The sequence below is a fragment of the Mchenga conophoros genome, linkage group LG18 (genome assembly GCF_057382185.1).
Source record: "Mchenga conophoros isolate Kocher_MC1m ecotype Shallow Benthic linkage group LG18, M_conophoros_male_GT1.1, whole genome shotgun sequence".
In the NCBI taxonomy this organism is placed as follows: domain Eukaryota; kingdom Metazoa; phylum Chordata; class Actinopteri; order Cichliformes; family Cichlidae; genus Mchenga; species Mchenga conophoros.
The window spans coordinates 9,018,297-9,131,818 of NC_140543.1; the positions used below are offsets into that span (position 1 = coordinate 9,018,297).

The 113,522-nt window shown below is 40.3% G+C and overlaps 1 protein-coding gene across 3 annotated transcripts; it reads right to left on the reverse strand.

Moving 5' to 3' along the window:
• Nucleotides 1–441: 441 nt before the first annotated feature.
• Nucleotides 442–76,504, reverse strand: LOC146553163 (zinc finger E-box-binding homeobox 1-like). Of its 3 annotated transcripts, none has more exons than XM_085256103.1 (8): nucleotides 76,385–76,504; nucleotides 25,526–25,711; nucleotides 10,599–10,751; nucleotides 9,402–9,604; nucleotides 8,895–9,006; nucleotides 5,806–7,601; nucleotides 3,416–3,593; nucleotides 442–1,803 (listed from the first exon to the last, which is right to left on the reverse strand). In XM_085256103.1, exons 1-8 carry the CDS (start codon nucleotides 76,440–76,442, stop codon nucleotides 1,097–1,099), a joined length of 3,393 nt encoding a protein of 1,130 aa, XP_085112229.1. In that variant the 5' UTR covers nucleotides 76,443–76,504; the 3' UTR covers nucleotides 442–1,096. The 3 variants fall into 3 exon arrangements, with proteins under 3 accessions (XP_085112229.1, XP_085112228.1, XP_085112230.1); XM_085256102.1 differs by having other exon boundaries at nucleotides 8,895–9,021; XM_085256104.1 differs by lacking the exon at nucleotides 76,385–76,504 and adding an exon at nucleotides 74,841–75,259 and having other exon boundaries at nucleotides 8,895–9,021.
• Nucleotides 76,505–113,522: the final 37,018 nt, after the last annotated feature.

The following is a 113,522-nucleotide window of genomic DNA, read 5'->3' on the forward strand; positions in this document are numbered from 1 at the left end:
GGACATAATACTGGCTACATGTGTGAGGAAAAAAAATAATAACACTGTTCAATGGCACTTTTAACAGCACACAGGTCTTGCATAAGGCTGGAGGCATTGGGGTGGAGCAGGAAAAAAAGCCCCGATCCTTCACGTACAGTTTGACTTCATATATAAGCCGATAATACTGAAACACTCGCTGAGAACTAAAGTCAACCAAAATAAGGAGAAGCTTGGTAAGAACAGGCGCGTCTGTTTTGGATCCACAGCCGAGCCACGAGGTCGGAGTCTGCTTTTATGTCTTCACCTGGAGACTCCACCCGTTCGGGCAGTGCTGAGCAGCAAAACAAAGGCGCGCCATGCTGGCTTTGAGGTTGTGACTCTGCCTTCCCTGATAGGACAAATTTGGTTATGGCGTACAGAAGCCGCATTCTCATCCCGGACTCCCCATCCCACCCCCCAACCCTCCCCAAGAATACTTTGTTTTCCTTAAGGCTAACAGTCAAACTGAAATCAACAGTAATGCTAGCTAGCAAAGAGTAACACTAACACAAACAACATTTCGCTAGCTAGTGTACATATATAACACTGAAGGGCATACAATGCATGAGGCATGTATCCATAGGTAAACCAGGAATACTGTAGTGCAGAGGTTTTTGTTCGTAGAACTCAATAAAATACTGATTTTAGGAAACTTCATTGGCAATAAAAAGGTATAGAAATCTTTCTCATCTTTAAAGGTTAAAAGGTTTTCAAACAAGAACACGATTAGTTAACACTGATTGAATGAAAAGAAACAACAAAGCAACCTGGGATGTCTCAGTAACAAGTCTAATGAGTTGATGGGTGAGTTCTACTTTAAAATCTGTACTTCTATAAACAATTTTAAACACTGATATTTCATTTTCACAAAGAAAAAGTCACGTTTTTTCTTTTTTTCTATTTCTTTTTTTCTTTTTTCAAGTTCAGGCACACCTGGGTTTTTGTACACAGTAGTGGACCGTTAAGATCAGGCAACTGCCGTGACTTTCTTCTGATGGCAAGATGTGGTTTTTGTCTAAGATTACCCGACTTCAATAACCGACACACTCAAACTGTCCCGAAGAATATTCTTCCTTCATTTGGTGTCTGTCACCGCTTCCTCTGTTGTTTCGGTGTTTCCTGTCCCGTCCCTGATGCTGCTGTCTGTATTGACTTCACAGTCTGCCGCTTTCTCTGCATCCACACTTGCTGATTCCTCCTTTTCTTCGGTTCTTTCCTCCATCTCGGCGTCCTCCACGTGGTCATCTCCCAGCTCCACTTCTACTACGTCACAGGCAAACTCCTCCTGCTCCTTCTCTTTTTCAGTCTCTTCTTCTTCTGCTGTCGCCTCTTCCTCTGCTAATTCCTCTCCCTCTTCCTCCTCATCATCGTCGTCAAAGTTACCCTCGTAGATCTCGCACTCGCCGTCGTCCACCTGCACCACCCGTATGTCGTCCATGCAGATGGCCTCGTCTTCCTCTTCCTCACTCTCCCTCTCGTCTGAGTCCATTTGGGAGGGCGGGGTCGTGGTCCGGCTGTCTGACTGCAGTCTGCCGCTTGGGCTGCCGAGCTCTGACTGATCCCTGGGTGGCCCCGAGCCGGAGCCCGAGTTTGGCCCGTCCTTCTTGCAATAGGAGTAGCGGTGATTCATATGCTGGGAGTACGAGCCTGAGTGAGAGAAACGCTTCCCGCACTTGTCGCACTGGTAAGGTTTCTCACCGGAGTGCAGCCTCGAGTGTTCGATCAGGTGGTGTTTGTGTTTGAAAGCCTTCTTGCAGACGTTGCACTCGTGGGGTCGTTTTCCTGCAGATGAAACCAGAGCGAGTTAGAGAGGAACTGTGCTTAGCATAGAAAAGTATAGAAAAAAATATTCAAAGCAAGTGTTCCTTATTTTGGTTTGATTTGTTTTATTATTATTTATTATTTTGTTGTTTCACTGCCTGTGGCACGCTTTTATACTTGTAATGAAATGCACTATATAAATAAACATGCCCTGCCATCAATCAAGCTTGCGTGTTCATTCAAATAAACATAAGCAGGTTTGAACAATTCAAATATTACATAAATATAATTAAAATAGCATAAATAAATGAATGCGTTTGTAACTATAATAATTAGGTGATACAGAATAGAGATTTGTTACCGTAGCTAAACATCGGTCTCTTTGTCAGCATGAATATAACAATAAAGATTTCACACAAGTTTGTTTGTCCACTTCACTGTCCTTGTACCAGCAGCAGTGCAGGCCTATCTGAGGTTTACACTGGACAGGTAAATAAGACTGCAGCCGAATCACAGGTCTCTTTAACACAAACCCAGATGCATTAAAGGTACTCTGCAGTGAGGGAAGCAGACAGCTGCTGGCAGTGGCTGTCACTGCCATCAATCTCCAGATGCACTACAGATAAAGATTAACATGCATGACTAAATCTAGTTCATTTACATGATGAACCTAAGGGCTCATGTTAATTATATGCATTGTACCTTTAAATTAAAAACAGACAGAAACTGCTGCTTTATTTCCCAAACAACTGAATGTTTAACTTTAAGATTTACTAGCGCCAGTTCCAAAAATGTGAATATTTCTAGCATTTCTTCATTGGGAGCCATATTATACTAAATATCAGAGTTTGTTCTAGCAAAAACATTTTGGAAATACAACAAAACGCCTAAAGGCAAAACAATTAACTATGAAAAAATAACCTGATACTTTACAATCCATTGGGAGAATTACACAAATATATATATATATTTTTTTAATTTGCTCAAATCAGGGAATCAGAAGTTTAAATTGTTAAAAAGCAAAAAAAGCTTGGGAGCCAATGTTTGTTTTAAGTATTCAGAACTCTCAGCACCTGGAAAAGTAATTGCTGACATACCCATACAAAATGATCAAAGCCACACATTATCAGAGGCTTTTATGGAACAGACTTTAAAGTGTCTTTAGAGTATAGCATTTAATAGTTTTTAACATCCCCTGCCAAAAGAAAATCTCACTAACAAAGCTCATATGTTATAAGAGTACGGCAAATTTGAAGGATAAGGATGTTTTCTTTCTTTCTCTTTTCTTTCCTTTTTTTAAAGTGGATGTCAAGGCTGAACCAAAACACAGTAGTGCAGAGTAAAGATAACCGCTAACAGATTTGAATAAAACCACTGCCAATATGATGCTACCTGGAGCTACTAGGAAAATATCCTTTTTAATTCACCGCACGAGTTACGTGTCTATAAGCACTGATGACAACTGGGACATTTACAGGCCAGGTGTCCCATAAAAGTCTCAGAGTACCGCGTAGTTAACGAGGGATGATGTCACACGTAAAAACACAGCCTTCAAAAGTAGAACTCTTTTGAGAAGTAACAGAAATCCTGCTTAATAGACTAAAGCTGAAAAATTCACTTAAACAAGACGTACCTGTGTGTTCATATTTGTGCCTGAGCAGGGAGCTGCCCTTCTGGAAGACCTTGGAACAAAGATCACAGGGGTAGACGCCATTTTCTAGCCGCCGCTTCTTCATCGCCACGGCTGAATCTGAGTCGTTCTGCTCCTCCACTGTGGAAACACCCTCAGAGCTGCTCTCCAAACGCTTCTCCTGTTGTAAACAGAATTACAGTATGTCGGAGTCACATTATTTACTCTCCCATCCTTCCCTTCAGGAAAGCAATTTCACCATAAATATTGTGTGACAGGTATGTGAAGAGCTCATTCTTTGACTGAGTTGTTCTTGAAAATGTTTTCCTGAGAGCCTGCAGTGAAGCTCTTCACTTTAGAGGTAGATAATTCTCCTAGTGTGAATACTCTAACTTACTGAGAATTAAGCAGCAACAATCATGGGTGGAAATGTGAAGCTAAGACCCGAGTGCAAACATAAAAAATCCTCTAGGTGACACTATAGGCTGGCTACAAAAGCAAGTCGATACCTTAAGACTCACATTTAAAATGCATGTTTACAGCCCTGCACATATAACAGCCTCGTATTTGAGCTCTTTGGATAGTTTTTCCCTTCATAAGAACTCGTCCCCCCCTAACTCAATCATCTGGATAATCATTAAGGTTTAAAGATATAGATTAACTAATGCTGGATTAACTGAGCTGTCTCCCCTTTGCTAATTTAAGTCAATGGCTGCTTGGCCCTGAGCGTGGTTCTGTTGGAGATTTTTCCTCTTAAAAGGGAGTTTATCCCCTCCACTGTTGCCATGTGCTCACTCACAGGGGGTCGTTTGATTTTGGACATTTTCTCTCTATTATATTAGCGTCTTTACGTTACAAAATAAAGTGCCTTGAAGCGACTGCTGTTGTGATTTGGTGCTATATAAATAAAACTGAACTGAACTGGATAGTTCGACCCACATCTACTGATGAAATTCATGCTGCGGTGCACTGTCCAGATGGTTTCTATCAGCAGCTCCACAGACACGAGGTTTCATGTTTAAGTAAATTTGGTTTGAGGATATCGTATTACTCAAAGGCAGTTTGGGTGTTCTACAAAGTCATCACATGTAACGAGGACAGGATGTTATTGAAATGTTTAATGAGTTCACGGGGCTACTGCCATCGATTGAAACTGAGCTAATGGTATTGGTGAAGTAGATATGAACAGTTCAAGTTAATGGAATCAGAGAATTACCTAAAAACTAATGAGTCATTACTGGTAAAATAATGACTTCAGGTCATCGTAAGTGGCAACCGCAATGCTAACGATGTCTGGTACATTCTGACTCTGACTGGCTCCAGCTCAAGTAACTAATGTTTGTTGCCGTTTCTTATATAGCATATAATGGCTTCTTGCAGACTTTTATGACTGCTTTGTGGCTTGACTACCGATTCTCACTTTGACTGCTGAACTCAGCATGTCTCAGGCTTTTGGAATTTTCTATTTCTCTTGACGCACATTTCTTCAGTTTTTTTGTGTTGAAGGACTGACACTAACAGGATGCTTTTTATTTTGGGTTAACTCTGGTACTTTCCACAGCAAAATGCACCTAAAGGTAGCATGTTAGTCTTTCCAGTAATCTATAGATGCTTAGTTTGTAAGTAGTTTGTTTCAGTGTAAAAGGAAACAACCCTCACTCCCGGCAAAGAAACTTGATTAAAAAAAGAAATAGTCATTGCAATAATCAATTCTGGACTGGTCAAAAGTGAGAATTTTCTCCTTTTCTTAAATTTCCAGTTAAAGGGGAAAATTTTAGTTACATAAAACAAATAGTGCAGTGTCAAGTTAGGCCCTGGGAAAGTCGTATAGAAATTTGAAGAACTAACTAACCAATAAAAACTGCAAGCTGCAACAACAAGGTTTTTATACCTCTTCCACTTCAGTGTTTTTGGGGTTTTTTTGTAATTAAGACTTATGTATAGTCGACTCTCCAGGTACTGAATTTGTCTCGGTACAAATAGACACATACTCTTTGCTTCAGTACTTCAAAGTAGGCGTGCATGACAACCATTCACTTTAGGGAATCAAACAGAGCTCTAATTAGAAACCTCTTGCTAACTTTTTTTACATATAACTTTGTTATCACTCGCCGCAATGATCAGCTTCCCATTTATTCTGATGTTGGATGACAGACTACACAAGCAGCTATGTCTCGCTCTCAAAGTACTTTCATAATGTGACTTGAAAAGTTTCAGTTCTTTCTCAGTTATTCAGCACAAGCAAATTAATTCAAATCCATTCATTTGAGTTGCTAGTTCCTGGTGACTGGTGATCACACAGTGATCAAATAAAAGATATAAAACCTTTTATAATAAGAAAAAATAATCACATTGTATAAATAAAAAAGAAGTAACTGTTTTGCATTACTAACCTTATGACCATTGAGAACAACAGTCTTTGCTCCAGTGGCGTTGCCAGCTGTAGTGGCGTAGGTATATGTGAGCTGGGGGATGAGGATGGTGCGCTTCGTGGTGGTGTTGAGGCAGCCCTGACCAGCGATGGCAACTAAGGTAGGAAGCTGTGCGGCAGTGACGATGTTAACAGGTCTTCCGGTCTGAGGTGTGGTCACATAGATGGTTCGACCCTCGAGCTCCTCCTTCCTTAAGCAGGTCAGGTTCAGAGGCTGTTCTTGCTGCTTGGCGGGAGGTGTAGTCATTTTGTTTTCCGATTCTGTTGCGATCTGTTTAGGAAGAGAGAGGTCCAGAGGTTCCGCCTGGGAGTCAGAAGCTTCCGGGTCTTCTGGTTCACTTTTAACGATGACAAGGTCCTCGTTGTTGAGTGATTCAGAGTCTGATGGGGAGGCGCTGCGAGAGTCTGACGAGGCTTTGTTGGATACCTCCTTGATTGTATTGTCTTCTTCTTCCTTTTCATTCTGATTCACAGTGACCTCTGAGCTGGAATTTGTGGCTTCAGTGTCTTTAGAAACTGCGGTTGCATCATTGTGGCGCTTGCTCACACTTTTCCCCGAGTTCATCTTCATAAACCACTTTCTAACCACATCCACTGGGATACTGACAGACTCTGAGATCTTTGTCAGCTCCTCATCACTGGGATTGGCATTGGAGGCAAAGTATGTCTTAAGAAGTGAGAGGAGATCGACGACAGGCGGCTCCTCCAGGGTCACCCCTGCCTCGTTTAGCAAGGCGGCGAAAGACGGGTCCAAAGCAGCAGAGTCGACGGCCTCTCCGTTGGCTGCTTTGCGATGCTGGAGGAGATGCAGCGCCTCCAGATTGTCAGGACAGTCATCGCAAAGTAAACATGTACTGGTGCTGTTGGGCTTTGGCTTCTGAGCTGCTTCTGAAGTTTTATCGGTTGCCTTTTCTGTCTGCGTGGATGCCTCCTTCTCCACATCTGCGATGGGGACTGTTTCCGGTTCTTTCTTGATAATCGTAAGGTCGGCCGCCTCTTGGGTTTGGGGTTTAGTTGTTGTGGTTGGAGTGGGAGCTGCAGCATCCACAGTCGTGATAGTGGGAGGCAGAGTAGGGTTATTTTTGACAACAAGCGGTGTAGGCTGGGCGGTGGCAGTTGTGGCAGCAGCAGGGCTAATGCTGTAGTTGATGATGATCTTCGTGGTACCGTCGTGATCCACGAAGGCAGGAAGGCTGATGATCTGTTGCTGCGGCTGCTGGACCACAATTCCCTGCTTCCCCTGCGTCACCACCCCATTGGCTGAACCCAGCACCTGCCTGAGCACATTTCCATCCATCGCCACCTTGAGCACATTCTGCAAGTCATTAAGATTGATACTGATGGGTGACATCAGACCTACTGTTGGTACAACCATAGCCACACCCTGAGGCAGGGTTGCAGCTGGGACCACAATCGGCTGTGCTGTTCCTCCGTTCACCACGCCGTTACTGCCGGCTGAAGTTGCCGGTGCCGCCGTCACAGGCTTGCACTCAATTTCCACAGGTTCTGATTTGATCTGGGTGACAGGCAGCTGCTCCTGGAGGGGTTTGCTTTCAGTCTTGTCTTTAAGAACCACACGAGCTGGAGCGATCACAACAGGTCTCGTCTGTGCAGGGGCTGGGGGGGACTTAATCGATGTTCGAGCAACACCGTTGGGGGGTGTAGCACCCACACACTTTTTGCTACTGATGTGCGAGCTGTAGGAGCCTGAGTGGGAGAACCGCTTCTTGCAGTTTGAGCATTCGTATGGTTTCTCACCTAAAAGTATCAGAGAGCGAGAAAGAAATGACAAAACTTTCAAAGAGAAGATTCGAAACATGAAAAACCAAAAACAATTCAAATTTTTAGTAACTTATTTTGAAAAGTGTTGGGATTTGATACTGAGCCCAACTTACAGAATTGACAAATTGATTCATTACAGCAGAAAAACAGAGTTTGGTCACTCCGGCCATAAAACCATTTAAAAATACTTGTTATATGTAAAGGGTATTAACTTCCTTCTTTAAGGAAAGCAGGGCATTTAAACTTCCTTTGGTATGGCAACTGGAGTGGACACCCATTACCAACCTGTAGCAAAAGATGATGCAGTAGGTCAGTGCAACCTTCATTTAACTAGATCAATTCATCAAAACACATTCCTATGTTCCCTTTTGAAGAAACAGGGATGGGGTAAAAAGCGTTAAACAGCAGCACAGATTCAAAAAAGCTTTAAAGCCCCCGACTGATAAAACAAGCACTTTTATGAGACTTTATTAAAAAAAATGTACTGACCAATTTTGCACTAGAGGCCTCATGATGTCATATTTGGACAAACTGCATTAGTGTGTCTACAGCAGGGATGCCAAACTCATCGAGGCCCACACACAGCCCACTCTGATCTTAAGTGGGCCGGACGAGTGAAACGTCACTTTCTGTCAATGTAAAGACGTTTAACTACACATGTAACCCCTGAGATATCTTAATATAAGATAAAGAAGTGCAATTTTAACACCACTTCTCAGTTTTTCTACACAATGAAATTCACTGCCCAGGCTGTCCTGTATTTATAAAACATAAAGATTTGGTTGATTGATGAAAATGGTCTTTTTTTAAACTAAATTTTTCTGTAATTTAACTGTTTAACTCTTACTTAAATATTTTCTTTGTAGTATATATGGCTGTGGGGGAACTTTATCAGCAGGGAAAGCTGTAAAACTTGTTTGTCCTCCTACATGTTTTCCAAAGCCGTCCAGCAGCCCATTCTGAGCCAATTCTGGCATCCAGGCCTTATGTTATTGACATAGCTTACCAAGTGCACTAAGGAAATGCTCTATATTAACCAGCTTTAATGGAACACCTGAAATCTGGTGTCCATTAACATACACGGTGCCAATTAAATACACGAACGAAAAAACAACCTAAAATTTTCAGTCGGTTAATGTGTACATTTAATGAAAATTATTAGTCAGTTGTAAATGCAGTAATTGCAGACAAATGTTCGATGATTAGAGGCCTGCAGTTTGGAACAGCTACACAGGTTGTAGCAGACTGTGCATGTGTGCAGCAGCTCACCGCTGTGAATGCGCAGGTGCTCCTTCAGGTGGTGTTTGTATTTGAAGGCCTTGGAACACTCGGTACACTTGAACTTGCGAGTTCCACCTGTTCCTACCGATCCTCCTGTTGACTGCGAAACGTGACGCTGAGTCAGAAAAGAAGAAGGTCTCTATTATTTTTCTGTGTCGTTCAGTTCTTTTAATATCAGATGAATATTTCATAGGAATTCTGTGTGAAAGCTTTAACATTTTTGAAAACTGTAGCTCGAAGGTTTGAAAGGAGCACTGGGGACGTGTTTTTGCTTACATAACAGACCGAATCTCATGCATAATAAATCAAAGTGCACAAAATTTTAAAACCGAAAAAGAAATATCAGTGAATTAAAGTTGAACAACATGACAAAATGTTCATCCTAGTGATCCTGAGGCAGAGATTTGAGTCTGGGTAACAGTTTCACGTATCAGACCTGATTTCGCTCTTAGTTTGGCGCATTGCGTCTTCGGTTCTCATGCTAAGAGGTGTTACCTGCTCTCTGGAGCCCCTGTGGTGGCTCATGTGCCTCTCCAGCTGCGAGCGATAGGTAAAGGTGTAGCTGCAGTGCGAGCAGCTGTAGTTATCCTCACTGGTCTCGTGGCGATACTTGATGTGTTCCTTCAGTGAGGCGTTGCGTTTGTAGCCCCGGGAGCAGTAGGGGCAAGTGTGCAACTGGGAAAAAGAATCAGGTGTTCCTGTGGTGGAAGAAAAAGGGAAACGTGGATGATAGATGATGATTTTTTTTTTTCTTACACTTCATATGAAGAGCATGTCGGACAGTCTAACAGCTCCTCCTCCTCCTACACCTTTCTGATGTTGGTTAGCTCATTTCCTTAACTTTGCTCTCCAGCATCCACAACTCTCCATACAGTAACTAGCCAGCTGGATGGAAGGAAAAAGTGACATTCCTGTGCATCTACCTCTGGTTTTCCCAAACATTTTTTGTGTTAAGTCCAACACATAAGCTAAATATTTTGGATATAAACAACATAGTTTCCCCACTCTCTCTATGAAGGCCTGAGAATAACCTGCCCTTCATAAAACCTCTCTAGACTGTATAAGTTTTACTATTGTCTTTGCCCTTAAATCTTCCTTAAAGCTATAACAAGCCAGCTACTGTTATTATTTCAGCATTTATGCCTTTCTCGTGCTCCAGAACATTCAGAGCTTCCTCCAAGTAAGTAATGTTCTTTGACCTGTGCTATCTCAACTTTATCCTCAACTTCACCAGCTGCTAGTGGAGCACTCAACACTTGAGTTTAGTGGTTATACTTTGGAGTTTGAACCTTAGTGTCTCAACTGTAAATGGCAGATTTGTGTGACAATATCTCACTTTTCTGATTGTATCTTTTATTATAACCTCAGAGGTCCATTATCAAGAAAATGTGTTCTGAGATCTTCAGTGTTTGAAATAAAAGCTCTGAAAATGCAGCCGTTTGTTATCCACCCCAACAACTAGTTTACCTGTCAGCTTTTCAAACAATTCACAATCCCACTTATTTACTGCTCACTTCTGAAGTAAGTACTAAGCTGAGTATAGCATGCTATGAACTCCAGAATGCTGAGCAGGAAGAAGTTGGAAATTTGTAGTGCTTGACATCAAAGAATTTGAAATTTTGACACAGCAATAGTAATACCTGAACATCTGCATCATGACATTCAGTATAATATGTGATGTTGGCGTGTTACCGTTTTCATCGGCTCCTCCCGTCTCTGTCGGACTCTGCTCGTCCTCGGGGGCTTCAGGATAGATGATGGCTGTGTCTCCCTGCTGGAGAATCTCCTCCACTAGAGCATCCTTCTCCACCTCCTCTTCTTCCTCTGATGCACACTCCTCCTTCACTAAAAACACAAATGCACAAAGGTTAGTGTTGCTGTATACAAAGAACCCAATTATCCACCACGGACAGCACTACAGATACAGACAGACTGAATGACTTTGTGTTTAAATCATTTTAAACGACTTATTTTCTCTGTGAGGAATCCCTTCTATGAGCTAATGCTTGAAGTACCACCACTAGAGGGCGCCATATAACTTGTAAATGATTTGATAACGGGCTCATCACTTGAGCTATCGTTGTGCACTTTGTATTCTCAAAAAACATTTGTTGGGCAATTTAAAAATGGCATAGCTGCCGAACATTATTCTTAAAGAAACCTGGACTAGTTCTGCTAACAATGTTCAGAGATCCCTAAAATCAGAAGATTCTGAATTTGGGAAGTTGTAGCTACAATGCTGTGGAAAACTATGGAGCAGCTTGTTTTAGCAGCAGTAACTTGAAGGGATCATTTATTGTATGACTTTATCAGTCTCTCCCGTCATTGTGGAGGAATTTGGGCCCACTCTTTTTTACAACATTCCTTCAGTTCATTGAGGTTTGTGGGCATTTGTTTATGCACAGGTCTCATAAGTTCCTGCTACATCATTCAGGTTGAGTTTTGAGTCCCTTGATTCTTTTCTTTTTCAGCCATTACGATGTAGTGTACATAAGACCATCCTGTTGCATGACCCAGTTTCATCCAAGCTTTAGCTGCTGGACAGAGCTCACATTTGGCTCTAGAATTCTTTGGTACACAGAGTTGACTCAATGACTGCTGGGGCTGAAGTCCCGTGGCTGTAAAACCACCCTAAATGATCACCACTGTGTTTGACAGTTGGTATGAGATGTTTGTGCTGATATGCTGTGTTTGACTTTCATCAATGTGGCACTGTACATTCAGGCCAAATATCTCCATCTTGGGCTTGTATATCCAAAGGACACTGTTCCAGGAGTGGTCTGTTCACATGCAACTTTGCAAACGTAAACGAGAAGGGGATGGCTTTCTCTTGGCAAACCTCCAAAAAAGCATACACATTCATGTTTCTCTAACCGTACAGTCAAGAACTTTGCAGACCTCAGTTAGCATGGTTGATGTCAATGTCTGCCACATAGCTCTTGGGCTTTTTGCTGTTTATTTGCATCTTGACATTGGCATGAATTTGCTTCAGACCAGCAAACTGCTAAAACATCTGCTTGTATCCAAAGTGGTCACACTTGCTGATGATCCGTTAATCAAGAGCATTTGATTAGAAGCACTTGATAGCTTCTTACCCTCCTAATTAATATAGAAGCAGTAAGGACATAATTAGAAAGCTCTGACGTGAGTATGCAGACCAGTGAAAAACTGAGCCACGCGACTGTAATGCTGACCAAACATACAGCATGAACCTCTGTAAATGTTATCATATTTAAATATTGGAAAAATAAACACATTTGAAGTAATTAGAATTAACACTCTACTACAAAGTCCCAGCACATACTGTTCGCTAAGATGAAATAAAATTAAACCTTATTATACTGAACTTTTAAAAATTAATTTGGAGCCAAATATTAGACAGACCAAACCGTACTGTGATGCTGTACTGTCATGTTACTTAGGACAATATTAAAAACAGAAACCCTTGCTTCCTACATACCTGCTAATATTCATACATCTTTAATCATCTATAGCTACAGCCAGCTGAACTGTTAGCGATGTTTGAGTTAGGGCTGAACGATTATGGAAAATAATCTAATTGCGATTTTTTGCCCCAATATTGCGATTGCGATGCGATATGCGATTATTTTTTAAGGTCTTTGTCTTCTGTATTATTAAACAAAGACAAGCAATACATCATATAGTATGGCCAATACTATATTACATTAATTTTAAACTGTTCTTTCCTGGAAGACAGACCTCTGTTATGATGACATGAGGTGATGCATGAATTGATGACTGACATTTTTATTTAACTTCTTCAATCACAACAGTATATTTGAACATACACAATAGTTTATTTTTAGCTTACAAACATCTGAGCATAAAGTGCTGACAAGGAACCCTGGTGTAAACATTAAAATGAAAGTCAGTACAATGTGCAGATTGCAGAAATATACATAAAAAAAATCAGTGGCTTTACCACACTCAGTTTTTCGACATCTGTGAACTACTAGACAGTCATTCAATTAAAAAATAATATTAAATAAATAAAACTAAGAAATAAAAAATACACACATCTTACTGATCTCTGCAGTCAGTAACATTACACATAAAGTGCAAACATAATAGCAATTGTATAAACACACACACAAACACGCCTTTAAAGTTTAAAGGCGTGAAATTGGACGGTCTAGTTCTGATTAGCGTCACCGCTGTCTCGGTGGAGTTTAATAAACTCGGCCGTCTGCTTCTTGCTATCTAAAATATAACCAGACACTGGCGTAAATTCTCGACTGTCTCATACTTCTGTTTAATAAGTTTTCTGTTTGACGTTTAGTCAGCTGTGTGAAAACCAAGGAGGAACCCACCCGGGGGATTAATAAAGTTTTATTTTATCTAATCTAATAACTTTAATCTCAGCCAAACCGATTTACTCACGAACAAACAAAACACTGAAAAAAGCCCAACAATAACATTTTTAGGTTGTCTAAGTGACTTATATATTACGTTTAACCCGAGCAGCGAAACTCCGCGGTGATCTGAAAATGATGTGCCGGGAGTTGTGCCGTTCTCGGCCGCATCAGTAACCCTCGAGCTCCCGGCTAGCTGTCGAGCTGGTGGGTAGCAGACGCCTCTGAAAACGTCGAAGCACTTTTGCAAATATGGGATATCTTGATAAACCGAGCAGATATTTGATGTTTACACAACTACTTTCTCGCCTGAAAATATGTTAAAAGTTTATTTTGTGACCCAGAAAGATTAGTATGAGTAATTTTAAAACTTAGTAGCGGCCGCCATTGCTGGAAACTGGAGTTTGGCTGGGCCGCGCTATGAATTCTGGGATATGGTAGTAATTTGGACAGCCTTATAATCGCAGTATAATCGCAGCCTTTACGGTTAGAAAATTGCACTTGATCATGTCGCGATATTATCGCAAATGCGATATATCGTTCAGCCCTAGTTTGAGTTCACTTGGAACAGCTGGTTTGCTGCACAGACACAGACAGTATGTTTCCCTGCAACCATAATGAGCCTTACAAAGAATAATTACAGCCCTGGGCGTGATTCAAACGTGGCACTTCAGAGGGAAATGAGTCAGGGACGTAACAGTGGCACCACACTGACAGTCTGTCCTCTACCCAAACACTCCCTCTCATTAAACCAAACACACTCCTCTATTCAAATTAACCTTAAGTAGCCGACATGGAACAAAACAGATAGCAATGAATATGCTCAGGCAAACTTGGCATCTACAAGTGCTTCAAAAAAGCACTGCGTGCAATTTTATATCAAATGCATTTTGAAAAGATGGTGACCTGAATGCAAGTAATAATTTGCTGTTACCTGTTACTTCAAATGTTTGCAGAGCACCATCAAAGAAATGGCAAAGAAGGCCAAGCCACTTAATTGAAGAAATCAGTTTAGGATCAAAGGCTTCCTCATTCCTATTTTTTTTGCCTTTTTTTCTTAAATATGCGAAGACTGTGACGCATTTTCCAACACTCGTCTTATTTTTTCCATCCACGATCATTCACAGCATACAGTTAAACTAGACAGCCATGCAGATAACACTTCAGACTGCAGAAGAAACAGAGTAACACTGCACCGCCTGTTTATAACACAAGGTCCCCGTTAAGTAATTGAAGTCTCAACACCAATCTGAGATAATGCTGATGGCATGATTTATTTTTCCACTAACCCCCAGCCCCATCTGATTTACTTGTTCAAGTACACTAAACTCCTCTGTAAAACTGGTAGAGTGGTGAAAGTGAGTCTAATGTTAAGGCATGCATAATAAGCAGATTATCTACTCATTTAAATAGCCAGTTGTTTGATTCCTGACTTCTACAGTCAGCATGTAGAATAACTTTAGGCAAGATACAAATGCATGAATGTGTGTGGCTGAATATTCCTTTGAGCAGTGCACTGATAAATGGATGCATAGTATATACTGTACAGTATACAGTGATTTTCTTTATTTTAGAGCTCAGTCAGGGTTTTATTCTTGATTTTTTGCAGTTACAGCATTTTTTGTGTGCACATTGCTCTAAGCAGGATTTCATCCCTCTGAGACAAAGACTCTTGCCGCTCTTCCCTTGATCAGATCGGATGCTGTGCTAAGTGCAAATATCATAACAAGTGTAGAAGAGGAACTTAGGCAGAGCGCTTGCTTCACTTTCTGAGTATAAAAACACTGATAAGAGAAAGCAGTGAGGTGAAACTGTGACCAGTGTTGTCATGGTGCTCAAGTATTTTAAATGCAGGCAGAATCAGCAGGAAAGGCCACGCCTCTTCCTGCTGAGCCGTGTCAGGGACAGGTGCAGCTGCGTGTGTGTGTAGTCAGCAGGATCTGCAATCACAGAACCAGTCATAAAAAGAAAAAGAAAGGAGGGGTCTATGCTGAACTGTGTGTGTGTGTGTACGCCTTTATAAAGAATAGGCGGGCCCAGGCCGAGCCCTGTTAAGCCTCATATTAAACACACAGATCTTTACTTCCCATGATCTCATCCAAAAGCTTTCCAAATCTCTTTTCCCCCTCTGAGACTCGCTCATCTACCCTTCAAGCTTCCTTCCCCACCTCTCTTTGCTCATTCCTTTCTCTTATAGCCTCTTATATCGTCATTTTCTCCTTATCTTAGTCCTTCCTTCAGTTTATTTATGTAGCTCACTAACATGTACAGCATTCAGCATCGTCTGTCTTTAAACTCTTCAATGAAAAAAGGGAAAAACTTCACTCCTCGAAAAAAAAGAAACCTCAACTAAAAGGAAAACATGAAAAAGACTTCAAGAAGAGCAGAGCAGAGGAGTCTCTTAAATCCGTTCTAGAATATGCCCTCACTAAGCAAGCTAAAAACACATTTTGGCCCCCTGGCATTTGAAAGCCGAGCTCTTTGAAAACAGTCTCCATTTAGGAAAGTGCAGGGATGAATGTGAAAATGCTGACCTTGACTGACTGCAGACCTTTGTGTCAGTAAAATCAAGGACACAGGTCGACTCTGACTCTGATTTTAAACATAAATACTTCTAGTTACACAATGCAGCTCCATTAAGCCATTTCCATGATGATTTTGGGGGCTTTTACTATAATACTGTGTCAAGGTTGACTGCAACAGCTGACGAGTTCCTGCCGATTAATGTGTCGTATTCATCAGATGCAATTCACAGTTTTCTAATTGTTCAACTATTAAACAGTCAAAAGTGTCACAGCTTCCATAAACGACTTGTGCATCGTTCTTATGCATGTAAGCATGTGTCCACCTACCGCAAAGGCAACAAGTCTGATAACATATGTGGCAGAATCTTATTTCCGATCATTTGATGAACAAATATATCGCTCTATGCTGAACCCCTATTCGTGGCGGTAGTTAACAAAATGCAGTGCAGTGTTGGGTATTTTCATTTGGCTCTGGCTGAAACCGTTTTGCAGAGGTTACCAAAAATAAAGACCCCGCTAAAGAGTAAGCGAACAACAGTTTGGAAAATGGCAGGTTTAGCAAGCTGAGACTACTTATTTACTGAGTTATTATTTAGAGAACTTTACAGCCACAATAAGATTATTTCCAACTGTCCCTAAGCTGCAGAAAGTTGCAGGTCTTAAAGATTTAATTGAGAAAGGATGTCACTTTCTGTTAAACGACTACTTGATTAACAGACACATGTTTACGGATTAAAAAGGTTTAAGCTGCAATACTATTCTTTGTTCGTTTGCCATTCAAAAAAGAAGAAACAAACATGTTCTATTTTCAGCTCACTACACTTGGCTGCATTGCTGTCATGTTTTCTTTTTAAATTAGCTTCCTCCTCTCCCTTTCTGTCTTTGTCTCTTCCTCTTCCTTCTCTTCAACCACGTTACCAACTGCTTGTTTCCTCAACCTCTCCCCTCCCCACAATTTCTTTAATCTAACTTCATCTCCCTCCCTCCTTCACTTACTTTATTTCCCTCCATCACCCCTTCGTTCCAATCCCCCCCTCACTTGATACACCTCTCTGCATATTTTCCCACCACACTCTACAATTACTCTTAATGCCTCACAAAAAACATACATGCTGTAATGACAACCAGGACCCTGCAACACACACATGTGGAATATCAGAATGGAATGAAAACAGGAAATCATGTGGTTCGCACACACGCAAACACACACATACACTTGCATACTTACACCAGCCGAGTTATTCACAGGCACATGCACTCTCTGCACACAGCACTCGTATACCTTGCCAGAACCTGTCACTGTGAGTCCGTGGTGAATTTATAAGGCAGGATGGATTGGAGCTGCAGTGCGGCCTAGACTGCAGGGGGAGTAGCGCACACTAATCTCTCACCAGAGGACCAATTCAACACCAGCTGCTCTCCGTTCTTTCTCCTTTCGCCTCAGACGGGGAGGAAAGAAAGGACTCAAAGTCAGACTATCCAAAAATATCACGCAAAGCCTTTGAAGGGTTCCCACCGTGGCCTTACAGCGCTGCAACATTTCATGACTTTTCCATGACTTCCCTCCAACACCGTCAGAGCTCCTCTGCACACACTAAATATGTAACTCCTTCCTGGTTTGTTAATGTTTTTCTAAAGGAGTGAACAGGCTGCTTTCTATCGCAGGTGCAGTTGAAAAATAACAAGTACTGCCGTGAAAGCACGAGTCAATTCAATTCGTTATATTATACATTTATATCAAGACCCCAAAGAACATACTACTACTACTACTACTACTATCACCACCTCTGCTGATGCTTTCCTTGTTTAAACTGTCAAGGTTTTGCAAACTGAGCATTTTTAAGATGTAAAATGTAATTGTTAATGGCACATTTATTCTATTTAAAAACTCTTCTTACTGTGAAGTCAAGAGAATTAGTGCATAACTACATATACAAGTTCACCATCCTACCTTATTACAACAAAAAGGCACCTGACAGGACCGGTCAAAGGTGAAAAAAACAGAACATTCAGTCAATAAATGAAGTCTCTCTCTGCTCAGCACTGCATATTTTTCTCACATTGCAATCTTTAATCAAAGTGTTTATCTAAAGCTATGAAAAAAGTTCGATTTTATTAAGAAAAGTGTACAAATCTAGGTATTTTAAAAAAGTCGTTTTAGCTAACCAAACACACCTTTTTATTAGCAGAAATTAATAAATAAATGAAATCACTCTGATTGGCTGCCCTTTTCAAACAGAAGCTTTGAATACAAAGGTGCGTGCTGCTTCTGTGCTCACAGTCAAAGCTGGTGATCATGAAAAAAAAAAATTTTAAAAAAAGAAAGAAACACAAATGTGTATGCCTGGAAATTTTAAAGTCAGGCCCAGTGCTAACAGTATCACATGTATTTCCATCATTATTCTCTGTAAAGCCCTCTAAAATACCAATCAAACCCTGCACTACTGTGAATATTTGATGCAGACCTGTTTAAATAAATATACATGCTGCAGGTCAGGAGGTAGAGTGGGCTGTCTGAGTATATGTGTGACAGTTAGATAGACAGTGAATATTCAGCCCTGTATAAACGTGACTTGTAGTAGTATTTGAGTGGAAAACTGCTGTATAAGAACAGTCCAAACCTACTAAACTTTGCTATGTAGTCTGGGTGTACAATCATATGTACTATTCTGATGTCAGGCTAATAAGTGAATGTATTATTTCACCTGACGTGCTAGTTTATTGTGAGAATAAGGCTTAGAAGTTTTAGCTTGTCCCAAAAAGTTGAGGTTTACTGAACAACAACAAGCGTAGGGAAACCTCCATGGATAATTAATAATATCCAAAGTCAGAGCACCACCTATCACTTCAAACACTGTGGGGAGGCTTTCCTACAATATCTGTAGTTGGATACTCAGCCGAAAAAGAAGGGAAACAAAAGCAAGAGAAAGCAAGACGAAAGCCTGGCAGAAAAATACAAAGAAATGAGAAGGGATCAGTGACTGCAGAAAAGTAGTGAGTACAGAGGAGAAAGGATAGAGCTGAGAGAAAGAGGGAGAGAAATAAAGCATGGTGTGAGCAGCACTCATGAGCACTGCTCACACCATGTAAGGCTTTATTCAGGAACAATGAAACAAGCCTTGAGAGCAATATCTCTGAGTGTCACATTCTCGCCGTCTCCATGGTTTTAGTATTTCCTGCTTGGCTGTAACTAACTGCTGTCGAGATGAAGGCAGATGCTTGCGTAGGCTGAGCTGTTTGAGAGGAATCGAGGATTAAAAGGGCATTGAGAATCGGCGTAAACACAAGCCAATCAACTTCGGCTGTTGAATGCAGAGTTGGTTCTGCTTCTGCTCGTTAAAGCTTGTGACACTTTTGCTGTTTTGTTTGGATCCTGAGGTGTGTTTTTGAAAGTGTGCGAGCACGGGTAAGCGCTGATCCTGCAAACGTACTTACTTCGGGGTATCTGGAGGTTTAAAGAGTTTTAAAGAGCTTTACCATGCTGCCTGAACGTGGAGTGGAAACCAATTAAAAAAATAAAATAAACACAAAGTCTCTAGAAAGTCTATTTCTGTCTGCGCTTCCTGCAGCTGGTAAAACTTCAGAACTTCGGAGTAGGAAGAAGGACGGCAGGAAGTTGATGGATGAGCAACTTTAGGTCCAAAACTGTTGACTGCATCAGATGTGAATCATCATGATATGACTAAACCTGTTCCGCGGTTCCCAGCGGACGTGCAGCGCACAAAAACCCTGTCTGCAAAGGGAAACAACAAGCAGTTCAGCTGACTCAACTCCACACAGTCACACACCATGTCAGCAGTGTTAATGAGGGAACTCATTAAGCTGTTATTTCACTAATATATAAACCAAATCTCTTGTTTTTATGTTGTTTGAATTATAGAAATAGCACTGTAGAACTGAAGCGATAAGCTGATTTTATAATATTCAATCAATTATTCATTTATGTAAATGAGCACAATATTTAAATTAGAATTAAGTGATTATATAATTTGGTCTTTCCTAATGAATATTAATGCAGCAAAGGGTCAACTGCAAGAGCCTACAGACAGAGCCTGTTAAAGTCTGACATGAGGAACGTGGCGTTGTTGCCTGCACACATTTGCTATGCATCTGCAAGCCACTTAGCAACCCACCACCATCGCAACTCTTCTTTTTATGCTGTATCTGACATGGTTAATGTCTGTTGTCACTAGTGTCATATCCTCTGTACTGTGCGGGTCTTGCTGATCTCTCCTTGCCTCATGCTGTCCTCGTATGCATGTGGAAGGAACAGATTCATACTTTAAAATATAATTAAGAAATAAAATTCTTCTTCCTTTACTCCAGCAGTCCTGACTGAAAGGTGTGACACATCAGCAGGAAGAACACTGAGATCCTGACTGTCTATTTAGCTTAAGCTAAATGTTGTCACTGACAAATCTAAGGCTACGTTCACACTGCAGGTCTTAATGCTCAAATCCGATTTTTTTGTCTGCTTGTTCACACTACAAATAAAATGTGACAGCAAACGCGCTCTTGTGTGACCCCTCAAAGCGGCCCGCATGCGCAAAAGAAGACGTCACACATAACGCGCTCTGTTTCGACCCAGAACAAACAGTATTGTTTGACTGATGGCCTTAATATAAAGACTTGTTTCGGACTTTACGTTTCCCAATTTTGCTTTAAGTTATAAAGTTATTTTGTTATTTACAAATGGCCTAATAATGATCCTTATTGCTGTTTTAGAGAAGAGCGGTGCTTCAAAGGATAGTTGGAAATTTCTGTCAGAATCTGCCGATTATACAGTACAAATAAAATGTTCACGTTTCTCCAACGTTGTCTTCCCAACAGTTTCACTGGATGACCAGGAAGCGTTCGCGATGTCTTCTCCGGCGCTGATAATTGCAGTCTGTCAGTGACGTAAAAGACGGATTTAATGCGACATGACCATTCAAACAGCAGTCATTTTCTGAAACATCAGATATGTATCAGATTCAGTACCACATACCAAAGTGATATTTGAAAATATCGGATTTGTACTGTTCAAACTGTCATACCATGATCGGGTATGGGTCGCATAGGGTCAAAAAAGTTGGATTTGATGCGCTTTCGCCTGCAGTGTGAACGTAGCCTAATATGTGAACATCACTAATATTTTGAGCCACCTTGAAACATGTTATTAGTATTTTAGCACTCTGCAGCATATCTGTTAACAACTCTTTTCCCCTCCAGTGGGCGGGGCTTTCACTTACACTACGTCTAGTGTTTATCTAATTTATAGACACACAGTGATGACAAGAGAGGATATTAAAAAAAAAGCTCTTTTTTACATTTTAATGTACATTTTGTCACCAGAAAGAAATTCAAGATGTTTCTGGAATGTCACCTGTCAGTGAGCACTTATTGTTTGGAGAACAGATAAGCAGTCAGACACCAGTCAGAGGAGAAAGATGACAAGGAATGATGATGAAGCTTGTCTCTGTGTTTTATCAAAGAAGAATAGAGAGGGAGAAATTCGATACAGAGGGAGGAGAGAGTGGATGTGTTGGTGGATGTGTGTGTGTGTCATAGTTAGATTAGCCTTTAGGATGTGGTGTCATACAGGCTGACCTACAAGTGCGAGACAGAAAGAGCAGAACATCTGGCTGTGGCGGGCGAACGGGCGTTCCCCGAGGCTTGGAGGAGGATGAACTAATCCGATCAAAGAGAGAGATGAGATGTACAGACAAACAGTCTTATACAACTGGGCTCTATCAGCAATATGGCTGTCTTTCTACATGTCACACTGCAAGATGGTGCTAATAAAATCTTGGGAGTACAACCTCAATATTGGAACAGATCAGATTGTGTGATGGATACCTAGTGGACACAGGCTCTGTGATTTAAAAAGGAAGGACAAACGCATGCAGATCTGCAACACAGGCTCTCATGCTGATTGGTTAGCTTGTACATGTGGGTTGTATACCGTCAGAAACAATGGTACCATAAAAATCCACCTATGTCCGTAAAGGTAAAATTCAATGTATCTCTCCAAGGCTAATTACAAAACTGCAAGGTGTAACATTTAAGGTCTCTGCATGCAGTTACAGGTGCATATTTGCACCATTTCTATTTGATTTTTGTAATATACCATTTCTGTAATATAATTACATATCTATACTATTGCTAATATATATTGTAATATATCTATATCACTAAAGCACTTCTGGATGGATGCAAACTGCATTTCGTTGCCCTGTACCTGTGCATGTGCAATGACAATAAAGTTGAATTCTATTCTATTCTGATTTCAAGGTGCAGTCCAAGGACACAGTCTGTTTTCAAGCAAAAAATGCATGAATCTGCTCAGATTTCAAGATTTGATCACTTAAGCTAAAAAAAAAAAGCATTAAATACACACTGACAGAATTTATTTTGCATCTGTCAAAATGAGATGGCACAAAGGTTAGTAAGTAAGGATCTTCTTTGTTAGTACTACTAGAAAATGGTTGAAAATGTGCCAGTACAGCTCCTTGTTTGTGCTGATGCTATTCTTGTAGGAATTGGAGACGATGTGTGGCTTGTAACAATCAGCAACACTTGGTCCCGGTGTGCCTGTGCTCCATAAAACACTTTTTTAGAGCTCAGTTGCTGTTCTGAGGGGTATTCTATGAACAAAGCTCAACACAACCAGGTTTTCTTTCCCTTTGCTGGATTAAAAAACTTGAAACCCCAGTTGGAGATAATGGGTATGACGGTGGTGGTTATTAACGTCCTTTTCTAAACCGGACTTTCTGCCTCAGGCTCTGTGCGTGCTCACATAAAACGGGGCATTTCACAGGTCATATGATCCTTCTGCAAAAAAATATCCCCGAGCGCCACCAACTCCAATCAGAGACATTATCAGATCTATAAAGAAAATAAAAAACAGAAACAGAAAAACCCAACACAGTTCCAAACAACACAAGAGAATAATGCTGCAGGAAATTGTAATCTTGTGATTGAATGCACAGAGCGGTAAAGTTTATATTTTATATAGTTGCTTGTTGCTTTGAACTTCTGTTAGTTAATTACATTAAGATCCATACAAACACACATCACACTCCAGTCCAGTCGCTTTTCTTTCCAAGCTCCCTAGATTATTTTGGACAGTTAACCTGAAATTCTCACAACTCACTAGATTGGCCGGTAGACCTAAAAACCCTCGTAGGGTTTTTTTTTTTTAGGTATTTTCCACATTTTAGATGCTAAAGCAAAGAACAAGTTGATGTGCAAAGCTTGAAATACAGCAGACTTTCTTCAAGAAATGACTGATTAAACATCTGAAAACTCATCCCTAATATTATTACCACATTGGTTGGCTGCATGCCAAATATCCCTGGGCAAGAGACTACCCCATGTTTGCCTACTGGTGGTGGTCAGAGGGCCTGGTGGCGCCTCGCCTCTGTCAGTGCGCCCCAGGGCAGCTGTGGCTACAATGTAGCTTGCCATTGCCAGTGTGTGAATGTGTGTGTGAATGGGTGGATGACTGAATGTAGTGTAAAGCGCTTTGGGGTCCTTATGGACTGAGTAAAGCGCTATACAAATGCAGGCCATTTACCATTTACCATTTACAATTGATCTACTTGCAATCAACACCATTTATCAGCATAGCAAAACATTCTGAAAATCTCCGACTGGGTTAGAGTTTCCCTCTGAGTCTCACTTCACCAGCCGTCACTTTAATCTCAGCTGAAATCACATGTGAGCATCTACTGTGTTTACACTATGCAGCATGGCGTGTGTAAAGCAGCATATGGAAATGGTTACCACTTATCTGTATTATACGTAACAAGTTAATAAGTGAAAATGTTAAAACGCAAAGGGTCAATCTTACAGAAGGTAAGGTAAGGTTACAGAAAAATGTAGGAATAAGATGTTGCTTTAAGTATTACTGGCACTGACAAAAATGTTCAAGCACAGAAGATGCAGCATAAACTGCATGTAAAGACCTGCCCTTAGGCAGAGCATTGTATTATTAAAAGGAATCTTTGCCAGTTAGGGAGTAGATGGGATTTATTAAAGTTTGCTGGATGTGAGAACTGGAGATTATAGAGAGAAACCTCTGCAAGACTGCCGGCTAGATTAAGGATTAATGAGGGCGTTACAGAAACATGTCTATTCCTCAGACGAGCTTACTTCCCCTCCTTATTTATATATCTCTTTCCTCATTTGCATCCTCTCTCTCGCTGCTATAAATTCTTGGTTTCTGGTTACTCTTTACTACTCTTTACTTCTCTTCTGATCTGAAAAAGGCACACCACACTGAGCTGTGATCGTGTTCAGCTGACTCATGCCTCCAGATTTTACACCCACCAGCACCGCATGCAGGTTGCTTGGTTCCTGTGTTCATGTGTGTGCCCCCTTCAGATCACTTAATTCAATAAAAGCACTACGTATGTGCTTAAGTTAGTACAGTTCTTCTCCACAATGATCCACAACAAAGTCAGTGAACATAACGCTACTGCTGCTCTGATTTGGATTTACTTGCTAACAGTTGGGTGGGTAATCTCCCCACCTGCGCTAATATACAGTATCTCCTGAAACACAGAAGCCAACACTTGATTACATAAATATGAGTACTGAGCGGACCCGTTGCTGTATTAATGCACCTTTTAAGCTTCACTTACAACAGCAATAAGGACAAATTACACATGCCAGCCCTAAGGACATTTTTGTGAAAAATACTGGCTGTTACCCTCCAGTGTGATAATTGACTTCAAGGCATTTGGGGTCAAGATTTGTTGATTCAATTCTGCAGAAAGGCTGCATGAATTACAAAGAATTATACTGAAACCACCATGAACTACTCTTACCAAGATACAGCTGAGTAAACGTCTAACGTATTTCCCGTGAAGTGCTACACATCTGTGTGGAAACAGCTTGTATAAGCCCGTGGGTGTAGCGAGCATCTCCTGGATGAGATGCTAAGAAAGCGCAAGCATGCCCAGGAAACTGTCCCAGATTAAAAGATAATAAGATCAGTCTTAAAGGCCTAGTCTTAAGATATATAAATATAAACAGAGAAATTATGAGAGAAAGAAATGCCAATCAGAGAGTGAACTGAAAAAAATGCAATGACCAATGAAATAAAAGGTTTTTTAATGTATTATCTAAATTATCTAATCAGAGGTTTTTGAAGATGGCTGCTAAGTGGCTCCTAGAAACACTTTGGACCTGGTACCTGTGTTTAATCTCACCTACATACTAATAGTTTGTTTACTCTAGTCCGAATCAGTTTATAACTTTTTTCCAGCTTTTCCCCATCATTTGGCTTCTAAAACCCAAATAAACTCTAAGCAAACAAAAATGCGTCACTACAAACCACGTGAGAATGTTCAGTGCGCTCACTGGCCAGATGTGTCTGGGGTCAGAGCAACAAAAGTAAACAGAAATAAGGTGGAGAACTTATATTAATCTTAGAGCTATTTTAGCCCGTACAGATATATAATACCTTTCTGCATCGCAAAAAACAAAGCATACAAAGCTACAGGAAGTTTTTTACCTTAAACTTGCGACGTACATGTGGTAGCTGGTTCAGATCACATTCACATTATTAAAGAACCGCTACACCTACATCCTCCGCCACATCCTCCAAAAGGTCTCGATGCAGTTGTTTTGGTCCGCACCCGAGTTTGATTCAAACTCAGGTGCAGGTGTGAAAACACCCTGAAAAGCACCTGTTGCTGTGCTAAACACACATTCCTCATGGCTCGTGCCTCACCTCCATTCCAGGACCCGTTGTGGGGTAATACTGTTACGGTGGCGTCATGGTCATGGCTGTCCAGCGATGTGGTTCCATCAGCATCTGTAACCTCAGGCTCCTGCAGGCTGTCCTCCTCCACAATGTGTAGCTTGTCCTCGTCATCGGAGTCTGAGCTGGCCTCCAAGCCATTGTTGAAGTTTGTCACTGCAAGGAAGGAAAAAAAAAAGATTTAGTGTTTTGAAATGATCTAACCACTTGATAACCACATAAACAACTCGTTCTCAACCCCAGCACTGAAAAGCCAGCACCCTGTTGCTGTAATCAGTGTTTGATTCACATGTGGTGAACAGAATAAAGGCAATTAACTTCAGTGTGATTAGCATCTGAGCTGCATGGGGAAAAAGCCTCTATGTGCCCCCTTAATGTCTCCCATTTGTACATTTCACATCATAAAAGAAACTTCTTGAATTCAACTTATGCTTCTAGTTTGTGTGTAACAAAACAGAAAGTTGAAATGTATGTGTTGCAAAAATACATAACAGGCCATGCTGACATTAAATCATCTACTTCATTTGTACTGCAAGCACCTGTGATCCTGTATATACATAATGCTGGGCTTACACTGCGATTTTTGGCCCATTTTGAGCCGATTTTTGAGTCGTGCGACCGTTTTGGCGATCGGCCCGATTTTGGCCTTCATCGTGCGTCGTGCATCGTGTAGTATACGTGGGGTAACGAGAATCGATTAACACCTCACGACCAGCTCCCAATCATCAATCGCTTGGTCGCAGGGGATTTCAAACCCTCGTGACCGTCGTGAGGCTGTCAGCGCAGCTTCTCACACTGCGCACGCGCAAACACAAATGTCAGCGAAAAAGACGGAGTAGCACGGCAGTGCAGCGTGTGATCTGGACACAAGCGATGGAGGCACAACTTGTAGAACTATGGCAAGCTCATCCGAGCCTTTTCCATGTGGCCTCACAAAATTATCACGACCACAACAACCGTGAAAATAGCTGGATCTAGACTGCTGCCTGATCAATGTTTTTCATTAGCAATTTAGCAAAGTTGATGGTGGTGGTGTGCGTGTCTGTGTGAGTGAAAGACAGAGAGGGAGAGCGAGCGACAGAATTTCTGTTATAACCTTCATTTTATGGACGCACAGTGTGAGCACTCAGGTCGCATCAGAGCATCGGGCCGTATAGTGTGAGACCCTGCATCGTGACCTACGAACTTCTAACCCCCGCGAGTCAATCGTGCAGTTTGAGCAGAAGCTGGTTAACGCGACTGAAAAAAATCACACAGTGTATGCCCAGCTTAACCCTGCTATCCAGCAGGAAACGCATCACTCCCTGATATGAAACCCTGACTCTGCCTCTGAAGAATATGCTGTATTTTCTTGTCTGTTCACTCTTTTGTTTTTAGCATTTATTGAATTAGACACAAGGGAGGGAACAAGGGGGACTCGCATGCAGGAAACTGTCTGAGGCAAAATCAAACCCTGGCCCCTGCAGCCTCTCTGCCTCAGTGTATGTGGGTCACCTGCTCAACCAGGTAAGCTATAGCAGCACCTGACTTGTTTTTCCAGGAAAGCACTGACTGTAATATTTTGACCTTCAAGTTAAGCCTGTAAAATCTGTGAAACGCATTCATAAGTGAAATGACTGTGTGTGTGTGTGTGTGTGTGTGTGTGTGTGTGAAGTTTGCGGACGACACTACAGTGGTGGGTCTTATCACCAACGGTGATGAGACGGCTTACAGGGAGGAGGTCAGCGCCCTGACCCACTGGTGTCAAGACAACCATCTCACCCTCAACGTCACAAAGACAAAGGAGTTGATAGTGGACTTCCGGAGGTGCAGAGAAGTACACACCGCCATCACCATCAACGGCGCTGCTGTGGAGAGAGTGAGCAGCTTCCGGTTCCTTGGCGTACACCTGGCTGAGGATCTTACGTGGTCAGTACACACAAACAAAACAGTGAAGAAGGCGCAGCAGCGCCTCTTCTTTCTCAGGAGACTGAAAAGATTCGGCATGAGCCCCCGCATCCTCAGGACCTTCTATCGCTGTGCCATTGAGAGCATCCTCACTGGATGCATCACCACCTGGTATGGCAACAGCACCGCCTACAACTGCAAAGCTCTCCAGCGAGTAGTGCGGTGCTCTGAACGGATAATTGGAGGTGAGCTTCCCTCCCTCCAAGACATCTACAGGAAGCGGTGCCTGAGGAAAGCGGGGAGGATCATCAAGGACTCCAGTCACCCCAGCCATAAACTGTTCAGACTGCTTCCATCAGGAAGGAGGTTCTGCAGCATCCGGTCCCGTACCAGCAGACTGAGAGACAGCTTTTTCCATCAGGCCATCAGACTGCTGAACACGTCATAGACACCTCAGCTTCACTACTGGAACTTCAACATTATGCACTCCACACTGTATATAAATGCCACTTGTTTTGCACATATTCAACTCTGTATATTTTATATATTTTATTATTATTATTATTATTATTATTTTATTTTATTTTTTTTACTATTTAATTTGTAAAAATGTGTATATACACACAGACACACACACACACACACACACACACACACACACACACACAGACACACACACACACACAGACACACACACACACGTAGGAAAATATTTAGTATACACATCCAGAAATGCATACACTATTATATATTGTACATATATTTATTAGTTTCAGGTTGGCCATTCTTGTATTTTGCTCGTTTGTGTTGTTGTGTTTGCACATCTCTGTTGCTTGTGGGGCTCGCACACAAGAATTTCACTCGCATGTGCTGTGCCAGTGTGCCTGCACATGTGATGTGACAATAAAAAGTGATTTGTGATTTGTGATTTTGTGTGTGTGTGTGTGTGTATATGTGGACGGGTATTAACATCTTTGTGGGGACCAAAAATTGGAAGTTTACTATATTCGTGGGAACCGACAGGCCTCATGAGGACCAAAATCCCAGTCCCCACAAGTTTGAAGGCATTTTTGAGGCTCAAAATGCGGTTTTAGTTACAATTAGGTTATGGTTAGGTTTAGGGTAAGGGTTAGGCATTCATTTTTGATGATTAGGGTTAGGGTAAGCGGCTAGGGAAAGCATTATGTCAATGAGATGTCCCCACACTGCTAACATAAAACACAATAAAATGTCAATGCCCACTGAATACAGAAAGAAATCCATTATTTTGAACATGTTTGTATTAAATGTGACAAAACAAATGTATCTTATTTGAGCCACAAATGTTGGTTTTAGTGCCTTCTCTCTGTGAACACTGCAAAATCCTTTTTAATAGACCATATTATCATATCTTAATCTTTAAATCCTGAAATCTGATCCTCAAAATCGTTGCTGCCCTAAAACCTGCATCAACAAAAATAAACCATTGACTTTATGCACGTGCAATTTTCATCTCCAAATACGAGGAGACGATATTAAAAAAGGACAAATGGCAGCCGAGGGTAAAAATAATCACTTGTTTACCAGCCTCTGAAAGCAAATCTATTTCACACTGCGCTGCAGTCACTGAGTTTGTCTGTAGGATACGACTTCTTAATGGAAGCTCGGTGTGAAAAATGGACCAACTGGACCGATCTGAATGAACTTAAGAGCGAGAAGTGTGCGGGGGGGGATTTAGCACAAAGCTGTAGATGCTCGAGACACGGATGCATACAAGTAAGTGATGATGAGCAAAATATGCTGCAGTGGCTTTTTAACTGTCAGCATGAAAACACAAACGAGCGCGAGCGAGCACACGAGAGTGTGTATATAAGTGAATAAAACTGCGTGTAAGTGTGTGCGCTCCACAGGGAAGATGTACGTCTCTGCAGAGGTGCTGAAGACGCCTAATGAGGAGAAGAGCTCGGGCTGTTTGTTCACAGGTGACAGGTGCACACACACACACATAAAAAATGCACGCACGTCTTCAACCACAAGACAAGCTCTACATGTATAGTTCAGGTTGTGCCGTTACCTCATACCTCTTTGCATGCAAACACTGCACACCAGATCACACACACCTACTGAAACCCACCTACATTTAGCCTATGACACCTACTGAGCTCACACACTTTATTTAAACACACAGAGACTCCAACACCACCCCTCAAGAAGTGAGGTGGTGCTTTCTGGAGACAATTCAGTCACTGCTCCAGGCAGACGAGCAGAGCTGTGAATGCAAAGCCCTGTCTGTGTGTTTATGGTGTGAGGTCGATGCCTGTCTGGATCGATGTAAGAGGCTGGAGAGTCATAAAAAACATTTGCTGGGGCTTCAGTTTATGATGTAACACCAACCAAATGATGGAAATACGAGTACTCGAAACATTTTAAAGGTTGGTGTTAGAAATCCTTGAATGTGTTTATGTTAAAAAGCAATACAGGAATAATTTTCATATGGCATCATGTATCTGTGATGAGCAGAGCAACAACAAAAATGAATAAATATCTCATCTGTACACTGTGATGAAGCTGGTGACCTCAACTATATCTGTAATTATTTAAATCTTCGCGTTAGTCTCCCAAACACTTAGTAAAAGATTTATAGACATATCTATCTGACCAATAGTCTAAAACCCAAACACCCATGTTTGGACTCAACATGCAAGCTGGAGCTTTGTATGTATACACGGATTTGTATCTTTGTTCAAAAAAGAGAAAAACCAAATGATCCAGTGATCTGCTATGAGCAAACACTCCAACAGCAGGAAGAAAAAAAGCTCCTTTTAAACTAGGCTCAGGGAGGGCGGCCATCTGTCGCGACCGGTTATTCTGTGGGAAATGGCTTCTGGATAGTGAAAGCATCAAAGTGTGAAAGTGATCACTGTTAAAATTCATTGAAGCTGTTTATAAATAAACTGCAGTGCCCATTTCCTGTGTTCGACTTATCACTGAGTTTTTTTTAGTGTTTGGGTGGTCAGTTAAGCTGTGTGTCACTATTGTGTGGCTATAGCAGTGTTGGGTAAGTTACTTTAAAAAAGTAATTAATTACTAATTACTTAGTCAATATTGTATCTAAAATACTTATCTAATTACTGTGTCAGAAAAGTAACTTAATTGGTAAATAAGTAATTTAACTAAATACTTCTTAAAATCCCTATAAACCTTGAGTGGGCAAACAATAGAAATTAAACTCTTTAAATAATAAATACATTTTTTTAAAGACGGAGACTCTACGCAGCAACAGTATATAAAACATGGACGTTGACCAATGGTTGAGGACTTGTGTCAAGACGGTGGGGTGAAAAATGAAGTAAAAGACCAAAGCAAAAGCTTCATGGATATACCTCATACTGGACATGAGGATATATTATTTGTGAGATAATGCAAGTTAAATGCTCCAAAAGGTACCAACAGCACAAATACATTTTTAATGCTGTTAAGGTGGACATTAGGAGTCTATCGGGACTGACTGGACCAGCCTCTAGTGGCCACTCAAGACACTGCAGTTATTAGCATGTCAATGCAGGTCTAGCTCTTTGGTCCTAAAAGATTTTTTTTATCGGTCGTCCAAGTTAAACAGACAAAACTGTTACCAAATTTCAAATTATTGATAAAAAAAATGTCGGTTTAGCTACTTGCTGTCTTGCTGCTCAGTCTTATAAAAATAATGCTTTCTTTCCTGACCTCAAACTCAGCAACTTTAAACACATTGTTGTCATTTAAACTAATCTTAGCATCAAAATATGATTAGTCTTAAATAGTGTGACCAAAAACCTTAATGGTATTTTAGGTGAACCACTGTGGTTTGGCTAGATGCAGATTAATAATGTGTTTAAGTACCACACCGCAGGCATTCAGCGTAAACACACCACCGTAGGCAGCAAGTTCCTACATAAAAAGTCAACAAACTGTGTCTCTCTTCATTTAAACAAAAAGTCACATTATTAACCAGGCAGGCTTGTGACAGTTCCGATAATAGAAAGCACTTCTTCTTTCCTACACACCAGAGGCTGCCTGTTGCAAAATGGTTTGGAATTCTTAACAGAACTGGCTGGAGGGAAGCGCGAGCAGCTGAGCCCCTGATAAAACTGCTTAAGCATCACACACATAAATTCTTTTTTCCTGGATTTTAGTCAGCGTGTTGAATTTAACAGAATTAATCTTGGGAGCACGATAGTGAAGGTGACAAATCATGTGCATTAGCAGATGAAAATGTAGTTTCTTAAACTGCATTCCTAAATCTCACTCTGTACTTTGTTTCTGGTGTCTAGTTAGCATGCTAACTCAGTGATGAGCAATGCTAGGTCACAGTAAGGTTAAACCCCACGCAGGGCTCCTTCTGTGGCTCCATCGTGGCTATGTGTGCACCTCTGGGAGAATGTAATTCATTATTACTGCCAGAAGGGGAGCACTTGTGCTTGTTTAATGGTGACTGTTTCACAATCACCATTAAACAACAGAAATAGGAAACGGATGCAAATGAATGTAAATGAGATCCAGTGCACACTCTGTCAGATAAAGCTACACTGTCACAAGTCTGCAACACTCTCACAGTCAAGTGAGAGCGGTTTGAGGTGGGAGGGGATCAAATAAAATACAGCTGACAGAAAAGTCGAGTAGTTCTCAGTGCACATCCCTGATATGGAGAGGAGTGATCTTCTCCACGTTCATTTAATTCCATCCATCCATCCATCCATCTTCATCCGCTTTGTCCGGGGCCGGGTCACGGGGACAGCAGCCTAAGCAAAGAGGCCCAGACCTCCCTCTCCCCAGCCACCTCCTCCAGCTTATCCGGGGGAACACCAAGGCGTTCCCAGGCCAGCCGAGAGATATAATCTCTCCAGCGTGTCCTGGGTCTGCCCCGGGGCCTCCTCCCGGTGGGACATGCCTGGAACACCTCACCCAGGAGGCGCCCAGGGGGCATCCTTGTCAGATGCCCGAACTACCTCAGCTGGCTCCTTTCGATGTGGAGCAGCAGCTGCTCTACTCTGAGCCCCTCCCGGATGGCCGAACTTCTCACCCTATCTCTAAGGGAGAGGCCAGCCACCCTTCGGAGGAAGCTCATTTCTGCCGCTTGTATCCGCGATCTCGTTCTTTCGGTCACTACCCACAGCTCGTGGCCATAGGTGAGGGTAGGGACGTAGATCGACCGGTAAATTGAGAGCTTCATTTAATTGCACTGATAAAATTTTTTAAAAAAACAGAAAAACACCCTCTCTGTCAGGTACCGTCTCGAAGTGCTGCCGTAACAGACATGTCTCATTTCATGTAATTAAGGTACACTTTAATACACTTTTCCCTGGTTGCCCAAATAATTTTTGGGTATTTACCAAGACGAAATAAGAACACAACAAACTTTAAAGGAGGTACAACTCTGCACTTAGAAAGCTGAACTCAGCACCCTAAATTTGCCCCCCCCCCCCTTTCACCATGAGATTTAATCACAAATGAGCATGATGTGTGTGGTTAAATATGATTAGTTTAAGGATTTGTGATTTGAGACGTTTACATCCTTATGCAATGTTGAAATTCGCTGTGGTCCAACTATTGCTCTGAAGACACCTTAATGAAAACCTATAACCAAACAGCAGCTGAGCGGAGCACACCCTGAATACAAATGATCCTGTTCCTCCTCTGCTGTATTTTACATAGTTTTGTTACAAAGTCAACAGACAGGGGGCAGCACTGAGCAGAGCAGGACAGACAAAAACATAATAGGTAAGCCAGAGAGGGTTATTGTGTAGGAGAAAGAGAGAGACACAGAGACCTGTCCACATCATCATGACAATGCGTCAAGTGAACTGTTAATCCCCCATCTGGAGCTCTGTGAAGAGGAGAGGCCGGCTAAGAGAGGAAGAGAAAAGTCTAGACAAAAGCATTCCTCCCTTCCTGCCATCCATCTCTCTGATTAAATCTGTTTCATAACAGGCTCCTTCATTACTACTCCAAACTAATGTTTTTTTCTGATTTTTTTTCTGCCAGTTTGAGTTTAAAAACTAGCACAAAAATACATGCATTTTTCCTGCTTTTTTTCTGTTCATGATTGAAATCATTTTTCTTTATGAAAGGCCACATATTTTACTTAAAATATCAACTTTATGTACCATATGATTCAGCTTAGGTTAACATCAGTGAATTAATAAATAGGTAATAAAACTGTGGAGAGCAAGTGAAAGGTTTTCATCCTTTCTCACCTTATTCAAGCACATTTTCTAAGCTTACACATTGTTGTAAGATATATATGAAACAGGTTAAGAGTCATATATTGATATTATGGCCTATATTCAATAACAGCAAGGGCTGCGTGCCACCACTGAATAAAAAGACCAGGTTTCATTTCAATAGCACTCTGCTGGCACACACAAAGATGCGGAAACAACATGTCACAGGTTGGAATTTACAATATCTTGGAATTTATGTTTGCAGTTTTAAATTATTTATCCATTTAAAGAGGTATTCTCACTGAAATTAAAAAAAAAACATCTTTGAAATAAGAATTGAACTGGTGGTTAAAAACATCAATAAATAATAGACTTTAAGAACAAACAGCTGCTCTAAGAAATCACTACTATAAATACACAATTTCCCTCACTGTCACCTCTGCAGCTACTGCCCTCTACACAAAGCCTTCATTTATCGTTCAGCAACTGAAAAAATAGTAAATGAAAAATTTCTCCCAACATTTGCTTTACGGAAAACCATACGCAAAGCAAAAATCATCAACGGTTCACTGAGTGATCAGCAAGGCAACTGATTTCCTCAGTTTTAGCATCAGGCAGCCAAACCCACATCAAGACACGTGACCATGGAGAGGAAATCACGTTGGCCTGACACACCACAACATAACCCGAAGTGGACCACATGGTCTGGTATCTGGGTTAAAGGTCAGCTGCTGTGCAGGGACAGAAGGGGGGAGGGAGAGCAAAAGCTAGAAATAGATTACTATCAGTCTGCATATGTGATTTATCAGTACTATGCTACTTATCAGTACTATATAAGTATGTGCATGTATGTGAGGCTGTACTAACTAAGTTAAGTTGTTTAACAAGTCCTCTAATTAAATGATCCTTCCTGAAATAACTATTGTAAGGACTTCTGATATGATAAATAGGGTCATTTCCACTGTAAATGTACAATCATGCCTGACTCATGTCTGAAGCTATTCTTCAGTTTCAGTTTCACTCAATTTATTTTCGTTTTCACTCGCTGTTTGGCTGGTATAAGTTTGATTACTAAGTTAGGATTAGAGAAAATTTACTCGAGTTCTACTGCAGGTGAAAATCCCTCCTCGTGCTGTTAAACAACTATGAGAAATTCCCATTTTCTAGGTTACTAAAGTCTAAAGGTGATGACATCAGAGCTCATTGTACTTGCACGTATTCACACAGCCACTAGCTGTCAATTAATGCTAAAACTAAATTAGAGGTTGTAATAAAAGCTTGCTCGATTGACCTGTGAGGTCATTTTTCTAGGAGAAGGCTACTGTTACATATTACAATTCATTCTGAGGGGACATGAATGTCTGTAAAAAACTTTGATCAGTTTCACTAAAACCACACACATCAACCTCATGATGATACTAGAGAAAAATCCAAAGGATCGTTTGTACAGAGGTTACCAGACACCATATCTTTATTGGTTTAAACGGTCACTGAAGCCCACAAAATCGCAGACCCCAAAACATTTGAGTCTGGAACAGTCATAAACTGACTGACCCACTCCGTCTTTAGATCTTCCCGTAGCTAAACAAATGAATCAATGTGTCTTGGCATATATTTAAGTTGAATACTAATATATTACTCATTATTGTCAACACATGACTAAAGACTAAAGACTCCAGCTGAGCAAGTACTACTGGGGATGAATGAAAAAAAAAATCACTTTTTAAAAAAGTCCCAACTAAAGAAAGATGTGTGAGCAAAACATCACACTGTGACAAAACCGCAGCTAGTTTGCTTGGTGGGTGTGTGTGCATGTGTGTGTGTATTGACCCAGTGCAGCTGTGCAGCTTGGGATCTTTGCCAAACCTCTAACAGACAATTACCCCACTGTGTGTGTGTGTGTGTGTGTGTGTGTGTGTGTGTGTGTGTGTGTGTGTGTGTGTGTGTGAGACAGCCAAAGAGGAGTGTACATCACTAAAGCTGCCTGTCTGCTACTAGATGTGACCAGACTTTAACATGGTGAGCAGCTGCAGAGAGAGGCAGCCCACTTAAAGGTGTAGTCACACATTTTCTTTCCTTTGTAGTCGACAACTATGGTAGTTTATGTGAGAGACAATCTATATTTAAACTCTAAATGACGATGACATAGAAGATACCTATATAAAATTATTTTTTTCCAATAAATACTCAGGGTTCATAATTTATAACATTCAGTGGCGTGTGTTGGAAAGCTGCAACATGCAGCTGGCCTGCCAAGATCCTAGCATGCACACCTATCTTGTCATCTCTGTTATTTTATCTCCACAGCAATGCTAGTCATTCATAATGAGAAGCTCAACAGTATCCTCCAGCTCACCACAACAAAAAGGAAACACGCCTTGGTGCACTATTCAGGCGTTGCTGTTGATAAATTACTTACTGAATTAAGTTCTTGAGGCAGCAACAAATTAGCAAATGCAAATACGAAAATCAGGCAAAAAACCCCCCAAAAAAGACAGCCCACAAATCGTGATGGACCAGACTGTAATCTGATAGCTGATTATTTTTGTCCAATCATCCGACCCCTGCTATAAAAGATTAGACCACATAACAGATGCACGTAGCTATCATGAAATCATCCACTGCTTTCTGAAATCCTGTTCTGAAGCCTCGAGATGAGCGATTCTGCCGCCGCCATCTTGGTTGCAAAAGAACGGATATGACAATAAGGGGCAGGTCTGACATTCAAGAGTTGCTAGCCAATGAAAGTACCACAGATAATCCTCCTGTTTGAAACAGAGTCAAACGGCCAAGACTTTTTTTTTATTCAGTAGAATTCAAAACAAGTATCTGAGCTCAGCAGAAAAGTGTTCACAGAGTAGGGCTGAACGATTATGGAAAATAATCTAATTGCGATTTTTTGCCCCAATATTGCGATTGTGATGCGATATGCGATTATTTTTTAAGGTCTTTGTCTTCTGTATTATTAAACAAAGACAAGCAATACATCATATAGTATGGCCAATACTATATTACATTAATTTTAAACTGTTCTTTCCTGGAAGACAGACCTCTGTTATGATGACATGAGGTGATGCATGAATTGATGACTGACATTTTTATTTAACTTCTTCTATCACAACAGTATATTTGAACATACACAATAGTTTATTTTTAGCTTACAAACATCTGAGCATAAAGTGCTGACAAGGAACCCTGGTGTAAACATTAAAATGAAAGTCAGTACAATGTGCAGATTGCAGAAATATACATAAAAAAAATCAGTGGCTTTACCACACTCAGTTTTTCGACATCTGTGAACTACTAGACAGTCATTCAATTAAAAAATAATATTAAATAAATAAAACTAAGAAATAAAAAATACACACATCTTACTGATCTCTGCAGTCAGTAACATTACACATAAAGTGCAAACATAATAGCAATTGTATAAACACACACACAAACACGCCTTTAAAGTTTAAAGGCGTGAAATTGGACGGTGGCTAGTTCTGATTAGCGTCACCGCTGTCTCGGTGGAGTTTAATAAACTCGGCCGTCTGCTTCTTGCTATCTAAAATATAACCAGACACTGGTGTAAATTCTCGACTGTCTCATACTTCTGTTTAATAAGTTTTCTGTTTGACGTTTAGTCAGCTGTGTGAAAACCAAGGAGGAACCCACCCGGGGGATTAATAAAGTTTTATTTTATCTAATCTAATAACTTTAATCTCAGCCAAACCGATTTACTCACGAACAAACAAAACACTGAAAAAAGCCCAACAATAACATTTTTAGGTTGTCTAAGTGACTTATATATTACGTTTAACCCGAGCAGCGAAACTCCGCGGTGATCTGAAAATGATGTGCCGGGAGTTGTGCCGTTCTCGGCCGCATCAGTAACCCTCGAGCTCCCGGCTAGCTGTCGAGCTGGTGGGTAGCAGACGCCTCTGAAAACGTCGAAGCACTTTTGCAAATATGGGATATCTTGATAAACCGAGCAGATATTTGATGTTTACACAACTACTTTCTCGCCTGAAAATATGTTAAAAGTTTATTTTGTGACCCAGAAAGATTAGTATGAGTAATTTTAAAACTTAGTAGCGGCCGCCATCGCTGGAAACTGGAGTTTGGCTGGGCCGCGCTATGAATTCTGGGATATGGTAGTAATTTGGACAGCCTTATAATCGCAGTATAATCGCAGCCTTTGCGGTTAGAAAATTGCACTTGATCATGTCGCGATATTATCGCAAATGCGATATATCGTTCAGCCCTATCACAGAGGTGAAGCCACAAAGCTGTTTTCCCACAGACTTCTATAGGACTCCAAGTACTACTTTGTTTCTACAAATCCTGGTATTTGAGCAGCAAGTTTGCTCAGAGTACAGGTTTCTGGCATGGTTACACTTAACTTCCAAGATGTACGAAGAGGAACATAAAATCTAGACAGACTGAAGCTCCAGCAACACTTCTAGCATAAGGAACAACTTTTATTGCTTGACCAAGCAGTAAAAGTTGCCATTTTTGGACTGCTGGTAGAATAAACCAAGCTAAGCTTTGGGCTAACTGCCAATATTTCACTTTATTTTGCAACAATTTATAGCCATAACATTTCAGCAATGGAATCTGCAGCAAAGGAAAGACTGAATAGAAGAAAAAAAATGCTACTTGTATCATTTATAAGGTACCATTTCTATAAATCCCATCAACTCTTGCTGAAAAGAGGTTGTTATTTTCCTGACATTGTTTACTGAAAAGAATGAACATGAAGTGATTTGTCTGGTTTTCAGCATGCTGCATGCCTATAAGGGCTTTCCAGGCTACAAAGTGGTTATAGCAAAGACAAAACAGTCATCACTTTATGACTGGAAGTAGTTAACTATGTAGCACTGAGTCATGTCCCTGAAGTTTCTGTTAAAGACGGGCATCATGAGGTAAGACTGTGGCTGCGTCATCGACACAGACAGATGGAGGTGAGGTGCGGTCGCTTATTTCCCTGGCACACAACGGCGAGTTTCCATGCCCACCTTGCTTTAACACAGCTGACAACCTCTGGACAAGCATGCGCTGTACAACTCTAAACGCAGCAGCTCCACACACATACTCAGGAAAGCCCCTCTGGCTCCAGCCAGCAATGTAAGTCACAAGCCAGGGACTCTCCCACCCTCCTCCCCCCAAAAGAGATAGAGCATCTGCCACGTGTATGTTCGTGTATGTGTGTTTATTACTGTGACAGAGAGAGGGAGGCAACCTTTAAGGGCTTGGGTGTGATTAATAACCATCCAGTGAATCTCTATAAGTCACTGAGGGCTAACCTGCATTGAGAACTGTGCATGAGAACGTCTATGTGTGTGTCCACAGAGTAATCAGGACTGTCCAGCTGCTTCCTGCACTGCCCAGGTGCTCAAGCAGACCTTTTTCTCTTTCTTTGAAGGGTTGGTTCCTCAGTAAGCACGAAGTAAAGAAAAGCTGCCTGACCTCTGTATTCTGCACAAGGCCTACAGCTTACACAGAGAGAACAGCCTGGGACTTTAAATGGGATATAGGCTGAGCTCATATTTAGAAGGCTTGACTAGTTTTGGTAAACGGCTACTTTTCTGACACTGTGTCCTAAATCTAATTTCACACTGAACCAAATAAGTCATGTGCACTATCTTCCTTTAACATATCCATAAAATGACATTTGCATGATTCTGAATTCTCAATTTACTACTTACTATTGTATAAACTATTGCATATCTATTACATGTGCTTTCGGTCTTTATGATAAGCTAAAGTAATGATGGCTGGGCTCTGTATAGCATGGCATCTTCTAACCCAGTGGTTCTCAAACTTTTTCTAGCATTCTCCATTTCAGAAGCCAAAAAAGTTCACAGTGTGACTCAATCTCAAGTGGGTTGTACCAGTAAAACTATTGCGTAACCTACAAGAAAAAGACTTCTACATGTTCCATAAAATACAAGTAAATTAAAAAAATATTTACATATCTTCAGAGAACAAAACAGATGATCACCAGCCTCAACTTAATTGAAAATTAAATCAGTCTTCTGTCATTGCAAAAACTTTTACTGAAGATCACATCAGCCTATCCTCTCTTATTTTGGTGTGGTATGGCAGATTATTGGTTATGTCTTTGTTAAGATTCATGTTCTACGAACACTCTCCATTCTTGATGATATATCATGAACTTGCAACACAATTATGGTTTATGGTGACATATGTCCAAAATAATACCCTCTTTCTCTGCACAATCCACAAACCATCCAGTAAACCTGAGTGAACAACTTAGAGGGTTGTTTCTGGCCTGTGTAGGGACGTGCGACACCCCAACTTAAAAAGTATATGCTAGAAAATGCTAGCATCTTCTCAGGACCCTAATGCTAAGTCCTTACAATATAACAGAGAAAAAGACCTATGATTCAGGTTGTGCGTGCTGTTGGCAAAAGCTGTAGTTAACGTCATACAAAGTGCAGTAAATGGAAAACAGCTAAATCAAATCAGTATTTGATGTGACCTTCCTTCACCTTGGAAATAGCACTAGCTCTCTCTAGTACAGTTTTCAAGATATCTGACCAGTAGAGAAAGAAATGTGTCTGCAACAGTACAAATCTGGTTTGTAACATATATAATCAAAACCTCAAAATTAATTTCAGTATTTAATGATGGACACAATATCTCGCCACAGACCAGACAACTTAATGAATGCATAAAAAAGGAAAGTACCAGTTTTTATCTATTATTTACCATTACAGTCTTAGCAGGTTACTGAAAATGTTCAGAGAGTGAGGGAGTGAGAGTTGACTACCTGATCTACCTCTTCTTGTCTTTCTGAGTGAGATAATCATCACGAATCTAGGTTAGTCCCACTGAGATCAAGGATCCTCTTTACAAGGTAGACCTTTTAGCACAGCTCCATGAATGTGAAGTGTGAGCGATTGATTTTAAAAGTTTCATTGCACTCTGGAGGCAAAGGAAAATCTATGAGAAATTCACATTTCAGTGTCACAGCAGAGGTCTAAAGCACGTAGAAATGCTTTGGTTGTGTGGCTATGAGATTCTGTTTTAGAACGTTTGAGGAAATTAGGATGCGTAAGGAGATTTAATCCATGAAGAAACCTTGGTATGGGATGTTAGTCCTTTTAACTGTTAAATTAGTACAATATGAAAAAAATTGACCAATGAAAAAACGTAAAAAAAAAAAAAAAGTAAAAAAAGTAATGCAGTGTTATATTATAAGATGCATAGTCTGTCCTTATTACTGGTAAAAATAGCAGTCAATGGTCAACCATTACTTTGTGTCCAACCAAAGTTTCTCATTATCACTGTGATCCATTAAGCTCCTGACAAAACTGATTATATGTACCTGAGTATACAGCTCCTACAGCTCCCATAATTCATGTGGAAATGAAAAGTGTAATACATCATATCCAATAACAGAAAACTCGCAGTGCTGTTATCAGTCAACTGCACCATGTTCTAACAGCAAACTAGAGGACGGAGCTTAAAATCCAATGTCATATCGGAAAAAGCCTTTTAAAAAAAAAGTCAAGTACTCGACCACAATCAAATTCTAACATTCACATTAATCATACAAGAGGTACAAACTCACAAGAGAGATAAATTCCCAAATAACAAGTTTAGCCATAACAAATGATTCATAACTCTAATCGTAACCACGTTACCGTTTTTTCAGAGTGCATTTTTAATATTTGGCATTTAGAAAACTTGCACACTCTTCATAAAGAAGACACATACAGACCTCGAGTGACTCTTATACCTTAATCCCGTAATCTTCCGAGATGATGTTGGGTGGCTTATGTGGTACAAACCATGGGTGATGTCATTTCCCTCTGAAGCTACCATTTATTGTAAAGTATGGTCTCACTAGTGACTGACGGAAGCAACACATGATCGTAATTTAAATAAAGCATTGGAGGACTTTAGTAGTTAAGAAACGTATTAATACATTTGTTTAAAATGGTTTAATATTGTTGTGCTTGAACACAATTCCATATTTGGGGTGGTGAGCAGTGAGATAAATTAAACTGGTGACTCAGTTTTTGATTAGTCCTCACACCAAGAAGGCCCTGGGGTTTTTTGATTTTTTTCTGGGAGCTCCCCTTTATTACTTTATCACTCTTTATCAAAAAATATGGTAATTTAATAAGAGCTATCTTGGCCTCAGAAGAAAACAGAGGCTAACAGGATAATGATAAAGGATATTCTAAATCTCAAAAGTTTCACTTACTGGTTAAAATAAATAAACAAATAAAAATAGTCTTTCAGTCCACTATGTGCATTTATCTGACAAATATATATGTAAAGAAATATTAAAATGTAGATATAAACAAATGTGGCTGATTAAATTGGCCCAGGCAGATTCAGACCGTGTGATTATAAGTGTAAAATTCAAAACATGGACAACTGGAACATCGAGCACAAGTAAATCTTTTTGGGTCATCATCTGTGTCTACAGTTACATTTAAGTATTCAGACAATGAAATTGTTTTTGTAAGTTTGCCGCTGATTTCAAATCCACTGTGGTAGCGTGCAAACAATCAAGTTGTGAATGAAGTGCAGATGTTTAGCTTTAATTTAACAGGTTTAACAAAAGTACATTGACTGTTTAGGAATCACAGGCACAACTATATATCTAACTATACCTAACTAACTTGGGATGTGCACACAGAAAGCAGTTACCGAGGACAAGTAGTATTAGTTGTTATACTTTTTTTTTGTCCAGTGCATGCCAGCTATAAGAGTGATTAATATATGTCTTTATCTTAAAATAAAGATTTGTATTTGTTTTTACTGCCACCTGGTGCAATACACTACTACTGCCAGGAGGTGTTGGTAATGTACCTAGAAGCTGTTTGTCAGACACAGCAAACACAGCAGAAGAACAAAACATGCTAACATATGTAAACCCAGTAGAAACCAAAAGTTACATTGCTCTTGTGCTATTATTTAAGTAAATAACAAACTAAATCCACTGAGCTGGACTCCTCTGAGAAGTCAGAAATTAATGAAACCACTAAAATAAATTTTTCTGTTCTGCCTTTTTTTTTTTTTAAACACTAAATTAGAAAATTCATTGACAACAACAATAATTATATTTTAGCATAACAAATATAATTATGATTAAAAAGCTTGTGCTTACTGTCGGATTTTGGTAATTACCAATATTTTTAATTTAGGGTAGCTGTGGAATAAATCACTGGGCGGTATACGTGCATTACATATATACACCAACACAACCGTACATAAATAACACAAATAAATGATACAAATAAAATGAAATGATGACAAATGTGAATGATCAAATCATGAATTTTAATATGCATCAGGCTAATGAGCTGCCCAGTGGTACATGCTGAATTTCTGCAGTGTATGTGTGTAATGAGTCATGCTCCACAGGGGGTGGCAGTGCACCGGGGCATTACGTAACATTCTCAGCTCAGATCTCAGTGCTGCTATAGCTGCCTGGAAAAACCAGCAGTTTGACTGCACCTCTGCTCTACATCATAATCTGTCTAATCAAGTACAGTTCATCGGTGAGTCATATCAACACTAATGGGTGATGAGGTATGCACTGAAGCTGCTCTGGAGAAAGATTTTCAGATAAAAGTCTTCCAGTCTCATCAGTCTCCCTAAAGTGAGGCTTCAAGTCGAGAATGTCATTTGAGAAATCTGTGTCTGAGTGTCACTGTTAGGTCAGATTAGCTTTAAAAAAAATGAAATCAACAAGTAAAAAAAAAAAAGCAGTAAACAAGCACTCTGTTTACAGAAGGCCAGAGTCAACAACAGCAAGTCATCTTCTTGTTTTACCAAGAATGCTTCAAAATGTGGAACCGGCAAACCTAATGACGCAACTCAGATGGAAACCGCCTGAGAACTAGTGTTGCTATTTAAAGGACATTTCACAAACCGCAAAAAGGCAATAACTATGATGTCCATACAGTGTAAAAAGCATATTTGGAATGTTTCTTTAATAGAAATTTCCATTTATTTTCAGAATAAAACTGTCTATTTAAAAACACTTAATAAAGTGTTCCATGTTATGACACAGAGCTATTTGGTCCAATCAAATCCACCTCAAAACTGACAGCTGTGCACCATCAATGTCATCAAACGTATTGAAAATTTATTTTTTGCAATTTGCAATTAACCCTGCCACAGTGTTCTGCTGAGTCACATTCTCCAAACAATACCAACAGCCCCGAGCTGATCCTTTTGGAGTAGGAGCCGAAACATATTAAGCAACAGTTAGATGATCATAAGACTGCACTGCAAAAAAGGCAGAAGACCCTAGAAGAGACAGAGTATCTACACTAGACCGGGAAACACTTTTAAAGATCAAAGTAAACATAAATACAGTTTATATCAACACAATAAAACGTGGCCTATGTGCTTGTTGACTCTTCTCTTATTGTGTATGTTTTGGGCAAATATCTTCATTCAATAGCCTTCCACTGATGCATGCAAATAATAAACAAAATAATTATTTAAAAAGTATACCAACCTATGTAAATAGGTTAAATAAATTACTATAAATGACCTTAAGCAGAAGCTTTAGCATCTCTTTAATGTTTCTAAATAAGGAAGCTCAAAAGTATTATTTCTGTTTAAAATAAAAATGATTATTTTACATTATTTTAATGTATTTTTTTTATATTTTGAGAATACTTTGAGAACTTTGGGAGTCTGGGATTGGGTAGTGAAATAGCCACTGAAGATAAACAACAGTTGAATTAATGGTGCAGGAAAGCACAAAGAGCCTGTTCCTCACCGTCAAATCAAACTCTCTTCTCGTGTGAATGTGTCACATAGAGAGGTGAAACAATACGCTTAATAACTGAAGGTTTTCAACTAAAAAGTCTTTTCTGACGCCAGACTGAAGGCGTTTCTCTGCATGTGACCCGGCCTTCTGACCTCTGATCCTACGGGGGGGATGCAAGACAAAAGAAACTGTGCTTTTGTAAGTGCAGCTTCACAGTGAAAGCAAAGCTGGATTTTGAGATTTGCCCCAAGTCCCACTGAGCCTGTAAGTTGGTAAAAAGTGATCCACAGCCTAGATGCGTGCCTGACATTCACCTGCCATACTAGCTTACCGCTGCCTGCCTAACAAACTCAGAGTCCAGACTGTTTGACGGGTGTACATTCAGCAGGATTTAACTCACCATGACAACAACTGGGTCACACGCTAATATGACAGGATTGGGAATTGACTCCAATACAGTATAAACACAGCTTTGACCTACACATCACACACCACACTCCAACCAACTCACACTTTTGCTACAGAGGTGCGCATTCACCATTTGTGACAAATGTAACCTGAACGCGCTTACAATAAGCAGCCCTTCACATTCAGGAAGCGACATATTGGGAAGTGGGGGGTTTGCGTGGTGAGTGGTCACTTCCTGTTTACCTTAGTACCTCCCCCCTCGAGTCTTCCTCTATATACCCAGTCCTCTACTCTCAGCTCTGCTCTGCCTTCATTCCTTAAATCAGCGGCTGCTTTCTGTTCTTTTAGCCACACAAGGCATCAACATTTTGGTTTAACTGATGTAACAACGAAGCGAATAAAGTATCTGCAGGACTGTGTATTATGGAGATGAGTTGGGCAAACTAGATCCAGGCCAGAGCTTTTAGAAATGCTGTCCAGGTACTTTTAACTGCACAAGAACACCAAACTGACATTTTGCTCCTTTTCTTTTTCAATCCTAAATTCGGAAAGAAGTAATAATTGATGATTACATCTCTGGGACATTTCTACTGTTGTTTTCAGTCTTCTGCTTCAGTGACAATGATACTTCAGCATATCTATCTGCAGGTAGCAAAGCAACAACAATGCTCCCCCTTTCTCAAAATTAAATTAAACTTTGCACCTAAATCTCACTTGCTGTTCCATCATAAACTCATTAATGTGACTGAATCTGATATGAAAGCTGACAAATATACTGTATTTTCTCTTGTCCCTTTGTTGCAGATTTCCAGTCTGGCTCAGGCTAAGCTTCAGTGCCTACCCACTGTATTGGACTGGTCCGTGGCTTTACAAAACATAATCTAATATCATGCTTGCTAACAGCTTCCCAGCTGATCCTCTCTTCTATTTTTGTTGTTTCAGTGCAGTCTTAAACATCGCAGTATAAATGTAATATAAATGTAATGGGCTGTAATGACAAAGAGGCTATGCTTCTGTTTTGATGAGTAAAAATCTAGTATGTCACACTTGTAATTGGGTTTGTATGTCTGTGTGATGCACCAACATAGCTTACAGCTGCAGTATGCTAACCAAATATGGTAACGTCTGTCTTTATCTTAAAAAATTCAAATGCTGTCACAGCCCCCAAGATGTCATGGGGGCTGTGCTCATCTTTTATATGCAGTCCATGATCAGGGTCCATTCCACTGGCAGTAATGTCACATTACTTGATATGGTTTAGGTAAAATTCCTTGTGTTGATGAAACTATCCATCCACTCTGATGACATCCCTCAATTCTGCCTTTGCTTCCATAAGAAGCTAAGAAGTTGAAGATGGTTTAAGTTCTTTCAAAATACGATCAATGACCAGGATCCATTCACAAAAACACAGTCTGATATGCTGTAAAACAACGGTATCGATTTATTAGTAAATCGATTCATTAATCATACAAAGGCACCGTATGACACCAAAAACCAAGAGCTACAGATGAGCATGTGTAATTGTTTTCAGCTCTCACAGACTGATTTCTCACATGCTGGAAACTCCCTGCTGCCGGTCCAGTTCTTTTAAATGCATGGGAGGAGAAACAAGAGTACTCACTTCAAAACAATGAGTACCTAACAGCCTGCAGCCTGTTGGCGTGTGTTTGTGCATGAGAAGTAAAGTGAGCGAGAGATGAGGCAGGTCATCCAACATATAACCTGCATTGTCATACTCACTCAAATTTCCCACCTCCCACACACATGTGCATACACTTTCTCTATTTTAACACACACAAACACACACGAGTGCTCACTCATACAACCTCTCTGGCAGGGCGTTTCCCTTCTTCTTCACTACAGAGGCTGCAGCGGAGAGCTTAAATCTAATTTAATACTACAGTACATGCATTAATCTGCTGCATCAGGAGGCACACACACTCACTAATCTTCCCTTGCCAGAAGGCCATCCATACCAGCTCTACACCTGGATTAAATGGTTTCATACAGTAATCTATCATAGGTGATTTATTGCATACAGCTACTGTTTGTACACTGAACTCAGTGGGTTTTACCTCTTGTGTGGCAATTAAATCAGTGATGAGATCAGACATAGGCTAACAAGGTCACAACTAATGAGACAGCTGCAGCAACATTTTCATTCAATTGTTCAGTCCAGAAAATGTCACAAAAATGTCAACATCCCAAAATGTCCAGAGGAAGGAGAGGAAATCACTTTCATCAAGATGAATTCTGACTAAATGTAGTGAGGTTACAACAAAAGGTCTATTTAACATAGCATAACATAGTATAAAAGATGGCTGTAGCCATGTGGTTAGAGAGATACTGTTATGAAGCTTTGAATCTCACACACTCATTGACTAACGACTTGTCACTCACAAGTCAGTTGACATACCCTGGATAATTCTTACTTCTTATTCTAATAAAGGTTAGGTTTAGTCAATACGACCTGCAACATTATGACTGAATGCGTTAAGTTATCAGTAAACTACTTTCCGAGGTAGCACCAAGACAGTTTACAGCCATTTTCACATACATATCAATTAGGGCTGCACGATTAATCGTTCATACTTATGTGCGATCTCATTTCCAAATGACAACGATTTAAAAAAAAAAAAGAAAAAAAAAGAAAAAAAAAGACGACGACGATTTTGATCCGGGACGTACTCTGCATGAAAACAAGCGCTCACTCTTCCTGCTCAACAAATGACAAGGGCGGAGCCTTATACCACGTGATACAGAAGCTGTGCCGTGTGATGCTAAAATTAGCAGGGAAAAAACAACGGAGAGCAAGTCAGGGATGACGAGAAAGTGACCGTCCCCGTCAACCACCCAAACATCAATAACGGGAACCTTATACAGCGCTATGTCGAACTCCCGCAGGCACAAAGAAATTACGGAGGCTATCACTTGTCACCTGACCAAAGATATGGCTCCCATCAACACTGTGCAAAACGAGGGATTTAGGAAAATGATCAACACCCTAGACAAACGCTACACAGTGCTGTCCCGCAACTATTTTTCTATTGTTGCACTTCTTGCTCTATGCACGCAGTGTCGAGCAACGGTGGAGACGGAATTTCAAGCAGTACAACATTTTGCGGCAACCACAAAACGTGAGACATTTGTTGTTTTTATGTTTATTTATTGTTTTTATGTTCAGTCTCAACTGTTACGAAGTTGATGTGCAGTTAATAAGTGCAATAAATATTTATACTGGAAAAGAAAATCGTGAGAGAATCGTGATCTCAATTCTAAGCCAAAAAATCGTGATTCTCATTTTATGCAAAATCGTGCAGCCCTAATATCAATACAATCAGAAGTGTTTTTGCAACCAGAGGAGTCGCCCCCTGCTGACCAGTGGAAAAGATGCAGGTCAGACCAGGAAGTTGGCTTCATCTTTTATGTTATCTAAAGACACAGTTCACTTCAGTTTGCTAATTGAGATGAAAAATATAGAAGTTGAAAGTTGTTAAATATGAAGCAAAAGACTGAACGAACTGAAAAAACGGCACATTTCCAAATGTGTTTGTGTGAAGCACCACAGCAGAGCTGAAACAAGCTGATTAATCAGCCACTGCTCCAATAATCGTCACAGCTTGTCAAGTTATATGATTTATAGCTTCTTTTTTTATCATTTAAATAAAATATTTTTTTAAGTTTTTGTATTTAGTCAGCTACAAGATGAAAATTTCCCCTCAGGCTCCAGGAAGGTCACTTCTTACTTTTTTCTGACAGTTTTAAAGAGTGGGCCAGAAAAAGACAAGTAGACCAGAGAATAATGTACGTTATATTTTACAACAGAAGTCCTTATCTAGCAACCGAGATTTCTATGTTTTCATGTGGTTTCACTAATATACATCAGTAAACAGGAAAAGCACAAAGTTCTTAAGGGAACTAGAACTGATCAGTGTCTGTCTATCAAAGTAACTTCTGCTTTGCTAATCTGATTTCTTACATTTTTCAGAATTACTTTCAACAGTGGACTAAAATTGGGGACACAAACACTTCTGGTAAATTATTTAGACACAACATACATATTGATAAGACATGAGCATGTGTAATTCTGGCTTCGGCCTCCTGTTCATCTTGATGAGCCAATCTACTTAATTCATTATTAATGGGGTACAGAAACCAGTTTCTGCCTCTTCCAGGGAGGATTTCTTCCTGTTTAAAGGCCTTTTTTCACAGCAGACATTCTGACTTGTCATAACAGGAGTTACAAAAAACTTTAACAATGGTTTTATTCCATTCAAGTGTCCCAGTAAGCCATGACAGTGTTACAATAATTTCATTGTTAACATCTGTACTTTTCTTACTCTGACATGTCAAAATGTGCTCTGTAAAAAAATACAGGCCTTTTGTAAATCATCCGCGAAAAGTGAAATGTGTAGATAAAAGCCCTCCTTTTTTTGCAAATTGGACAGCTTTCTGATATCTGACTTCACATAACAGGACTAACAATTATTTTTATTCTAAAATAAAAGCCGTTTACATTTTTTTTAATTAAATGTGTCCTACATGCCCCAGATCTGCCTTGAAACCCATTATTTTTTCCTTTTAAACACATGATTTTAAACATTACATTTTTGACATTTAACTCGAGACAAAAAACAACAGCAAAAATTACCACCGAGCACAAAAGGTCTGGGAATTCAAGAAAATCTGTCCATTTGAGATTATCAAAACAATTAAGCTGTTTTAAGTAAGCTGGGATTTTTTTTTTTCTTCTTATAAGCCGAACAGCTTCTCAGCTCAGCCTGACTAACACTGGGACACCACTATAGGTCCCTATACTAAAGTCTCAGGACACCTTTAAAAATACTATTTAGGACAAACATTGTAGCTGATAGGGTCTCTGCTACAATCACCCACCTATGAGTAAGAGGATATAAAACTGATCAGAGTGATGCTGCCTGACCCTTTAGTCTGACATTCAGCCTGCGAAACAAGACATTGAATTTTGGTGAAATATTTCTTTAATCGTCTTCTGAATCCGGAGGTTTAGTTGGAGGACAGGGTTGAGGGCAGGACCTGAAGTCAGGCAGAAAATAGCTCAAGAAGACGTGTGTGTGTGGTGTCTCAAGGCTGCTTGGCCAAGAATAAGCGATTAAGAGGAGGCGCTCTGACCCTGTTTTCTAGTAGTCTATGAAGCACACCCGTGGGAATAAAAGAGAAGGGAGGTTACATAAGCTTTACTCTGAGAAACCCTCACATACAGCATCCGCTGTCACTGCCACAGAAAGACTGACGGACTATGCAGACTTACTACATGGTAGGAAGTGAGATAAGTCGAAAATAATAGTGATGATAAGCAGGGGCTCTAATGACTTCTGCAGGCAGACCCCAAGTTACCTGCTTCTAAGACTTTCAGCTCTGCTGGATCTACTCAAATAGTCAGACCATCCCTGATACACTAGGCAGAACAGAGGGGAAGCTGACTGTGAGAGCAAAAATCAATCTGATAGCTTGAGTTTCCATGATAGGGGCCGCATGAGAGCCAGAGCAACCGGGGAGCAACTGATTGAATTTACCTAAGAAACCCAGCTGCTACTGAGTGAGAGGGAGAGGGAGGAGACGTGTGTGTGTGTGTGTGTGCGCGCGCGCGCCTATGGCGAGAAAAACTGCCATACTAGCACTTTCCTTTCTTCTCTCTTTCTTTATGTAATTCCATTTTATGTAGGTCTCCACTTTGGCAGACGTGAGATCTGAGGCTAAGACATTAAATCTTTTTGGTCTGTTAAACGACTCGTGTGTGCGCATGCTCGTTCACAGTGCTCAGGCTCATGGCAGGCTATACATCATGCATACATCACCTGCCTGTGACTCTTTGATTTTATTATGAGCACAAATATACCGCGGTGCATGAGCTGCATGACCTGCAGTAAACCGGTTCCTTACAGAAAGCTGCTTCTTCATTTTATATTACCGTTTATAGCCTGCGAGTTAAGGCTCATCCTCCACTTTAGTGCAGTGTGCAGTTTAATGTGGCAAATTTAAACAACTTGCTTGTTAAAAGCCATTATAACCTTTGATATAGAATGTCATATTGCAGTCTCTGCTCTCCCTGGTTTAACTCGTTTTTGGAGGCGTCTGGATTCCTGAAAACACCCCAGAAGGCAACACAAAGTGTTAATGAACAGGCCTCGGCACAAGCATTGTTGATCAATCACATGCTGAATCAGGTGACATATGTTCTTAAATGTCTTATATTAAAAAAGAAACTATATTCTGTTCAGACAACTCAAGCGTGAAAATAACTAATGCAGAAGTAGATTCTAATTAGTTTGGTTTCTATCCTCTGAGCTCATTATTATATACACAAATATAGTATATGTGATGATGTATGATGACTAAATATCCGCCAGCGCCTTTAGGTGACAGATCATTTTAGGGTCCAATATAGCAACTGAAACCACTCCTATTCAAGATGATGGCTGCAATTACAGCGTACTAGAAGCACCTCTCCACTCTGCATCACCTTTAAAAATAGGGGCAGGTCTATTTGTGTCAGTAGACCTTGGCAGGAAGTCACACACAGGAACAGGAACTGCATAGAGAAACCAGTCAACTTCCAAAATAAAAGACCAAAGGTAGAAATGCTCCTGGTTAGATTTGATTCTCTTCAAAGGAATCGAATCTGCATCTGAGACATCACAGTGTATTCCTGGGGTGAAGCATGTAAGTGTGTTTGGCACAGCACAGTTCGAGTTACTTGCCTGAACTATCTTGCAGGCTTGGCTCCATTTAGCTCCCAGCACATTTTTTCTCAACCGTTCTTCATGCTGAGTCGTTAAAAATGTATTATTAGATTTTAGGGAAAAATTCCTCCTGTTACTTGGGAAAAGAAATGATTCTGGAAAAACAAGCCGGATGTGATAATAAAATCTGTCAACAGTGCCAGACACTAATGTGTCGGTATGACAATATGATACTGAATCATGATACTCGTTCTTTTGCTTTGTGCTCCTTGGAGAGCTGCAAGTCTCTCACCTCTCCACTACACTCTGTCTATAAAAACCTGACTCACCCAGAAAACCCCCTCTACAATATAACACAAGTATGACCACCAGACTGACAGATAAATAGTTTCCTCATAGCGAACCCAAGCTGGAGATACCAGTCCACGAGTTTACTGAAAACACAGTTCCAGAGCTGAGGCTAATTATTCGTCAGAGCTGATGAGCCTTGGCACCCAGAGCAGGAGAAGGTCAGGGAATACAGAGGCCTCGCTTTGAGCAAAACCACCCAGCATATTACTGCTGTCCAACATTTATATCTTGCTTACCCGGTGTAGAAAGGTGCAGCAATAAGCCCTGTTTAGATGAAATAGCAAAGGACATAAGGGATGTCGAGGACAATCTTTCAGTAGTGAATCAGCATTTAAATCATTTTTTTTCGTGTGTTCTGCCGATCCCTGCACCATCAGATCAATACGGGTGACAAATTAGGCCAGACTTGATTATTTGTATTCTGCTTGATGCACTGACAAGACCTTCTTGTGAGGTAATGAGGTCAGTCCTTTCCCAGGACTTCGCAGTCACCGACCGTCTGCAGCAGGACGCAGTGGATTACAAATGAGACAAAGGAGGGAACAACTAAGCTGTAGTGCCTCTTCACCTCACTGTGCAATACCTTTTGTGCAATACTTTTGTAAATAGTCAACGGTGCAATAGACTCAATACTTGAAATGTGCAATTCACTTGTATTTTTATTTTTATTCCTATTTATTCTATTTATCCCCTTTGTATATTTTATTTATATTGTCTCTGTATTTATATATATGTGTGTGTGTATAACTCTGTAACTTCTGTCGGTGCTGTGCTTTTTTGGAAATCGAATTTCCCAGAGGAAACCACCCGAGGGATTAATAAAGTTCTATCTTATCTTATCTTATCTTATCTTATTTAATTTAATGACTACAAATCAGATTTCTTCACTTAGCACAAAAAAGTGTCACTTGCACGCAGAACTGAATACTTATTGCTAATCAAATGTGACTTTAAATTACAGTTTTGATGTCAACATTTATGTTAAAATGCTTCTGTGTTGCAGTGATGTAACTGTTTTGTCTTGTCTTGTCTCTATTTTTTAATTTGTTTTTAAGTTCAACAAATTTATGATTAGCCTAATTGTGTTAAATAATCTTCATTTCAGTGTCGATAATTAAGTAGTTTTACTTCTTAGTTGGTGATTTCTGTATATTAAAGACTTGAATCTGCATGAAAAACCTTTCCTCCTTGTTTGTAGCTGTTTGTAGGTTTTCTTACTAATGAATAGCACACTCATTTAGCTTTCATTGCTTAGTAGAGAAATTACAATACAATAAAAAACATTTGAAACATATTAAGTACTATTAACTGAGTGCACTCATTGATGAAGTGCAGATGGTGACCACCATGCTGATGGTTACCAACAGCTTCTGCCACCCCCCAATGAGCAGCCTCGTTTTAGTGTAAGACCAGAGGCCAGAAAGAAGACGACGCAGCCAAGCTCAGAGCCACACAGTGTCCATTCGCTCTAAAGAGGTCGGAAAGGTCGCTACCCAGCCGTTGCCGTCCACTGACTGGAAACGACCAGTGATAAAGCATGCAGAGGCCATCTCATGGAAGGAGGAGGAGGCTGCAGGAGGAGGAGGAGGAGACAGGACAGGTTAGTGTGTTGGGGAGGGTGGAGAAACTAAGCGCATGGCCTTTAGCCACATGACACTCACTGAGGAAAAAAAGAAAGCAGGGCAGCTAGCTTGCGGTTAAAATTCAGAAATTCGTTGAGCTGGAGCTGAATCCATTCATTTGAATATAAATCAGTTTATCTTCCAGCAGACGCCGGGGAATCTTCCCCAGTGGCACCGGCACAGATGTAATTTACACTGTTGCATTACATGAGTTTTTTTTTTTTTATTCCAGCCCAAGCAGTCGGGTTCGTCTGCCAAAACGAGCTGGAAAGACACCCACAAATGTCACAATGTTGAAATGATAATATTCCTAAGCATAGATTGAATTACAATTTCAAACATTAAGCCGGGACCATGTGTATTTACTTTAGTACTAATGAAAACATCAAGCTGGCATGTACTGAACAGCAGGGATGCACTCGGCCAGAGGATGATACACAGGCTTTCTACAGCGCTCCTGTTTTATTGCTCCCACCACATTGACCAAAATTTCTCTACACAGCTACCATCGACTGATCCAAAGAGTACATGTGCTTTCAAACAAAGCAAATGTAGCAAGAGTAGGATGTAGTGACTAAAAGCCAGTTCATGCTCTGCCAGAAGTAGTTTCTGAGACATGCTGTCCAGTGATGTCAGACGTGTTTATATCTGATCGAAATAGCTGCACTCAAAAGCAGAGTGAAAGACCGCCTGTCATAAAGAGTAGACAGACATGATGAAGCCTACATTTTTTGGGGATAATAGCATGTTTCCAGTTAGTTTCCCCAGAGAGACATTGATAGCATTGCTCAGGGATGTGCACATGAAAAGTGCACAAACACTAAAAAATTTAAACTCAGCCTGCTTTCTCACCTCCGCAACCCTGACGAACGCTGGTGATGTGAAGTCGGATAATTGGTTTCAGAAAAAATACAGAAGTAGAGAAGTGGAGACAAAACCCTCATCTTTGTGAAGAGAGTCACAAAGGTATTCCTCCCTTTAGCAAGCTGCACAGACACTAGGGTGTGTGGTACAGATTTTATCATAGTAGCACTCATTACCGTGATAAAGCACATAGGTCTGGATTTAAAAACATAAAAGGGGAAATTTACCTCCCGCAGCACCTGATGAACTACACCATTGCCACAGGTTATATACATTAACCAGACGCCCCTGGTAGGTAGTGCTTCTTTCAATCCATTAGCAATTATTCTGTCTTGGAACTAGGGCCAGATTCGTTATCGAATCCCAAATCGATTCCTGATCAATTTTGTGTTCGTAAAGAATTAGGCCCACACAGGTTTTGGCACTGATTTAATTGTTTCATTACCTCTGAGTCTGAGCACAGTGCAGAAACAGTAAAACAGAGGCTTGCATGTTTTCCAGTGTGCCAGAAAAACATGTCAGAACTGATAAAAGCAATTGATAAGCCTGGACACGTGCTGTTCCAGTGCACTGGACGATTCCTATCCCGAGGTCTCACACTCACTCATTTCGTTCCGGAGGATAAAGATCTTTTCTCTTAATGTTTTTTGGCCAGCAGTATTGTAGGTAACATACTCTTCCTAACATTAGGTTATTGTTAAGACAAAACACTGTGAATAAAAGTCTTTATTCACTGAAATGAAATGATTTGAGTATCTGAATGACCTTAACTTGTCATAGGACCTTTCTGTAATGCAGCCTCTGGTGCATATGAAGAGGAAGTCCTCTACTTTATTATTTTCCAGCCTCAGATTCATGAAATGTGCCTATCCAACAGTTTCCCTTCCATACAGCTGCCGCATTATGATCAGCAAAACACACAACAAACCGGCAGCTGTGTAGCAGACGACACATTCATAAAGAATTGAAGGTACCCTGGACTTGTCCTTTGTTTTTGCAATCCCGTAGGAGCCTCTGTTGTTCTGCTGGAGTGACAGATACTGGTGAGAGTAAATCTAGGTCATCGCTGTGTATTCGAGGCTCAGCATTAGTGTTTGACCCAGTAGTTTCACCCCACGGTGTTTTTCAAATTTTTGTGTCTGACTCTCAACCTCTGGATTCACCCTGAGAACAATAGAGTGATGAATCGTGTCTCATATCAGTAAAGTCAGGTGAAACTTTTCTGCCACTTTCGACAGCTAATCACATTTCAGTCCTCGTTTCCATGACAATAAAACCGAAACGAAAGACTCCAAAAAGAGTATTTGTAGAGCGGTTCATCACATCGCAGCTGGGAGAAGCAGAATACTGATTGCGCAGGTCTCGATGAGTCCGTGTGTTAAAATGAATTTAAAGAAAGACTCAATCAATAGCTTGTATAATAGTATACGTGATTTGTAACTGAAAACTACAACAACTCAAATACACAACAACAATATTACGTGTGACTCAGCAGGGATTCAGGAGAAGAATGAAAACGGAAAAAAAAATTCCCGTGGAGCAATTCTGCCAGCTCGAAACAAAAGAGAAAAAAAAAATCCAAAGCCAGTCACACATTAAAATATTTTTCTATTCTTGTGCATCATTTACTGTTCCTTGGCCCTGATCATGAGATATTCATCTTTGTACTTTCAGGCAGGTCTGCATCCACAGTGATCACAAACGACTCTTTTAGTGTACTTTTGTACAATCATTTATGTGAATTTGATGCTGATAATAATGCATGTGGAACGCAACAAAAGTACATAATGCCTGTTAAGCATGAAGCTCTGTTATGCACATGCATTGGTACAACAACACAACTGGCTCCTACTTTCACTAGCTCTTTGGAAACAAGCTTTCTCCTGCAGCTTTCTCTTCATGCTCCGTCTCTCTCTTTACTATGTCTGCCAGTTTGCACAGCCATCAGGAATTGGACTGTGAGTGGAGATATGTTGTTGGGAGAAACCCAAACAGCTGGTTTAACCCCTCAAACACCCAACCTGCTTAAGTGTCCTTGATGGAAAATCTCTTCTTCTTCCAGCTGAGATGGAGTTATGCAGCTGCTGCTGACCTGTAACCTCCATGTGCCAGAAGAGCAATTCATTGTGCCTCAAACTGTCCGTGCAGTACTTCCTTATACCCTTTAACAGAAAGCCCAGCCCCCTTTCTTTTGCTTCCATCTTTCCTGTCACTCTACCCTGTGAGTGGGGGGTTGTTCAGTCTCTGGTAGGTGCAGCAAGGTTAATATCCTCTCAATCAAGCCGCCCATCATCTATGGCCTCATGTGAAGCTGTCTGGAAAAGCTACAAAGGGCTACTGGAAAGTAAAAACACAACGGATGGAAAAACACTTGACTTCTGCTGGTTTCTGCTTTACATGTTAATACTGTCTCCACTGACCTTTCCTTTAAGACTGCTGCGGGTTATCGCACTCAAAATGCCATTAAGGTTCACCTATTAAGTCTTCAATCGCCTATAGCGCTCTTCTCCCTGCCTGCCACAGCATTAGAAACATTTATAATGTAATAATTACCATTAAATATAATGGGAAAAACTGCGGTTGACAGCTTCTTGAACATGTGCCACCTGGAGGACTCTGTTACCTGCAAAATGACCTGTTTTTAAATCCATGCCTTCCGTTTTGTAAGACATGCTGTGGTTCATTTCCAATTTATAGAGGGACAACTTTAATATCCATTAGGCCCTTGGTATTGTATTACTGGTGCAAGACAAAGGATATCCTATAGCTATAGCCAAACCAGCTACTGCTGAAGCATGCAGCTAATCATACCATTGATCAATAAAACTCCAGCATCTGTTCTCATGGAGATGCTGCAATGCAAATATTTATATTGCCAAACCTATTCTTGACTAGGAATGGGTACCGGTATCCGGTGCCATAATGTGGCACCGGATCTGACATAAACGGTAGTAACCAGACCGAAAAGCAGCACACATTTTGGTGCTTTATTTCTGCGCTTTTTTTTCTTGAGACGTCATACACTTTGGATTCTAGACAATCATTTTACGTTTCCAAGGATAGTAGGCAGGCCCAGGTACGTACGTTCTTTTAGAGCAGAGCTACAGATTAAAAATGCCCAAGGCGAAGCGGTCAAAGTCTGGCTGTACTTCACAGCAAAAGATGCAAACTCAGCAGCCTGCAACAAGTGCTTTAAGGTGATACTGTGCAAAGGAGGTAACACCTCGAATCTGATGAAACACCTAGCGATGCATAGCATTTTTTTAAAAGCCGAGAAATGCACCGTTTTTGATAGCTTGCTGCAAGACCTCACACCGAGCACATCTACTGCGGGTGTGGTGCCTGTTATCGGACCCGGAGTTAGCAACATCCTCCAAGAACCCGAAGAGTAGAGTCCTGGCCCCTAGCCCTGCCAGTGTAGCAGAAATGATGACGGATGATGATGGCAGCAGCAGCCGTTCTTTTCAACGTGAGTAGCTTAATTTTGCTCGTGTGTAATTTACGTTGAGTAGGCTAACCACGCTATTAAATTAATGCATGTAAGGTGAACTAGCAAACACCGTCGTAGTTACATGCGGCTGTCTTCTTGTTTGATAGAGTGATACCATATATGCCCTATAGCTGCAAAAAAGGCTAACATTGTTATCTTTTTACAAAAAAAAACGAAAAAAAAACCATGAGAGGTTTTAGGACAAAGTTTGTGTTTTCCATTGTTTAAGCACCAGTTCCAACCCAAGGAGGTATGTTGTATCAACAGAAAAGGCTAACTTGGTTATCATTTTGCAGAAAAAAAGAGAATGCTAAAAATAAAAACATGAGAGGTTTTTGGACAAAGTTTGTGTTCTCCATTCTTTAAGCACCAGTTCGAGCACCGTTTAAGCTCCGGCACCGTTTCAAAAGTACCGGTTTGGCACCGGTATCGGATAAAACCTAAACGATACCCATCCCTATTCTTGACTGGCTGATGAGCTTGTAGCACAGCTGATATCGCAACGCACAGGAACATTTTCTCCTCCACTGTGTGATTCACCACAGGTGCCTAAAAGAATCATGAGGTATTTATATTCAGTATCTTATTTTACAGTTAAGTCATAAATCTTTTTTCTCTTCACCTTGCTTTTAGTCTGTACACTTGGAAAAGTCCTGCCTTCATAATTCATGTCCTTCCTTGCCTCACATTGGTCACTGAGTTTTACCAGGAAAAACACTTCCATCTTATCCATAATAATATCTGTGAGCCTGATTTATGCCCCAGCAGGTACCACTGCACTGCTGTGGTCATCTTGTACTCTCCACTAGCTCTCCCAACATTTTCCTTCTCACCTGCTCAGTATTCAAATCACACACTCTCCCTCACTGGCACAAAACTTCTTCGGAAATGGGTCGGAGAACTGTGCTGGTTACAAAGTGCTGCTTAGCATCAGCAAAATCTGAGCTCTATGATGTGCAAACATGACATCTGTGTGTTTAGCTGTGTCTCTGTGAGAGCTAGCCTTTAGGGTAGAGGGGTGTATTGCCGCAAGCAATTTCTGTATCCGTGCTGTGCTTCACTAGGCTAAACTACGCTAAACTAAGCGCCCAGATTAACACTGAGACAGTCATTGTGTGGGACTGGCCTCAGCTTCAGGGTAAGCATGCCGAAGCACAAACGGCTATTGCTGTCATGTCAGAAATATTCTTGGATCACACCGCTGCCCTCAGATATCTGGGCAAATGAAGGTCAACGTTAAGGTAACATCACTCAAAATGTTTCCTTTGGAATGAGCGTGCAACCAGTCTTCTCGATGAGAAATGAGTTTGTTTAGCTTCGTACCAATTCCTTAAGTGTAGAGTAACATAAGGAGGTTGTTAAAATGGCTAGGTTAACATCTGGCCAGGGGACAAGCGTTGAAAATGAGGCATTTGGCTAACACGGGCAGTTTTACGGTTCTGCTGATTAATGTGCACTGTTCCTGGTTCTTTGTTCAACTGTTACTGGATATTTGGAGGGTAATTCAAATCTTTTTTTTCCCCTGATATATTTACTGATAGTCTTAATCAGCATGCAGTTGGCTAATTCAGGGGTTTGTTGCAAATGAGCTGAGTTCAACTAGTTATCAGCCTACCGTGAAAAAGTTTACTCGACTTCAACAGTGATACTATTCTTCTACGTATGCTGCAGATGGTGCTGTAAACACCAGTCAGAGCTGCTCTGACAGACAAACAGATGACGGCACCAATTATTTTTATATGAGATATCTCAGGGATTAAATGTGTAGTTAAACATCTGTACATTGGCAAAAAAAAGCAGTTTTCATCTTTACTTAAATGTGATTATTAAACAAAGCTAGACCCTGTTTTGCAAACTGCAACCACTCTTACAGATTTGAATTTGAACATTTTAAATATAAAATATAATATAAATATCATCTAGCAATGCATTTTCACTTTAGCTACTGTACTAGTCCATCTGTGTTATTGCACAGTCCCACCTTCCTCGCAGATTAAGCCCTGGTGAATGGGTCGGTGTATCCAGTCGGCAGCCTAATCTCATAATCAAAGCGCAGATGGAGAATGGACGCAGCTCCAGCTCCATCATCCGTTCCCTACTAACCATATCTCCATCTTTCACATCCAGCAGGCTGCTTCACACCATCCCACCATCTTACATCATATTACTTAATCAGCCCAGAGTATTTTTGGCACAGCCAGCACAATACCGCCCATCTACTGTATGTCAGGAGTTGGCAGCAGCCATTGCAAGCTCTGCAGGCAGCAATCTGGCAGCAGACTCGCCTGGCATGGGAGTTCTGTCCAAACTAAATGAAGACCAGCCGCTGCCGTCTGGATGCCGGACGGTTAGCTAGCTCTGTTTGAACGGCTGTCAGCGAGGGGCGTGTCAAGCTGGGAGATGAGACTGTGCCCAGGCACCAGAGAAGCTGGCACTGCTGAGGACAGCTTCATGTTTGAGTGTTAGTAAAATCAAGCAAGGCAACGACACCCATATGCTTTCCACTGTTAGATTTCAAGTTCAGCTGAACCTCTCGGATGGAGGGAGATGGAATGGGAAGTACTTTATTAAAGTGTTTCCAATTGTGTGCGTTTAGTGTAAATTCGAAAGGCTCAGTTCTCACAGCACTGTCTGAGAACATTTCAAGTGTCTTAGATGATCTATTATTGTACACACAAGCAGATCAATAAGTCGTATTTGGTGCTTTAAAACTTTGTTCCGCCTACGATTTGCAGCTCCTAATGTCTGAACACAGGAAGGACTGAGCAGTGATCCTCCCTGTATAGCCTGTGGAAAATACTGCTTTGTTCGGAGAGCATAATGAGATGCTACCCTACTTTTCTTTTACAGGTGTGTTTAGGGAAAACATCAAAAATAAACAACTCAAAGCTGTTCCGTGCGTGGCAGGCAGTAAAGACAAAGGCATAATCCTCAGCTTGCAGCCGTACAAAGCAAACTCCCCAGATGTATAGGTAGTCTGTGAGGATACACGCGTGAGGTTTGTGTGTGTGTGCGTGAGTGCCTGCCTGTTTACCCAGTCGCACAATGCAGGGAGGAGGGGAAGGAAAACACAGGGACAGGCAGGACCTTCCGAACGCAGTTTAACAAAATGTCAAGCGCATTCAGAACGCCATTCGACTGAAATGCCATCCAGGCGAGGTAGCAGAGCGACAAACAGTGCAGAGATGGAGCTGCGTAAAGCAAATGCCAGACAAATATTTATAATTATAACACCTTCTGACTGATAATGTACTTGAATTTCTATAACAGTATATGGATTCAGAGACTTAAAAATTCCAAACACCTAGGCCTGCACAGTGTTGATCTTCAGCACGGCTGAATGGGATTTACACACAGTGCTTCTGGAAGTGTGTGCAGTAAAGTTAAGTATGTGTTTTGGACAGGGTTGGAGTTAAAAATAAGAAAGTGTGGCAGGGGACACTGCAAATTCAAGAAGCATCCTGTTTTAAAAATAACAAAAAAAGTCAAGTCTAATGAATTCACGAGGCCATTTTAAAGAAACAGGTTTCTGCCTTAAATGAGGGGAAAAAACAGTCCGAAGACTCTACTTGAGAGAAAGCATGTTTACTCAGACCAGCTCGGTCTGTTAAGAGGTACTGGGCAGGAGTCTAGCTTTCTTCCCCTGAAGTGTGGTATAATATAATTGTGCTGAAGGGCTGCACGCCACAGGAGGAGAGTTTTATATCGAAGCCTGCCTGCTGTAACGGTGTCAGGTGGTATTTATGAGACTTGTAATGGCGCTGAAGCCTAGGCACACCTGCCATGCTGGGAAGGGTACACACACACGCACACACAAAAGCACACATACACGTTCACTGGCAGCAAATCCTTCAGTTTCCTTGTTTCCGCTTGTTTTTAGCTGTTGTTTGGATGCATATCAGTGCTGGGTTGCTTGACGAATCTGAGGGTTTTATGTACACAAATAAAAACAGAACATGTCTTCACGTGGATTCAGTCTGAGAGAAAGCAGTGTGACATAAACAGTTTTCCCTTTTTCAATAGAGCAGCGTTTTTCAAGTCAAATCATCATCCAGCCGAAAATGAAACCAGTGTTTAAAGTAATCATTTTTATTAATCTGCCGATAATTTTCTCAAACTTTAATGCCTGAAAAACCGGCTTAACATTGATCAGTGAACACGGTGACACATCTGAACTGTTGTTTTGTCAGAGTAAAAGTAAAATACATATATAAATATATTTAAGCATAGTAAAGATAATGGAGCTCAATAGAATAAACTAATAATGGCTTCCTATAAAAGTGGTATTTGGGTTTCTCCTAAGGCTTTTCTGCCTCTTCAAATTAGAGAAGGCAGACTAACTAAAGGTTGGTGAGATTAACTCAAAGCACCTCTGAGCTCACATTAAGATGGCTGCTGCATGAGACTGAGAGGAAAAACAAACCGTGTTGATGAAATCAAGTCAAGACGTGAAAGCTGCAGCCTCTGAGCTGCACCTGTGCCAAATCTCTCGTACCTCTAACCCAAAAAGGGAAACTGCAGCTCAGACAGACTTGTGCTTAAGTTTCGTACATGATGAAAGCAGGAAATTAAACTTTTTACCCATTGACTAGAGGGGCTGAGTTTCCAAAAGCCAGCAGCTAATCTGGTATCAGAAGTGTCGACTTATTTTGCTGTCAGTTTGATATTCCCGTAACAGTCTGTATGAGGAAACCCATCATTTAAAGCACAGTTTCTGTTCAAGCCCAGCAGCTCGCCAGGCTTTGGGAGAATTTTTAAAATGATTTTCTTAAACAAAACAACTCTCAAGTTAGCAAAAGTATATTATTTACCTATTGTCACTTTTGTTAGGGTTGGAATGAAAGAGGTTAACCACCATCAGATGTCCTCTGGCTGGTAGAGGCTGTGTTACTTGCTCTTCATGCTGGAAATGGGAAATAACCTCTCTTCTTTTAACAGCGGGAGAGTCTCCCTAAAGTCTGATGTGGAGCCATCCCAACATACTGGTTTTACTAGAGCAAGACGGGAACATACATTTGAATCCTGTAACAAGTGCATCAACCTTGACATGTCAGTTATTGAGACCTCTACATTTTTTATCTGCATGATTTTCTTTTTTCCTGAAAAACCTGATTCCTACAATCACACACATGCAGTGCACAGATAATCCACCAGGGATCAGTAATTCATGCAGAGGGTCTATTGAGTCATCCAAAATGGCTGCTGTCAGTCAGTGACCCACAAGTGACTTTTCAAGAATATCTTTGCCAGAGTAAGAAAGATTGTTACTGATACTTCAATAGGAATATTTAATGGATTAACGCAATGTAAAACTGCTTACTTTTAAAATCGCCAGATGCCAGATGTAGCAAAAGTTGATACAAGTTAAAACTCACATATGTAAATTGATATTATATTTCTTTTTTTTTTTATTCAGAAGGTTCAATAAACACTGTAGTTTCAAAAAATGTGAATTTTCTGGTAATTAATTCATAGTTCAGGCTTTACAGGGGCAAGTATTCCTGTAATGGTGCACTGCTTTCCCACACAGCTGCTTGACAATATAAGTCCTCCCACCTCATTCACTGGACTAATGTCACAATGCTTGAATTAGTAAACACGGTGTACATATACATGGACCCAAACCAGCTAATCTGAAGCAATATGGCCTATTTTTAAGATTAATTTTAAAATCGTATACTTTTAATGCAAAAAAAATAAATGTTTTACATAGTCTACAAACTTGATCCAAAAACTAAATATCGCCTCATTTTCCACCTAAAACTGTTGCTTTCGATAGACATTAATAGTGTTCGTATAAACTGCAACCTATTCTGAATGCTTTTGTGGTTTGACATCTGATATTTATACTTCACAGCGCACACTGAAAATTACACATGATCAACAGGTGTAAAGGTTACATCTTCCCAGCATTAAGAAGAGACACCTCTGCAAAAATAATCCTAGGCTCACTACAGTTTTATGCAATGAGCCCAATATATACTGCAGCAAAATTAGAGAGGAAACACTGGGAGGACACAGAGGTCCTGCTACAGTGACACATTTTTATAAGCAAACACCCCACAAAATCACACCTACGTGTATGTTTATGGCTAACAGCTTCCATCTTCAAAGCTATTTTCTAATGTTTGCACACAGAGTGCAGTGTACATATAGACTCTAAAGCCAATGAAGGTGGCCTTCTCAAACGTGTCTTCTTATGTGAACGCAAAGCAAGCCAAAATCCCACGGAGAGACAGCAACACAAACACGCAAACAAAAAGATGAGAAAGCCTGCGCTGTCGCTGCTCCACTCTCCACCTCTTGTCAACTCAACAGCTGACACCTCAGCAATCACGCTGCAACAGCAACACTGACACCAAAACTGCTTTGATCAACAGAAATATAAGTGCGTAAGCACAGCGGCGTTCTCAGCGGCACCGGAGAAGACTGTGTCCTATATATCCTGAATGCTCACCAAAAAAAACAAAGCGAACGGGAAATAACCATAAATCCAGCAAAGAATAAAAGCAGTAAAAACAGGAAGGAGACGATTTTTACTCCAATGACCTGTAGTTTTTTATGAATTAATATTCAACCATGAAACTAGACAACAGCTGCTGCTTTTGAATTGAATTTCTGAATCAATTTGATCAATAAAATGTCAAAAATGAATATCCTGTGAAACAAAGAAAAGCCTTACAGCTGAGCAGCTGAATATGCTCCATGTTAACCAACTGATGAACAAATTGTTTCAGCTCTACATCTACTAGGATATGAAATACAAAACATTTCAGCTGCTACTGCCTGGGACACAAATGAGGGACACAAAATCACACTTTAAGCACCGTTTGATTAAAAACTACTATCGCCAAATGTCCTCATCAAGTATGGATGCTGCACGAAGATATTCATGGCTTTTTTTTCTTGTCCATGTTTATTCTCTGTTCATTCCTGTAGCGCTCATTTCTGCTCCTGAAGGGTCCAATCACTGCAAAATTAGGATCCTTACCTTACAATATAATGCGCCTTGACACCAATGTTGTTGTGATTTAGCGCTATATAAATAAATTGAATTTAACTGATTGCATCTGGAGAGAGTTACTACTGCTTAAGCTGATCAAAAAAGCCCCTTAATGTTAAAAAGTGTCTTTGGTGACAACCTTCAATCCTAAACCCTAAATATATATATTTGAAAGTATTTTTACTCACTTCTACTCCACAAGGTCGAACCAGGAAATATTTTGCACATTTATCAACCATTCGATGAGTCATTTTTGCATTTTTTAAATTTTTTGTTTTTTCATCAGTCCGTTAAAACGATGACTACCACAATTGGTATGCTAGTGGAAAATCCCCTTGCTTTTATTTTGATCTTCGATATAACTTAGTCTCCTCCTCCAGATGAATTCCAGTTTTGGACTACACCTGGTGATGACAGTTCTTCTTTTGCTCTGACGAGCCAGGGAAGGGTCGCTCTTACCAGAAACGTCTGGAGGTGGCAAGCTGCTTCACGTGATACCACACCAAGCTCCCCAAGGCTTCAAAGTAGCACAAAAAAATAGCAGCTGCGGTCCAAGAGTGTGGAATTACAGTGTGCCTGTGTGACGAGAGGAAGTTCATTAAATTCCTCAATTATATTTGTCACAAAGCACTTGGAGATTAAGACACAAACACTGCTACTGCCAGGAATAGAATCCAAATCTGTGCAAAACTGTCACAGAGTCGCTATAGGCTGAGTCGCTATCACGGCGTGATTCAATAACAGCAGCAAAAACACATATTCAAATAAAATGCTTGCAGAGTATGACTTTCAGATAGTGCTGACACCCTGCCAAGAACCACTGTGGAGTGCTAATGTGGTTATTGTCACAGCTTCAGTACAAACGTGTTGCTTCTTGCCTACAGCCCATCAAAACCCGTGCGATCTTCTCACGCAGCAAGCCACCTCAATTACGGCAGCGTCACCTCCGGCTCCATCGGCCCTTCATCCTTCCAGTCTGGGAGTAATTCATGAGGGCTGTGTGGCCTCCATTAGCACTCCTCCGCAGGGACGGGACAGACTCTAAAGCACAGCATTCAGGAAGCACACAGGGGCCCCGCACTTTACCCTAACAGCTTCATCAACCCTCCATCCCTAGAGCCTCACACATACACACACACACAATCTCTGGAGGGCCCAATTAGCAGCCATCACCTGTAATTCAATAACAACACTCCCTTTCTTTCAGCCACTCCAGCTCTCTCTTTCTCTCGACTGTGAATTTGCTTGCATAATTTAAAAAGAACGGCGCTTAATGTTCTCCTGCATCAACAAACTAATCTAAATCTACAATGACAGTCTAATAGATTTGAATAGACTTTCAGATCATGTGTGCAAGCGAGGTGCGTTCCACCTTCTGGTGTTCGCTTTCACAAGCTTCATACATCATCCTGCTGGCTCCACGGACAGCAAATCAAGCCCACGGGATACAGAACAGATGAGAGACAGAGTTCACAATCCACGTCTCTAATCAAATCCTCTGTTCTCTCCTAACTTATTCAGCTTCTATGCCTCCTATGTGGCAAGTGAAGGAAGGGAGTGAACCCCACAATAAAGAGTAGCTTAACCACAAAAACTACAGGCAACAGAACCAATGAAAGATGTGTCCTGCAAGCAACTTCTTTTGTCCCAACAACAGATCAAAAGACACAAAAAGAGACATTTTCATTCTGGATTTGAGAAGTCTAAACTGTCAAATGCATTTTTGTTACAAAAAGAAAACAAACATGAGTCTTTTAGTTTCCAATTAACTTTCTGTTGATCGAGCAGACATGTGTTATATCAATAAACCTAAAAACACCCATTTCTACAAGAAGACTCAAAATTATGAGTCAACACAGCAAGTGTTCAAGCAGCAGTGTGAAAGGTGAGAATAAATCGCTCAGCTTTGCCTCCAATCTCTTCTCCAATCTTTCTTCCAGTCCCAGCAGCAGCACAGCAGGACTGCTGGGACACTCCTCTGAGTCTCAGGAGTGTCTTTAATGAGTCGGGCCATTCCTAACCCACCTGTCCACTGCTCTTGATTTATGTCTCCTGAGACCAGAAGCACTGCCAGGACGTCGCCCTCCTACTCCTACAGTTATTTTTTTTCATATTGTTTTCTTTTTTTGGTTTGGATGGAAGTGGCTTACTATGAAGAATGAAAACAGAAATGGAATTAATCACAGTGACGTCAGACAAAAGTAAAAAAATACTCACATTTGCTCTCAAATAAGCAAAGAAACACAAAGGGAAGCACATTTCAGATGCAAGAACTAAAGAATATGGTGTCTGAAAGGTTACTGTCAGACAGCACTAAAAACTTTAAAGTAGTTTATTTCGCAGAATATATATTTTTTCCACTTCTGGAGCAGAGATACATAATGCAAATCTGGCATTACAAAACCTGATTCATTGGTGTATGTCTAATGTTTAGTCAGCTGACCAGCTCATTACTCAAACAGTCACTACAGCTCAGCTTGCTGCTATGACTCAGTGGTAGTAAGAGAAGAAAAACTCTTTAGTTCTGTATTGTGTCAAATGTGGAGATCAGAAGTGAACTAAGGTTTTATTCTTTTAATGATTCCACTGCTGTGCACATTACTGCACTTTAGTTTATTCATTTCCACTTTTACTCTGCTCTCAGCTCTGCGTGCATTTTTTGCACCAGCCTCCCCACACCTGTCGCTTTTTGGTTTACCTTTGAGAAGTGTCCCAATTTTAAACAGTAAATCAAAGCGAGTATAGCCTATCACAGGCAGGTGGCACTCCACTTCAGTGACCAGCACACGCAAAAATTACAAATCAGCTTAATCTCTACTGTACGGCGCCCTCGCCCTCGGATCGGCACTTTGCCTGGAGGCGGCGTTCACTGATTTCCTCTGTTCTCCTTTTCCGCCGGCAGAAGAAGAAAAGAGAATGGAGGATGGCAGGGTATGCAAATTGTACCACCGCCAAAGAAGAAGGAGAGGAGTTTCCCACTGGCTGAGTGCGAAACGAGTGCTCCCCCTCTCCCAGGACTTTGAATGGGACTCTTTCTTTTTGAACACACTTGCCTGCACGCGCACACACACACACACACAAACATAACCCACAAAATCTCACAAAAGAGTTAATGCATTCAATATCTGAGTGCATTAAAGCGCTCTTATAAATGAACACGTATGCATTATTTTAAGGCGGTGGTCAGCAGCAGCAGATCGGCCTCCCTCCCACCCTTAGCTGCTAGGGGAACCTCTCGAATGCATGAATATTCAGGTGGCAGAAAGGGAACAAAAAAAGGCAACAGCAAAGCGTGTTAATTGTGAAAACGGGTTAGACCACCTGTAAGACGTTTGGCAGTTCCTCCGAGATTTTATGCACTGGTGGCGCTGGAGGTAATTTTCAGTTCTGGTTCCACATTTGGCTTTGTTTAGAGCGTAGGTGGCAGAGAGCAAACTTTGTATTCAAAACATCGATTTTTAACGGCGCTGTAAAGTCAGAAGGATTTGGCCTAACGATAATCTTATTTTAATATGACACGGCAGAAAATGAGCTTTCTGGTGCCTCTCAAAAACATTTTGTTTTCTGGGAAGAATAATGACTACAGTCTTGCTTTTTTTCAGCAGCATGAAGCACAGGATGACTGAAAGAAATATAGAATCTGCTAAAGTAAATGCAGCTTTTACAGTAGCAACTAACAGAACAAAGGTATTATTTAGTGCTAATGCAGAAACGCAGTGGTGATGATGATGGACACCTACAAAACAACATGTTTTAATGGACAAAGACGTCATCACATTTTAAAGCGAGCTCTTTTAAAATGACATTAGTAAACAGGCACAGTTTAGTTTTCACAGCCTTTTATTTGACTACTTCCTTGTAATCTTCATGCAGAACAGAAAGAAATTAACACCGAAACTCTGAGCATCCTCATTCTGGTCACCGCTGCACAGTTTCTCTCAGCATACGGCATCTTGTACTGTACCTTCTGCTATAACACAGCTTGAGGGCTGCTCCACTGACCTCTGACCTCGCCGTGAAGGACACAGAATTTGCCTGCATCTTTTTTTTTTAAAATCTTTATTTAGACAACTCTGCTCTTTGCAGCCTGAATGACACAATTAGTTGCTCTCAGTTTCATGTTAAATCAGAGGGCGCCGCACCATTTCCTTTTCACCTTGACTAAAAATAAGTCTCACGTTGAGTGTTCACGAGCTGCAGGGGCAAAGCGCTCACACCTGCATGACAACAGGCACGGCTGGGCTGGGTCATGTTTTTAGTCATCTGTCAAGCCAGCACAGCTAATAAGTTGATTGTGATTGTTGCTGCTATATTGGGTTTACCTCAGAGCCTTCACACATGTACAGTAAGGCAACATGAATGCGACGCATCAAAAGAAGCTGCTACAAAAGAAAATGTTTCTTATGTTGGTCACACACAAATGTAGAGGATGAGGTAATAACGTCCGCTGAAAGGTGGAGAAGCTGCTCTGCTTTTCGATAAGGTCGTGGTGCACTACTTCAACAGATTTCTGTGTTGACTTTACAAATCTAAGTGGAGCACATGAGTCACTGCTGGATATCTATCAAAAAGGACTCGTGTTTTATTAACCTGATCACGGATAGACAGCATTAAAAACTATCAGCTTTCCAATACTCCCTGTTTGGGCCATTCGTTCAAATATAGTATCTGATCAGCTTTTTAATGTGCATAAAACATGAATACAACCAAAGCAATAAATGTAACAGTGACTTGAAATGAAGAAAACTGACAGTATAGCTATCAAATACCTGACTGTGTTACCGTTTTTGTTGTTGTTTGATTGTTTTATATTTACCAATTCATAGAAAGAGCTACGTTCAGCAGCTCTCTTGTTCAGAAAGGTTCACCAAAAATGGTAACCCCACATGATTTGGCAGCTTTTAGTCCCGACGTCCTTCATGATGTGATTTGTGTTTCCTCCTGCTGACTGTGATAAACTCATCGACGTATTCACATTTAACTTTGATGTTTACATTTGTTACCAACAGATACACCATACAAACTTCAACCTAATGAACTGTCTGACTCTTTTATCTGATTTAAAGCTAGCACTACAGAAACACTGTACAATTCAGAAAGCTTAAAAGCTTAAACAGCCATTCAAATCTAATCCACACGCCTCGATTAGGCCACAATGAGTCGGCTGCCTTCACTTTCCGTGCCTGATCTGTCAAGGTGCCTTTATCAGCACACGTCATCTAATTGAAGCAACAGCATTCAGCGGGAACCGCTGATGTTCCCTCACAGGCACTTTGTTAATGCATGTAAATCCAAACAAGCAAGTCTGTGTTGTCATGCAAAGCCTGGAGGAAAGTAGCAGCTTCCCACCTTGATGCTAACATCCCCACAATACACAATGCACACACACACAGAGCTCAATTAGTCACAGCAGCAGCATCAGTTAGCCCTGATGCACCTCCCCCTCTGAACCATAAAAAGCGATAGGGAGGGGCTAAAGCTGAGCGGCTAAAGACATCCTGTAGTGCTTTGTCATTCCATAGCCCCATTTGTGCAAAGGAAACACACACACACACACACACAGCTTCAGGCTTTTTAGCACAAGGAGAAAGTAACTTCAATGATCACTGGCCATAGATCAATTAACAGCTAATGTTGACCACAACCACTTCTAATACCAGTCAGACCACTTCCCTCTGAAGCGCTCATCTCCCTCACAAACAGCAGAGGCGGCTGTGCGAGTAAGTGTTCACATAACACTCAAGTAATATTAAAAATAATAGCCTTACATGCAACAACTGCATTGGCTAGAGCATGTCCAGATAAAAATACAGGGTTGCATTACAGAAACAACTTGGATTTTGTGTAATTCCATTTGCTAAATGCAATTATAAGCCATTATAACGTCAATCATTTGATACCCAGCTAATCTAATGAGTGTAACAGCCAGTGTTAGCTTGCAAATAAATGTTCAGCATTACCTCTGAGGCCTCACATGACTCTGTGGGACTGTGTGAAAGACAGCTGCAACTGGAGCACCTGAGGGTGACCTCAAGAATATAGTTCAGACATAAAGATAAAAGAGACCTATTAAACAGGCTGCCACTTTTATATGCAACCCATCTTCCCGTAACGAAAGTATGTGTGCAGCTTTTCTGTGTTGCTTTGCACCAAAAATACAGTCCTGCACAGTGAAATATCAAGCAGTGATTTCAGATAATAAGCTCAATTAAATAGCAGCTATGGTCCTTTCACAATCAGGCGAAGCTTGGTGGTACAACATGCAAGACATTAACAGTGCAATACGGCAACTAGAGAGGAGTGCTCATAAATACGAGGGAGAAGGAAAATGCCATTCATCCACACATCAAACAACAGCAGCCTGATCAAAGAGGCCCAGCATTCACTGATTCACACCAAGAAATGTCTGTTTTGTTGACCTGATATTAAAGAGCAGTCACTGAGAAGAGTCACTGAAAGCTGTCTGTCACTGCAGCAGCATTGATTCTACTGGCAATGCTGCATGTCATTTCTCCAAATGCACATCTGCCAGTTAAATATTGATTATGAATAAGAATATTTGCATTAGCACAACATCAATTATAGAGGTACAGCTGAAATCAAAATGGCAACCTAAACAAAAACAACCCCATCAGCAATCACTCCGAGAACAACTCTCACTTCCAGAGTACAGACGGTGGTGACGGCAGAGTCCTGGCTCGCTTTTACGTACAGTATGAGTATCCAAGCCTGGGAGTAGGCCGCTGTGTTTATCCTGTCAAGGTATGTTAACACCAGGCTGCATTCCTGTAGTCCCTAAATTGCAGTGTTAGATTACAGCCCAGCTGAGAGTGCAGCACTTTAAAGGCGCTGGATGATGAAGCCGTGACCAAAGCAGCGGCAGCAACAGGCAGGGCACATGGAGGGCACACACCTGCCATTTACAGTTGTACTGCAGACAGTTAGCATGGCAAAAACAACTTCACACTTTAGCTTGAGCTCTTTTTCCTGCCAGACATCTGTATTATATACTTCAAAAATAGTATATTTGTTTTATGTGCACTAAATGTACAGATTAACTTCATCTTGGAAAAAAATGAGGGTTACTGGAGGTCTTTGCTTGGCTTTTGCATCGACTTGTTCACAGGAAAATCATTTATGTTGAGAGCCAGAGGAAGGCAAGCTCTCTGCCAGCTATCATTAAAACCAGACAGGTTGGGTTTAGTTTGTTTAGATAGGCGAGAACAATGCTATTTGAAGTTGGGTGGCACAATATCACAGCACAGAGACAAGTGGAAATGAGACCCAGTGCTCTTTCAAGAAAACTGCCATGTGGCTTGTTATTAATGGATAAAGGCACAACTCCAGAAAATGACAAAAACCAGACGTGAAGATGTTAAACCTGACATTCTGTGCTGCTCATACATAAATAATATGAGTCAAAGACAAATCAAATTATGTAGTTTTTTTATCTTTTGGTTCCTAACTAGCTCCAGAGGAGGCACTGCAGCAAAGACCACAGTCAATGATTAGCTTAAATTACAAGGTCTGGAAGCAGATCGCTATCATCGCCAACTTGACTTCTATCAGTGACAGATTACCTGCTCCATCTGATAACGATCTGCTAATGTTTTTGTTAAGCGCTCTGGTTCAGTAAAACCTAATTGTCCAAAGTAAAGAAATGCAAAAAATCAAACTGGAGATTTTGAGCAAGAGGAAGACAAATGAAGTCATAAATGGGCCCTTAGAACATAAACAAAGCAGATATTAGGCTAATAATGTACAATACAGCTATCAGTGATTTCAGTCATTCTTCTAACGTGTAACTGTAAAATGTGCTATGATTCATTATAAAAACTTAATTAAAGGGAACAAGGCAGACTGGACCCAGGCAAATGTGAGTTGTTAGGAGCAGAGCTATAAACAATTACCTGATTGTTCTACTGACAGAAGATTAATTGAAGAACCATTCTCATATTCTTTTAGTTGATTAGGTAATATTATTAATAAAAAAGTAAACAGCCTCTATTTCCAGCATCTGAAATGACTGCTTTTGCTTTTTAAGCTTAATCTAGGTTCTCTCTCTACTGTTTGTGGAGCACAGCAATAGGGCTGCAGTAGTATAGAGACCGTGTGCTTTACCAAAAATTGACAGATTGTTATTATTTTTAAGCATTTGCTGATCTACAGCGTTTAAAAAAAAATTAACAAGCTAGTGATGGGATTGGAAAGCTGTAGCAAATTGTTTAATGTGTCAGAAACACACACAAACTTACAGCTTACAGCTTTTCTGGCAGTTTATTGCAAAACAGAGACATCAAACTTGTGGCAGTGGAGCTTTGGTACACCTGAGTCACACACAATGCTCTGTCCTACTCTGATTCTGCACTAGAATCAGACTAAGTGATAACAAAGCAGTTGCACGGATGCTAAAAATCTACTTGTCTTCCCAAACATAAAGTAGACCGGGACTTAATAAAGCAATCAGAACCCAATCGATCAAATAAATACAGCTGATGATGTAAGTGACATCTAATGGACATTCATAACAGACAGAATCTGACAGGTGTATCATCTCCTTGCTTCCTCAAAAACCTGTACATACATATTTGACCGATCAACAACGTGCTTCTGTTTTCATCCTTACCTGATGCAATAACTGTAGAAGGCCACATATATTTCTGATATGTACACAACATTAAAAAAAAAACATAAACCACTGCAATTCTACAAAGTCAGCAACTTGAAAATGTTATCTGGGGATTAGTGAAATTATAATAAGCATCTTTGGTAAATATGTGATAATTTATAGGGAAAATATACAAGCATTTAATCACAAAATGAATCAGCATATACCTAATTAAGATGTCATCCTCCTTAATGAGTAAAATCTAAAAGGTGAAATCTAGCTAAAATTACCTAAGCAACCTGAGTATTCACCTGCAAGACCAAGGATGAGGAAGTAATCCAGCTTTATTTAATTATAAAGGGTCCATTTATATGAGTATCAGGTAAGGTGAGCATTTTAACGTGACAAAGAAAGAAGCTTTTCAGGGACTTTAGTTGATTAAATCAGCAGCTGGTTGCCACATCACGGTGACGACGACTGGTTGGAGGTCATGGTACATTAGCACAGGCTAATATTTGGTACATCAGCTCTTTTAAAAATCGAAGAGGTAGCTGAGGACAAACATCGTGTGTGCCACCTGGATCAAAAGGTAACAGGAAACGAAAAAGAAAACACACACGTGTAAAGAGGAAGGGTGGAAACGAACCGAAAGGCAGAAGGCGGATGAGTTTCACCTGCAGCACATGAAAGCGCTGCGCACTGAATCACAACACCTTTTGCCATCTTGATTGTGCGCCCCATTACACGGACCGGGATGCGCTCCTTTCCCGTTACAGGCTCGTTTCACCTCAAATTTTAGAGGATGCACAGAAATGAGGAGCTAAGAAGCATTCCCATCAAGAAACCGTGGCTTAAACGCCGAGATCGCCACGAGAAAATCGGTGAAAATACACCTTTATAGGTGTTGCATCACCTTGCGTACCTGGCTGTCTCCGGTCCAGAAAAAAAGCAGCAACCCCGCCTTCACTGCAGTAATGGTACTGACCGCCATTCCCTTCCGCACACTGCTCGGGAAATTGTATAACGAACTATCAGCACAATGGATGGACACGGGAGGTTTGACGGTGAGCCACATAATCAACACTGTTATCGCACATGGTGAGGAATAGGGGAAGAATAGCCACCTTATGCCCCGCTCATTTTCCAGAGCAGACACACACACGGAGAGCTGTGGGGGTGCACTCGAACAAACGAGGCAACCGGTCCCACAAAAAATACATAAAAGGGGGATAAATCATGTTCAAGTGGGTCAGAAAAACGTGTCGATGCCATAAACACCGCCAGAATAAAGAGGGGTTGTTTAAAAAAAGGGGAGACGAGCAACCATTCGAAGCTGGCATGGTGCACACGGTGAGAAGTACCAGAAATAAATATTTAAATAATCACGTCTACCTGCACAAGTTGACATTTGGAGCGGTTTTTCTGGCTCCTCACGACACGCAGAGCTTTTAGGAAACGGCGAGCAGATCCTGTTCCGTGAACGGTCGAGAGCCGCAGGTGTTATTTGTGTTTATTTATAGGCCATTGGTCAGCCCCGTTATCCGCGTTCAGGTAAACATGATGATGATGATGGTGATGATGATGATGGCTCCCGTGTAGACGCGCAGAGTCACCGTCGTGTCGTCAGCAGGAGGGGGAAAAAGGTGCTTTCCAGCCCCTCGGCTCACAGACACACCATGCCTCATAACGGTACCCAAAAATATATATATTTATGGGTTTACTTTTTTTATTGGTGGATGCAACGAAAGAGGGGGAGAGTACAGGTAAGGAACTGGCCAATGAGGGAGTCCGGATGTAGGTGGGTGTAATAACGTTAAATTTAGACAGTCCTTTGGAGCCAAACTCTATTTACACTTTCTTTACTTCGTAAAAAGAATGAGATCGTTTTCATAATGAGATATGTGAGATAAATCCCCGCGATCCTGTATAAACACCACTAAGCAGCTAACCGGTAATTACGTATTATTTCCTTTTAATACATAAAAAGCAGCAAAAACAATATATATTTCCAGTATTGTGGCATGTAAACAAACCCGAATTTACCAGTAAAAGAAGCAAAAGTCGAAAACGTGTAATTGAAGCAATCTGCGAGGGAATCGAGAAAAAGCACGCCGAATAAGGAGAAAATGCTAAATGAATAAAGGTACGCTGGTTCAAACGGAGACTAAATGCATGCACGCGTGAAAATAAACTCGCGAAACCTACCTACTTCTGCAGAGTAAACAATACAATATACACGCTTACCTTAAGTAAGACAGCATGTGTACTTGCAGTTGGAGCAGGGAGGGGTAAAGTGGACTTGAAATAAACATCCCATGTCTTTGCCATCACCGGAGCAGCACAAAAATAAATAAATAAATAAGTCCACCACAACAGCGTGATCCACCATCCGGCCATCAAAACAACACCCATAAAGTAAAGTTATCTTCAACAGAGAGCGACCACCAGCTCCGTCAGGGGGGCCGAGCAAGCAGCAAGTTAGCATGAAACTAACTAACACCGCAACAACCTCGCCCTAAAAGCTCACACTCTCAACTACAAGCTGCGCTCAGCGGGCCACGTTGTTATGCGAAAGCCCCGCAACCTGCCGCCAAGTGCTGCCGTCGTTACAAAACTGACCAAAAAAAAAGAAAAGTGGAAAAAACAAAGAGCAAAGTGGAAAATGCAAACAAGTCTAAAAGCGCTCCTCGGGTTATTCTAGCAGGCAGATAACGGTTCACTCAGTCGGGTTTGCCCCATGCACCGCTAGGCGGAGAGAGAGAAGCCAGCCAGGTATAACGGTACACCACCACACTGGGATATGAACGCACTAATACGGACCAAAACTCCCTGAAATGTGCTCCAACTAACTTCCAAAAGTCCCCAGAAGAGGTGGACAGCTCATCGACAGCCCGCCTGCCTCGACCAGCAGCGGTTACGGCAGAGTTTGGACTTACCGCTGCTCCTCCTCGGGTTCGCCTGTTTTCTGCGCTTACACCTGGGGCCATCCGCCATGATCCTCTCGCTGAGTCTGAAACGCAGCGGCTCGCAAGTCACCTCCCTCCCTCCTCCTCCTCCTGTCTCTCCCGCCTCCCCCCACCTCCTCTCTTCCTCACCCCTCCCATCCACTTTACGACATCACCTTCTTCCTCGCAGAAACACCTGGTTTGCGACAGACTGCCCGCTTTTACGGCATCACCTTCTCAAACACCTCAGCACATGGCCCCTCCTACTGGCCGCACATGGGCGAGCTGGGAGCTCAGCTGCTGCTGCTGCTAACACTGCTGCTGTGTCAGAGTGGGTCCTGCTCGCACGCTGGCTGTGCCACCCACCTGACTGCTGAGTGGGAGATTGAAAAGTGTAGCAGTAAGGTGTTTCTCTGCAGGTGGAAAAGTAGAAACGTGGCGACACAGAAGAGCTAAGGGGGGTGTCAATAAGTCACTGATAAGAAGTGCTGGAGGAACACTGGGAAACATACAAGTCAAAGCCATGAACTAATTGATTAATTAAGAAGTCAGCTGGGTTTCAGTTTTCACACTTTATCAGCAAAGTGGCAAATTTGTTGTTGATTAGTTACAATTGATAGTTACACTGGAGTAGGTGATAATGGAAATACTCAAGTTCAAATTAGTACTCAAAGTTCCTGAGTGTTTCAAATTCAGCTTTAGTAGTCAGTGTTATCAGAGACACACAGAAGCCATAATTTACTGTATATTACATTGTTGTGTCATTATAAATAGTCTACAGTGTTGTTGAGGTGAAGCTAATTTACCTTTTTAATTTTAACTGTAACAGTGTAGTTTGCGTGTGTGTTTTTAAAGCATGTTCTTAAAGTCCTTAAATAGATGTGATGTGGTTGAAGTGTGATGTATAAAGTAGCCGAGTGGTAAATATTGTACTTTTTAGCTCATTGCATGTGCTTGATACCTGTACTTACACTGCAGATTTAGATAATAAAGCAAACTATAGTCTAATCAATAAATGAAGCATGTTGTAAGTGCATGTGTTATATGTTAGAATATAGTAGACTGAGACTTTTTCAGTAATGTCATTTGCATGTGCATATTTATATATAAACAGTAATGTGCTGTGGGATGATGGGAAATAAGTGCAATAAAACATTGAAATATCTGCAAACATACATTGGAATACAGTATATAAGATGAAAACTGAGTTTTTACAATTCTAACAGGCACCTTTATTCTTCAGTGGTGCCTGAACTTTCACAGCTAAGCTTTCTTGTAATTTCCTAAAGTGGTCTTTAAAATCAGTTCTTCAGGGTTCTTGAAGGACATCCAGAGTTCTTCTCTGTCGGCTGGCTTTTGTTTCATTCTGTGCTTCTGTAATATTGAGATTCAGGATAGTGTTCCACTGTGTATTTTTCTATCCAGGTATACTTTTAGTGCATTGACAGTGTGTTTGGGATTGTTTTCATGCTGAAATTGCTGTTTTATGGTATTGCAGAGCATTTCTCATGATGCTTCAGAGAAAAGTAGATGGATCAAATGAAGGACCAGATTTAACTCTGAGGTTCCATGTGAGGTCTTTGCTGTATTTTTCATCTTTTTTCAGATTTTCAAATGAAGACAACTTTCAGATACTGTTCATCTGCTATGGGTAGTTGTTTAGACTTTCAATTTTTCTTATGTCTTCCAGTTGTGCAATTTCTAATGATTTTTTTAAGGACAAACTTCTTACCATGTCGGGATATGCCAATTTTTCCATTGATAGCTCTCTGGAAATCACCTTGTTGCTGTAGGTATACTATTTTATGTCTGCCAAACTGTGTTATCGTTGACATTTCTTTACATTCAACTACATGAAACGGGGACAAGTCTGATAATAAAAAAATTGCTAAAGATAGAATTTAAAATTGGCTATTTGCTATATTTTCTGTTATTTGTAGACACTACACTGATTCATCCCACAGGTTAAGTGCTTTACATACAAAAATAGAGATTCCTCTGAAAACAGTCAGGTGCAAGGACTGAACTAAAAATGGCAGCCAATGAGGAAAGAAAAACTATTCTAGTGAGCTTTTGTTCAAGACCACCTAAAAATAGAAGGATAGAAAAGACTGGCTGCATGGTAACAAAATATAAAAAATGAGGGAATATATTTTTATTTTGATATTTTGATTATTTGACTTTGGGATGAACACATAACTATTAGGCAAAGGTTTATTTATTTATTGTATTTATTTAGTACTACTACTAAGGAAAGCATAGGCCAGCAAAGTTAATCTGATCTCAGTGCCAGCCCATATCATGAATTAATCATCTCATACCCTTCTACACAAAGTCACAAAGGACCTGCCAATTAACCTGCTTCACCAGGCTTGCAGTTGCTATGCACCTGCAAGCCCCTTTGCAACCCACCAAGCTTCACTCCAAATGTTTAATGTAGATTTAAAATGTCCCTAACAAATAAAAATAATAATATTTTTTTTGAATATTATTCTTGAAAGACAGATGATTATCACCTAAAGGCAGCAAGTTAATACCTCATAGGAAGAAGCACTCTTGCACTTTGATTTAATCTCTTCTGATTTTCTTGCTCCTGTCAGCCTATGACAAGTGCATGAAGAGAGGCGAAGGGAGGACACTCATGGGGTTTTACTCCGTTGCATCACCTCTTGTGACCACTTCTTGTATCTTATTTATATAAACTCAAATACACTTCCATATTTATTTACACTAAAAGAAGACTCTCCTCTCACTGTCTTGTGTGTCTGTGGAAATGACAGACCCGACACCAACAGTATTTACAGTTGTACACGCTTTTTTTGCTCTGTTTTTCACTGTGCAACTTTCCAGCTGCCCTGTTTGTAACACACACACTCTTGTCCACCTCAGGTCCCGGCACATCTTTTATAGAAGAGCCTTGATCAGTTGATGGAGCTCAGGTGTGTGTCAGCCTCCTCTGACACCGCACCCTGAACCCACTGCTCCAGCCCTCCCCTGCAGCTGAGCCACAAACCACACCCTGGCACAGTGTCATAGTAATCTTCTTTCAAGACATGTAGAGTAAAATACTATGTAAACATAACCCAAATTAATGTGCTTGTTATTTATTTATTTAATTAATTATAACATCTTATAGTTAAAAACAACTAGTTATTAAAATCAAAACCCGTGAGCTAAGAAAAAGAAATATTATGGCTGAATGCAAGTAGAGCAAGGTTTTCCTCTGCAGAGACAGAAGTTCATAGACAGTTTGCAGCAGGTCAGAGGAATGACCTTTAAGGTCCACTCGAGCTATTCTTGTACCTGGTGACGATCAGGTTTCCAGTTCATACATACCAGGTGCTGCTGAACACCGAGACTTTCTCAACTAGTCAGGTTCCTCTGGATGTACCGACAGCGTGTGAAGAACGGTGGATCAAGTTAGACTGAAGGAGAATAACAGGGAAACAGCGATTACAAACAATATTTAAACACGAGAACAATCAAAACAGAACAATACAGAGTTGATATGCAGTTGCAACAGACCACAGTTACTTGATAGTCTGAAGTCTTAACCTTCAGTGCTCACAGCAACATCTTCTATGTGCTATAATAAAGTAGAATCTTTGCTTGTTTGTTTGTTTTAATGAAGGTTTCTTGTAAATTAGTTGCCTGAAGATAAGGAAAGGATTTCCATTTCCATAAACTTATTTTATTTTAATTTGGCCTGATATGTTTGTAAATGTCGAGATTTTGCCCTGAATGCAAAATACAATTCAGTACTTGACAACCCTGCAGCAGATAAAGAGGCAGGGCTATTATAGTGGTCGAGAATGACTGCGGAGTATGAAAGTCATACTTTTTCATCTGTTAAATAACTCAATTTGCTGCTATGTCTGTATTTATTTGATGAACCACTACTTAAAGCATCACTTGAGTAAAATATGAAAAGCTGTATTGTAAAGACTGTAGAAAAGTGTTCAGGTGTGCCCTGGGGTCCTTGTGTAAAAATAAACCTCCTCAGATTACATAAGCAAAATTCAGTGCAATAATGAAGACTTGTGTATTAGTGGAACGTATTTAGTGTTGGAAATCTCACGTGACTACAAATCCCCTTTTAAAGTGCCCCTTTCTGTCATGCACTGCATATTTTTACTAGATGGGTGCGTAATACATTTTACTTTTTTTTATTGTTTGTCAGAACGTGTAGGATTGAGTTTGCGATTACAAATTTGTGATCAGTCTTTGTATCATTTCCTTTTGTTCATTTTACAGACTAAATGTGTCTCAATAGCTTTAGTTTCCTGCTGAAGTGCCTTAATCTCCTCAAACTGGAAATTAAGCAACTACCAGTGAAATTGGGAGGCAATATGAGCCTTTGGACAGTGGACAGTGTGACTAGTCATAGTGGGAAAACCACACTAGCAGCATTAACAATGGATGGGGTCAATCTGAGTGTTCCAGTAAAGCATGTTAGTATAACCATGAGCTAAAAACTCAGAAGCACCTAAAGGAAAATGTAGTTTTTACATGTTTTACTGTTGTGTATCAAAATGTCTGCATTACATCAGTTTTGCTGTCATAACCCTGAACAATACATCATAATAGACTCTGTATAAAAGATGGAAGTAGCCACCATCACATCAGTTTTCTCGAGTGAAGCCTCAATTTAATGGCACTTGTCATATTGGGTTTTTGTAAAGCCAGAAGTCACTACACTTAGAGTAGATGGTAAAATGCTAAGGTATGAGATAATGGAAGCTGCATAAAGTATACAAGTGCCATAAATGGACACACACGCCTGCTAATTTTTGAAGTAACAGACCAATTGCATGCTATGTTATATCTTTCCACAAAACTGATGGTAGACATAATATTTGTCTTAGACTTCCATGCTCCAAAATGCACCAAGAGAACAGGGTAAAAAGATCCATTCCAGTGTATGTAATTAGCAGAGGTGAAGCTCGGCAGACAACAATCAGCTACAGACACCAATATCAGCATGCGCTGTATGTCAAAGAAAGTGACCATGTCTCTGATTTAAGCCTTAATATTATCCAAATGGATTTGTAATAATTAAAAAACAGTATACTTGTGCCTTTCAAACATTTTAGATTCATGGGCAAAGATAAATACAGTGGGGCAAAAAAGTATTTAGTCAGCCACCGATTGTGCAAGTTCCCCCACTTAAAATGATGACAGAGGTCAGTAATTTGCACCAGAGGTACACTTCAACTGTGAGAGACAGAATGTGAAAAAAAAATCCATGAATTCACATGGTAGGATTTGTAAAGAATTTATTCGTAAATCAGGGTGGAAAATAAGTATTTGGTCACTTCAAACATGGAAAATCTCTGGCTCTCACAGACCTGTAACGTCTTCTGTAAGAAGCTTTTCTGTCCCCCACTCGTTACCTGTATGAATGGCACCTGTTTGAACTCATCATCTGTATAAAAGACACCTGTCCACAGCCTCAAACAGTCAGACTCCAAACTCCGCCATGGCCAAGACCAAAGAGCTTTCGAAGGACACCAGGAAAAGTATTGTAGACCTGCACCAGACTGGGAAGAGTGAATCTACAATAGGCAAGCAGCTTGGTGTGAAAAAATCAACTGTGGGAGCAATCATCAGAAAATGGAAGACATACAAGACCACTGATAATCTCCCTCGATCTGGGGCTCCACGCAAGATCTCATCCCGTGGGGTCAAAATGATCATGAGAACGGTGAGCAAAGATCCCAGAACCACACGGGGGGACCTGGTGAATGACCTGCAGAGAGCTGGGACCAAAGTAACAAAGGTCACCATCAGTAACACACTACAACGGCAGGGAATCAAATCCCGCAGTGCCAGACGTGTTCCGCTGCTGAAGCCAGTGCATGTCCAGGCCCGTCTGAAGTTTGCCAGAGAGCACATGGATGATACAGCAGAGGATTGGGAGAATGTCATGTGGTCAGATGGAACCAAAGTAGAACTTTTTGGTATAAACTCAACTCGTCGTGTTTGGAGGACGAAGAATACTGAGTTGCATCCCAAGAACACCATACCTACTGTGAAGCATGGGGGTGGAAACATCATGCTATGGGGCTGTTTTTCTGCCAAGGGGACAGGACGACTGATCCGTGTTAAGGACAGAATGAATGGGGCCATGTATCGTGAGATTTTGAGCCAAAACCTCCTTCCATCAGTGAGAACTTTGAAGATGAAACGAGGCTGGGTCTTCCAACATGACAATGATCCAAAACACACCGCCCGGGTAACAAAGGAGTGGCTCCGTAAGAAGCATTTGAAAGTCCTGGAGTGGCCTAGCCAGTCTCCAGACCTCAACCCCATAGAAAATCTGTGGCGGGAGTTGAAAGTCCGTGTTGCTTGGCGACAGCCCCAAAACATCACTGCTCTCGAGAAGATCTGCATGGATGAATGGGCCAAAATACCAGCTACTGTGTGTGCAAACCTGGTAAAGACCTATAGTAAACGTTTGACCTCTGTTATTGCCAACAAAGGTTATGTTACAAAGTATTGAGTTGTATTTTTGTTATTGACCAAATACTTATTTTCCACCCTGATTTACGAATCAATTCTTTACAAATCCTACCATGTGGATTCATGGATTTTTTTTTTTTCACATTCTGTCTCTCACAGTTGAAGTGTACCTCTGGTGCAAATTACTGACCTCTGTCATCATTTTAGGTGGGGGAACTTGCACAATCGGTGGCTGACTAAATACTTTTTTGCCCCACTGTATGCGTAGGAAGATTAGCAGGCAGGGGATAGCTCAGTAGGTAGAGTGGTCGCCCCATGATCGGAAGGTTGGGGGTTCGAATCCACTGAACGGCTACCCTGAGATACCCCTGAGCAAGGTACCATCCCTACACACTGCTTCCCAGGCGCCTGCATAGTGGCTGCCCACTGCTTCACTGAGTGAATGGGTCAAATGCAGAGAAAAACAAGTGATTTCCCCACGGGGATCAATAAAGTGTACTTTATTATCAAGATGAAATACCCTCTGGGGGGAGAACTGCAAAGTCCAAAAAAGCCTCCTAAATTTCTTCAGACCTTTGTTTAAAACTTGGGTTGTTGAGATTGAAGGAGGTGATTCTTTACCTGACATGAATTCTTAAAAGAAAGAAAGTCAGATGTGTAAGATCTGTGCCTCATATTGAAAATTTTAAGTCAGAATATCACTACTTACTGTATGAGGAACTAGACACCAAGTTTTGATGGAACGCTGATCTGCTAACGAATTTGAACTCAACCTTTTAACAGTTTAAAACACCCTTTACCACATCAGCAACAGAATGTCCCACTAGCGGGATGTGAATTGGTATAGAGTTGTCTGCTATCCAGGAAGTCCTGCCCTGCTACATCATAATGTCTCTGCAGGCCACTGATGTCCTGCTGCCTGAAAAATAAAAGAGAATATGGATGCCATTATTCAATGTTAATTTGGGACTGGCATGAATATTGGGCTCAAAGGGATTTTGAGCTTTTCTTCTTCTCATCTTCATGTATATATTGCTGGAAAATCCTTCTCAACGCGAAGTCAGCCAGTGAACTAGTGAGCATCGTTCTTTGAAGAATATTTCACCCTTCAGGCTAAACTTCTCTTTATTCCTTCCTCAGCAGTTTCCTTTGTCAGGTTGCAGGTAGGCTAAAGGTTAACGAGGCTGTGGATCTCACTGAGATATACAAGGAATTTAAGGCCTAAACCTAAGCACTTATAGTACTAACCATCTGTTTGCACATGGACAATTTTCTGCACTGAGGTAATAATATAGATTAGGAATATTTGCCCTTTAGCTGGTATAGTCAGGGGGAAAAGATTGTACACTCCAGGTATGAATAAAGTCATAAGTATACTTTAAATAAAAATATTAGAAGTTCATTCAGTCCTGATGTTTTGCTTATTCATAGTCAGATTTGGAGGTAGCAGGCAAAAAACCTAATAAAGGAGAAAATGACATGTTTACCTCACCTGTAAGATGGATTTTTTGAAGCATGAATAGTTGGTATAGGTTTAAAGTGGACCTGTTTTGCTCATTTCCACCTCCATATTTTTATTCTTTGATTTTATTAGAGTACATTTGAATCATGCAAATTTTTTTTTTTTTTTTTTTAAATCCTTATCAGTGTTATAGCGGGCCCTCACGGAGCGCCTCAATGTATCCACCATCTGAATCAAAACAAACTTTTTCTGTTTGACTGCTGCTTGCAAAAAGAAAGTCTGAAGATGCATCTTCTCTGATCAGTGTGATGAGCTTAAATGTACAAATAAACTACCAGAAAGTGTGAATGAAGTGTTTAGAGAGGTCTGAATCCAGAGCCTGGATCACCTGCATCCATCATTTTAACAGTAATTATATATATACCACACAACCTTAATGGTTTTAATGGTGAATAATGGAAACATGTGAAGTGAGGTTAAAAGTTGTGGAGCACTTTTGAAATGCTAATGCAATGGTAATGTTAAAAGCTGACACCAACACAACGGGGGCTAAAATTGTGCAATAAACCTACATTGGTGCCTTTGATGCCAGATCTATTTTATTCTAATGTCACGTGTTGGTCCTCTTAGGGTTCATCTTTGAAGCAGGTCTGTTGTTCACTACTTGATGTTTTATTTTAATGTGTGGTACATAGGTTAGTGTAAGAAAAGACAAAGGTTTGCCATAGCTCTGTCTTTGATATGTTAATCGACCCAAACATGTAGCATTTCCTCAGAAGAAATCAATTAACTTCGACTCTACTGTCCTCCAGTCCAGGACTGTTGAGGGGGTTTCATGCCCAAAAGATGAATAATGTAATTTTTCTGTCATGATGAGTGATGTGAGTAAAAATCACTCGTCTCGATGAGTGGCTGGGGAGATGATAATGGTAAGTCCTCACACAGAGTTTATATGGCAGGAGGAGAGACAAAGATTATTCATCCTCTCTCTTGGTCACTCTTTCCATTTAGGATAAGCTGTAAAGACTACAAAGCTGCATTACATTATGAATGAAGAGTAGGGCATGAACGTGAAATAAAGGGAACTAGCTGCTGAGAAACGTTAACTTTATGACAAGGTTAATTAAAGGCTTCCTCTTGAAGCCTCGGTGGAGATATAACCTTGTAATAAATGTCTTTACTGAGCGATATGGCTGTAATGGTCGTTTTCAGTGATTCATTAATCTGTTGAAGGGAACCTGGGGTATTTCTAAAGCTTCATTACTTGCTTTCCATGAAATAGAAAACATCATTTTATTGATCATTCATTGACTGAAACAGTTAAGAGTTTCAAATTTTTTCTCCCCCGCATGTCAGATTTCCTCATGTTACCTGAGATAAGGGCTTGTTTGACAAGCCAAAGTCTGAGGGGCGTTTTGGCAACAGACAGGTAAACCAGGGTCAGTTTACTGAGTGCTCTCCCAGGTGTGTGTGTGTGCATGTGTAGAGTTTATGTTTGTGCTATTGTATATTTTCCATCAATGTCACAACTGTTTAAACATCATCAGGAAAACAAGTAATGGGTTCAGATGCCACAATATCTTGAAACACACAAACACAGTTTATTCAAACACAAATACATAAAAATGAAGATGTTTGCATTAATTTCTCCAAGTAAAAATTGAATTTAGACCTTTAATCCACTTGTAGGTCTTTTTCCATTTTGTTTTATAGGCTGCATATTAGCAGGCTTAGCAGGTCCTGTTTTCCATTTCAACAAGATAGCTCGAATAATGATGTATTATACAAATGTTATTATTGGGAGCATAACTGGGAGTGTCTAATGGCCAATTCTGTCAGTCTGCTCCAGGGCAGCTGTGGCTACAACTGTAGCTTGCCTCCAGCAGTGTGTGAATGTGAGAGTGAATGAATAGTGGAATTGTAAAGTGCTTTGGGTGCCTTGACAAGCGCTATATAAATGCAATCCATTATTATTATTATTATTATTATTCATTATCATTTACTTATTAAAATGCCCCAAATATTAGATAACAACAATGCCATCATTACCTGCACAACAATACAAATAAAATCTTAACATATGCTTAAATTCAGTCATTAATGCTTTTAAAATTGAATGATTCACTGTTTTTTTTGCTATTAAAGACTCTACCATCTCCTTAGTAGCTCATATAATTTACATAATTTACACTCATCTGGTCAGCAGCAGAAAATTAGTGGTTGGATGAATTAGCAAGGGTTTGGTGCTTTCAGTTCTGCAAACAATGCGTGTTAGGTGGCATTGCTATAAAACCACTGTGCACCTACACTGAAGATTTACTGGTAAGGCCTACCAGACACAAGCCTCTGTTTAAAATTAGCATTTCTTATTGTAAAACCAATCAAGCAAACAGAAATAGACACAAAATGACTCCAAAGATATTGCAAAAACAATCAGAAAGAGAAAAGAAGGCACCAAGGACTCCAAATGACCACAGAGCAGCAGGAAAAAAAAACTAGTGTGAGATACAGAATAACCACAAACGATGAAAGACGCAGGCAGATCACAGGGAGATTAAAAGCTTTAAGACAAAGACACTAAACAAACCCAAATATACAGCTACATCCTTGTTGCTCATTCTCACCTTCTCTCTAGTTTCAGAGTCCAGCTTCTGTGTAGGAAGGTGGGGAATCTTTTACAAGCCCATGAGGAGGAGCCTGCTGTCTTATAATTTGCTCATTGTACATGGACTTGTGCAGCACTGCACAAGTAGACCAGCAGAGTTCAAAGCTATAGTTGGTGATATTCAGATAATTTTCTCAGGAGTAAGGGAGCAAAAATTAAAATTATAACTAAGACTAAAGCTCCATGTCTGCAGTGAAAAGAGCTGATTGTTTGCTAACACATTAGCTAAGACCTTTAAAACTTGCTCATATTTGTTTATGCTGTGTTGGGGTTGTGCTCTTCTTGTGCTTTTCTGCCCTCTGGCAGCGAAAAATGGATCAGTGCAGCTTTGTGGTTACAAATACACACACACACACACACACACACACACACACACACACACACACACACACACACACACACACACACACACACACAATACATCAACACCACAACATTCATTTCCTGTCCTCCTCACATCACACTGGTGATCAATAGACTCATGTGCACTTCAGGTGATGTGTGTGGTGATAACCTGGCCTGTTTTCTTGCTCTCAGCAGAGATAATGGTGAATCTTTAGAGCCAGTGTAATGAGTCACATGCGGAAGCGGGAGCGACTCGTGTCATTTTGCATCACTTCATTTTCTTTGGGGCCAGACAGTCTGTGTTTTTTGTGCACGTATTAGCGTGCCACTGTGTGGGCCTTTACATGTGCATTAGTTTGCGTTCATTGCATGTGTGTGTGTAAAGCAGTGCTCATCCTGAGGCTCTGCCTGCTGTTCAAGCCCATACCTGGAGGCTGACCTCATTTATTGTAGCACGCATCTCTGGACACATGGAAATCATGTGATTAAGCCCTTCTGACTCCATATGGAGCAAAAGGCTCTTGCTGAATGTCCTGCCCACCCTATTATGAAAGTGGCCATTTTGAGCTTTGTGCAGGGAAACCTAAGCTCCTCTACACTTTCTCTGTCTCTCTATAATTATCAGGTTTACCAATTACCATTACCAATAAATAATAAAATAAAAAGCCTACATGCACAAACCATGTGTTTAGAAACATCTCTATAGAAAAACACTCAATAGATCACAGTCAGCGGTACAAGCTGTCATTGTACAGATAAATTCTGATGTTCTGATCAATGGAAAAACATCCTGCTAGGGAGTCAGGAGAGCAACCCAGGTGATATAATAAAATGTGACCCTTTATTTGACTGTTATTCAGAAATAAAGTAGAAACATTAAACGTAAGAAAAGGAATCTGATCTGAAACAACCACAGACCACAAGCAGGAGTAAACGGAGACACAGGTGCGAACGGGCAACAAGTGAATGAATCAAATACAGTTGAAATTACTGAAGCAAAGGAATAAAGCAGCAACAAGTAAAACTGTGGTAAGACACACAAGAATCTTTCAAAATAAAACAGGAAGTGACCAGGTGGGAAATAAACAATGATGCATGTAGTCCAAATCTAAAAATGATTATGAAGACACGGCAACAGAGGAAACAGGAGAAAGTAGAAACACAAAAACTTTGCTTGTGACTGTAGTTTTCAACCAGGTGAAGATATCAGCAGGTGGTTTCCAACCTTAATTGGATGTTTCGACCATGAACCGCAATGTCCTTCAACTAATGGCCAGTCATTGCCCACCATTCTGCCGGCTTAGAGGTCAACTCCTCCCACTTATTTTAGAGCTAGCAAGATTCTCGCATCCCCCCAATCTGCATGCTGCTATCATAAAAGACACCATAAAAATAAAATGCCAAAAAGTTAAAAAAAACTTTGTTGTCATTGCTTAGAACGATATTAATCTTTTAATTGCATGCGAATTATATATTAATTTCCATCTGTCATCCATTTTTAACCACTTGTCCAATGAGGTGTTGTGTTACAGGCCGTTTAGAAATTAACCAAGTTGATACTGGGAGTGAAATGGGGCACATCTGGACAGGTTGTCAGTCCATTGCAGAGCTAACTACAAGAGCCAGACAGTCAGTCAAATTCACATGCAGATTTACAGCTAATTTAGGATCAGTAATTAACCTTAATGTGCATGTCTTCGGAGTCAGAAGCACCCAGAGGAAACAAAAAGGCCCCAGCCAACCTGGTGTGCAATAATTTATAAAGTATAGAATGTCCAAAAAAGGACTATTTGATGGTTAAAAGTGAAACAAACAAGAAAAACCACTCATGTGTTCAAACAGATTGATGACCTTTTACACCTGACAAAACGCTTTGGAACCTTAACAGTTAATAACAGTGATTTTTTGGGAGGGGGCTCTATTTTCCAGCTGTTTCCCAGTGTGATATACAAGGCACACTGTCAACGCTTGGCTGTGTGATTTTCAATCTAATTGTAAAGTCTTTACCGAGTCCAAATGCGCAATGTCCCATATCAATGAATGTACACAAAGACACCTGTGCCAGCATTTTAATCACACCCTATGTTAGACCTTTTGCCGCAGCTGCACTGCAGTAGCTTGCATTAACACTGAGTATAAGCTCAGTGGGCATATGCGTGGGAAGATGAAATACTCTTTGCACACAGGCATGAAAACTATGTCAAATTAAACCACTTACTCTGGTGAAATGCACTCATATCTATGAAATTTCCATAGAAATGAATTACAGCTGTGACATCTTTACCCTGACTTCGGTTCTTCACGTTTCACTGACACATTAAATTATTATTTTTTTGTACATTTGTTTGTGCTTCTGTGTATTTGTTCCTTTTAATTTTTTCTCCCAGAATTCAGGAGGTTAATATATTATTCCAAAGTCATCCCTTAGGGTCCCAGCAATGATCTCACCCTGCCTCTGCCTCAGTCTATGACGGTACAGAAAGCAGCGCTCAGTGTCTGAGCAGATAAGTCACTGCTCAGACACACTCTGTGACTCATCCCACTTGATATTATTGAAGATGAAAGTCAGACTTTCTGCTTGTCACACTTTCACATTTACTGGAAGGAAAGGAAAGGGTTCAAAGAAAGGAAAGAACATCCTGATTTATTATTGATGCAGTAAATAGAATTACTGGCTGACTTCAGCGGTGTAACCTCACTTGTTGCAAGATGAATAAACATCAAGTGCCTGTAATCTTTTATGGCTTAGTTTTAGTCTAATGTCAATGATTAGATTTTTTCTACAAATCTGAATTGTGAAAAAAAAAATCCAGTCATCTTTTCAGTCTCACTTTCTACCTAGATGTTAACAAATTATTCAGCTACAGGCTAATCCAACTGTGTTATTAACTGAGGATTGTTTATGGTGATATCTGTTAAATTTTTGCACTTTTTTTCCTTTTTATTAATTTGAATGACTATTTACAATACACATGTTTAACTCACTAGCTCACTCATTAGGTGCTCTTCACCAGTTGGGGCCTTTTTGCCTTTAGAATAGATTTACTTATTTCTGGCAAAGAAGCATTTCTCAGAGATTTTGGTCTGTATAGACATGAAAGCTTGAAAGGTGCTCTACTGGATTGAGATCTGGTGGCTGGAGAGTGTATTTGAGTTGGAGGCAGTCATCAGAAGATGGTACACTGTGGTCAAAAAGGGAAGGACATGGTCACCAACAATACCGAGGTAGGCTGTGGCATTTAAACAATGCTCAGTTGGTACCAAGGGGCCCAAAATGTGCCAAGAATACATCCCCCCCACACCATCACACCACCACCAGGCACCAGTCTCAATCATTGATACAAGGCAGGAGGAATCCATGCTGTCACGTTGTTTATGCCAAATTCTGACATTAGCACGAATGTCAGCAGAAATCGAGACTCTTCAGACACAGCAAAGTTTGCTAACCATCTATTGTTCTGAAAACGTATGGAAGCTAACTCAAAATGGACAATACATAATTTGCATATTCAAACATATTGTCAATGTAAATAATCTTTCATTACATGTCAGCTGATCGTGTTGCTATGACTCACAAGGAACAATATTTAGGAGCAATTAATGTTTGCACTAAATCTCGTGAAAGTCTATCTCATAGTTCTTGAGATAATTCAGTGTGGACTGAAGTGTGGGACGAGCTGTACATGGCGATGAATTATATGCTGAAAGCTAAAATGTCACAAAATAACACACAACTTGTCCAAGACTGTTATAGAAGAAGTACAGCTCTATAAAGGAAGTGTTTATATCTGTCAGTACAAACTAAGCTAAGACAGTTTTGACATTGCTTTCACCAACAGAGAGTCAGCTTGGGTCATTTCCATTACCTCCACCCATTAGATCTTGATAGGTACCTGTAAACACACTTAAATTGCTGTATTTGAATCCACTGAGCACGATTCATCAGCACAGAGGTAACACCCCCCCTGCTCTCAGCTTCGCCCTGCCATCACCCTCAGATCAGCAGAAGCCATCTAGCCTCCACTCCTCACTGTTTTGACACTAATTGCACTTTGTCGAGATCAAACTGACTCACTGTGTTTTCTCCACTCAGCCCAAAATTCATTCTGACACTTGATAGTCAGTGAAAGGGGCTTCATATCTCACACATCAGACAGGTATGTAGCGTGATGTGATAAAGGTTGACTTTAATATTCAAACCTCTTAAACCCCCCCCCCCCCACACACACACACACACACTACACTCAACAGCTCCTCTCAACTTTAGAACAGCACTTTAATCTTCCAGGTCATGTTCAAAGTGGGTGAAAGCACCAGCAGTGTGTGATGAACTCTTACTGCAGATGAAGATTTACTTTCAGAAAATAATCTGGAACATGACTCCAGATCTAAAATGCAGAGGAAGCTAAATATAAAAGCTGACCCTCACACAAGCTTCTCTGTTGTGTTGATTTTCTGCACTTCCGAGTAAAATAAGTATTCAAAAGATTTATTATGACTTAGAATTCAAATTCAAAGTGGTCATGAGGAGCTCTTAGTGAATCTTTCACCAGGAGCTTTGAGGAAGTCCTCTGTGTTTGCAGTGTTTTCGCTCTACTAGTGAAGTGCTCTCCAATGGTTCATTAGTGCACACACACCGAAGCAAAATACAGGAAATTGAATCTTAAACACACAGAACTTGTTTAGATTAAGAAACAACAACAACAAAACAAAACAAAAAACAAATTTCACTTAATGTAAAAAAAGAAAGATCAGATGTTAGCGGTGGTCCCCAACCCCCGGGCCACGGACCGGTACTGGTCCGTGAGTCGTTTGGTACCAGGCCACGAGAGTTGAGCCTCCGGTGTGAAATTTATGGTTTTCAGTGTTTTAATCATTATTTTTTTTATCGTTTTTATCGCAATCTCAGTTTCCCTGGGTCTTTTACTGTGTGCTATGAATAAATCTTCTTTGTTTTGGTACCGGTACTGTTTTTATCTTGTTGTATTTATCCGCGACACATTGAAGGCCGGTCCGTGAAAATATTGCCCGACATAAACCGGTCCGTGGCGCAAAAAAGGTTGGGGACCGCTGTCCTACAGAACTGCAGTCAGTCTTAATAAATGCTCTAACACACAGTCTTCTACATGTGGACACAGTGCAGTCATATTTCAGAATAAGTTTGGAAATGAGCTTCTTACCGATAAAGTCACATGAACACTCCCTGAAGATGTAACTCAGAAGACAGAAACATTGTAAATGGATGTAAATGTGTGGTTTGCATCTCTAACATTATTTATTTGCTAACATTTAATTGGAAATATAGTGCTTTCTAGTCATCTGTCGTAATAAAGTGTTTAATAAGAATACAACAAAGTTGAAAATATGACTGACTATATGACGATATGAATAAGAACAATACTGTCATTGGAGTGGCAGAGACACCTCTGACTTCTAAATAGTTTTACCCCAGGGGCAAATCACCGTGGACCTAAATTGTTTAGCACTGTATTTGGCCTCTGCAGTTATCGCTGCCAGGTAGGTACACTTTGTAGGCTCATATAATAGCTGAAAAGGCAATTGGAGATTATGCATCAGAATTTCAGGAGCGGGACCACGCCTCCAAACACGCTCCTTCCGGTTGTCATCTACATAGGCTCCCCCAGTTCTGCAAGCTGTTTTCAGTTCTTTAACTTCTTCACTTCTATTTAGTACACGGAGATCTGCCAGGTGCGGGAGCCGCCGCCAGTCCCCTTCGAGGCCTTCCCCAAACCACAGCTCAATTCATGTCCATGCATTCACCTTTACCTACTAAAACACTGTCAAACCTAAATTGAGGATGTGGGCCCAGCTAGTGAAATGCTAATAAAATGTAAGCTGATGCTGTTGTATCTGTCTGGTTGTAGAGAAATAATTCTATAAAGTTCAGCTGGAAAGACAGTAATGCTTGCAAGTCCTCCTTTGCTCTTTGTGTTTTGTTTCATCCAGCTTTTTTCTCTAGTTTCAGTCTCAACCCACATGTAAACAGCACCAGAAGACCAACAACCTCTTTAACTCATAATTAACCCAAAATATTGCCAGACACCATCTCCGGGCCTGCAGGATGTCTCCTGGCTTTGTTTTGCCCTTCTCTGTCTACCTTGCCAGGAGTGCTGGCAACACCTAGAACAGGGGAAGTGCATAAAGGATTAAATTATGAATGGAGATGCAGAGAGGCAGAAGAAATGGCTGTGATAATAGCACGACAGCATATTTAATTTGCAGATAATTGCACTTTGGGGGCTTTTAAGAGGCTCGTCTCACACTGGCATTTTTAATGAAATAGGCAAATGATGGCTTACAGGACAGAAAAAAACACAGAGTCATAAAAGAACCATGGCTAGGATTGGGTCAGCCGTTTTAATCATTCAGATTGTGGTGAAAAGGGAAACCGGGCCTTTGCAAACCAAAAATGTTGCATGTGACTTTAGCATTATAAGGGACAGTGATGTGTAAATGTTTAGGTGACGGTGGGTAAATGAGAAAATTGTATTTTTTTAATGAAAAGAAGTCAGTGTCATGATTGCAGTGAAACACACAGAGTTTGCTGCTCTTCCATGTAATCTCTGCAAGGTTTTTATAGTGTAATATTTTCCAGTACTTCTTTTTAATATTACAATTTACTTTTAAATTTCATTTTCATTTCAGTTTAGTTTTGGTTAGTTTCTAGACCTGGTTTCAGAATTCATTTTAGCTTTCGTTATTATGATACGTGTGGTATTTGTCACATTTCAGCAGTTTAGAAAAACACATTCAACACAACAACTTACTGTAATGACTCGACACTTCGTCGGAAATCCCGGTGCTATTAAACACAGTCATCTCTTCTTCAGGCTGTTTGTATTAACAGACTTGACAAAAGTGTTTTCCAGTATGTTGTATTTTACCCCAGTTACTTCATTCAGTCATTCAGTGCATTTTCATTTTGGTTAATTAAAGTGTTTATTTGAAAATTTGGATTTAGTTTATTTAGTTAACTAAAATCAGTAAAGCCAATTTATTAAATTAAATTGTTATCATAGCCTGTTTAAATCTAACTATGGGTTTTCAGACTTTCTAAATCGACTCCAAAAGCTTGTGTTTCTGAAAAAGTTCATGGAGGATTGAGAGGTCTGCTTTGGATCAGCATCCTGTTGTTAAAGTCAAAATCTTATCAGTTTCACTTTTGTGACTGTTTGACATTTACATCCAAAATGTGATATTTAATGGAATTCACTTTTCTCTTTACAGGTGCAATGTTCCCTGTGACCACAAAGAAGAAAATTTCCCCCCACCCACCCATTCACAGAGTGGAACCATCAGTCCCGTATCAGATAAACCTTCCTGTGACTCTTTGTAGTCATAGCTGAATATTTTAATTCACCTCCTCCACAGATTTCACCTCAACCGATCCCATTAACTGTCATTTCTTTACACAGTGGACACACAAGCTGGAAGTACGCTTGTGTTACTTTTATAACAGGTGCTGGTTCACAGGCAATAGTTGGCTCTTTCACTTGCTTCACTGGAGTCCATAGCTGACTGTTACCACAAGTTAACAATCACATTAATGCTTTAGCTGCCCTATGATCCTGAGTGGAGGCCCAGTGAGTCACAGTTAGAAATGTGCGCATGCCACAAGCACTTGTGTAATTTTCTTTTTAGTTCTAACCAAAATTGGCATATCATTAAAAAATTGAAGAACTTTATTTTCTGTGTTTAGTTGTATTTTGTAGAGAAATAGAAGACATAACCATAATCAGCTTTTAAACAGAAGACTTTTTTTCTACACATCCAATTCAGTTACACTAGCAGCTTTTCAAATCCTGCCCTGAATTTGAGACTCAAATCAGATCTCTTTAAGACTTAGTTTGTTTTTTGAGGGATTATATTATCATATATAACAATTAATTTTGGAATAGGAAATTGCTCTCAACCTTAGTCTAAAATCCTGATTGCAGCTAAATGCTGTCATTGTCATGGTAACAAGCTTACAATGTGAACACAAAATTTTTAATTTTTGAAAGGTTTTGAAGATGGAGCTGCTGGGCAGGAAGAAAAGAGGAAGACCATAGGGAAGATTCATGGATGTAGTGAAGCGGGACAGAGGATTGGTGTGACAGAGGCAGGATGCTAGGGATAGAGCAAGATGGATGCCACTGTGGTAACCCCTAAAGGGAACGGTCGAAGAAGAAAAAGAAGAAAGAGACGGAGAAGAAGGATAAACTGATTACCTTTAAGTTTATGAAAGGTGACATATTTTATAGGATTAATTATATATTTCACCAAAATCATTGAGATTCATCCTTTGTTGTCGATTATTCATCTGCACTGAATTTCATGACAATCAATCAAATGCCTGACAAGACAGGTGACTGAAGGCCAAAAACATCAGTCTGGTGGTGACAATGGAGGAAAAGTGTGGTCATAATGTGGAAACCCTGAAGGTCAGCAGTGACCTGCCCTAGTAGTTGTTAGGCTATACAACTCTGAAATAAGGTACAGTGTTTTTTGGTTCAGATTTGGTTCATGATTTTAAAGCCTTTTTCCTGAGTTTCCAGCTGATGATGTGGCTGTTTCTCCGTCTGCAAAACAGAAAGCTCATGTTTGTTTTCAGATTTTATTCAGTCTCTAGTACACCTCATGTTTTCCACCACAGTTGCATGTGGTGTCAGCACTGTCTGGGCAGAGGATGCATTTAATTTATGAGCTGAATCCTCTGGCACTGTGGACACTGTGGATTTAGCACAGAAACAGAAAAACACCTTTATGTCATCATCCAAAGACAACTCTGTTACACCAGCTTGTCCAATTCTGGCCTACATACTGTAAATGTAATTCTCACATTTTTTAAGTAATAACCTCACTGAATGTGGAGCGAATCTTGCACGTATGAGACATGTTTGGTCAAAAGCAGCATTTGCATGAGTGTGGGATAGCTTATGTATTTATGAAATGAGAGTAGCTAAAACACGTTTAACCCATTTCTGCTTATTTTGCAGACAAGTGCTTTGTAGAAACTTAAATCTGCAGATATATTAATGTATTTTATATAACATTTACATTTATATTGTATATAACATTTATATAGCACATATGATGAGATGATCAATGTCATTCACTTCTCCTGGCAGTGGTTTTAGTTAATCACGTGTTGTGCAGCACTGCAGCAGTCCCACTAAAGGGTCGGGTATATATTTGATTTTCGCACCAGCATCTTCATCTGTGAACACTGTGACATTGTTATGAAGCTGATGGTGCCTTAAAATATCATTAGCTACACTTTGAGAGCCTGTGTCCTCTACATATAACGCAGCACTCCTCCACCTGCGACAGTTGTCTGCAGCAGACATTTGTAATATCTCCTCCTTCTGACTGCTTTCTTGCTGGTCAGTTTGCCACTTTGAGTCTTGTGAGCACAGAAGTGGAAAAAGGTAATCTGTGTCTGTGAGGAAGAAGTGCACACGCTTGACAGCTCACGAGTGCCCAAACAAACTGTAGGTGGAGATTCCCATTTTGCAGATTAATGAGGTAATTCACGCAAATGGTTTGGTTTCTAATTAGCATACTGTAATGAAGGGAGCAGCCCACTTCATTCTTTTACTTCTATCTTCTGTCTTAGGTTTGTTGTATCTTACACTGGCATTCACGGGCAAATTAATACAAAGAGACAACTGTGACCTCCTGAAGAGGATGTGCGCGTGAGTGTGTGTGCACCACCTGTTTTTTTTCAGCCATCTGTGGTGTCAGATGTTTGGAAGGAAGCTAGAAGTTGCTTAACCCGGTGTGACAAACATTATTTGGCGTTTACGCTGCACACACACACACACACACACACACACACACACACACACACACACACACACACACACACACACGCACCCACTGCTCATCTTTGCTAAATGACTCGTTCTGCTTGTTCATGATTTTTTTTCTATGTCCTCTCCCTCTTTCTCCTTTCTGTTCAGCTCTGTTATATTTTTTCTCTTAATGACATTGCCTAATGGCCACAGGAGTGTCTGTGACAAAATTAATGATTACAGAACAACAACTAAACTGCAGAAGTAATATTATATGTGTCAACATGTTGCTGCAGATCAGTTCATTTACATGAAGAAGAGCTTTTAGGAGAATGGATTAGATTCATAAACCTATATTTCAACATTAGATTACAAAGTGAGCAACTGGCTGTGTTTAAAAAATGAGCTCTGAGTTATTAATACTGATGTTTTACTTCATATCTTCCGCTATATAAGTTATGATAACATTGTACTCAGTGAGTTAATTTGCCTTTTTTTAAAATTAAGCTTCACTCTGTAGAATACAAACACACTGAACTACTGACCCAAACAGTCAAGAGTGTCCCGAACTGTCAAAATAATCATGCAGTTACTAATGTAACTATTTTAGTTCCTTGATCAAAGAAATGTAACTTGTGAAATATGATAACTTTTGAGGATTTATGTGGTTTGTCTTATAAACAATATGAACAATATTGTCCTCATGACATCTGAGAAGAGTTTGAATATCATATTACAAGGAAATACTGGCAATCCCTGCAAGACTGATTGATAAAATGTCAAACCTGAGGACAAACTTAAAGCCTGTATAGGACACTTCTGGGCTTATTTGAACAGTTAGAAACACTTCACGTTACAGACTCAGGTTGCTTAGAGCAACGCAATGTTACTGGCAGATGAGCCGAGGTGCAAATTAAAACAGGTAAACTAAATGGATCCTGCGTAGCCAAAGGAAAACCTCCTTCAAGCCATTGTACTCTTGCACTGCCTTTGAAGAATTGCTTTTCATCCAATCATCATATTTACATTGATATGTGTCCATTAATATGGTCTGTTCCTTTTAGATAAATAAATTGAAATTTATTTGAGAGACTGAATATTACTGCATTATAACTGCATGTCCAAAAATGTAACCAGTATTTTGATTATTGCCTTAAATTACTTTCGTAGTAACTATACCTGATTCAAATTGCATTGGTCATTGTGATGTTAATTCAGTTAAGTAACTTTCACAGCAGTATTAACAAAAGCTCCTCCTCAGCACTTCTACAGAGTGATTTTGTTACCTTAATTTGTATTTGTATTTTGCTCTCGGGACATGAATGCTTTGACTTTCTAAGAAGTGGAGCCACACAGCAGTAAGTACGAAATAAGACTCAAGCCCAGACTTTTTAATGACTTTAGTTTGTGTGGGTTTTGGATACTGAGGGATTACATTAACATATACAATAATTTATGTAATTACAATAAGTAATTTTCCATAATAAGATAACATAAAAATATATATTAACCCAAAAGCAAAAAGTAAAAAACAGCTTAATAAAATCAATATAACAAAATATCTAAAGGAGGAGTTTAGGTACATAGAAAATATGAATGACTGAATCATTGAGATTCATCCTCTGGTGCTCATTGGCTGTGCTGGATTTAATGACACTGAAGGCCAAATATATTCATCTGTTTGCAATACTGTAGGAAACATGTAGAGTAAAGTAAGAATCTGTGTACTATGAGTGTGAGAGGCAAAGCGTGAATCTGTGTGAAGAAGTATCTGTACAAAAGGTGTCTGATATCTGTTTCCAGTGTTCATTTAGTTTCTTGTATGTCTCTATATTTCCTGCAGCAATTGCATGCGTGTCAGTGTTCTAGTTTTACTATTTGGGCATGTTCTAGCTTTAATTTATGATGTTATGTGAACTAAATCCATTGTCCTGATGGAACAATGTGTGGAAAAGTTAGGCTATAACCCCTGACTGCTTCACTGACAGAGCAGCAAAAGATTATGTTTTACTGGCATGTGGGGATCTGGATGGATGTAAAACTTGGCAATTGTGAGTGAACTGCTCAGATAAATGTGTTTAAAAAAAGGCTGCTTCAGCTGGACTACATCCTATCTTCTCAGAAATGACTCCATAAAGCAAGCCGTTCTCCTTCAGCTGATCACCCATGTGATCAGCGTCAATGCCAGGATGCTGTAAAGAATTAAAGACCTGATGTCCGAACAGGACGGCAGAGCAGAGAGCTGCGAGATCCTTCCATGTACCTGTCAGCCTGAAATGATGGCTCACTTCCTGCTGGCTGGAGAAACACTAATCATCTCCATCTGGATGGAGAGAAATCTTCAATGTGTGTGTGTGTTTGCTTCAAACAGCAGGAAACCTTACACCTACGTTAGGTCAGTGGATGACTTGAACATATGTGTTCACCTGATGCCGTACTTTCTGGAAAGAGGAAGAAACGATTGGTCAAACTCCAAGAGCTTGAGAATAAAATCGGAGGTGACTTCATGATTACTACACTTTCTCACATGCTGGGGATTTCTCCCCTGCTGTCAGGTCGATAAGACTGTGGAGGTTTGGCTAAACCGTATCTTATTTTTTACAGACTGCCAAAGCTGTCTACTACTATTATAGAGCCAGCTATGAGATGAGCAAATAATAGGGCGGGTATATTGTGAAAAAGTCGGCCAAGATACCTGAAAAGATGTGTTCACACAGCTGTATGAAACAGTCTTACAGGGTAGATTTAACAGTTTAACTGCTCGGTTGCTGCTATTAAAAAATACAAATGTAAAAAAAATTCTAGCATTAGCTGAACCAACACAGGAAAAACGGTGAGGCGCAATCAGAGTATCTGAAGGCAAGACAAGTTTATTTATGTAGCACAATTCAACAGCAAGGTGATTCAAAGTGCTTTACAGAGACATTAAAAAACAGAAACAAATAAAAAGCATGATTTAAAATGGAAAAAAAAGAGTAAGTTTCAAAATTCAAGCTTAAAAGTAAAACAGTGCGGATTTGGTGCTTTATTCAAATGCAGCTGAGAACAGGTGAGTCTTCAACCCGGATTTAAATAAACTGAGTGTTTCAGCTGATCTGAGGCTTTCTGGGAGTTTGTTCCAGATATAAGGAGCATAATAGCTGAGTGCAGCTTCTCCGTGTCTGGTTCTGACTCTGGGAACTGATAAAAAAACAGATCCAGATGACCTGAGGGATCTGGAAGGTTCATACTGGGTCAGGAGGTCACTGATGTATTTTGGTCCTAAACCATTCAGAGCTTTATAGACCAGCATCAGAATTATCTTCTGACGGACAGGCAGCCAGTGTAAAGACCTCAGAACTGGACTGATGTGGTCCACTTTTTTGGTCTTAGTGAGGACTCGAGCAGCAGAGTTGAACTTTTTTATCAAACTGAATCTCTTATAGGCTTTAAACATCGACCACATTAACAGGAAAAAAAAAGGCGTCATTCGTCAGTCGGTGAAGAATTCCAGTCTCGACCAGCTTGTTTTTTTAAACAGGACATGCTGAGCAAAGGGAGTATCTGGCGGAGAAACTAAGGGACGATGGACACTAATAGTAGGGAGGCTTTTTAACCAAAAACATAATGCAACAATCAGCGACCTGTCAGAGAACTGAAAACAAAACACTGTCACAAGAAATTTGTGTATGACAACACACTTTATTTCACAACTGTCACACTTTAAACTGGAGATGTTAGATAGCGGTTGGGGAGGATGGACATGTTGCCTGCCTGGTTAAATGCAAGACCTCGCCCCCAGGTTTTTAGCATTTTCTAGCATTACTAAAAAATGGTCAGAGATATGAATTCCCACATAAAAAAAGTGTTGAGTGCTAATGCATAAGGACAGCATTTTGGAAGCAGCAGACGAGGCCTAGTAAGGAGCATTGATGATGGTATCTTGCATTTATGGGGCGCCGTTTTCATATTTAAAACACGATTTTAAATGTTAAATCTAAATATTATATTTAAATCTAAATGTTACAGGAAACTAAAGCTAACATGCAAATTGATTTCATGTTAGCAATCAATTTGCCGCTGGACATGTGCTGCAGCAATAGTGAAGTGGAGACTGCAGCTGCTGAGAGTGCACTACTGCTGAACCTTTGAATGGCTGACAAAACGGATCTTCTGATGTTTTAGCTAAATCGCTGGACGTGCTGGTAGGCAAGAAGTGAAGCAGCTCATGGTGGTGAGAAGTGACCATCATTGGAGAGCAGACACAATCTGACCACTACCGGCACACTTTTCCACTGGAGGTTTTTGTAAAGCTTTTATTTTGGTATTTCCGTTGAGCCGTACAGTAAATTTGCATGTTAGCTAAATATTTAGTTTCCTGTAACATTTAGATTTAACAATTAACATGTAGTTTTAAATACAATATTATATTTAGATTTAAATATATTTAGATTTAACATTTAAAATTGTGTTTTAAATATGAAAAGTTACAAATATTTTACTAAATAATGTAAAAAATGACTTGAAAAAACATGTTTTTGTAAGGTTTTGAGCTAATTGTGGAAAAATGTTGCCGTTAATTTCAGCATGTTTCACTTTACAAACGGCGCCCCATATGCATTACTACCCGGAGCCCTACATTAACTAAGCAAGGCAACAAGCCTCCCATCCTAATACAGGAACACTGACCCCTTCATTATCTGCCTTCATTCACAGCAGCCCTAACCAGCTGCGAACGACACCCTCCTCTAAGGTGAATGCAGTCCCACCATGTAGCTTCCTGCTCCTTCTTACACACACACTTCCCAAATGCCCTTTTAATCAAATCCTACAATCCCAAACACTGTGCAGTTAACCACACCTGATATCAATCAGTCATTCCTGTTGGACCAATGATAAGTTCAAAGTTCATCTCAGTCACATTATAATCATTTGCCCTATTGATAGTGTCTGTCTGCTAAGGGGGCAGTGTGTCGCTAGATTAACCACATAGAATCAAATCTGAGTGATTGTGACCTTCTCAGGTCAATATTTAAGATATTATAGGAGCACAGGTGCCTCATTAACTGTCTTTGCAGCCAGCAAAATGGCATTAGCAGCTGCACTTTTCACCACTGGAGCTTCTTTGATAACTAACAAAGAATGAGAGTCTACAATGTGAAAACTTTTAATTATAGCTCTGCAAAGATGCATATTAAGGTTGGACTGAAGATGTTTTGAAGACTCAAGGAAAAATTTAAGAGGTAAGACAGAGCGCATGCTGTAAAAGTTAAGTGTAGGTTGTTCCCGTTATACGAGGCACACTCACCTTTAGTCACAGTGACCTTTCCTTGATGGCATCCTAAACTTGTAACAAACTTCTTACGGCCAACTTCCACTCATCAAACTTTGGTTCTTTTTGTTTTTTGAAGCTTTTTTCTGGTCATTATTTTGTAATTGACTGCATGCACTTATTGCTGTATCACACTTAATCCCTGAATATAACGAAACCTGCTGTAAATTGGACAAACTTTTCTTTCTGTAGAAAAAGACCATGTCTCTTATTTCTGGGTCAAAGCATCTACTGCACTGGATATTTGGATGGATTTATATGGATTTTTAATGTGCTGCAGCACTTTGTCCCTTGCTGTTGAAGGGACACAGGTCATAAAATGATTCAGTCATTCCAGCCTTCTGGAGCATTTTATTAGTATTTTCCAAGTGTAGCATGCCTTTAAGCTAAGGTTTTTAAAAGAAACTCTCTGTGTATGCAACACTTGGTTTCCTGGACACCAAAACTAAAATTATGGTATGGAGATTCAGCTGAAGACCACAATTCTTAATATATTAATGCCTAACCTTGTGTTGTGTACTTATAGCAACAACTGTATCCATTCTCAGTGTCTTTTTGTTATATTCCACATTTGCCAGTCAGATGCAGGTGCTGCACCATCTCTAACTGACTCAAAACAATCTAATGCTTATCCTTAAACTTTTAGATGTTGTAGCCCGTACTGACCTGATTACATTTTGATTAGCTATGAAATAAAGGAGTGTGTCTTCCATTAAATTCTAACTTAGAAATATTAGTTCAGGAAACCAATAAATAATATATTCTCCACACTTGATGATTATGGATCAGCTGCACTGCATCACAAACATTTTAACTTCAAAGTGATGCACAAGTTGTTATATGTTGAGGTGCAACATGAACTTATTGTGTGGCAGATTCAATTTATTTTTAACATCCTTTTACTGAATTTTTATTACATTTTATTCTCTCGTTTGGAGCACTGGGTGGGCATTAGGGGCACAGCACTGGAGTGGTTCAGGTCCTACTTGACGGGGCGAACTTTTTGTGTCAGCCTTGTGACTGTGTCGTCCTCCACTCCCCTCTTGTGTGGTGTCCCACAGGGCTCAGTTCTAGGCCCCCTCCTCTTCTCTTTATATTTGCTTCCTCTTGGTTCTGTACTGAGAAAGCACGGCATTGCTTACCACTTTTATGCTGATGACTGTCAGATCTATGTCCCTCTAAAGAAAAAAGGCAGATACCTTACACAGCCATTACTTCAGTGTCTCGATGACATTAAGGCTTGGATGTCTGTTAACTTTTTAAAATTCAATGATAAAAAGACAGAGGTGATGGTTTTTGGTAGCTCCACTGAGACCCCCAATGTGTATGTAGATTCCCTGGCACAGTATGTTAAGCCAACTGTCACAAACCTGGGGGTCAAAGTGGACTGTGATCTGAAGTTTGATAATCAAATTAAGGCAGTGGTAAAATCTAGCTTCTTTCACCTCAGGCAGCTGGCAAAAATAAAGCCAATTCTTTCACGGCAGCACTTTGAGACAGTGATCCACGCCTTTGTTAGCACTCGGCTGGATTACTGTAATGCACTTTATATTGGGGTCAGTGCATTATATATTAGTCATCTACAGAGGGTGCAAAATGCTGCAGCTCGTCTTTTAACAGGCACTCGAAAGTTTGAGCACATTTCCCCTGTTTTAGCTTCACTTCACTGGCTGCCCATTTCTTTTAGGATTCATTTTAAAATTCTTTTATTTACTTTTAAAGCTCTCCATGGCCTAGCTCCATCTTATCTCTCTGAGCTGCTACAGCCTTATACACCCACCCGCTCTCTCAGGTCAGCTGATCAGCTGCTCCTGAAGATACCCAGGACTGGGCGTAAACTTAGAGGAGATCGTGCTTTTGCTGTAGCAGCTCCAAAACTGTGGAACGAGCTTCCTTTAGAGATCAGACAGGCCACTTCTTTATCTGTTTTTAAGTCACTCTTGAAAACCCACCTCTTTACCCTGGCCTTTGACACCACGTGAGATGTTGGTTTTTTATTTTAGTTGTTTTTAGGTGATTTGATGCCGTTTTATCTTGTTTTTGTTTTAACATAGGGCTGTTTTAATTTTGTTTTATGTGTTTTATTTATTTATTTTGCTGTTTTCTGTTATTCTATTGTTTTAACTTATTTTCTGTACAGCACTTTGTTCCTGTGCTGGGTATTTTAAAGTGCTTTATAAATAAAATTGGATTGGATTATCTCACTTTACTTTGACCATAAGCAATCTGTCACATCCACCAACTCAGCTCTAGTCAGAGTATTTCAGAAACTGCAGATTGCTGGCATTTGAAGATGTCAGAAAAAGAAAATATCCAGTGAGTGGCAAAAATGCTTTGTTGATACTAGAGGTCAAAAGAGAAAGGCCACACTGCTTTAAGCTATCAGGAAGGAAAAGTAACTTAAGTAACCACTCATTACAAAAAAGCTATGCACGAGAGTCTCTGAATGCACAATAGGTTGAACCTTGAAACAGATGGAGTACATCTACGCAAGACCGGGTGTCAATCGTGTAAGAACAGGATATTAAGAGCTCGATTCACATGGGGTAACCAAAATTGGACAACAGAAAATAAAGTTGGGGGGGGGAAATGGCCTTGTCTGATATATCTCAAATTCTATTGCAATGTTCAGATGGTACGATCAGAATTTGGAGTAATCAACATGAAAGCATGGATCCTTCCTCGCTATCAGTGGGATTAGAGTTGGGGCTGTTTTTGTTTTTTTGTTTTTTTTTTCCCTTGGGAAATATCTTCTCACAGTCTTTGAGCTTAGTACCAGCTGACCACAGGCTACATGATTACTGCTGCTGATCATGTCCTTCATGACCTTAAACATGACGATGAGTTCCATGTACTCAAATTGCTTTCACAGTTACCAGATCTCAGTCCAGTAGAGCGACCACGGAATGTAGCAGAACAGGAGATTCCCATCATTGATGTGTAGCCAACAGATCTATGTGATGCTGTCATGTTATCATTTTGTTGAATCCTTGATCCAGAACAATCTCAGTCTCATCAAAGTTTTTTTTTTTCTATTCAAGTGAGAACTTCCTCTTGTAATCCTGTTGTGTATGTTTCACAGCACAGACATCCATGGAGTCCTGTCACTTCTTAAATTACTGTTTTGATCAGACAAGGAAAAACTGCAGATCTCTCTCGGGACAGAGACAAACATTTCTCTTTCAAACATGCATCCTAGTGTTCCTCGGGACGAACAGATGGAAATAATTCCTTGTATTCATTTTAAAGTGTTGGGTTAGCACACAATCGCGCATCTTGATGTAGACTTTTAGATATTTTGCTCCTATTGCTTGAATTCCTGTTCATTGCCCTACAAGGTCTGCAAAAACAATTTTCCCTGGTCAGATCTACTCAAAGAGTGGGAATGAAACCATATTGAAATCATTAAAGGACCTGTGCACTGTTGGCTGCATTTCTCAGCCTCTTGCAGGTAAGAGCTGAAGTCAAACCACAATGCATATCTGAAATATCTGGCTGGAGGAATGTGTGTGTGCCATGCTGATTTCTATCCTGAGGTGTGTTTTCAAGGTCTCAGGCTGCATGGAGGTCCCTGCTCCGGGCCTGCTCCACATTAAAGCCACATGTCTATGTTTTTCTTTCCTACAGGCATGTGATACCTGCAGCTCTCATACTGGCACATGTGCACAATGCTGTCTTAGGATGGAAACCTCATGAGTCCATATGATCTTACTCAGTGTAAAAGATTAGATGACTCACAGAGGTTTTATAAACATTTATAGGTGCGTGAAGCCTGTTTGAAATGTATAATCTTTGATGACTCCAAAGAACAGGTGAGGTAAATGGTAATTGTTGGAAAAAATTACCAAATGCACCAGTTACATTGCATGTATTTATTAGGGAACATACACTTAAAGAAACTGGCAATAAAAGTCTTCACTAGTGCCTATAAAATATTGCAATGTTTCATAACGCAAAATTAAATCATAAAGCTGCAAAAACGGATATTTTTGCCCATTAGCGGACAGAAAAGTTTGCAAACGAATGTATGGGGTTGGGGGTGTGTTACGGTACCTTTTTTACGCCTCAGTGTGAGCAGGCACCTGTGAAACTGAAGGATGATGCACCCTCATACAGTAACTTTTCCATCATAAGGTAGGCCCAACCATATTCATCTACCTTTTTGACTCTAATGAGGACCATCATTTACAAAATGAACATAATATTTTATTAAATAACACCCTTGAACTTCCGAGGAAAGAATTTATTGAGGTCATAGTTCAAACGGACCAAAGGGGGTATTTCCATCCAACTCTACATAAGCAGGTTTGCTTTTGCAACCAGAACAGCTCCCTCTCCAGGTCATTAGAAAGATGCAGCTGTGTGCTGTAGATTAAATGGCCCGTTATACCTGCCTCTGTTGCCCTTGTGAATGGTGAATGAAATATGAGCGTGCAACCATGTTGGTTCTTATTTTTTGGTGAAAACATTAAAAAAAGAAAAGAACTCTGTTTTTGCACAGATGTGTTTAAAATGTATGTCGTAGTCATACAGTTTATTCACACAAAGACCCAGAAATGTGATGGTTATGATATAATCTTGTTCTCCCTTACTTGCACACACTAACACACACTCAGAGTTGGACAGGAAGGGGTTGAGTTTTGCGTTTCCTGTGCTGTATTCCCCACTCTCGGCTCATGCCTTGATGTGAAACGTTCCCCATTTCCTGCAGCTCCCAGGTGAGTGTGTGGCTGGAAACTAATGTTTTCACTGGGAAATTGAAAATCTCCTATATTCACCTTCTTTCCAGCAGTTATTTTCAATGTTTTTCCACTGCCTTTCTCTATTGCAAAGACAGGTATGTGGGCCTTTTTTTTTCTTTTTTTTTTTTGCAAATTTGCTGCAAATTTACAGATTAATTTGAGGATATAGTTGAGTAATCAGAACTAACAATGAAATGAAATGTATCCAGCAACCTATCATGCAATTAAATTCTGTCTGGCTGTGTCGACAACAGTTTCTCAAAGCCAATTAAAAAAAACCATATAGGGCTGTAATGGGCCTTGGAAAGAGGTCCTGACCTTTTTCTCATTCATTAGCTGGTAAAAATTCATGTCTGCAAATCAATGATTTTGAAAACATAATCTAACTATTATTGTTTCTGTATATTGTTCTTTATACTGTAGAAACACTAAAATTCTTCCCAGATGGAAAACACATGAACTCTACCTGGATTTGGTGTTGAGCTGCAGCCTGTCTGCATTTTTTTTTCTACCTCTGTCTGTTTTCCCCTTCTTCCTTCAAGCTCTACCTGTCTTCTTGTCTTCCCATCTTTTCCATAACCTCTTTCTGTTTACTTCATCTTCTCCCTGTTCACTCAGTTTCTTTTATATTCAGTTTCAACGCTGCTGAGGCGGAGTTGTCTGTCTTTACGATGTGCCGGTTACGATGCCTTAGGGCGCTCCATTTCCATGTTGATCTGCTCCTCAAAACAGACTCAGACATGCTTTGCTGTGCACAATATCTGATAGCAATGATGTATTACAATACCTGCAACCTCTTTTTAAAAAAGACCAGAATTGTGCTGAATTAGGTAGAAAAGAGTCCCTACAGTTTATAGGGACACTCAGGAGTGAACTCAGCATGCCTGCAGCAAACTACTTGGAGGGGGCGGAAGACTGGACTGGGAATGTAGGAGCTAAACATTTTAGTCCAAGTTTCAGTAAAATACTGTTGGGATGGAACTACACAAATCATTTTACAGTAGCTGTGTTGATGTTCAGCGTAGCAGCTGCAGGCTTACTCTTTTAAGGTTTAAATGAGTGAGAGGAAGAGACACCAGGGCTGACAGCAGCAACTGCGGTGCAGTTCAACATCAATGTTTTTTAATTAGAGGTGAGAATTTAAACCTTCTGAAGCAGTGTGGCTATTATAATGAAAGACTCTACCTACTCTATAAAATGTCTTCTTAAAAAAAAAACCCAAAAAACAATCATATAAGAACACATCCACCCATCCACATTAAGGGGACGGCTGTGGAGCGTGTGAGCAGCTTCAAGTTCCTGGGAGTCCACATCTCCGAGGATCTCATCTGGACGACCAACTGCTCCAAGCTGGTCAAGAAGGCTCACCAGCGCCTCCTCTTCTTGAGGACTCTGAGGAAGAACCACCTGTCCTCAGACATCCTGGTGAACTTCTATCGTTGCACCATCGAGAGCATCCTGACCAACTGTATAACAGTTTGGTACGGGAACTGCTCTGCCTCAGACCGGAAGGCGTTGCAGAGGGTCATGAAAATTGCCCAGCGCATCGCCGGAGCACCACTTCCTGCCATAAAAGACATCTACAGGAAGCGGTGTCTGAAAAGGGCTGGGAAAATCATCAGAGACCCCAGTCACCCATCACATGGACTCTTCACCCTCCTGCCCTCTGGGAGGCGCTACAGGAGCCTCCGGACTAAGACCACCAGGTACCAGAACAGCTTCTTCCCCACAGCTGTCACACTCCTGAACTCTGCCTCCTGACATCTGACCCACGTTAACACATGGACTGAACATACACACACCCACAATGGACAACTGTACCCTCAAACACACAATAATAACATGGACTGAACCACCACTCACAACAACTAGCACTTTATATAGCCTCTGTAGGAATTATATCTCACTTATCTTAACTGCACTACTATATAGCTCTGTGTAAATAATCATTCTGTACATTCGATAATTTTTAATCCTACAACTGTTTACAACTTGCATAGTTCCCATTTCTGTATAACTGTATATCTCAGATTTCTGTAAAGTTATTTAGTTCATATTCTGTATAGTTTTTCATATTTATATCCTGTTCATAGCCTGTACATACCTATAGTTATAGAATATTCACAACATACTTCATACCGTGTACATTATAACATACCATAATAGACCCATTTCTGTAATATACTTACATATCTATATTATTGCTAATATATATTGTAATATATCTATATCACTAAAGCACTTCTGGATGGATGCAAACTGCATTTCTTTGCCCTGTACCTGTGCATGTGCAATGACAATAAAGTTGAATTCTATTCTATTCTATTCATGCTAAACAAAGAGTCCTGAATGGTCCAGTCAGGACTTGACAGTTTTGTAGAGTGTAAATGTTTCAGAGGAGGAGGGCTACATTTTTGGGCTTTTCACTATGACATTATCTATGGCTTACCATAACACATGGTGGTTAAGCCAAGTAACCTTTCCAGTAAATAAAATAGAACAGATTTGTCAAAAATAGCTGGAGGAAGGACACAAATGCAAAGCAGAGAGGCAAAAATGATCTTTAATACAAATGAATAAAGAAAAAATACATAAAGTGCAACAATTAAAGCAAAAACAGAAATGCAAAAACCCAAGAGAGTATTGAAACTTTCTCCTTGAACTTTTTTTCAGGCTGTTGGTCACTGGTTTTGTTGTAAATGTTTTCAGAATATATATGCACTTTTTCTTACACAAAAGAAGCCACAAGTTACCATGTTTTTAACATACAAATAAAATGAGAATACGTTTAATCACACAACAATGTGTGTTAGACTGGTAGGGCCCTGTGGCTGTCTATCAAAGAGCTGATGCCCCTATTAATACACACCTTTACTTTGGGGATACTTTTTAAACTCTTCAGGTCGTATCAGAGGGTAACGTTTGAGCTCATCTGCTCATTTGTTTAATGCAGGAGTCTGTGGGAACCTGTATTCCCTATGTGCGATGATGGAAACTCTATTGAATCACTTCAGGTACAGTTGTTGATACAGTTGGTAGAGAGAGAAAAAAATCACCTCAGCAGCAACAGAAGAAGTGACTTGTCTCTGAATACCTCACTCAGCTAAATATAGCAAAGAGATCCTTGTCTGTCAGCCTCCCCCCCCCCCCCCCCCCCGCCCTTATCTTAATTATTTCCAGACCTCTCAGTCTACACCCAAACATTCACAAACACACGCATATGCACACAAGGCTGATGGAGAAGAAAATGCCAGTGTTGTATTGATTGGCTTTTCCTGTTAAAGCCAGCCTGGGGTGTGACCCTGTATGTGTGTGTGTGTGTGTGTGTGTGTGTGTGTGTGTGTGTGTGTGTGTGTGTGTGTGTGTGGAGGGGGGGGCATCTGTGTGCCTATGTAGGATATATTGTTTTAGTGCATGATCTTTGATCTTTTCAGACAAATAAGGAGCTGGAACAGAAATACAATTCTTTTAATTGTTAATTGGGATTCTTCTGAAAAACATTCAATCAGTTTACAGTAACTATCTAATAATTTCACATGATTACCATAAGATAATCTAGCATAGAAAGTTCAGCAGTGGTTAAATATGCCACAATGGGGTTTTTTTCTTTTCACACATGCAATCCTGTGTCACTGGTGCAGTGATTAGAACTGTCGTCTCGGAGCAAGAACGTTCAGGTTTAAAATCATCTGATTGGCTGGTGCATTAACCTGTTCTCCCTGGACCTGCATGCTTTTATCTCCAGGTGATCCAGCGAGAGGTTAATTGCTACTTGGCTGTAAGTGCTGTTGTTATCATGTCTGAGACTTCAACAGACTCAACAGAAACATCTTGGGTGTAATGTGCTCCCTTGCCATCATCAGCTGGGGTAGGTTTAGTCTCCTATAAACATTTAGAGCGGTCATTCCCAACGGCAAGAGTGCTGCGGCCCCTTAAAAACCAGAAAATCCCACAAGGCCCAGCCAATCCTAAATATTCACTTTAATTAAAATACAAGAAAAAGTGATGTATTTCCTTGAAAGGTTTATCCAAAAAACCTAACCTACATTCGTTGTTGGCTATAAATTGCTAATTCTATCCACTCATATGCCAAATATTGAGGCCTGAGGGTGACACACCGGCCACTGGGACACAAACTTTAATAAAAAGCCAGCAAATTTCGATCAGAGTAATTAATAATATCACAAACTAACAACCTTCTATTTCCACTTTTATTTAACTCTTTATATAAAGAGATAAATTTATATAGATATGCAACTGTACATACTTCTCTATGTACTATACATCTGTTATTACTGCGGACCACCTGGAATACCTTTGTGACCCACATTTTAGGAATGACTGATTTAACAGCTGTAGCATGAACCTAGCTTTACTAGCTTTAATGTAGCTTTGATACCAATGACTGTATTGGATGATACATAACTTGACATTTTGGTTTGTTTTGTAGACATAGATACAACAGAGTTTTCTAGGGAAAAAAAATAAAAATCCCTCAAAATTTTAAGATGCAGCTAGTTGCGATGTGACGTGTGCATAACACATAGTTAAAACCTGTGAAGACTATTGCATATTCTTTAAATAGCTCAGGTATTTTGGCTCAGCATTATCGACTGCAGCTCCAGGGTAACAAGTGTGTGGAGACGGCCATGTGTTGGCATAGATTATTAGATTATGCCCATTTTCTGGCGTCTCCTGTGCACCCCAGTCTTTTAAAGCTCCACCTATCAAACCTGGTTGGGAAACAGTCCACATAATGTTCCTGCGCAGACAGCATTATTGCTCCTCATGGATCCAAACCTCATATCTGCAATACGAAGAACATCAGCCTTTATTAACCCAAGTGCCTTCCAGCAGCAGGGGTGCATATTTCAGGTAATTGTTGACTCATATAATCTGAATGCCTGATGATTTTTTTAATGATAAAAGGATTTTAAATGGCTATCATCAGGGCTGTGTGTGTTTGAGAAATAACATTAGATGAAACTTTACTGATCTCAGTAGGCAAATTGGGCAGCAGCAGCAGCAACAGCAAGGAATAAAATGGCAAAAAAAAAGACAAAATTGAGGTTTAGTACATATGTATGAAATAAACAGCTGTGAACACTGCAGGAATTATAAGCATCAGATATGTTTTACTGAGATAAATTACCTAATGGCATGGCTATCCGTCCATCAGTTATTAATAATGTCATTTGGCTAATGAGCTCGTCCTCCAGAAAACCCTTTAAATCTCAAACACACTAAGAACAAGCATGGATGGTTTGTTTCTGTCAGAGGCGATAATCATATGAGCGGATTTTGACACTGAAAAGTGAAAATGCCACTGAAATAATTGAGGTACATACGTCAAACTGGTGTGGTTGTCTCTAAACTCAGAGACGCAGGCTCTGATTAAAACACATCAGTGAGCAGCTCAGTCACATTATCCTAAGCACAAACAAATAGGTTGTTTATTTTTATTTAGTCCCACATACTGCATTATCATGCTCAAGGAAATTCTCCCCAGATGTGTGTTTATCCGCTACTGAAAATAGTCCCCAGCAAATAAACTGTTTGCATACAGATTTTTTTTATTTAGTGCTTTTATTTTTCTTTAATGAGTTTAATCTTCCAGATGATGCAAAAAGCACCATTTTATTTGTTTGTTTTATAGTTTCATTATCATTTCCAGTTTATTAATATTGTTAATTCCTTCTGGTTTCACATCTGTGATTGGATCAGTTTGGGCTTTCCGGTTGTTTAAAATAATGTATTTTTAAAGATAAATGTGGCAACAGGAAGTCAAAAATCAAAAAGAATCCCCACTGCAGAAAACCTTTGATGTTTGGGTGATCGGCCTGATTCAGAAAGGAAAGGTTGAGAGAAAGGACATTAAAAACAAGTGTGTGTGTGTGTGTGTGTGTGTGTGTGTGTGTGTGTGTGTGTGTGTGTGTGTGTGTGTGTGTGTGTGTGTGTGTATATAAGCAGGTACCAGTCTATTGGTGGGGTGCCTCCCTGCAGTAAGGAAGCTGTGTCTGTGTTTAGTTGTGTTTAATATGGATATTTGTGCATTTGAAAATGAATGTGTGTGTCATGTGTGTCTCCATTTATTTTACATCATATTAATCTCTGTCTCTAGTTGCAGTCTTTTCAGGTTGTGTGTATGTTTTTCAAACAGGAAGTAATCCGTCTTTTCAAATATAATATAATATTTTAATATATATGCAGTACTTTGGATAGTTAGGGGTTCTTTACTTGCTTACATTTAGTATTTAGATTATTTAAATGCTTTTATTCCAAGCAACTGTGCAAAATGACTCCTCACAACCACTAGGGGGCAGACAGGCAAAATCATTTATTCAC

Bases quoted from the DNA above. Each gene is read 5' to 3' on its own strand.
- LOC146553163 (XM_085256102.1), bottom strand. From the start codon at position 76,442: ATGGCGGATGGCCCCAGGTGTAAGCGCAGAAAACAGGCGAACCCGAGG. The intron at 9,605-10,598 runs GTAACACGCCAA...CTTCCACCACAG, and splicing joins GGGAGGAGCCGATGAAAACG to GAACACCTGATTCTTTTTCC. The intron at 7,602-8,894 runs GTGAGCTGCTGC...TGATACTTTTAG, and splicing joins GCACCTGCGCATTCACAGCG to GTGAGAAACCATACGAATGC.